Source organism: Ornithorhynchus anatinus, chromosome 5 (genome assembly GCF_004115215.2).
Source record: "Ornithorhynchus anatinus isolate Pmale09 chromosome 5, mOrnAna1.pri.v4, whole genome shotgun sequence".
Taxonomy (NCBI): domain Eukaryota; kingdom Metazoa; phylum Chordata; class Mammalia; order Monotremata; family Ornithorhynchidae; genus Ornithorhynchus; species Ornithorhynchus anatinus.
The window spans coordinates 34,893,248-35,037,426 of record NC_041732.1 but is presented as its reverse complement, the minus strand read 5'-3'; the positions used below and the strand labels follow the sequence as shown (position 1 = coordinate 35,037,426).

At 42.8% G+C, this 144,179-nt stretch overlaps 1 non-coding gene across 1 annotated transcript; it reads left to right on the top strand.

Moving 5' to 3' along the window:
- The first annotated feature begins 116,897 nt into the window (after window positions 1–116,897).
- Window positions 116,898–117,035, top strand: LOC114812407. Its single transcript, XR_003760061.1, has one exon. It is a non-coding gene; the product is annotated as a small nucleolar RNA SNORA7 (small nucleolar RNA).
- The last annotated feature ends 27,144 nt before the right edge of the window (window positions 117,036–144,179 follow it).

Genomic DNA, 144,179 nt, shown 5'->3' with positions numbered 1-144,179 from the left:
GAAGGAGTCCATTGAGGAGGCTGGTACAATCACCTCGCCATTCTATGACCAAAACTTGTTTCAAGTTGGTGGCTGTTTAGGTGGAGAGCAAGGAACAGACTTGGGAGATGCTGAGTAAGAGGAAGTAGTAGTTTTTTTTCTGGTATTTGTTCATTCATTCATTCATTCAATAGTATTTATTGAGCGCTTACTATGTGCAGAGCACTGTACTAAGCGCTTGGGATGAACAAGTCAGCAACAGATAGAGACAGTCCCTGCCGTTTGACGGGCTTACAGTCTAATCGGGGGAGACGGACAGACAAGAACAATGGCACTAAACAGCGTCAAGGGGAAGAACATCTCGTAAAAACAATGGCAACTAAATAGAATCAAGGCGATGTACAATTCATTAACAAAATAAATAGGATAACGAAAATATATACAGTTGAGCGGACAGGTACAGTGCTGTGGGGATGGGAAGGGAGAGGTGGAGGAGCAGAGGGAAAAGGGGAAAATGAGGCTTTAGCTGCGGAGAGGTAAAGGGGGGATGGCAGAGGGAGTAGAGGGGGAAGAGGAGCTCAGTCTGGGAAGGCCTCTTGGAGGAGGTGATTTTTAAGTAAGGTTTGTTAAGTGCTTACTATGTGCCAGGCACTGTGCTAAGCACTGGGGTAGATATAAGCTAATCAGTTTGGACACAGTCCATGTCCTACATGGGGCTCACTGTCTTAATCCTCATTTTACAGATGAGGGAACTAAGGCACAGAGAAGTGAAGTAACTATCCAAGGTCACACAGCAGACAAGTGGCAGAGCCAGGATCTGAACTGAGGCCCTTCTAACTCCCAGGACCGTGGCTTTATCGGCCATGCTGCTTCTCATTAGCAGGGAATCAGAATTTGTCAGAGTAAACTGAATGCGAAAATTCAAAGACAGTGAAGAGTCAGGGATGATATTTACATGGCAGATTTCTGTGACAGAGAGGATACTGGTGTTGCCAACTAACATATAAAAGTTAGGAGGACTTAGAGAGTTTAGGGGAAAAGATCAGGAGTTCTCTTTTAGGGTGATTGAGTTTGAGGTGCCAGTGGGACACACAAGGAGAGATGTCCAGAAGACAAAAGGAAAAGGGAAATTGTAGGTCAGTTGCAGCTAAAACAGATATGAGAGTCAGTCCCATAGAAATGGTAACTAAAATCAGGTGAGCAGTAGAGCTCCTCGAGAAAGTGAGTGTAAAGTGACTATAATAGGGGATCCGGAACAGAGCCTTGCAGAACACCCATAGTAAGAGGATGAGAGGCAAAGGAGCCGTTGGTGAACCAAACTGAGAAGGAGCATTCGGAGAGGGAAGAGGAGAACCAGATTAGCCCCGTGCCCTCAAAACTGACTTCTGGTAGTTATTAGAGGAGAAGAGAATGGTCCACAATGTAAAAAGCCACTGATCACTGTACTAAGCACTTGGGAGAGTACAATAGAACTGAATTAGCAGACACATTCTCTTCCCACAACAAGCTTACAATCAATTAATCGCATTTATTGAGTGCTTACTATGTGCAAAGTGCTGTATTAAGTGCTTGGGAGAGTACAATACAACAATAGACACATTCCCTGTACACAAGAGCTTGCAGTCTAGAGGACTATACTAAGCCCTTGGGCAAGTCCCATCCAACAAAATGAGCAGACACGTCCCCTGCCCATAAGAACCTTCCACTGTACTGAGTGCTTGGGAGAGTCCAATCCAACACAATGAGCAGACATGTTCCCTGCCCATCATAAATTTAGGGTCTAGAGGACGAGCTCACAGTCTAGATTTTTGGCCAGAACTTAGTCCACCAGTGCTCTTGAGCCCTGTGTCTAAGGGGGTAAGTTGTCCCCCGAAAACCATTCTTGCTAATCCTTCTCAGAACTGTTACTGATTGCTGAGTGTCAGTCCATATTTATTGAACACTTACTGCATGCAGAGCACTGTACTAAGCACTTGGCAGAGTACAATACAACAGACACATTCCCTGCCCACCATCAGCTGACAGTCTAGAACATTGTAGGGTTGGAGGGTGAGTGGAAGTCATGGACTGTGTTCTAATACCCCTTCCATCATTTGCCTTTGGTGTGACCTTGCTCAAGTTACTTAACCTTTTTTTTATGGTTTCTGTTGAGCACTTACTATGGGCCAGGCACTGTTCTAAAAACTGGGATAGTTACAAGGATGTACATAGTCCATGACAGGTGAGGGAACTGAAGCTCAGGGAAGCATGAAGTGACTTGCCCAAAGTCACCCAGCAGACAAGAGGTAGAGTTGGGATTAGAACCCGGTCCTTCTGACTCCCAGACTTGTGCTGTATTCATTAGGCCACGCTGCTTCTCTATGCCTTGGTTTCCTCATCTGTATCCTGCTTCTCTCTCCCTCTTAGGCTGTGAGCTTTTTGTGGGGCAGAGACTGTCTCCAACTTCATCAACTTGTACTTCCTCCAGTGCTCACTGCAATGTCTGGCACATAGTAAGGATTTAACCAATACCACAGTCATCTTTATTATTACCAGAAGGACTGCATTTTACCAGCATCCTCCTGCTGGTACTCTATAATAACAACAGTAATAATAATACACTTGTTGGCTGCAAGAGTTGAAGGAGGATCAACTTGAAGTATAGCTCCTTGGATTTGGCTATAAGGAAGGAATTGGTGACCCTAGAGAATGCAGCGTCAGTAGCGTGAAAGAACTGATAGCCTTGCTTGTACTGCATGAAGAAGTCAGTTGGTGGAGAGGAAATGAAAAAAGCAAATAAGCACTAAATACCACAATTGTTATATCATCCTAAAAATAGAATTGACTGCCTTGAATGGTCCATTCATTTCATATATATATGCAGTGATTCATGATTACCTTCGTTAATTATTCATCACAAAAACCTTTTGAGGTAGAAAGGTTTTTCATCTTTCACAAAAACCTAAAGAAGCAGCGTAGACAAGTGGAAGTAGTATGGGCCTGGAATTGAGAGGATCTAGGTTCTAATCCTTATTCCTCCAACTGCCTCCAGTGTGACTTGGGCAAATCACTTATCTATGCCTCAGTTTCTTCATCTGTCAAATAGGGATCAATAAATCCTACTTCCCCTGTCAGGGTCACACCCGGAGAGTTTCCAGGGCTCTACCAGTCTCGACTATGGGAGGGAGAGTCAAACAGAGGTCTGTCCATTCCATTCCATTCTTAGCTTGGGCAGTGGCTAGCAAGTGGAAGGCAATTTGTTACAAGTCCAAAGTCACAATAGATCTTCCTTTGGCTCTATCTGTTCATACGGTAAGTTTAAGATGAGAAACTCTTTCAGTTCTTTTTCTCAGCATATTCCCGGTCAATTTAAATGGCTACTGCCATAAAAATTCTACAGTATCACTTTTGCATAGAAAGTCTTGGAGAGATTAAGTAATTATCCAGCAAGCCAATGGCAGAATCAAGATTAAACTCATGCCTACAGTTGAACTCCCTCAGGGTGCTCTTGGGCTTTGTTTAGGGCTGCCCAGAGTAATCAATGCTATTTATTGAGCATTTACTGTGTGCAGAGCACTGAACTGAGCACTTGGGAGGGTAAAATACAATAGAGTTAGAAGACACAATCTCTGCTCTCAAGGAGTTTACAGTTCATTGGGGAGTAGTTTGCTCTATAGCTGAGTTCCTCCTCCCCACTGCCTACCGGCATGCCTTTTTCATTTCACTTAAGAAATAACCAATGATTATAAGCCTTCTTCATGGATAGAGCATGGGATTGGTAGTCAGAAGGACTTGGGTCCTAATCCCAGCTCTACTGCTCATCTGCTGTGTGACCTTGGACAAGTCACTTAACTGATCTGTGCCACAGCATGGCTCAATGAAAAGAGCCCAGGTTTGGGAGCCAGAGGTCATGGGTTCTAATCCCAGCTCTGTGACTTTAGGCAAGTCACTTCTCTGTGCCTCAGTTGCCTCATCTGTAAACTGTGGATTAAAACTGTGAGCCCCACGTGGGACAACCTGACCACCTTGTATCCCCCCAGTGCTTAGAACAGTGCTTTGCACATAGGAAATGCTTAACAAATACCATTATTATCATTATTATTATTATTAGTTGCCTCATCTGTAAAATGGGGATGAAGACTGTAAGCCCCATCTGGGACACTGAGAGCATGTCCAACCTGATTTGCTTATATCTACCCCAGTGTTTAGAACAGTGTCTGGAACATAGAAAATCTTTTACAAATACAATGAAAAAGAGCACTCTACTAAGCACTTGGAAGACTACAATATAACAGAATTGGTGGTCATGTTCCTTGCCTACAAAGAGTTTATAGTCTAGGGGAGAACTGGGGTCTGGTAGATTTGATAAGAGAGGCAGTGTGGCCTAATGGAAAGAGCAGAGACCTCGGAGTTAGGGCTCCTGAATTCTAATCCCACTCTGCCACTTGTCTTTTGTGTGATCTTGGGCAAGTCACTTTACTTCTCTGTGCTTCAGCTTCCACATCTGTATATGGAGGAGTCAATACCTGCACTTAAGAAATATCAACATTATTATTATTATTATTAATAGCTGTTCTCCTTCCTACTTAGACTGTAATCCTAATGTGGGACAGTGATTGTGTCTCTCCTGATAAACCTCACTGCTTAGTACAGTATTTGGCAAAGAGCAAACCCTTTAAAATATCACAAATCTTATTATTATTTTGATTATTCCAACTAGGAGGAAGGGCCTGAGTTAGTGGTCTGAAGTGCAGGCATCAAAAAGAAGAGTGAGAAAGTGAACTAAGGAGGAATGGAGAGTGTGAACTAGGATGCAGTAGAAGAGAGTAGATAGGTATGATCAGTCAATAAGTTGTGTTTATTTAGTGCTTACTGTGTGCACAGCACTGTACTAAGAGCTTGGGAGAGTACAGTGCTTGGTAGACACAATTCCTGCCCACAAGAAGCTTACAGTTTAGAGGGAGCTGATGGTGTGCCATAAAGCCAGTGGTCAGGAGTTTCTATTTGATTTAGAAATGAGTAATCACTGAAAGCTTTTGAGGAGGAGAAAGTATTGTGCAGAACATCTTAGAAAGGTGCTCTGAGCAGCAAAGTGAAAAATAGAGTGGAGAGACTGTAGCCAGAAGAACTAATAAGGTATCTGATGCTGTTGTCAAGCCAGGCTAGGACAAGTCCTCTGGTCAGAATGATGTACATTTAGACAGGGAGGATAGGGCAGACATGGAAAATGTTGTGGAGGAAAAATGATAGGATTTAGCAACAAAATAGATATGAGAGTTAAAAGAGAGCAACGAATGAAAGATAATGCCAAGGATGCAAACTTTGGAAAACAGGAAGGATGAGAGTGTTGCCAACCATGATGGGAAAATTAGATGGAAGAGAAACTTTAGGAGGGAGTTTGGTTTTCTACATACGGAGCTATTAGTGCTGGTTGGGCATCAATATGGTGCATGGGAAAGAGTAAATGCAATATTTCAGATAGTGGGAGAGGTCTGGGCCAGAGGGAGAGATTTGGGGGACATCGGAATATAAGTGTCACGGAGGTTGGGGAAGTGGAAGTGGATGAGCTTTCCAAGGGAGTGTGTACCAAGTGAGAAAATTAGGGAACCAAGAACAGAGCATTTGGTGGCATCCATGGTTAGAGGGTGAGAAGCAATAGTGCAACCTCCTGTTCTTCTCCTACTTAGACTGTAAGCCCCATGTGGGACAGGGACTGTAAACAACTTGATAAATGCACTGGGGTAGATATAAGTTTAACATTTCTTGACACATAGTGAGCACTTAATATCACTTAAAAAATAGACTAAGAAAGGATGGCCAGAAAGGTAGGAGAATTAATTAACGTTACCAGGAGGAGGGTGTGGTCTAGAGTGTCAAAGTTAGCTGAAAGCTAAAGGAGGAGTAGGATGGGTAACAGACCAGTAAATTTGGCAAGGAGAATATCATTGATGACCTTGAGAATGCAGAACAAGTGGAAAAGGGGATTTGTAGTGGGTTAAGCAGGGAGCTAGAAGAGATGAAGTGGAGGCCTGGAGTCTAATCATCTTGATCCAGGAGTTTGGAGAGGACTAGTAGCAGGGAAATGGGGCAGTAGGTGGAGGTGAAGTGGGATCAAAATAAAGCTTTTTGAGAATCAGCTGACAGGGTTCCCCCATCTCAGATGGAGGAAGGTTTTTTGCTCTTTTCTAGACATCCTGAACAGCCCGAAGACTGAACCAATCCTCATTATTACTATTTTATCTCTCCTGCCTCTCCAAGAAACCTTTCGTTACAAAACCAGAAACCTTAAGGACTAGTGCCCCTATCGTCTTGGGGTGCAGGCAAAGAGATGGGCTGCCAGTGAAGATGCTGCTTGGGTCATTTCCTGGAGTGCTTTGACCCTACACTGGCAAGGTACTTGTTGGTCTATTAGTCCCAGACAAGCACTTGCTGCATTTTCCTGTAACTCCCTTGTGGTGCTCTGTGTGAGATCGTCTGAGCCATTGTTGTCATGTCTTTCTTTGTGTGGCATTGTCCTTTTTTCCCCCCTTATTCAGTCCGCAATACACTGTCGAAGTGAATCCTGCTGTTAGCTAGACAGGGGTCCCAGGAGAGGACATGTTGGGCTCTGTATGTTTAACTTTTTATCCTTTGTGTCAACTCGTTTCATTTCTAAAACATTTCCAATCCCCCAGTCTCACAGAAAACAAATAATACTCTCCCCCTCTCCCTTCCTTCCTCATAAATAATCCTTCAGAAATAGGAGAACAGCAGCAGCAAGTACGGACCTTGAATGCAGAAAAGTCATGGATGAGACTGGTTCCAGGGCTGCTGTGGAGGTCTGTCCTCAGAGTTGGGGCTCAAGATGCAAGAAGTGGACCCAGGGGTCTCTTTGCCCTCTTGGGATTATCAAACCCCCTGATAAGGAGTCTCCTGAGCACAACCTTCCTTGGAATTTGTGAAAAGATCTAGCAAGGTTCAAGCCCGCCCAGCACATGATGAGGAAAAATGATACTTCCACTTTGTGCTTTCCCCATCACTTGCAGAGCTCTAATTACAGACAGTCCATGATTTGTCATCGTGATCTCATTCATTATCCTTAGGTTTCCTAGAAGCTAACTGGGAACATTCTCTACAGTTTACTGAGGGTACAGCAGAGACATCATAGAGATTTATAACTTATTTCCCAGTGGGTCACTGTGAATCCAAGACTAAACTTCCAATATTCAAGCCTGTTGAATAGAATGTCCACATTCTATTCAAATGACTCAGAAGCACCAAGCTGAACACATGCCCATGATTAGAAAATCCTAAATTGGCTTTTAATAACGATAATAATAATAATAATGATGGTATTTGTTGAGCGCTTACTATGTGCCAAACACTGTTCTAAGCACTAGGGTAGATACAAGGTAACTGGGTTGTCCCACGTCGGGCTCACAGTCTTAATCCCCGTTTTACAGATGAGGTAACTGAAGCACAGAGAAGTTAGGTAACTTGTCCAAAGTCACACAGCTAAGTAGCAAACCCTGGATTTGAACCCATGACCTCCTACTCCAAAGCCCGTGCTCTTGCCACAAAGCCACAATGCTTTTCCCTGCCTTAGAGAAACATTCCCAAATCTGTGTCCATTCCATCAGTGGTTGGGGCAGGAACATCATGGTTTCAGAAATTGAGGTCTCCTGCTACGTTAAGGACTTGATTTAGGTGTTTAAGTGTGTGTAGGGGGAGGGTAGTGAGGGGGAACACCACATGCATGCTCGATTCCACTAATACTAGAAAAACCCCTCTAAGTGCCAGGAAAAATTGACTTTGGTAGGTCAAATGCTTCCTCTCTCCCTAAATGGCCACATTCCAGTCCTTCTTCCAGACACTGCTGACTGAATCCCAAATAGTAGCTGACAGTAAAAGATGATGGAAAGTATTTCTTTTTGATTTATTTCAAGGCTGATGATGATTAGACTTCATAGTAGCACACTGGAGGAACATTGCTAAAATCCACCCTTTCCTCTCCATCCAAACTGCTACCACAATAATCCAAGGATTTATCCCATCCCTCTCAGATTACAGTATCAGCATCCTTGCTGACCTCCCTGTCTCTCTCCACTCCAGTCCAAACTCACTCTGCTGACCAGATCATTTTTCCATAAAAACTTTCAGGCCATGTTTTGCCCCTCCTCAAGAACCTGCAGTGGTTACCCAACACCTCCACATAAAACAGAAGCTTCTTACATTAACCTTTAAAGCTACTCTCCTTCTACAACCCAGCCCGCACACTTTGCCCCCTAATGCCAACCTTGTCACTGTACCTCGCGCTCTTCTGCCTCGCCACCAACCTCTCACCAACATACTCACTCTTTTAATCCGACAAACAATTACTCTCCCACACTTAAAGCCTTATTGAGGGCACATCTCCTCCAAGAGGTCGTCCCTCACTAAGCCCTCCTTTCCCCTTCTCCCACGCCCTTCTACCTCACCCTGACTTGCTTCCTTTATTCACCCCCTCACCCAGACACATAGCACTTATGTACACATCTGTAGTTTTATTTATATTGTCTCTCTCCCCCCCATCTGCTATTTTGTTATACTGTCCTATCCCAAGTGCTTAGCACAGTGCTCTGCACACAGAAAGTGCTCAATAAATACAAATGACTGACTCACGAGTGGAACAGAGATAGGCTGATCCTCTTGCAGGAGGGGAGTGAGGACAAGACGGGAGGGGAGAGAACAGGAGGGGATGGGGCAAAGGGGGGATAGAGTGGCAAACTTGTCAAAAGGCAGAGCAAATTATCAGTTGCCATTGTACCTTCCCCAATTTGTGTAGCAGAGGCTTGTGTCTGGCTTGTGAGCTGGTGTGAAGTACCCAGATTATAACTGTTTGAGGCTCCTAGCTATGTAATGTGTTCTGGAGGGAAAACCCTTCCTATTCCAACCAGTCATTCTCCAACCTCTCATCTCCAAGAAGCCTCCACCGATTAAGCTCTCTTTTCCTCCAATTCCCACTCCCTTCTGTGTCACCTATGCCCTTGGATCTGTGACCTTCGGGCACTTGGTATTCACCCCATTTTCAGCTCTACAGTACCTATATGTACACATCCATAATTTATTAATATTCATGTCTGTGTCCACTCTAGACTGTAAACTCCTTATGGACAGGGAATCTGTCTACCAACACTGGTAAATTCTACTCTCCCAAACAATTAGTACAGCACTATACACAAAGTAATCACTTAATATACCACTGATTGATGATCTCCATCTACTTGCTCACTGTGTTATTGCTCAGTTTCCCTTCTAGCTCCACACCCCAACCTCCAGGTCCAAAGCCAGTAGGCCTGAGACCTGAATCTTCCGGAGCTTTCAGGTTTTGAAAGAAGGTTCACAGGGGTGGGGCGGTATTGCCTACTGGAATTTTAGGTCCAGGAGTCAGAAAACCCTACTTCTAATGCCAGTCCTGTCACTAGCCTGCTGTATGGCTTCCCCAAGGTCAATCAATCAATGGTATTTATTGAGCACTTACTGTGTTTGGGGCACTCTACTATGTGCTTGGGATAGTAGAGAGAAACAACGTGGCCTAGTGGCTAGAGCACGGACCTGCAAGTCAAAAGGACCTGGGTTCTAATCCCAGCTCCACCACACCTGCTGTGTGATCTTGGAGAAGTCACTTTGCTTTTCTGGGCCTCAGTTACCTCATCTGAGTGTGATGAGTGTGAGCCCCATATGGGATATGGACTGTGTCCAACCAGATTAACTTCTGTCTACTCCAGCATTTAGAATAGTGTAAAGCACATAATAAGTGTTTAACAAGTACCATAATTTTTACTATTACAGTTAACTATTACAGTAACTTTCTCAAGCTTCAAGGTGGGGATAAGAAGCCTTCTCTCCCTGCCTCTGAGATTCCAAATCCTGTTTGCAACCAGGCTGCTCTGATTATCTTGGGCCCATCCTGGACACAGCACAGTAATTCATATTGACAAAGAGTTTAATAAATACCCCGATCATTATCTTTGCCAAACTGGAGCCAGTGGGATGAGGTAGAAAGTAAAGTATGAGAAGTTTCTAAAGTATTTGTAAAATTGTAAGAGTAAAACCTCATTTATTCACACCCCACTAATCATTTGGGGGAGGATAGTTACCCCCTGCTTCCTCCTTTCAGTCGAGGGAACTGATATTTACTGTGGTTAACAAAGTCCCATTTAAGCTGCAAACATCAGGTTGTTCCAAAACCACGGGGAATCTGCGGATGAGAAAGATGGAACATTTCCTGAATCTCCAGGTGCCAAGAAAAACAGGTCTGTAGAGATGCCAGCAAGCCAAGATACAAGAAGACATTTTCAGTCAAGAATGGGTAGCCAAGCTATGGTCCTGTAGCTTTGGAACAGAGAGCTGGGTGCAAAGGCATTGGGGTTCTGGTGATGGAGTGCAGAGCGCTAACCTATCCTCTTCTCTTGCCTGCCAGTTTGTTGCTATTGAGCCACAGCATGCAATGAGAGAGTAGGTGGGAAAGGGTGCAATACATGGCCCAGCCCAAGATTTTTTTTACTTGCAGGACCCAATTTCTACTCAGAGTGCCAAACCTGGACCAGAGCACCATAACCCAGTGAAGAATTGCCGTGGTTAACTGCTGCAGTTTTCTCTGCTCATATTTGCCAGCTATTTTCAGGTTTCTTGCTGAAAAACACATAGAGATGTACCCACGATTGTAAAGTAATAGTTTCTGTGCCTTCATGTGAGCTGGGGGGTCTGGCTATCAGCCTCTTTAGCTATTCTCCAATGAGAGCATTTCATCATCATTAGAATTACCTCTAATAATAATTGATAACTATGGTATTCATTAAGTGCTTACCACGTGCCAAGCACTGGGCAGATATAAGGTAATCAGGTTAGACACAGACCCTATCCTATAAGGGGTTCACAGACTTAATTTACACATTACAGATGAGGTAAAAGGCATAGAAAAGTGAAGTGACTTACTCAAGGTCACCCAGCGGACAAGTGGTGGAGCCTAGACTAGAACCCAGGTACTCAAACTCCCAAGCCTGTGCTCTTGCCACTAGGCCATGGAACTCCTGGAATCTCTCCCGGAATCTCTCCCAGGGTACCTTATATTTCCCACTCCCATTTCAGGGATGGACTCATTGGCTTCCATTCTAGTTCGACACCCAACTGGACTGAAAACACCTTTCTTCTTTCTCTTCCTCTTCCTGGCTCAGTAATTAGCTTCAACCTTACAGTTTATAGCATTATTTTTGTGTTTGTTTATTAATAAAACTAGAGTGGCAGTACCTGAGGTTCTTAAAAAGGAATGCTTAGGACACTGCTCTGTATACCATAGGCTCTCAATAAATGCAACTGATTAATACATTTGGACAAATCTTCCTCACTTGACTCAGATGCCAGGAGGGCAGGTCAGTCTTTGTAATGATGGCCTTTCAATAATAATAATAATAACAATAATGGCATTTGTTAAGTGTGTACTATGTGCAAAGCCCTGTTCTAAACACTGGAGAGGATACAAGGTGGTCAGGTTGTCCCACATGGGGCTCACAGTCTTAATTCCCATTTTAGAGACGGGGTAACTGAGGCACAGAGAAGTTAAGTGACTTGCCCAAAGTCACACAGCTGACAAGTGGCAGAGCCGGGATTTGAACCCATGATCTCTGACTCCCAAGCCCGTATTCTTTCCACTGAGCCACAGTGCTTCTCTTAATAATCTTCTCTTTTTCACAGAGGCTTAGTTTTTGGGTTTTTTTGAGGCAGGGAGCATGAATCTGGTTTTATTACCTGCTCTTTCTTCCTTCCGCAGCTCTGATTTCCAGCACCTCTTCCTGAAGTGCTCCCTTTCCTTTGCTGAAATACATATCTCACAGTGCCTCTGTCTCCCAGGCCTGCTCCCCCTGCAATCCAAGGATTAATATCCCCCTTCTAGTGAGCATCTGTTTTAGTTTCACTTTGAAGTTTAACTTTAAAAAATGCTCCTTGAAATCTTTAAAGCCTGGTGGGGCTTTTCTGTAGAATGGCTCCAAAAGCTTCTTAGCAATCATCTCCTTAAACAAACTGGGGCCTTCTCAAGTTCTAACAGAAAGTCTGTCACTCAACGTTCACTTGCCAACTTGACAGAGCAGTGCCAAGCTCCTTGCCACCCGACACAGCTTAACTTCCTTAAGTTGAGTTCAGAACTGGGCTGACTGGCAGTTGGGCAGCATGTGAGTTGTATCTATTTCCTGGGAAGAAATCTTTAAATGTTTTTATTTAACCTAGACTGAGGGCAGAATGGTGGATTTGTTTTATTTTTTCTCCCTGAATCACACAGGAAGAATGCACATTTTTCATGAACAAATGTATTTTCCTATACTGGAACTCTGAATGATTTTTCAATTATAGTGAAAGAAAAGAATCAGCAATTTGGGTTTGCATATTGACCTTTACCATCCCGCTACAAAGGATACAAGCCAACATTGCTATCCTCATTTTAGAGGTGAGAAATAGAGGTTCCAGGTGCTTAGGAGTTCAAAGCCACTCAGTAATGTAAAATGGGGATTCAATACCTGTTCTCTCTCCTACTTAGACTGTGAGTCCCATGTGTGACAGAAAAATTTTAGACTGCAGCATGAATTTGCAATAACTCTGCCTAGTCTTCTCTGTACATTATGATGCAGAACAGAATAGTGTCTAATACAGTACTGAATTTAGAATCAGAGATGTGTTGTGATGATCCACTAACATTTAGGAGGTGTGCATCTACACTCTTGCAAACTAAATGTGCTTTATATTTGTAGGATAAAACCTAATTGTGAAGTGCTCCAAAACTTCTGGTTGAAGCATTCCCTTATTTTTGCTGAAACATTATTAGATCCTGGATTTGTCCTTTATTCACCCCTCCCTCAGCCCCACAGCACTTACATCCGTAACTGTAACATATTAATGTCTGTCTCCCCCTCTAGACAGTAAGCTCATTGTGGGCATGGAATGTGACTACCAACTTGGCTATATTGTACTTTCCCCAAGTACTTAGTACAGAGTTCTACACACAAGAAGTCCTCAGTAAATGTGATTGACAGTGACCAACTTGTTTATTCTATATTTACTCCAGCACTTAGTACAGTGCTTGGCAAATAATAAGTGCCTAAGAAGTACCACGATTTTTATTCAATTGCATTGACAGCTTACTGTACTAAGCATTTAGGAGAATACAAGAATAAATGGACACATTCCCTGCCCACAACAAACTTATAGTCTAGAGGGGGAGACAGGCATTAATATAAATAAATTACAGATATGTACATAAGTGCTGTGAAACTGGGAGGGAGGATGAATAAAGGGAGAAAGTCAAGGTAACACAAAAGAGAGAGGGAGAAGAGGAAAGAAGGGCTGAGTCAGGAATATTATCATTATTATGAAGCTTATATTGGACCAATAAAACGTGCTTTGGCCCAAATCTCAAACACACATCTTTTTAAATAACATACGCTGTCAGCCTTGTTTTCATGGCAGCAGGAAGATTTTATCCATTTATAAGAAGTTTTGGTGATCCACTTTTTTGAGGTTGCATTGCCCTCAGATACTCTTGTTTGACCCAGCTTTGTCTGGAAAATTGTGGCCAATCACAGCCTGAACTTAGTCTGCAAGAGAAACTGATCAGGAGCAAAAACTCCTTGCTTCTTTTTGCTGGTTGTTGGTAAGGTGGTAATGATGGTTAGGAAGAGTGGCAAACAATTGAAATAATGATAATGATGCCATGTAATTATTCTTTAAATTCTGCAGGGGCTTCTCCAGGGAACATAGGTTCTACTGAAAAGGCAGCAGTAATGGGGGGAAATGTAATTCATTCATTCACATTTATTGAGCACTTACTGTGTGCAAAGCATGGTACTAAGCGCTTGGGAGAGTACATCATAATAGATGAATGGAAAATACCCATCTATATCAGTCACTAAACAAATGCCAGACCTTAACACCTGACCTATATTTAAAAATAAGTGGATGATTTTTAATGAATGGGGCCCTTAGGGAACATATTTCACGTTCCTCTCAAATCATATATTAATAGCAGGTAGGGGAGGAAGGGTATGTAAGGGTAGTGTTTATAAAAGACCTTGGTCTCATTCACAAAGGGAGAAAGGTGAAAGTGATGAAAACAATTTTTTTTTCTTTTTCTTTCCAGCAGAGATACACAGGGAAGCAGTGTGGTCTTGTGGAAAGAGAACTGATCTGGGAGTCTGGGTTCTAATTTCAGCTCTGCAGCTTTAGTTACTCAACTTTTATGTGCCTTAGCTTCCTTATCTGTAAATTCTGGAATCAATACCTGTTCTGCTTCCCTCCTTGGATTGTGAGTCCCATATGGGTGAGGGAATGAGCCTGATTAGAGAGTCTTAGTATAGTGCTTGGCACATAATAAGTACTTATTATATTATTACTAAGGCCATCATGAGTTGAACACGTCGGATAAGCTTCCGTAAAGATGTCAAAATATTTTAGAAATATTTGAAAGAGATCTTATGTTCCCTGAAAAGAGGCCTGATGGACAAATTCCTCTCCCTCGCTTCAAAGCCTTATTGAGGGCATATCTCCTCCAAGAAGACATCCTGACTAGCTCTCATTTCTTTTTCTCCCATTCCCTTCTGGGTCACCCTGACTTGCTTCATTAATTCACACTTCCCCAAACCCCCCAGCCCCATGGCACTTATGTACATATCCATAATTTATATTAATGTCTGTCTCCTCCTCTAGACTGTAAGCTCATTTTGGGCAAGGAATGTGTTAATTTGTGTTGTATTCTCTCAAGTGCTTAGTACAGTGCTCTGCACTCAGTAAGTACTCAATAAATATGATTGATTGGAGACACACAGGACTGTTGCTTCTCCCACCCTACTCACTTCCCATTTTTCCCTACAACCCTCTCCTTTCCCTTATTTTAAGCCTCTTGAGGTGTCCTCATAGATGTTCTTTGAGAGCCAACATTGGGTGCTCAGGTTCTTGTAAATGCTGGGACATTTAAAAGCGTTCACAAGGATTCTCATACTTAGAACTCCTCCTGATTTGTAGTGATTCTGGAGTCCTTGCAAATGCACCAAAGGAGGCTTCCCTTAGGCCTGAACTGGGATATTTAGTCTGCTGCATTCCACCAGACAACTAATGTTAGGGACTGATATTCTATAGTCTTTTTTCCAAAATAAAGTCCTAAAGAATCTGGGCAAGATATTTTTCTCATCCTAGCATTCATAAGCCCAGTCCCTAGAAATAGAAAAATATTTTCTTCTTAATAAGTGTAGAGTTGCTAAGCACATATGTGCCAGGTACTGTACTAAGCACTGGGGTGGATACAAGCAAATAGGGTTGGACACAGCCCCTGTACTACATGGGGCTCAATCTCAACCCCCATTTTACAGATGAGGGCACTGAGGCCCAGAGTAGTGAAGTGACTTACCCGTTGTCACACAACAGACAAGTGGAAGAACTGGGATTAGAACCCATGTCCTCTGAATCCCAGGCCCATTTTCTAACCACTAAGGCTTACAGCTTCTCAATGATATGTGTGCTGAAGGAAAAGGCCATGGATAGCCAGGCATCTTCTACATCCTCCCATAATTATCACTGAAAGTCAGTAGTATAGAAAGTACCACTACTTTCCAGCCCATACTCTACACTCCTCCCAAGCAAACCTTTTCATGGTCCTTTATCCACCCATCTCCCACCTTTAGCCCTTTGTCCATACCTGAACTCCTCCCCCTTTCAAATAAGCCAGACAACTGTTCTCCCCAATCTTAAAAAGCCTCTTGAAATCTCACTCTCTCCAGAAGACTTTCCCCATGTACTTTTATTGTCCCCAAATCAAATCCTCCCTCCTGTCTCTTCAGCACTTCTGTACTCAATAGGTACCAGTAGCACTTAGGTACCAATTGATTTTTAAATTCTATAAGAAATTATTTGTTCTCTTTCTCTCCTTTATATTCTCTTACTGCCACTGTCTGTAGTTCTCAATTCTATACCTGTCTTCACCATTATATTGTAAGTCCCTTGAAGACAGGGATTACATTTTACCTTTATTGCACACTCTCAAATCCTTGGTATGGAGACCCCCATAAAGTAGGCACTCAATACAACTGACTGATTGATTACTGAAGAGACTGTGTGAAGAATTCAGTCTTCCTCTGAAGAGCAATTTCTTAAAGTTGAAAATTGAACCCTTTGAAGAAAATGTATAAGGGAAAAAAAAATATCACGAGAATGAATAAAAAAGTACTCATGCTAGTTTATAAAATTGTCTCTAGAATGGTGAGGATTGAAACATACCAGTAAGGTTTGTTGACCCAGAAAAGTTACCCATCAATTTGCTACCCTCTTTGTATGGAACTGCTTAAAAGCCATCTTACACTGAGCCCAAACACAATAGATTAGGATGCTACTAGAATAGATCAATTTTTGTGGGGGGTAGGGTCGGGGTTGTTCTTGTTTTGCAGAGAATTATCTATGGTTATTGGTTGAGCTTGGAGGAAACTGGCAGGTGGGAGACAATGATTTTAGGCTTAGGTAGGAGCCATTTTAAATTTGGTCATATAATTCAGAGAACTTTCCAAAAAGTGTTCATTTTCTTTGGGCAAGGAGAAAGGATGGAGGATGTAACTGGTCTCTTCTTCGATCAGTTGGATGAATTTTATTGTTACAGAATGTGGTCTTTATGATGTATTGATAGTGCTAAGATGATTAATGAAGAATGATTCTGACAAGTTTATATTTTCCATTGTCTAAACACACACTATCCACCTCCTCTTGCAATTACGAGGATAGGGGAATTCATAAAAGGCTACTTCTTTAGGCTTGGAATGCACCGAGCCCCGTGCGGTTTTTCCATATGTTGAAATCAGCCCTGAAGATACCTTGGTAGCTCATTTTTTCCTTTCAGATGCAATCTCAGTGAAAACTGTGGGTGTTTAATAAACAAAGGAAAATTAGGCAAACCAAATTAGTTGGGTCCTGGTAGAATGGGGATTGTACATCATCATTCAAACTAGTTCTATGGGAACAATGGGCCACTTACTAGCTAAGGTACCTGTTGTCTACTTCTTCATTTTCCATCTTTCAATAATTTCAGATGCAAAGGATGTTCCCTGGGGAATCCAGAAAACTGTCTTCATTCTCTATTTCTTTCTAGGTAAAAAATGGATTTGAAAACACTAATCAAAAAAATTCATCTGATGGCCAAATAGAACTAAGTGAACAAGAAATTGATGTAATTATATTTACTACGTATGTTCCCTTTCTCCAAGATTAACTACTGGATGGAATGCAGATTGAGAATGGATATGAAGCTAAAAGCAAACATAAAATGTGTCAGAAATTTTAACTAATAACAATCCAAATGAATAAGATTACCTTACTTTCCTTTTATAGGACAGGAAACAGGTAGAACTGTGACTTGCCACCATCACAAGAAAAGACAGAAATTTGTTAAGATCATGCAGTCTTATCTGGTAGGTACAACAAACGATATTAATAAGCATACTTGTTAAAACCTTACTATGTGTCTAAACTCTGGGGTAGGTACAAACTAATTAGATTGGACACAGTCCATGTCCCATATAGGACTCACTGTCTTAATCCCCATTTTACAGATGAGGTAAAAGACACAGAGGAGTTATTTGTGCAAGGTCACACAGCAGTCATATGGCAGAGCCAGAATTAGAACCCAGGTCCTTCTGATTCCCAGCCCATGCTTCAACCAGTAGGCCATGCTGCTTCCTAAAGGTAAGATAGTAATAATATATCAGTAGCCTTACATAGTCATGTAGTCCAAATGGGACTGCATTTAAACCTGCTGAGGCAAGTGAAGAATTGTGTGTGGGTGGGTGAGAGGGAGGGCAAGGAGGAGGGTATTTGTTAAGGATTTACTTTTTGCCAAGCACTGTACTAAGCACTGAGGTACTACAATATATGCAGATTGACCCAATCCCACATGGTGCTCACTGTGTAAAAGGGAAGGAGAACAGGTACTACTGAAACCCATTTACAGATGAGGAAGTAAACACATAAAAGCACCTTGCCCAAGGTCACACAGAAGACAGATGGTGGAGCTGGGACTGGAACCCAGGTTTGCTCCTCCAAACCTCCAAAGAGATTAGAATCTGAGCCTGCAATGGAGCCTTACTGATGTTTGCATCAACTCCTAATAATAGGCAAAGTCAATCAATAGTATTTTTTGAACACTTACTGTTTGCAGAGCACCGTACTAAGAGCTTGAGTTCAGTGGAAAGAGCCCGGGCTTTGGAGTCAGAGGTCATGGGTTCGAATCCCGACTCAGCCACTTGTCAGCTGTGTGACTTTGTGCAAGTCACTTCACTTCTTGGTGCCTCAGTTTACCTCATCTGTAAAATGGGGATTAAAACTGTGAGCCCCATATGGGACAACCTGATTCCCCTCTGTCTACTCCAGTGCTTAGAACAGTGCTCAGCACTTAGTAAGCACTTAACAAATACCAACATTACAATTTAATAGAGTTGGTAGAGACATTCCCAGCCCACAAGTCTTCTTTGGACCTTTTTTTTTACAAGGATTTATTACTTTATTTTACAGTTTAAAAAATGTAGAAAGCTTGAAGGGCACCTGGAATAATTCAGCCAAAGTAACCTAAAAATGAGCAAACAGGATATTCACCACTAGTAGGTTAAATATTAACAAACAACATTGGGATGAGTGACATTCTCTGAAAGCAGACATTCACATTTCAAGCACTTTGAGCAGATCATGAGAGAAAAGAAAGGGGTTGATAATTGCAGAGATCAGGTTCCAAGCCCCTTTTAATGCAATGGATTAAGCTCTTGCACCTTTCAGGATGAATGATAATTTACCAGTAAAAAAAAGACATATTAAACATGTCAGTGGCAGATTTAGCAATAATCAGAGCCACATTTGCAAGAGAATCAAGGTTCCACATTGTCAGTTCCAGCTTTTCTGTTTAAATTAAACTCTTCCCGAACCATTTTCATCCTCTGGAAGGGGGTTGGAGGAAGAAGTGAACATTCTCAAATTGGAAAAAAATATGAGACAAAGCTTGTTTGGGCTAGACGAAGATTAGTCTTTATATGTTTTGAGAAGCAACTTAGCAGCTTTGTATTATTGTTTTGTGAGGTGTTTTTTGTTTATGGTATTTGTTAAGCACTACTATATGCCAGGACCTGAACTTAGCACTAATATAAGCTAATTAGGTGGGACACCATCCCTATCCACTTAGGACTCACAGTCTTAATCCCCATTTTACAGATGAGGTAACTGAGGCACAGAAAAATTAAATGACTTGCCCTATGTCACACAGCAGACAAGTGGCAGAGCAGAGATTAGAACCCAGGTCCTTGTGACTCCCAGGCCTGTTGTCTATCCACTAACCCATGCTGCTTCTTTGTTTTAACGTTTTAGCGTGGCCCATTGGAAAGAGCACACGCCTGGGAGTTTAATCCCAGAGTTTTCATCCTGGGTCAGCCACTTGTCTCCTGTGTGACCTTGGTCAAGTCATGTAATTTCTCCATGTCTCAGTATCCTCAGCTGTAAATTGACAATTAAATTCTACCTGCTCCTACTTCAACTGTGATGTTCCATGTGGGACAGGGGCTGAATCTGACTTATTTTGTTTCTACCCTACTGCTCCCTACAGTGTTTGGCACATAGTAAATGCTTAACAAGTATCATAATCACTGAGAAGTAGTTTGGCCTAAAGAATAGGGAACAGGCCTGGGGATCAAAAGGACTTGGGCTCTAATCCTGGCTCTGCCACTCATCTGCTGTGTGACCTTGGTAAGTCACTTAACTTTTCTATGCCTCAGTTACCTCATCTGTAAAATGGAGATTAAGACACTAAACCTCATATGGGACAGGAACCATGTCCAACCTGATTAGCTTGTATTTACCCCAGCACCTACTACGATGCCTGGCACATAGTAAACACTTAAATACCATAAAAAAATCATTATTATGTTTTATCACACTGAGATGTAAATGCACAAGTACATTAAAGGGTTGGAGACATTTTCTGCTTCTCAAACTTGTACTTTTTTCTAATGCTTTGTACAATCCTCGGCATCGAGTAGGCACTTATTAAACACTACAATCACTACTTTCTGCATCCACTTCCCTCCATTGATTTTTCCCACCTCCATGCCACTATTTCCCACTTCTCCCTTCCTCTAAGACTTCTGAGACTAATTCCCAGAACCAAGTTTCCTTGATCTGTGTTTTCTATAAAGGCCAGAATGGTACGTGGTCAGGTAATATCAACTGCCAGGACCAGTTAAAAATTTAATTAATAAAAGTTCACATTATTAGGAGGTCATTCACGTATCCATTTGTAAATATGGAGCACCCAGTGTGTACAGCATACACTAAGCATTTAGTCATCACTTGGAAGAGCACAAGGATCAGAAAAGACATGAATTTATCTCAAGGAGTTTGTAGCAGCGTGGCTCAGTGGAAAGAGCCCGGGCTTGGGAGACAGACATCACGGGTTCTAATCCCGGCTCCGCCGCTAGTCAGCTGTGTGCCCTTGGGCAAGTCACTTAACTTCTCTGTGCCTAAGTTACCTCATCTGTCAAATGGGGATTAAAACTGTGAGCCCCACGTGGGACAAACTGATCACCTTGTATCCCCCAGCGCTTAGAACAGTGCTTTGTACATAGTAAGCGCTTAACAAATACCACAATTTTTTCATCTAATGTATGTCTTTCTGAGCTTCACTATCCCCAGATTCCTACTACTTGGTCTAAAGGAGGATTTTTTTTGGGGGGGGGGGTGGTAAATTAGAACTGGAATAGTGAGTTCTCCACAAGTTTCCAGTCATCCAGTGCAATTCTCTTTGGTTGTTTTATTTTCAGAAGAACTAATCTTCTTCAGAAGCCCTCCAGACAATGACAATAATAATAATAATTGTGGTGATTGCTAAGCACTTACTACATTCTGAGAAATGTGTGAAACATTACTAGAGTTACAATATACACAGTCCCTGTCCCACATAGGGCTCACAGTAAAGGAAAGGAGAACAGGTATTTAGTCCTCCTTTTACAGATAAGGCACAGAGAAGCTAAGTGATTTGCCCAAGGTCACAGAGCAGGCAAACAGCAGAGCTGGGATTAGAAGCTCTCTCTCCTGACTCCCAGTCCTATAAACTTTCCAGTAGTCCTCCCTGCTTCTCTGAATGGATTAAGGCAAATATCCCGTGATCAAGATAGTTATCTTTTTTGATGGCACAGAAAGGAGCATCTCTCAAACATGCCTCAGCTTCAGAATCTGGGTTTCCAGAGGGGGAATAGCTCGGGAGATGGAGTTTAAATCAATTCATTCCATGGGTGCCTTGCTGCCTGGCAACAGTTTCAGAGATGGGACGCTGAGCTCTGCGTAAAGAGAGCTGAATGTGATTGTGGAAATAAGCAGGGAGTGCAAGTCATAATCAAGAAGGTCCATGAATAAGTTAAAAAGCATTTGCAATCAAAGGGGAGACTTCTCTTGCTGTGGAAAAAAACCTTACAACCATATCATTAAAATTGTTATGTAATAACATATAAGATATATTCAGTCCCTGTGGTTCTAAAACAGGAGATATGATATGATATGATAGGTGACAGCTATAAAATCCCTTCTCTAAATTATGAGTAGAGAAAGATCACTTTCTAGTTGTGGGGAGCATAATCTTTAGCTTCCTTGTGGATTAGTAAGTGGGTTCTGAAAGAGTCCTATCAGATCAGAGTTTCAAAAAAAATGACAATGATGGTACTTATTATATGATCGCTGGGTTCCAATTACATTGCTAAGCCCGGGGTGGGATACAGGATCATCAGTTCAAACATGATTCCTGTCCAAGAGGGAAAACCATGTATTTAATCCCCATTTTGCAAATGAGAAAACTGAGGCACAGAGAGGTTACGTAACTGTGCAGGTCAGTGCTAAAGCCAAGACTAAAACCTGGATTTCTTGCCTCCCAGCCACTAAGCTTGGTAGAAAACACAAAATAATATTTACTCAAGGTCCTTGTGGCATATAATTACTTGACCTCCAACCCTTTTAGGGATTAAATCTCACTGTCAACATAATTTTCTTTGTACCTTCAGAGAAAATGTTCCTTTTAAAGAGAAAGATGGAGAGAGACAGAGGGAGAGAAGAGTGACAGTGAGGAGCCAACTGAAAACTGAACATATGTTGAGCAATATTTAAAGAAAAAAGATTGGGTTGACCAAATATCACATACACAACCTGATCTTGACCCCATTGTCCAGTTTGACATGGATCAGAAATTCTGTGCTAGATTTAAAGTTGAAGGGAAAAAATACATATCCCATCTTGCCTTGCCAAATTTTAAAGTTGAGGGAAGAAAAACTGCATCCATGTTACTATTGCCCAGAGAGATCACGAGTGGAGAAAGAACCTAGTTGGGATTGCATTTCTTTTCTGTCACTTTCCATAGCATCCTCCAACTACTAAACCTTGTTTAGATTAACATTCATGTCTCAGGCCCTCTTTACTTTTCTCCCATCAGTTGTTTTTGGAAACACAGGCTCTGCTTCACTTGGGCATATTCTGCTTTTCCTGACGAACAAGGAGCTAGCTTTATTAGGCAAGATATGTTCATTTGTGTACTTCCTTCTTAAAAAAAACACAACAGATTTGCTCATTTGGTGTCTTCTTCCTATCCTCAGCTTGTCTTTTTTTTTTTTTTTTTTTAACCTCCTCTCTCTTCAAAATAAGCCTGACTAAAGACACAGTTGTTTGCATTTGTAACACATTAGGCATGTCTTCTAGAGTCTGCTTCACTTTTCAATTTGCCTCCTCTACTGTGATCCTCAGATCAGATTGAGCATTTCCCTAGTCTCCAGTAAGGTGGCTGACCTATTAAACATCTTCAGGAAACAATCACTGAATTCATCCATCTGCTCTGCCTCCAAATATTGCCCCCCAACCCACTGATATTAAGAAGATTGAAACCAGCTGTAACCACTGTCTTGTTATCAAGAGCAGCTCTTTCTCATCATATCACATAAAGCAAATTATTTCTCCCATCATGTGGGGTTGCCATAGAATCATTTATATCACCACTTTTAATATAGAGAAGAAAAATCAGAACTTCTGCCTCTATTCCATGCTTTAACTTCTGTAATTCCAGGTTCTGACAGTCATCCCTTCAGTCAGTCAACTGCATTTATTGAGTGTTTACTGTGTGCAGAGCACTGTGCTAGGTGCTTTGGAGAGTACACTATAACAATACAACACCTATTCCCTGCTCACAATGAGCTTACAGTCTAGCTTACCCTTCAATAACGTAGTACCAGGAATAACGCAGCCCTGTAGAGAAGTAATAATGTTGGTATTTGTTAAGCGCTTACTATGTGCAGAGCACTGTTCTAAGTGCTGGGGTAGACACAGGGAAATCGGGTTGTATTTTTGTTAAGCGCTTACTATGTGCCGAGCACTGTTCTAAGCACTGGGGTAGACATAGGGGAATCAGGTTGTCCCACGTGGGGCTCACAGTCTTAATCCCCATTTTACAGATGAGGGAACTGAGGCACAGAGAAGTTAAGTGACTTGCCCACAGTCACACAGCCAACAAGTGGCAGAGCTGGGATTCGAACTCATGACCTCTGACTCCAAAGCCCGTGCTTTTTCCACTGAGCCACGCTGTTGGGCTAGTTTATAGAGCATGGACCTGCGAGTCAGAAGGATCAAGGTTCTAATCCAGGCTCTGCCACTGTCTACTGTGTGATCTTGGACAAGTCATTTAACTTATCTGTGCCTCAGTTGCCTCATCTGTAAAATGGGGGTTAAGATCTTGAGCCCCATGTGGGACATGGATTCTGTCCAACATGATTAGCTTGTAATAATAATGATGTATTTATTAAGCATCTACTATGTGCCAAGCACTGTTCTAAGCACTGGAGTAGATGCAAGGTAATCAGGTTGTCCCACGTGGAGCTCACACTATTAATCTCATTTTACAGATGAGGTAACTGAAGCACAGAGAAGTTTAGTGACTTGGCCAAGTCACACAGCTCACAAGTGGCGGAGCCTGAATTAGAGCACATGACCTCTGACTCCCAAGCCCGGGCCTCTTTTCACTAAGACACGCTGCTTCTGTATCTACCCCAGTTCTTAGTACAGTGCCTGAAACATAGTAAGTGCTTAAATACCATCAAAGAAAAAAAAATCTCCCCATACCATCCTCAAGGATGAAACTTTCCCAGAAGCTGATTTCCCTAAAGTCCTACTTGATGGCCTGGGAACACCACTTCAGAAGTGATTAGAGCTAACTCTAGACTGTAAACTCCTTGTGGGCAGGAGTCTACCAACTCTGCCAATACAATACTCTTCCAAGAGCTTAGTACAGTGCTCTGCACACAGTAAGCACTCAATAAATATGGCTGATAGATTGGTTGAGCCCTATGCTGGGTCAATTTTTGGCACTAGCTGCCCTTGTGAGAACATGACAAAATGGACATCGCTGCCATCCTTCCAAAAGGGCACGCAGAATTTCTCATCCTGTTTTCCCTCATCAGTTTTCCCTTGTGGTGTCAGTATGGGTGGAACGTGACTAGGGCAACAGTTCAATCCCATTGATGAATCATAGTAATACTCTAGATGATACACAAGGGCAATACAGTATCAGGGAGAGCCCATCGGATAACACAGACAAGCAATTCATCATCTGAATGGGTGGTTCTGATAATGTATTACTCAAAAAAATGCATGACCCATGCTCATGAGTAGAAGAGCAGTTTTATCTTCAAGATGATATATTCACAAATACTAGCGGTCTTCCCAGCCAACCAAAAATGTGGATGTTACATTAAAATATGCAGTGCTTTTCCCCAAGTTATTTTGCCTTCATATTCTATTATATATTGTGATCCTGATGTGACCATATCATTAGCATTAGAATTCTAAGGGAAAGTTTGATTTGGATTTCTAGGAGAATTGTAATCCATATTTAAACATTGAGCCCTTTCAGATGTTACCAGTCCTGCCTTAAGAAATTATTTTTAATTTCTTCTTTCTCATTGATTTTCCTTTTCCTTTGTGTCTGTGAAGCCAAACTAATTTCATCTAATCTAATCCAGTTAACGTTCCCTCTAAAAATGCAGTGATTTGTGCTCTCTAATATGTATGACTGTTTCATATCTACAAAGGCAGCAGGAAAGAGACAAGCTTAAAATGTGGTTTTGAACAGATGTTTTAAGCCTCCAGAAGAAGAATTTGAACAATTAATGAACTATTTCATGTCTTTGATGAATATTCAAAGTACTATAAAGAGTGAGTGAATACATTACATACAGAAAAAGCTACTTTGGATACACCTACAAATAAATGCCTTCATTGCTAATAGAGCACACAGATTTGAGTGACTCCCAGAATAGTTAATAGCCACTAAGAAATCACACAAGTTAGACCCACTTGAAGCTTTTTAAAAATTACTATTACTATAAAATGGAGCATTTAAAACAAAATTCTAGAGTTAAGCACTGGGGTGAGAGAGGGCAGTCATCCATTTTAAAATTAAACAGTCTGATTCACAGCTGGACTGTTCCCTGACCAGTTCAGAAATTGTACTAGGTGTTTTATGTACAATATTTTCAATTTTTAGTGCCAAGTTCCACCCCAAACACAACTCCTGACACTAAATTCCACAATTCAGACATAGGACAGGACAGTTCACAGACATGGAAAGGAGTGGTCTCCCTAGCAAGAGTAGATACAAGATAATTTAGTTGGTCCTTCTCCCACAAAGCATTCATGACATAAGTGGAGAAAGATAGATATAGAAAATAGAAATAAATTATGAACAAAAAGAGCAAACGCTAGAATCCATGGATCAAAAATTGACAATATTTAAGTAGGTAAAACAGTTACTGAAGAACACAGTCTTCATGGTCCTCACTGCTCCAGATATGTCACTCACTTGGACAGAAATTTCCATTGCCTTCCATACGCTGTAAAGAAGTGGACCCCTATGGAGTCCGGCAGGATGGGTAAAACACCACAGCTTTCCATTTACATCCCATAAGGTGAGGAGACTCTAGCTTTGGGTTGTGATAACCAGTTTAGATGGTCCCTGCACTCAGCAGAGGGAAGAGGAAGCTAGAAGTGTCATTCCACTGTGCCCCTCGCTGAGGAAAATGTAAAGATTTAACTGAGTCAATCAGAGAGAATAGAGTGGCCAGGCTCTTTGTGGGCAGAGAACATGTCTACCCACTCCATTATTTTGCACTCTTCCAAGCACTTAGTACAGAGCTTTGCAAACAGTAAACACTAAATAAATATCACTAATTGTTTGGGGAAGAAGACTCAGCCATCTTGAGGCTAGGGGTAATGAGGCGAGGGCCTGGGAGAGGACACAGGAAGGGCTTTTGCTGTGACTCTGGATGGGCACAGGGAGGGCTCAGAGAATCCTGGGTGAAGGTTGAGATTCCCTTTCATTCATTCAATAGTATTTATTGAGCGCTTACTATGTGCAGAGCACTGTACTAAGCGCTTGGGATGAACAGGTCGGCAACAGATAGAGACAGTCCCTGCCGTTTGACGGGCTTACAGTCTAATCGGGGATCAGGGTCTGCAGGGTCTGGAGTTTAGATTTTGGAGGAGCAATGTTCTTGCCCCTGTAGGGGAGAAAGGACTCTAAGAGGAGCTGCATGGCCTAATGGATAGAGCATGGGCCTAGGAATCAGAAGGACCTGGGTTCTAACCCCAGCTCTGTCGTTTGTCTCTTGTGTGACCTTGGGCAAATCACAATTTCTCTGTGCCTCAGTTCCTTCATCTGTAAAATGGGGATTAAGAAGGGGACCCCATGTGGAATATGGACTGCACTGACACTATCCCCTTCTGGTTCTCCTCCTACCCCTCTAGCTGGTCATTCTCTTTTTTTTTTGCGAGCTCTTTCTCTGCCTCCCAACCCCTAACTGTGAGTGTCCTTCAGTGTTCAGTTCTAGGTTCCCTTCTAAATCACCAGCTACACCCAATCCCTTGGAGAACAAATTTGCTCATATGGCTTCAACTACCTCCTCTGTGTGGATGATTCCCAAATCTACATCTCCAACACTGATCTCTCTCCCTCTCTGCAGTTTTGCATTTCTGCCTGCCTTCAGGATAACTCGACTTGGATGTCCTCCCATAATCTTAAACCTAACGTGTTTAGAATGGAACTTTCCATCTTCCCACCCTAACCCTATCCTCCCCCATCTTTCCCCATTACCATAGATGTCTCACAAGCCTGTAACCTTGGCATTAATCTCGCTTCCTCTCTCTCATACAACCCACATATTCAGTCCATCATTAAATCCTGTCGGTTGCACCATCATAACATCGATAAAATCTGCCCTTTCCTCTCCATTCCAAACTGCTACCACATTAATGCAATCACTTATCCTATCCTGCCATAACTGTACAGTTTCCTTGCTGATCTCCCTACCTCTTGTTTCTCCCCACTCCATACTTCACTCTGCTGCCCAGGTCTTTTTTTTTTTTTTTTAACAAAATCATTCAGGACTTGTCTCCTCTCCTCAAGAACCTTCAGGGGCTGCCCATCCAACTCCACAAACAAACTCCTCACCCTTGGCTTTAAAGCACTCAATCACCTTGCCCCTTCCTACTTCATTTCACTACTCTGCTACTACAACCCAGCCCACAGACTTCATTCCTCTAAAGCTAACCTTCTCATCTTGATCTCATCTATCTCACTGCCAACCTCTCATCCACATCCTGCCTTTGGCCTAGAATGCCCTCCCTCTTCATATCTGACAGACAATTATTCTCCCCACCTTCAAAGCCTTATTGAAGGCACATTACATCGGAAAGGCCTTCCCTAAGCCCTACTTTCCCCTTCTCCCTTCTGCATTGTCCTGACTAGCTCCTTTCATTCATCCCTCCCCCTCAGCCCCACAGTACTTATATACCTATCTGTAATTTATTTATATCAATACCTGTCTCCCCCTCTAGCCTTTAAGTTCACTGTGGGCAGGAAATGTGTCTGTTGTAGTTTTATATTATACTCTCCCAAGTACCTAGTGCAGAGTGTGCTCTACACATCCCAAGCACTTAGTAAACGCAAATGACAGACTGATTGACAAGGATCGTGTCCAACCTGATTAGCTTATATCTACCCCCATGCTTCAAACAGTGCTTGACATATAGTAAGCACTTAACAAATGCCATCATTATTATGAGACCCTGTTTTCAAATGAATCAGAGCAGACAAGACTAGAACCTGGAACACCCCAAGAGAAGTGGGGCAAGGACTAGAGGAACGTGAGCCATGGGGAATATAGAGGGGACTGGTGGCAGGGGAATGTATTAGGTCCAAGGAACCAGAACAGTTTTCATTGTTATTGAATTGAAGTATTAAACATTACTGATAACACAGATCTCGGGGTTTGCCTGCAGTAGGAGCTGGAGGAGAAGCTCCTGGTGCCAGGGGAGACACATGGAGCTGGAGAGTCACAGGAAAGGAGAGACAGTGCTTTGTTCATGAGCTTCTGCAGTCAGCTTCAGGAAGCAGAGCGTAGGTTAATCTCCAATGACCCCTTTGCCTAAGGGGAGATGCCTGGACTTCAGTTGAAGAGTAATGACAGTAGGTGTGTGGGGATTTGGGGTGCACTGAGCAAAGAACATCCCCAAACTCGTGTTGTCAGAACAGAAGAACTGAAGGGCTTTTCCCAGTCCCTTCTGAATCACCCTTGCACTTGTATTTGTACCCTGTATTTACCTCTTCCTCAGCCCCACAGCTCTTGTGTATATATACCCATAATTTATTTATTCATATTAATATCCGTCTCCCCCTATAGACAGCAAGCTCATTGTTTACAGGGAACATGCCTACCAACTCTATTACACTGTCTTCTAAGCATTTAGTGCAGCGCTCTGCATGCAATAAGCACCCAAGAAATATGACTGATTGACTTTAGGACCCAGCAGAGGCCTCTTAAAATGACTCTGGGGGCTTTTTTTGGCCAGGATTTAGGACCGAGAACCCCCAATAGTATCACATGGGGGTCCTCGCTTCTGCACACCATTCACACCTGTGCAGCTGGAGCATTCCTCCTGCAGTGTCAGGTGGGAGGGAAACAGTCTGTCTTGGCCACCAGACACTCCTCCCCTCACCCCTGCAACCTTGCTTTTACCTAGTGATGGAAAGGAATTGGAGAAGCACAAAGTAATAACTATTCCAACGTTTTCCCCTAAAGACATCTCACTTGGCTGACATCCCAATGTTACATGAGATCAGAGAATCTTCTCCCCCTGTCCTTGCTCCTTTCATCACAGAACCCTGCAGTTGGAATGGATCTACAGCTAACCCTCCCCCTCCAAGCTGGTCCACTCTACAGTCACTGCAAACTGCTGCTTTGGGCTGCGAGCAACAGGGCCGGGCTCTCTGCGGGAGGACCACCTTTGGGGTCTCCTAAGTCATGCAGAAACGGAGCCTAGCCCAGTTTCAGGAACGAAAACTGACGGTGTGACATTCCAAGTGGCAGAGCCTCTGAAGGAGGAGGTCTGCACGGAGAAATGTAGCACCAATTGTTCTTTTTATGACTCGCAGCTTAAGAGGAGAACATATTGAGTTACTTGCACTACAAAGACCCAGCAACATCAAGGGGACATTATTTTCAAAAGGCTTCCCATAAAACACCCACTGCACCACTTTCCTTTTCCTTTTCTCCCCTTTCCCTTGCCACGCTCGGAGAGACAATCATTTCATTAAGTGATTAAGTGCTTCTTTTCTTCTGACTCATAGTTCATAAGACCACAGCGTGAATTTCAATTAGCCTCTCTTGCTGTGAAAAGTAAAAACGAAAGAATCAGGCTGGGAAGAAGCAGGTTTCCAAGAAGCGCTGGCAGGGCCTGAGAGCTGTTTCTTAGCTGGAGCGGAACCTGACAGAGTTGGACTGGCATTAGAGCCGCTGGCCCTTAAAAGGGCAGTTCTTCTATTGCTTTGTTCCCTGCTGCCGGTCTCTGGTCTGAAGAAATAATGGCATTGTGCGCAGAGGGAGAGAGAGAGAAGTCTTTGAGGAGAAAGATGAAGATAGGTCCATGGGGAAGGAAACCCTACAGTCCATTACTGCCCTCTGGTGCCTACTGGCAGGGACAAGGATAAACAAATGGGGATAGTGTTATCGGGATAAATAGGACCCCACATCATTATTACAGTACCTGTGAAGCGCTTACTATATGCCAAGTACTGCTCTAAATGCTGGGGTAGGTACAAGTTAAGCAGGTTGGACACAGTCCCTGCCCCACATGGGGCTCACACTTTAATCCCAGATGAGGTAACTGAGGTCCAGAGAAGTTAAGTGACTTGCCCAAGGTCGCACAGCTGACATGTAGCAGAGCCGGAATTAGAACCCAGGTTCTCACTCCCAGGCTCATGCTCTATCCACTAAGCCATACTTCTGTGAACCCCACAACACCTTGAATGAGTTGTTTACTCCCTTGCTTCTGTTTCTTCTCCAACTTCTTTCTAGAACCCATGTACTCTGGCTTTTCCCCCTCCACACCTGTGAAATTGCTCTTTCCAGTCACCAATGATCTTGCTAAATCTAATAGCCTCTAATCCATCCTAATTCTCTTTGAGCTATCAACTGCTTTTCACACTGTGATCTAACCCTTTCCTCTGTAAACACTACCAAAACTTGATTTCCCTGCTTCGGTCCTCTCCTATTTCTCCTCTTTCCTCTCTGGCTGCTCCTCCTCAGTCTCCTCAGCTCCTGGTGGGCAGGGAACATGTCTACCAATTCCATTGCATTATACTCTGCAAATTCTTAGTATATTGTTCTGTCTGCAGTATGCACTCAAATACCATTGAGTGATTGATTTTCCCAGTTCCTCTTCTAAGATAGCCTACCCATGGACATTCCTTGAGATTTGGTTTGGATCCCCTTTTATTCTCCACCTACAACAATCCTCTTGGGGAACTCATTTACCATCACCAGGCTGATGACTCCCAAGTCTACTTCTTCTGCCCCAATCTTTCCCTACCTCTGTAATCCCACATTTCCTCCTACCTACAGACCACCCATACTTGGATTTCCTATGGACACCTCAAACTGAACATGTCCAAATCATAACATTTTTCAACTGCAACCCTGCCATCCACTACACTTTCCTGACACGGTAGACAATCTCATGATCCTCTTTCATATGCCTTTAATCTTGGCACTATCCTTGATTCATCCCTCATCTTCAACCTGTATATTCAGTCACTAAATCTTGTCAACTTTATCTCCATAACATATCCAGAATTTGCTCCTTCCTCTCCATCCAAACTAATATTGCACTGGTTCAAGTACTTTTCATATCATCTCAACTACTGCATCACTGACCTCCCTGCTTCCAATCTCTACCATTTCCAGGTCACCCTTCACTCTTTTGCCAAAATCATCTTTCAAAAAATAAAAAAATAAAAAAAAACCATTCCTTGCACCTCTGCCCACTCCTCAAATGTTTCCTTCCTACAGTTGCTCATACAATTGAGCATCCAGCTCTTTTCCCATTACAACCCATCCCACATGCTTCACTCCTCTAATACCAATCTACTGTTTATCAGTCTTGTCCCACCCACTACCGACACCTTGCTTGCATCCTCGTCCTGCCTAGACTTCTGTTCCCCTCCATTACAGACAGATCAGCACTTTCCTTGTCTTTAGAGCCTCACTGAAATTATGTCTCCTTCAGGAAGCCTTCACAGACTAAGCTCATCCTCCACCATATTTTCCCTCCATAATGCCTCACCAGTGTACTTAATCCCACCTTCTAAACCTTTAGGTATTCAACTTAATCCCCAGCCACAATTTACGTACATATCCTTATACTTGGTTGCTTCCCTTATCTAAAATTTATTTTACGTTTGTCTCTCCCATTAGACAGCTACTTGAGGGCAGGAATTACCTCTACCAATTGTATTGTACTCTCAGGCATTAACTAATCTTATTATTTCAGAAGTTTTCTTCTTTGTGTACAGTGCTCTGCACCATTATACACTCAACAGAATTGATTGATTGAAAGGCCAATAGTGGTTTAGCAGCAGAAGTAATTGCCAATCAGGGGCCTCTGCGGGGAGGGCCAGTTCACAGTAATGTCAATTAACTGCCATATATGGGTGATGATGATGGGAAGCAAGTACTGCACCCTTCTATTTGGGCAGTTAATCCAGTATCAATCCAACAGTAGCACTTACTGAGCATTTAGGGGAGTTGGTAGACCCATTCCCTGCCCACCAGGAGTTGACAGCCTTGGGTTTTGTGGAGAGGATGGGATTAAGAAGTTAGGAAGGACAAATTTTCATTCTCTTCGGCTTTGCGAGCTTTGAGACCACCATATGAGGGCAGTTTGAGGACTTGAAAGTTGGTTGACAACCCCGGTTTTTAGAATCTGTCTGGGCTGATGCAAGAGATTCTTGTGGCTTAGTTTGCAGATGAAGTGAGCTCCTTACCCATGAATATCACCAGCCAAACTGAAAAAGGAAGATGCTGAATCCATCCATTTTCCTCTTTCCCATCCCTCTACAATTCTATTCCAGGAAGGGCATAGCTGTTAAAGGTTGAACCTTTTGGGCAGAGGGAGATCAGTAGGCTGTAATATTCCCAACACCTGAGAAAGTACTAGGGTTTCTTTAATACCTCCTGCTTTTTCCTCCCTCTGACATTTCATTGTGTCTTATCTCTTTCCCATCTTCCTCAATGAAAGAGCTTGCTTCTACTATTGTAGATTTCATTTGGAATTCATCCTCCTAATCACCTCAGTTTTGGCCGGACTAAGGAGCTCAGGCAATTGATGAGCAATTTCTCTCTCACTCTCTCCCCTCCCCCACACCTTCCTCCCTCCCCCCAACAAATCTGGCAAGAGAAGCAACAGCTGACTCATTTCAGCTGGTTTTTTTTAATATTATTTTTCCCTGATTGGAAAACACTTTAAATAAAGTGTCCTAAATATACTTAACTGCTGGTTAATTTCAATTTGATACTGGATGGTTAAAAAATAATAATACTAATTGAGTTTTAACAATATGCCTTTAGAGGTTTGGTGAATGTATAAAAGAGGAGATTTATTTTGCTACTCAGCCTTTAAATCTTTCTTAATATTAATTCATTAGTGATATTTTAAAATACAACACTTTTTTTTCAAACATGGAGAATTAGTAAATACTAACCAGTTGTCTAGGAGATACTTTTCGTAAGGAGTCTCCTCCCTGTATAAACTTTCCTCCAAGCAGAAAAAGGCTTTTGGTAGGCAATTGCCAATTCAGTCTCACAGTTCCTCCCTTACATTGTTTTAATCACATTTTCCAGATGGGCAAATTGAGGCAAACATAAGGAAGTCCTACAGACAATCTCAGTAACATAGAATTGAAGACTCAAGACTAACTCAACTGTGTTTTATTTTCCCTGTGTGCAGAGCACTACACTAAGCACCGGGGAGAGTAACAAACAACAGTAAACACATTCCCTGCCCACAATAAGCTGACAGTCTAGAAAGGTCTAGTTAATTCTAGTTAGGTTGAAACAATGGAAACTTCACTACATATATCTCCAAATATTTGCCAGCACTTTCCAGATCCCTCCCAGGTGGAGGGAAAGAGAAAATTATACAGGGAGTGTTTCAGATCCACCTACTTCCAAATTCAGACAGATTTTCTGGCTCACATTCTCTAAGCTACTGATTCTTATTCCACTAGGGGAAAATAGCTCATCAAAAGAGTTTGGTTGGTTAAAACCGGCTGGGGATGTATTTCCTCCTGACACCTAGCATCATTCAAATGACACCAGACACGACTGAAAGCATTTATCACACTCCCTGATGCTCTTTAATCTCCCATAAAGGGAAACTGCACTCAGTACAGTGGGCAGGAGGAGATAATGAGGCAACCGAGGGGCATCGATTTTCAGGTGCTGAAAATAGAACCCACTGCAGTTTCCACCGGGCTGCATGGTGTCTAGGAGTGGATTGTCATCTGAACGGCATGAGCTTTGAGAGATGTTTCCAAGCAATTAGATTGGCTTATGTACAGGGCATTAATTCCCTGGAAATACCCTGTGGAGACCAATTGAAATGGCAACCTCCTTTAACACCTCCAAGTCAAAGGTCTCTGTGGTTTCAAATAGCTGTAATGACCTCAGCTTTCTTTGGAGGCAGGGTCTGAGAATTAGCGACCAAACAGGGTTAATGGGGGTAAAGAGCTACTCCTCCCAGCTGGCCATTAATCCCAAGTAAACACCTGAAAGTTGATTTCAGTAGCTTTAGGATAAATCTGAAATCAAATGGCTAAACAGACCAAGCAACTCCTACACAGAAATGGATTCTTGGCAGAGGAGAGAAGAGCTCAGGTCTGAAAGGCATTTTTCTTTCATGCTCTAGGCAATGCTGATTTCAAAACCTGCAGGTGTCCTTTTTCTTCGCTTTTAGCTGCATCCTGACTTGGGGCCCAGCAGTACACCACAGCTATTTCCCTCAGGAACAAACATTAGGAAACAATTTCCAAACCAGGTGCTTAACAGGAGGAAAGCTGCTTGCTGGTCTCATCTTCAATTGACCCTTTAGATTGACAGTTGACACATATGCCAACTGACATACTTGAGATCGTTTCTTCAAGATGCCACCTATCATTTATGTTTTAAATAATTTAATTCATTTAGAATTAGATGAATAAAGAAGGGTGTTTCAAGGCCCTTGCAAGAATCACTAAAATGCTATGCTGCCCACCTGCCTAGTAAATAGGAATGAATAGCAGTCTAACCAGGGGAGTTTTAAGAATAAAATATGGATGAAAAAAGGTAAGTTTTGAGGGAAATGAACAGAAGGAAGTCGATATGATATTAAATGTAGTAAAATGGCAAAATGACTGGGAGAGAGTAAAAGTATCATATGGTTGGCACAGAAGAGAAAACAAATTAGAAGAGGCAAAAGCAAATTTGAGAGAGTTACAAACAGATCATAGAGTAATTTATAGGAGAAATGGGGAACTACAAGAAGATTTTATATTAGAATGCACAGGATTCAGCATTCTAGATTCAAGAGCCAAAAAGAATTTTTCAGACCCGAGGCTGATACATTAAGACATAAGGAAGGGTTGTAAAAAATGCACAGGAAAGAGAATGAAGAACTAAAAATAATAAATTCATTAGGAGTCAAGGCCTTGCAGATTAGATAGCATGCAGTATTTTACAAACAGGGCCAAATTAGTTGAGAGTTAGAAAAGATTATTAATGAAAAAATTTTGGAAATTAGAGTTAATTTTAAAAAGGATAGGGAAAGGCAATATGAATGAGTGTGTTAAATGGCTTAAGTACAAATGCATTTGCAAATGTGTAATTGTACTTCTTACTTTAAAAAAAGTTGCTTATTTGGGAAGTGTTTTTTAGGAGATATATATATATATATATATATATATATATGTACACACACATGCAGAGTCTGCAATAAAAAACTGCAAAATAAAATATAGTACAGAATTTTATGTAAAGTGCTTTGATGGCCTTAGAAGAAAATGCTACATAAATCTAAAGCATTAGCTGTCTTTTCCTGGATGCTTGAAAAGTGATATAGGAATCTTTCTCTGTGGCATCAGTCACTAAGATCTTCCAGGCCTTAGAAAAGAGAGAAATATACAGACCTATAACTGGGAGATTAAAGTCTTCCTACTTACTTCCAAATTGCCAGCTAGCTGGGAACACTGCACCCTCAATGTAGGTATTTAGTTTAGTTAATCACTGAGTCCTGAGATTTGCTATTAGATTAGGCTTTAGAATTTAAGGTTCTTTTGCCAGCACCTACTGCAAGGAACTAGCCTGAGGGAACCACCACCCTTCTCTCTCTTCCCCCATCAGCATCCTGCAACAAGGAACACAGACAGGATAGCTGATTTCTGCCTTGCTCTCTCCTCAGATGTGAGCAGTTATAGTGAGGAAACCCTCTAGGAAAAGGGGTCTGGGTGGCCTCAGGTCAGCTCATTTTTCTTGCAAATCCCAGCACATTTCTCAATTTAGCTTCACAACATCCCTGTGAGTTTTGTTTTTTTGTTTTGGGGGTTTTTAATAGTATTTGTTAAGCACTGTTTTAAGAACTGGGGTGGATACGAGTTATTTGGTTGGATAGAGACCCTGCCCCACACGGGCCTCACGGTCCAAGTAAGAGGGAGAACAATTAGGGAAAAGTCTGCATTGTTACCCCCATTTCCAGCCCTTAGTACAGTGCCTGACACATAGTAAGTGGTTAAGGATAAGAAAATTCACAGTATAGGATAGGCCCCTCAAGCATCCCTGCAGCCCCTGCCCCAATTCAGGTTTGAAGGGTTAAGGTCTGGCATTTGAAGCAGGGGGATTGTACCCCATAACCCCCCAACACACACGAGGAAGACCACAACTCTCCCCATATTCAAAGCCTACTAAAATCCAAACCTCCCCAAACAAGTCTTCCTCAATACCTTTTCCAGCTCCCTGAGTCATATCCTCTAGAGTGTAAGCTCACTGTGGGCAGGGAATGTGCCTTCCTATTCCATCATACTGCTCTCTCCCAAGCACTTAGTACAGTGCTCAACACACAGTAAGCACTCACAAACTACAATTGATTTTTCTGTGCCGCCATCTCAAGCATTTATGAACTTATTTACATCATCCTCAACATCCAGATATATATATGTACTCCCTCATTTATTTTGACCACTTTGGTTGAAACAGTTTTATGCTTCTCTCCCCATTCCAGTTTAAGATCCTTATAGGGAGGAACATGTCATTTCATCCTGTACTTCACAAGGACCTAGCACACTGCACTACACTAAGTATGGCTCAATAAATCTTACTATTTCTACTATTACTACCTCACCTGCATGGTTTTCCCCATCGGATTTTATATCTAAGAATCTCAGCAGCTCCATTAGCCCAGGAGGACAAGCACACCAGTGACAAGGCACCACACCTGTTTTGTTTGCTAGTGCCTCTCCAAGAGGGAGTTTATCCAACTCCAAGTAACACTCAGATCCAGGATAGAACTGATCACCCCAGATTTGAGGCCCCTCTTACCTGAGCGTGAGGCTAGGGTGGGCATAATTGAGCTAGGGGCTCTGGCTCCAAACAGGGTATCCTTGCACAGACCTGGGAGTCAGAAGGACCTGAGTTCTAATCCCAGCTCCACTAGTCTGCTGTGTGTCCTTGGGCAAGTAACTAAACTTCTCTGGGCCTCAGTTATCTCATCTGTAAAATGGAGATGAAGATTGTGAGTATCATGTGGGACCGGGACTGTGTTCAACCTGACAACCTGGTATCTACCCCAGCACTTAGAACAGAGCTTGACACATAGTAAGTGCTTAACAAATACCAACATTATTATCTACCTACTGGCTGGGCCCCCTGAGACTAGACTTGCTTTCCTAAAGGTCCTTTCACCTGTCAATTGATCAATCATATTTATTGAGCACTTACTATGAGAGAGTACTGTACTAAGCACTTTGGAGAGTACAGTGTAACAGAATTGGTAGATATGTTCCCTGCCCACAGTGAGCTTACAGTCTAGAGGGGGAGATGGACATTAATATAAATAAATTACAGAGACATACAAAAGTGCTGAGGCTGCAGGTGTGGTGAATAAAGGAAGCAAGTCCAAGTACAAACACTGTGTCCATCTTCAGAGACATTTTTGATACTCGTTGGCATGATCTTCCCTTGATAAACTATTTTCTATTTGTCCCCAAAACTGACTCTCTCCTTTCCCTTTGAAATATCTGATTCGCCATACTAGAACAGCTTCCTGCCCCAGCTGACTTTCCATACAGAAAAACAAGCAGGACAGGGAAAAAGTCTAGCGATAACATATTAATTTTTCAATTACTGAGATATGTGGTTGGGACTGAAATATATTTTTTCCCAGAATTTGGTCCCCTTTCCTGGAAATGTATCATCTCCTGAAGGAGTAAAGAATCCAGCTACTACAGGAGGTAATCATTTCAATTCCAGGATCTGCCAGTCAATTACAAACTAGCTACTTTTAATTCCGACTGTTCCAGAGCTGTTTAAAATGGTTAGCAACAGTAACTTCCTAGTGAGCACATGTACCTGGGGACGGTGACTGAAGCAAAAGGATCTTGTGGTGTTGTAATGTTCAGCAGGCAGCTAAAATGTAAATATTAGAAGTAGCAAAGAAGACAATGACAAAGTCTAACAAAGACTTCTAGACTCCATCTCATCTATCTCACCACAGTCCTCTCCCCACAACCTGCCTTTAACCTGGAAGGCCCTCTCCTCCTATCAGACAGATAATTGCTCTCTCCCACTTCAAAGCCTTATTGTTATTAAAGGCTTCAATAAGGCACATCTCCTTCAAGAAGCCTTCCCTAACTAAGCCCTCCTCTCCTCTTCTCCCACTCCCATCTGCATCACTCTTACTTGCTGCTTCATTCATCCTCTCTCATCCCCACAGACACATTTGTATATATCTGTAATTTATCTATATTTATATCTGTCTCCCTCTCTAGACTGAGAGCCTGTTGTGGACAGGAACGCATCTATTTCTTGTTATATTGTACTCTCCCAATCCACTTAGTACTGTACTTGGCACACAGTAAACTCTCAGTAACTATGATTGATTACCATGGGCCAGTGAACCCCACCGGTTTGCACAGTTTCCATGGCTAATAATAATAATAATATTAATAACTGTGATATTTGTTAAGCATTTACTTTGTGCGATGCACTGTACTAAGCTCTGGGGTGAATACAAGCAAATTTGGTTGGACACAGTGCCTGACCCTCATGGGCTCTCAAACCCTATTTTACAGATGAGGTAACTGAGGCACAGAGAAGCAAAGTGACTTGACCAAAGTCACACAGCAGACAAGTGGTGGAGCCAGGATTCGAACCCATGACCTTTTGACTCCCAGGCACATGCTCTATTCACTGTGCCATGCACCTTCCCACACAAACCCCTCCCCTTGTCTTTTCTACCACTAAAGAAAACACCACTATCCTCCCCTTCTCCCAAGCCTGCAATTTTGACATTATCCTCTCATTCAACCCCCATATTCAGTCTATTACCAAATCCTCTTAGTTCTCAGAAAAGGAGCATGGCTTAGTGGAAAGAGCACAGGCTTGGGAGTCAGAGGTTGTAGGTTCTAATCCTGGCTCCACTACTTGTCAGCTGTGTGACTCTGGGCAAGCCACTTTACTTCTCTGTGCCTTAGTTACGTCATCTGTAAAATGGGGATTAAGACTGCAAACCCCATGTGGAACAACCTGATTAGCTTGTATCCATGCCAGAACTTAAAACAGTGCTTGACATATTAAAAAAAATGTATTTGTTAAGAGTTACTATGTGCCAAGCACTGAGGAAGATACAAGGTAATCAGGTTGTCCCCGTGGGGCTCACAGTCTTAATCCCCATTTTACAGATGATATAACTGAGGCACAGAAAAGCTAAGTGATTCGTCCAGGGTCACACAGCTGACACGTGGCAGAGGCGGGATTAGAACCCACGACCTCTGACTCCCAAGCCCTGCTCTTTCCACTAAGCCAGGCTACTTCTCGTGCTTAACAAATACCATTATTATTATCATTATTCCACCTTTGCATCACCACTGGAATTTGCTCCTTCCTCGCCATCCAAATGCAACCATGCTGATCCAAGCACTTATATTCCATCTTGACCACTTCCTCATCTCTTTGCTCACCTCTCTGTCTCTCAACCATACAGTCTATATACTTAGCTTTTGCTGCCCATATTATTTTTCAAAAAAACACTCTCAATCCACACCTCCTCTCAAAAACTCCCAATAGTTTCCTACACAACTCCACAACATACAGAAATTCCTTACCATCTGCTTTAAAGCACTCAACCAGCTCATCCTTTCCTAATTAACCTTACTGATCTCCTTCTCCAACCCAACCCACCCATTTTGCTCCTCTAACATAAAACCCTCACTTATGCTTTGATCTCATGTCTCACCACCAAATCCTTGCCTACATCCTCTCCCTGGGTCAGTAACTCCCTCCCCAATTCATATCCAAGAAACCACTACTCTCCCTACCTTCAAACCCTATGAAAATCACACTTCCTCTCATAAGTACTCTCCACAGTGTAAGTGCTTAATACCATTTATTGATTGAGAAAGGATAATAAGAGACCCTGCTTTCAAAGAGCTTGGAGACAGTGAAGCTGGAACATAGGACATTTTGAGAGAAGAGGGGAGGACCAAAGGAATATGAGACTCGGGACATCTACAGGACAGTACTCATTGTGGAGAGGAATGTGTTTATTGTTGTATTGTGCTTTCCCAAGCTCTTAGTATAGTACTCTGCACACAGTAAGTGTTCAATAAATATGATTGAATGAATCAGTGAAGTGCAGAGGGTCCTGGAGGGAAAGTTGGTGACGACAGGAATAGTTCTCATTGTTTCTGAGTTAGGAAACCATTAGACATTATTGACACCTCAGAACTTGGTGTCTGCCTGTGAGAGGGGCTGGGGGAGATGCTCCAGTGCCAGGGAGACATGAGATCAGGAGAGATGTGGAAGCAGGAGAGAGCACCTTGACAGAGTGCTTTCTGCAGCCCTGGGCAGGGGGTGGGAGATAGTCCTTCTTTTCTGCAAAGTTCACCCCAGGTCCCTGTATCCCTATCACTGCCATCACCCTTCAACTGAAGCCCAGGTATTTCCTGGAAATGAACACCAAACCTACATTAAACAAAAGAACTGGCATGTTTTAAGAGCCAGCTGAGAATGACCGGGGTCCAGGTCCTCATAAGTGACTACAGAGGTACCTTTGGACAGAATTAGAAGAGGCATAGCCTAGTGGAAAGAGCATGGATCTGGCAGTCAGAGGATGTGAGTTCTAATCCCAGCTCTGCCATTTGGCTGCTGGGTGAACTTGGGCAAGTCACTTAACTCTGTGCCTCAGTTTCTTAATCTGTAAAATGGAGATTAGGTCTGTGAGCCTACTGTGGGTCAGAAAATGTGTCCAACCCATTATCTTGTATCTAACCCAGCACTTAGTATAGTTCCTGACATAGTAAGCACTTAAATACAATTTTTAAAAAATAGAACTTATGGATAAGAAATGAGAACACCCAGTACTATCACATGAGGGGATCCTACCTTTTGCCTACCCTTCCTGTGCAGGTGGAATTTAGGTCTGAGAATTTCCAGTAACATTACATATGGGCCTTTTTTTTTTCTTTTAGGAAAATTATTTGGATAATAGAGTAAAACATGAACTGGAGGGTGGAGAGGGTACAGGCAGGTAGATAAGCTAGGAGGCTGATGAAATAGTCAATAAATAGGTCCCCCAGTTTTAGGATTGCTGTGGTTACCAAGGCAACCACCTGAAGATGTGGGCAGGGAACGTATCTACCAATTCTGTAATACTGTCATCTCCTAAGGACTTATTACAGGGCTCTGAACACAGTAAATGCTCAATAAATACCACTGATTGATTGATGGATGGATTATGGCACTAGGGGACTGCATTGCCACCCTGCTGGGTATATTTTTCCATAAACTGGTATTGCATGTAACACTTCCCAATGAACTGTACCATATCTGTCTTTTCACTCATCACACCCAGTGGCTCTTTAGGAACACTATCGCCAAGTTCAAGAGAGTGTGGGTGGCACTGACCAAGCCACTAATGTTATATAATCAATTCCTTTTCACAGGTTCTCGATCCTAAGACTTCAGACTCATCCATTTTTCCAAAAAATGTTTTAATCAGCAGCAGAAATCTATGAAAACAAATAATTTAAGGAGCTTATCCAATATAAAATTCCCAACTGAAACTATTCAAGAAAAAGATGCAAGGTGTGGAAGCACTTGTAGAAAGAACAGAATCTTCCACAGGTTCATTCATTCAGTTATATTTATTGAGTGCTTACTGTGTGCAGAGCACTGTACTAAGTGCCTGGGAGGGTAAGATACAACAATGAACAGACATATTCCCTGCCCGCAAAGAGTTTGCAGTCTAGAGGCAGGGAGGCAGTCACCAGTACAAATAAACTACAGATATGTAAATAGGTGCTGCATTGCTGGGAGAGGGGAAGAAACAGGGGAGCGAATCAGTACGACACAGAAGGGAGTGGGAGAAGAGGAAAGGAGGGGCTTAGTCTGTGGGAAGGCATCATGGAGGAGATGTGCCTTCAATAAGACTTTGTAGAGGGGAAGAGTAATTATCTGTTCTATTTGAGGAGGGAAGGCATTCCAGGCCAGAGGCAGGACATGGGTTAGCAATCGGCAGTGAGATTGAGGTACAGTGAGAAGGTTAGCATTAGAGGAGCGAAGTGTGTGGACTGGGTTGTGGAAGGAGAGTATTGAGGTGAAGTAGGAGGGGGCAAGGTGGTGGAGTGCTTTAAAGCTAATAGTGAGGAGCTTTTGTTTGATGCGGAGGTGGATGGGCAACCACTGGAGTTTTTTGAGGAGCAGGGAGACATGTCCTGAATGTTTTTGTAGAAAAATGATCCAGGAAGCAGAGTGAAGTATGGACTGGAGTGGGCAGACAGGAGGCTGGGAGGTCAGCAAGATTCATAGACCTCAAATTATACTATGAATATTCTTTAGGGCAGCCTTCTTAGGACTTAATTGTTAAAATGATGAGGAACAATCTGAGTGGCTCACTCTCCTCATCCCTTCTTTTCGCTCCATCAACAGAGTGCATCTGTGGTCCCTTCTCCCCATACTAACTCCAAAATGTCCTAGAGCTAAAATAGTCCCAAAATCTTTAATGATCCCACCTGTTTTAAGATGCGAGTCAATCACCAGAGCCTCAAGATTGAGATTAACGGGCAGACATTAACTATCTCAGACATCCTGGCCAGGAGCCTGACTGGCCCTTAGTTTGTAAGATGTTTTAGAGGATGAGTGCCATTCATATTATTTGTGGAACCATATTTAGCTAGCTGGCTAGATTCCCACACTGCCAGGTCTAAAGCCTGACCCTCGGTTTCCTCCTGATTTAATTATTTGAAGCAGTGCCAACTGGTTTTGGGTGATGGAGAAAAAATCCTTTCGCTTACTACAGCAAGGCCAGGTTCCAGTGGGGAAATTATTTTTTTTTTTTGTATGGAGGTTGAGGGGAGGTTGTATCCCTGAGATCTTTAATATGCAAAAAAGTGTTTCACCTGCAATCCCGGACCTTTTCCTTCTCTTTTCACACTCCTTCCACTCCAACCTTCTCCAGCATGGAGCCTTTAATCATCAGTCCTACCTTGGTTCTTCCCTACAAGACTATGGCAGTTAAGACTAGTAAATATGCACACTGTCAGTTTCTAACTGTGCCAAAAAAGTAGATGAACCAGAAAAAGGACAAACAGTCCCTTAAATAAACCACAAGGCTATGGAAAAAAAAATATCTAGTAACTGTACTCCATGCAGATTTAGAAGTGATGGCTAAAAATGTGTGAGTTAGTCATAATACACACATAGATGACATGGTGCCAACTACAATCTGCCTATTCCCTTCATGCTTTACAGTGCAAGCTAGCACTGGAGAGAGAAATTCAGAATCCCTGCCACTTTCATTCAACAGAGAAATTCCAGGGAAAGTTTTCACAAACGAGAAAGGGGTTCAATGAAATGGCGCAATTCAGTGAGGGAATTGCAGATGAGGGTACCTGCAGGGAGTTACCCAGAAGTCAGGGTAGGACTAGAGGAGAAACTGAGAGAGAAAGCTGTGTGCAGGGGAAGAGGAAAGGGGCCAGGTCTCTGAAAGAAACTACTAAATGCAACACAGTGTAGGATTGCTTTTCATGCTTTAGTGGGAAGAGAGAGATTGCTAAACAAGAAAACAATCTCACTTGCACAGTGACTGTGTTAACCCTGGCACAGATGGGAAAAGTCTTTTGCCATTAAACAAACCTGTCTCCCCTGTGGCAGTTATATTTCTCTAAGGTTTTATAAATAAATCCACCTTCCCCTGTTTATTAAGCCTCAAATAGATTGAGCTCAGATGCAAGGGAGGCTTCACACTGAGACATGATCTATAATTTACATAGTTTTCCCCAGATAGGACACTGTAACTGTTACAAAGGAAAGCTCTGAGTCATGTTTTTTTCAGGATTTGTTGAAGCATAGTGTTTCAAATTCAAATGGGGGAATCATTTCACTGAATCCTTTTAAAGAGCTTCATCGCCATAGATTGCTTGGATGTGGTAGCCATTTCAATGCCAGGTAAGTGTAATGGGCATGTAATTCCAAAAGAGTTTTCCCATTACTGATTGCCAACTTCCACCCTATAGTTGGATTTGGCGGAAGTGCCAAATGGCATGCCATTCTAGACTCTCCTCTTCATATAGCCTCAATGCCAAATAGATGGCAATACTTTTATTTAAAAAAAAATTTAAACCTTGACTTTCACTTAATAATAATAATAATAATGTTGGTATTTGTTAAGAGCTTACTATGTGCAGAGCACTGTTCTAAGCGCTGGGGGAGATACAGGGTAATCAGGTTGACCCAAATGAGGCTCACAGTTAATCCCCATTTTACAGATGAGGTAACTGAGGCACAGAGAAGTGAAGTGACTTGCCCACAGTCACACAGCTGACAAGAGGCAGAGCTGGGATTCGAACCCTTGACCTCTGACTCCGAAGCCGGGGCTCCTTCCACTGAGCCACACTGCTTCTCTAAACATCCCCAGAGCACTTATATAGTAAAATATTCTAATATTAACATATTTAAATTAACCAGGAGCAGGATTAATTAAAATCAAACAGCACCAAAATAATGGTTTCATTTGCAATCCCACTGGAGTCAGCCATTTTAAAATGAATAGATCTCCCGTTGCGCTCACAGGTCAGTAAAATTAAACCATGCCCAACCTGAGAATTCCCAGGGCTAAGGCCCTTCGTAGAAAATGACTCATGCAAAAAATGAAAATCTGGTAATCATTAGCAAAAGCACTCTGGGAGATTTTTAACTATAAGCAAGGAAAAAGTGGAGCCATAAAAAGTAATCATTTGAAGAACGGCAAGCAGTGATGTAGCTCAGAGAGAGAGGGAGGGAGAGAGAGAGAGAGAGAGAGAGAGAGAGAGAGAGAGAAGAACTACCTTCCATTTCCAATTATGAGATAATAATGATGGTATTTAGAACTGAGTGTGTGCCAAACACTGTGCTAAATGCAAGGGTAGATACAAGACAATCATATTAGACACACTCCTTGTCCCACACAGGGTTCACGATGCAAGAGAGAGAAAGTAGGTATTTTATCCCAATTTTACAACTGTGAAAACTGGAGGACAAAGAAGAATGACTTGCTCATAGTTGCATAGCAGACAAGAGGTGGATCCAGGATTAGAACCCAGGTCTTCTGATTCCCAGGCTCCAGGCTCTTTCCATTAGGCCACACGGAGCCTGAGTCACTTAAGTCCAAGTGAAAATATCAACGTACAGCAAATATTCCCTTCTACACTCATTGCAAATGAAGAAAGTTCCTGGCTCTACAAAATGGACTTGCCCCATATAGGGTCTGCCTTTTGGTACCCAATCTTTGCTAAGCCTTGTCTCAAGGACAGCAATCTCCTTTTCTGAATGCTGCATATTAAGCTGATCTATCTGATGCACTAGTCTCGCAGAAGCCCTCTGCTATGTCACATTTATCTGACAATGTTTCATCTTCAAATTGTGTATTCTATTTTTCTTGTTTGCATGTTCCCCTTCAATCAATCAAGTGCTCACTATGTGCACAACCTGGGGGAGTGTATAGTCAGGAGACAAGCAAGACCCCTACCCTCAAGGAACTTACTTTATAATGATAATGCTGCAGCTGCTTGGGATTCATTGAGAACTTACTGTGTACAGAGCACTATACTATGTAACAGAGTTGGTAGAGGTAAACCCTGCCTACAAAGGAACAGTGTGGCCTGAGTATCAGTGTGGCCTAATGGAAAGAGCACAGGCCTGGGAGTCAGAGGACCTAAGGTTCTAATCCTAGATCTGCCACTTGCCTGCTCTCTGACCTTGGGCAAATCATTTATCTGTGACTCACTTCCCTAATCAGTAAAATGGGAATTCAATAACTGTTCTCCTTCTCTTCTCTAGACTGTGAGTTCCATTTGCATCTAACCTAGCTCTTTGTACAGTGCTTGGCACAAAATAAGTGCTCAACAAATACCATATAATTAACTATCTTACGGTCTGTAGTGGGAGACAAACATTAAGAACAGACTACTTATAGGGGAAATGATGGAGCTTAAGAATATTTAGGCAAGTATTGGTGGGCTGGAATGAGCAACAAAATGCTTAAAGAGTTCATAGCCAAGTTCATAGTATATGCTTAGGGAAGGACATAAAGGGGAAATAAAAGGGAATGTGTCTGTTTTGTTGTATGGTACTCTCCTAAACCCTTACTATAATGCTCTGCTCACATTAATTGCTCTATAATTATGATTGATTGAAAAGGCTTCATTTGGCAAGGCCACTTGGAGAAGATGTGATTTTAGGAGTGGACTGTTGGATATGAAGGTGGAGAGCATTCTAGGACTCAGAGAGGATGTGCGCAAGAGGTCAATGGTGAGACAGATGAAATTGAACAAGAGCAAATAGGTTGGTGTTAGGGGAGTAGAGTGTGTGTGTTGGGTTGTAGCAGATCAGCAAGGGTAGAAAGGAGGAAGCTGATTGAGTGCCTCAAAGCTGATGATAAGGAGTTTCTGTTTGGTGCTGAAATGAATGGACTACCATTGGAGGTTTTTGAGGAGTGGAGAGTTATGGACTAAACCTTTTTTAGAAAGATGATCTGGACAGCAGAGTGAAGTATGTACTGGAGAAGGGAGAGACAGGAGTCAGAGAGGCCAGAGAGAAGGCTGATGCAGTAGTCAAGGTGGTAAATGATGAGTGTATGGATCAATGTTGCAGCAGTTTGGATGGAGAGAAAAAGGTGGATTTTAGTGATGTTGTAAAGGTAGAGCAGGACTCACTGACAAATTTAATATATGGGTTCAATTAAAGAGATGAGCCAAAGTTAATGCCAGGTTATGGGTTTGTGAGCCAGGGAGGATGGTGGTGGTGTGTACTGTAATAGGAAAGACAGGGGGAGGACAGGGTTTGAAATGGAAGATTAGAACTTCTGTTTTGAACTTATTAAGCTTGATGGGTCAGTGGAACATCCAAATAGAGATGTTCTGAAGTTCGAAAGAAATGCAAGACTGCATAGAAGAGGGGTCAGATCAGGAGATGTAAATTTAGGAATCATCCACATAAAGATGGTAGTTGAAGCCAAGGGAAAGAATGAGTTGTCCAAGGGAGTGGTTCATTCAGTAGTATTTATTGAGCACTTACTATGTGCAGAGCACTGTACTAAGTGCTTGGAATGTACAATTTGGCAACAGATAGAGACAATCCCTACCCAATAACAGGCTCACAGTCTAAACGAGTGGTTGTAGATGGAGGAAAGAAGGGGACCCAGAACTGAACCTTGAGAGATCACCTACAGATGGGAGGTAGAGGAGGAGCTACCTTGTGACTGAGAAAGAATGAGCAGAGAGACAGGAGGACAACCAGGAGAGGACAATGTCAGTGAAGCCAAGGATTGTCTTTCCTGGAGAAAGAGGTGGTCCATGGAGTTGAAGGCAGCTAAGTGGTCTAGGAGAACTAGGACAGAGTAAAGGTTGTTGGATTTGGCAAGGAGAACATTGGTGACCACAGAAAGAGCAGTTTCTCTAGGTGGTAGAAGCCAGATGGCAAGGAGTCGATGAGAGAATTGGATGAGAAGAAGTGGGGGCAGGGGATGTAGGCAACTCACTCAAGAATCTTAGAAATGAATGTTAGGAAGGAGATTGGGTGGTAACTCGAAGGAGCCATGAAGTGAAAGGAGAGCTAGTTTAGGATGGGGGTACATGGGCATGTTTGAAAATAGTGGGGAAGGAGCAATCGGTAAGTGAATGGTTAAAGAGTGTGATCAGGGAGGGAAGAACAGAGGGGGCAGGTATTTTAAAAAGGCGAGTGAATGGGGTCAAGAACAGATGGAGGTAGATTTTGAGAGGAGGCAAGTGATCTATTGAGATATTGATGGGAAGGATGGAAGAGTCAAAGAGAGGGCAGCAGGAGGGTAGGACTGAAGCGGAGCAGGGGAGATTTTAGGGAATCATGCCTGATTGTTTCAATTTTTTTTGATGAACTGTGTGGCAAGTTCACTGAGGTAAGAGATGGGAGGCTGGGAACAGAGGGCTGGAGGAGGAGTTACAAGTCTGAAAAGGTGTGGGCAATGGGTATGGAGTTAATAAGAATGGAGCAGCATTGTTGACTGATGGTGGGGAGGGCAAAAGTAAAGCAGATGAAGATGAGTCTGAGATTGGAGAGGTCAGTGCAGTATCTGGATTTCCACCAACAGTGCTTCACAGTTCAAGTGCAAGAGACGAGGAAGCATTCTGTGGAGGTGATCCAGGATTATGATAGTACTACAAAATCGGGGGAGGGTCAGGGAGGAGAGGGAGTTGGTAAACTGGTAAAGAGGGCATGATTGGGTGAGGAATTGTTTGCCTAGGGGAGGTAGGTTGAATTTGGAGACCGAATGGGTCATGATGACTTTACCAGGGGCTTAGTATAGGGCTCTGCCTAGCCTAAGCTCTCAATAAATACTTTTGATTGCCTGTCGATAGCATCAAATGCCTTTGAAAGGTCACTGAACAGACTATAGTGGTATAATCTTTAAATTATAGATTATAAATTATTTATTTATTCATATTCAAGTCTGTCTCCTCCTCCAGACTGTAGGCTCATTAAGGGCAAGGCATGGTGGGGAGTCCCCTGGAGAGAGCATGGGACTGAGAATCAGAAGGTCATGGATTCTAATCCCGGCTCCTCCACTTTTCTGCTGGGTGACCTTGGCCAAGTCACTTAACTTCTCTGTGCCAGAGTTACCTCATCTGTACAGTGGAGATTGAGACTGCGAGCCCCATGCAGGACAGGGACTACATCCAACCCAATTTGCTTGTATCCATTCCAATGCTTAGTACAGTGCTTGGGACATAGTAAGCACTTAAATACCAGAATTATCATTATTATTATTAATTCTGTTGTACTTTCCCAAGTACTTAGTGCACAATAAGTGCTCAGTAAATATGATTGAAAATTTCCTCCACTTGTTCTATATTTGTCCTTCTGCTTTGATCATAGCTGTTCTTAGGTCTATAGGGCAGATAGTGGGTGAAGTTAAGTGTGAATTTTCAAAATGGATCACAGGTTTTTCCCCATCGGGTTAGTTTGGTGCTTGGGAAATAAAAGTATGAATTCTGGACTTCAAGTCTATATCTGGTCCTGCTGCCCTTTTCCCCATCTTCATCCCAATTGCCCTTCCAAAGCTTTCCTTCCATGTGGCAAGGACAGTACAGGGATCTTCTGAAAATGGCCTCCATCACTGTGGAGGCCCTTGGAAATAGAGACTGCCAAGTCCGACAAACTAGGAGGTCCCAGTGGGCTTTTGCTCCATCTTTGGCAGCCAAATCTATGAGAAATGCTAATGCACCTGAAAATGATTACATTCCTGCCAGAATCCACGTACAAGGAGGGGAACCTAATTCAGCCATGTCTGCACAAACTCATCTAGAACAGTGCTTGGCACACAGTAAGCGCTTAACAAATACCATCATCATCATCAGTGTTCTAACACTACCATGCTCCAGAAGTAAGAGAAGCAGCAAGGCCTCATGGAAAAATAACGGCCCTGGGAGTCAAAGGGTGTGGGTTCTAATCTCACCTCCTCCACATGTCTGCTGTGTGTTCTTGAGTAAGTCACTTCACTTTTCAGTGTCTCAGTTACCTCATCTGTAAAATGGGGGTTAAGACTGTGAGGCCCTGTGGGACAGGGACTGATCAACCTGATTGTCGGGTATCTACCCCAGTATTTAGAACAGTGCTTTGCACATAGTAAGCCCTTAACAAATACCACCATTATCATTATTATTATTATTATTATTTAATTGTGGTAATTGTTTAGCACTTACTGTGTATCTACCCCAGTATTTGGAACAGTGCTTGACACACAGTAAGTGCTAAACAATTACCACAATTAAATAATAATAATAATGATAATGGTGGTATTTGTTAAGGGCTTACTATGTGTAAAGCACTGTTCTAAGCACGGGGGGGATACAAGGTGATCAGGTTGTCCCATGTGGGGCTCACAGTTTTAATCCCCATTTTACAGATGGGGTAACAGGCACCGAGAAGTTAAGTGACTTGCCCAAAGTCACACAGCTGGCAAGCGTCAGAGCCAGGATTAGAACCCATGACCTCTGACTCCCAAGCCCAGCCTCCTTCCACTGAGCCATGCTGCTTCTCTGGCAATTGGGATATAAAGGTGGTGAAAGGGCAGCAGGGTCAGATATAGACTTGAAGTCCAGAATTCATATTTTTATTTCCCAAGCAACAAATTAACCCCATGGGGCAAAACCTGCGATCCATTTTCACTTCTCAAACTGAAAGAGCTCACTGGAAACCACAGGTATCTCACTGCTTGTGAGGCTCAGAAATTCTGAAGACTTTCCCCATAAGACAAGTTTCTCTTTGGGTATAGTAGGACAAGAGAATGCATAGGTAGGAGGGAGAAAGCTGATGAAGTGCCTTATAGGCAATGGTCAGGAGTTCATTTCTGACACAGAGAGGAAGGGGCAACCATTGCTGGTTTTTGAGTGGGATTGTGTGAGCAAAAAGACACTTTAGAAAAATGATCTAGTCACCTGAGTGAAGTATGAATTGGAGAAGGGAGAGGCTGGATGCAGGGATCCTTGAGGAAGCCGATGCAGTAGGAAGAGTCAATGTTAGGCACAAACTGCATGAAACTAAAAAGACTTAGTGAGAGAAATTAGGTGTTACACTGGAGAACGCAGCAGCAGTGGGATTGCTTGAGACGTAATATGTTCCTTGTGAGTCACTTTAAGTAGTAGCTTTGTTAAGTAGTAGTAGTTGGAGAAGCAGCGTGGCGCAGTGGAAAGAGCACGGGCTCATGAGTTCGAATCCCAGCTCTGCCACTTAGCTGTGTGACTGTGGGCAAGTCACTTCACTTCTCTGTGCCTCAGTTCCCTCATCTGTAAAATGGGGATTAAGACTGTGAGCCCCACGTGGGACAAACTGATTCCCCTGTGTTTACCCCAGCGCTTAGAACAGTGCTCTGCACATAGTAAGCGCTTAACAAATACCAACATTATTATTAACATTATTATTAGTAACTCAGGTGATTGTACTCCATACTGTACCTGGTGAGGCTTCTCAGCAAATGAGGGAGACACCCCATTTAGTCTATCTGATAGTAACCGACCAAGCTAGCAGCAGGAAAGTCATGGCCAAACCTGAGAGCAATCATCGGGCTCATTAATCAATCATATTTATTGAGCACTTACTGCATACAGTGCCCTGTACTAAGCATTTGGGAAAATAAGCACAGAGTTGGTAGATATGCTCCCTGCACACAAGGGGTTTATAAGTCTAGAGTGGGAGACAGACAAAATAAATTACAGATTTGCACCTAAGTGCTGTGGGGCTGAGAGTGGTGTGAGTGATGCAGAAGGCAAAGGGGGAGTGGAAATGAGGGCTTAGTCACGAAAGGCCCTTTGGAGGAGATGGGATTTTAATGAGACTTTGAGGATGTAAGATTACACTTACAAGAGTGTAAACTCCTAATGAGCAGGGATTGCACCACTTCCTTTTGTATTTTCTGAGCATTTAGTACAGTCACTACTTCCAGTAGGAATTCATTAAATGCTACTATGCCACCACTATTCATGACCAGCTCAGCAGGCACCAGAAATGAAAGGAGCAGATCCAGTGAGCATCCTACCACATCAGCTCTAGCTGCATCCCATAAATATTCTTTAGTTGTCCACAATAATTGCTTGTGATAAAGGCCAAACACACAATTCTGACAGGGATGTCCTTATGAGTTTTTGTTGCTTGTAAACATGTCAGGATAGATGCCTCTATATATTTTCATATTTCAACTCAAACCAGCTAGTCAGGTAATTACTCAGAAAATCATTTCACACATTTTAACACAATATCAAGTTTGCGGTCTTGCATGTCCTCCAGGGACCTATGGTTTTTACTAGTTTATCTTGTGATTCTTCCTTAGAATTGAAAAATAGCTATGAAAAGAAATGGACATCAGGTGAAACCAATTCACCTATCCTCTCAGGCTTAGAAAGGCAGTGTGGACTGGGGGTCAGGGCACAACAGTTTCCTCAAAGAGACCTCAGATCTCTAACTAACCTTGGTGAAATTCCTTCATTTATTTAAACCTTAGGACCCCAAAGACTCATTGTCAGCAAATCAATGAAACAATTCAATTGAGAAGCAGTGCGGCTCAGTGGAAAGAGAATGGACTTGGGAGTCAGGGGTCATGGGTTCTAATCCTGACTCCGCCACTTGTCACCTGTGTGACTTTGGGCAAGTCACTTCACTTCTCTGTTCCTCAGTTACCTCATCTGTAAAATGGGGATTAAGACTGTGAGCCCCACATGAGACAACCTGATTACCTTTTCCTGGAATGCTTAGAACAGGGCTTGGCACACAGTAAGCATTTAAATACCATCATCATTATTATTAATTACCTAGTGTTCCATTCTGGATGATTCAATCTATTACCAATGCCAATCACTAGCCCTATCATTAACCTCAACCTTTACTTCTAGCCCCAATCTTAACCCAGGCCCTCCATCAATGATATTTATCTAGAGCTACAGTGAAGCTTCCTGGTGAGAGCAACCATGAGGCTAAATCAATCACTCAATCACATTACTGAAGGCTTATTTTACACAGAGCCCTATATTAAGGGCTTGGGAGAATACAATGAAGTACCATATACAATAGACATGATCCCTACCCTCAAGGAACCTACAATCTAGTGAGGGAGACAGAAATTAAAATGAATCACAGACAGAGGAAGCGGCAGAGTGTAGGGATATGTACATAAGTGCTATGGGGATAAGTGTTTAAGGAGTACAGACCCAAGTGCATAGACACAGAACAAGTGCATAAAAGGGAGGGCAAATAAACTGGGGAAAATGAGAAGTTCATCACTGAAGGCCTCTTGGAAGAGATGTGATTTTAATAAAAGCTGGAAGATAGGGAGAGATCCTGAGCCTAGGATAGAGTTGTTCAATGGTCAAGGTTGTCAATGGATTCATTTTGATTTTTGAAAACATTAATAATTGGAATTAGTCATTTGTTTTTCCTCTGGGAAACCTTTATAATGGGAATTCTGCATGGTATAATTACTCACTTCCCCCGCTCTGTTGTGTTCAGCCCTGACAGGAGGTCTTGGTTGAGATGCTACACTTCCAACAAGCTAACAAACAAGATGTTACAGGGACGCTTCCCAAGATGCTAATGCTCGGCCCGAGGAAAACAAACCAATCTAAGCAGAGCCATAAAATGCCGATTAGGTTGGATATTTCCATCCTCACTTCCATAAGGATGATCTTTTGCCTTTAGCAGCTCGCCCATCACTGCCTGCTGTGGGAACAACAGAACTCAGGTCCTTCCAGCACCCAGTGCTGAAAACCAAAGGACAAGTGGCAAGACTGATGTATTCTGTAACTCAAAATGTAAAAAATAGCACCATTAGGCATTTTCAAAGCCGCGGCATTCAGGTTCAGGTAGCCATGGGGATGAGGTAACCTAAACCTTCATGAAAGAGTAAGAAGAGTACTGCTTAACCAAGATATCAGTCCACTGAATGGTGCCCTCTTTCATTTAATCTCCTCTGGCATAAAAACTTCCTCTCATGTGCGCTAGCAAAAATGAGGGAGATTGTCTTCTATTCAGGCATAGATGAGCTCCAGGAAATTATGATGTGAGCATTTTTTGTTACCTGGAGGGTTTGACTTAGATAAGAGATGATAATATATTTCCCCATTCTTTTTTTCTTTTTGCTTTTTCAGAAATAAAGATTACAATGGTAGAAGCCAAAATTCTTTTATAGAGATGTTACAACAGGAAATGAAGGTGGGAGGAGGGGATAATGGTATTATTTGATGATGATTATAAAGATAGAGGAAACTGCCTTAGGTCCCTAAGAATACTAAATCCTATTCCTAGTCCTGCCACTGGCTCTCTTCTTGGCTTTAGAACTAGGCCCAATTGAGTCACACATATCCTGAACACAGCTCTTCCACTTATCTCTATTGCCTCCCATTTCAGAAATGACTAAAATGAACTTTACAAATTGCCGCCTCTTTCCAGCCAACAGATCTCTTTTAAATTGCTCATTTTACCATTCAAAAGGAAAATTGTTCTTTGCAAACTATCAGACCAATGCTCCTGATGAAACACTTCCATCTCTGAGACCATTCTCATTCCCTAACACTAATCATTGAGCCTACTAATTCTGTGATTAGTTGAGGGAGGAGGAAGAAAAGCCCCAATCCTGTAACCTACTACTACCAGAACCACGTCAGTTATCTTGGAGGAGAAAAAAATCTTTGAACCTGGTTCTGGTGTAGGGAATTAAAGCCTCATGAAGTTACATCCTGAAGGAAAGAAACTAAGTATTCAGTTTGGAGGCTGGAGCTATGACTATAAGCTCATCTCTAGACTGTAAACTCCTTGTGTTATATTGTACTCTCCCAAGCACTTAGTACAATGCTTTGCACACTGAGTGCTCGTACACAGGTAGCGCTCAATAAATACGATTGAATGAATGAAGCATGTGGATAGGGGTATGTTGACCACACATTTTGCCCTCTTTCTGGACCTATGAGTTTAGGTTACCATTTTCCCTACTCTTAGTTAGTAGCTTCTATAGTAACTGTATCTATCCAGCCCCTGCTGCGTGTAAAGCACTATACTAAATTCTAGGAAAAATAAAAGGGATATATAAACTAAGAATAAAGTGAGGATAGGGTGTTGGTGATAATGCATAAGGAAAGATGAAACAACAAAAATGCAAAAACAGCACAGTAGACAAGGACCAAGATAAATATACTAAGAGCAACGGGGTACTCACAGTTCAGTCACCCAGTGACAACAGTTATAGCCATTGACATGGCCTGCCTGATTTCTAAATGTTGAGAAAGTTTCACACTGCCATTAACAAACCCTTTCTGCGCTAGTGCAAAGGCAGATGGGAAGTCCCAATGGCAGGGGGGATCTGGGCAGTTTCTCTTCCAACTGCTGGGAGTAAAGGAAAAGGCTGGGGCCTCTCACTCCTAATTCCTCACCCTTCCCAAGCTTTACATTCATGACTATTTTCTTTATTGCCCTACCGTGGTGTACAATTCCTCTCCCTAAAATTGAAACAGTTCTTATGTAGAATTAATTCCTCTCAGAAGCTATTCTGCTCTCTTACTGTTTGATTCTTCTGAAGCCAGTCTCGTAATCAAGGATACTCAAGCCCATTATGAGCTTGAGGTTATTAAATCTTGCTCTACCTCTATGAAGACAGAGTTACTAATCAGTACCTCTCCCCTGGAGGCATCTTAACTATTGATTTTATATCAGCTTGCAGAAATACCGGCTCTGAACCTAGGGGTTCTTATTTCTGTCCCGATTAATCAGTCAATCAATCAGCAATAGTTATTGAGTGCTATGGCCTGCAGAACACCTTACTAAGAAAAACATGATCCTAGGTATTTTGACTCCTGGTCTTTTGACTTGGGGGAAATTTCAGTCCCACTCAGTTCATTCCTCTGAGTGGTGTGGAGCAGTGGCAGAACATAAAATAAATATACAAAATGCACACACAGAGACACCCGCAAAAGAAAAACACACACACAAAAAAAAAACTTTCGTGGAGGACCAGGGTAACGAACATGCAAATAGTTTTCTTTCCCCAGAAGTACCCTAGAAACCCCACAGATCTGCCACCTGGGAGGCAGAGAGGGGTTGAGAATAAATAAAAGAAATGCTTGCTTGTTCCTTCTGGTCTCCAAGACCATCACTCTGCTTCCCTCGTCAGGAATGAAATGACCAGAAATGCATTTGCCCATAAGTCAAACAACAAGGAGTCAAAAGAATCAAATAACCAAACACCACAAAACCCACATTCCCTAACCTCAAGAAATCCACAGTTTACATTAAGCTTTAGGCTAAAGTGAAGGCCAAAAAAAAGATAGCATTTTATTTTCTTTTTTTTTGGACCTCTGCCTACCACACATTACCCATGCCATGTTTAATAGCCAAAGGCTCACAAACAATCAAGTGCTGAAAGACTGCCCGCCTACCCCCATCAGAGCAAAGCTTGTCACATCATAACTTCTCTGGGCAGATCGTATAAGGAGAATAGCAACAGTAGGATACCCATGGTGAACTGAAACAGGATTTGGTGGAGAGATAAAACCCTTTAAAGAGACAACCCCATGCGATTTGGCAGAGCTGTGGATAGTTGGAAAGTAGCACAAAAACAAGCCTGCCTGATGATCAGCAGTGAGAAACTGAAGGAGGCTTTACCAAGAGGCAGAAACCAAAACAGTGCCAGGCATTGTGGAAATGCAACATTGTACCAATGTGAACATAATGTATGTGAACACAATTTAGGAAAGATGTTCAATCAAACATTGGTTTTCATTTACAGCTGTATTCACAGATAAAAATCTTCCCGTCAGTAGCATCATCTATGAACCCAAAGGAGAGTCATATCGTATTACAGATTACAAGGCAAAATGAGAAAAGATCTGCACCTCAGTCCAGTTCGTGACCAAATAGTATCACCTCTCTTGCAGTTGAATTCAGCAAACAAATCCTGTTACTTTATTTTCTGGGATTAACTTCTGTCCTGAGTGAATATTCCCCAGCAACATCAAATGGATACAAAATTAGTGCAAGAGGAAGAAAAAAAAATCAATTTGGAGCAATTCTGCTCTTATGTGATTGTATTTAATCAATTTTTTCTACTCGTTATTGCACATTCAATTCAAAGTTTTCATGGCCAAAAAAAAAAAAATTGCTGGAAGGGATTAATTTCCCCTTGTTCTGCTAATGGAGCAATTTTCCACTTGTCACTCTGAGAATCTCAAGAGAGGAGGCATTTTTCAGCCACATGCAAGTAGAAGTAGGACTGGGGGTGGGGAGGCTGTTTGGTTTAAAAGCATCTACCGCTTTCTAGAAAGATTTAGACAACCAACAGGGAATTTCTGCAATCTTCCAGATGCCTATCATTGAACGTGTGATGCTCTGAGTACCTCAGACATTCTCACCTGCACAGCTACAGAGGGCCACACTTCCTGAGCTACCTGAGCAGTCTCTAAGAAGCAGAAACTGAATTTTTTAAAATCTTCTTCTCCCATGTCTACACATCTCTCTCATACCCTCTATCCATTCTGCTCATTTCTATATAAAGTTTTGTAAATGACTGAATGTCACTTGCTTGCCTGCCCCCATTCTTCCATTTCTTCACATTCAGAGAGAGGGGAAAGAGGAGAGGGGAGGGAGAGAGAGAAAGTGCACACTAACTGCACTCAATCATATTTATTGAATGCATATTGTGCGCAGAGCACAGTTCTAAGCATTTGGGAGAGTACAGTAAAACAGAGCTGGTAGACACGCTCCCTGCCCACAATGAGCAAGGGAGAGACATTCATGAATATAAATAAATTATGGATATGTACATAAGTGCTGTGGAGCTGAGACAGGGGTGAATAAAGGGTGCAAATCCAAGTTCAAAGGCAAAACAGCAGAGAGTGGGAGAAGAGGAAAGGAGGGCTAACTCACGAAGGACCTCTTGAAGGAGATGAGCCTTTAGACTTTGAAGGTGGGGAGAGTGATAGTCTGTTAGGTATGAAGAGAGAGGGGGTCCAGGCCAGAGGAGGATGTGGGAGAAAGGTTGGTGATGAGAGAGATGAAATCAAAATACACTGAATAAGTTAGCATTAGAGGAGCAAAGTGCACAGACTGGGTTGTAGTATGAAAGCAGCAAGGTGATTGAGTGCTTTAAAACCAATTGCAAGGAGTTTCAGTTTAATGTGAAGGCGGATGGACATTCACTTTTCTTGAGGAGTGGGGAACGATGGACCGAACAGATTTTTTTAGAAAAATGATCCAGGAAGCAGAGTGAAATATGGCCTGGACTGGGGAGAGACAGGAGGCAGGGAGGCCAGCAAGGAGATTGATGCAGGTATCAAAGTGGGGTAGAATGAATCCTTGGATTGATATGGAGCAGTTTGGATGGAGCAGGAAGGGTTAGCTATGTTATCAAGGTTGAACAGACAGGATTTGGTTAGAGATTGCATATTTGGGTTGAATGAGAGATGAATCAAAGATAACGCCAACAAACGGGCTTGTGAGACTGAGAATGTTGGTGCTGTCTACAGTGATGGTAAAGTCAGGGAGAGGACAGAATTTGGATAGGAAGATGAGTTCTGTTTAGGACATGTTAAATTTGAGGTTGTCAGTGGGACCTCCAAGTAGAGATGTCCAGAAAGCAGGAGGAAATAGTCTTTGGAGGAGAAAGGTCAGTGCTGAGGAGGTAGATTTGGGAATCATCCACAAAGAGATGGTAGTTGAAGCCATGGGAGCAAATGAGTTCTCCAAGAGAGTGGGCATAAATGGAAAGTAGAGGGAGGCCTAGAACTGAGCTTTGATGGCCTCCCGCAGTTAGAGGTGGGAGGCAGAGGAGGAAGCTGCGAAAGAAACTAAGAATGAGCAGCCAGAGAGATAGGAGCAGAACCAGGGGAGAACAGTATCAGTGAAGCCAAGGTAGGATAATGTTTCCAGAAGGTGTTGCTCAACACTGTCAAAAGTAGCTGAGAAATAGAGGACCATTAGGCTGTAGAAGAGGTGATTGGATTCGTCAAGAAAGAGATCATTGGTGAATTAAAAACATGACTATTGGGTCCGATATTCCTTCTGGTCTGAAGGGTTTTGTCAATCACACTTATTTATCAGCCTCAGTATTCCATTAAGGAGATGGACATTAACTACGTAGCCAATTAACAAGCCTAAGTGCCATTCATTAGCTGAATTAACCCCCACAAAACAAACACTACAAAGTGAAGAATGCCCATGAACTACTACACTCAGACTAAAGAAGGTAAAAAAAAAAAAAAAAAAGTGATCCATCACTTATCCTTTGTGTGTGCAAGATTGGGTGAGGTTTCCCTAGCAGTTGATAGGATGATGTCCACGTCATAATTTGCTCTAAATAAGCACTCTCAAAGGGGCAACAGACTCAGAGGGCTGCGGCAAATGAAAATCTCTCACAGCAATTCTATTTCCCCCTGCGGTTTGAGACACAAAATTGATCCATGACTTTAAAGGCCTTTACCCCTTCACTGAGCCTAAGACCTCTCATCCCTTGTCCTTGGGCTAATACCTCTGTGGCCTTCTCCAAAGAAACCATCAACTACAGGGAATTTAGGAGGAGTTTCTAGGAACTTCTTTAGAAATGCATCGGGACCATAAAACAGAGGCGTTCTATCTATATGGAAATGTAGATTTCAAATGTATCCATTCTAATAATCAAATTATAAGGGAAATGATCCCCTAATATGGAGCTAATAAAAGGTGATTTTAAGGCAGCCTGAAGCTGTGAGCAATAAGAAGCAGATTTATAAAGCAAGGTTTTGGTATTCTTTTTTTTTATTTTTATGATCTATGCCAATAAGTATATTTTCCTTTGAAATGGAAGGCAGTTGACTGCATAATACCACTCCCCATTTCCCTCCACCCTGGTTCAAAACCCTCCTCACACCTCCCTCGGGTTCTATTTCTTGCAAGGGGCTGCCTCAAAAACCCTAAACAGATTTCTGTGTTTTGATTTGAACTTGTTTTCCCTTCTCCTGCACCGTTTGTAAATGTCCCCCTGGGTCTATTGATTAGTCATTGAAACCGTGCTCCAGGTAAAGATGACTCTGTTAGCAGGGGGCATGAAAGCAAATTTGGTGCATCCAGCATTTGTGTAGAACACAAGGAGCCCTGAGATTTTTAATTTGGCTAATCAATTTCCGAAACTCTGTCCCCAACGGGAGGCCTTTCAGAACTGAAATAGTTTAATAAGCTGCACGTCTGCTATCAGAGAGAGATGGAGATTGATCCTCGTGTCTTTAGGGCTGCAATGGATTGTTTCCCAGCTGAGAGAATGAAATAGCCAAACGGAGGCCTCAGGCTGTCACTAAACATGGACTTCTTTGTGGCTTGCTGTCACACTAGTTGTAGGACAGAGGCGGCGAGGCTGACAATGCCCATCAAAAACAGACTAGACCAGCTTCTAGACAGGCCTCTGGCCTTCCTGGAACTCCCTCCCCCAACTCATATCCAGCCGACCACTACTCATCTTCAAAGCCCTACTTAAATCATAGCTAATAAAGAGAATAAGAATTGAGAAGCAGCGTGGCCTAGTAGATAGAGCCCGAGACTGGGAGTCAGAAGGACCTAGATTTGAATTCCGGTTCCACAGCTTGTGTGACTGGACAAGTCACTTTGCTTCTCTGTGCCTGTTACCTCATCTAGAAAATGGGGATTAAGACTGTGAGGCCCATGTGAGACGTGAAATGGGTCCAACCCAATTAGCTCATATCTACACCAGCACATAGTACAGTGCCTGGAATATAGTCAGCATTTAACAAATACCATAAAAAAATAATTATATTTAAATCCTTACTAGGTGCACTCATGCACTATCACTAGATGCTGCAATAGATACAAGATAATCAGGTCAGACATAGTCTTTAGTCCTCATGGAGCTCAGCGTCGCCTAGTGGATAGAGCACGGGACTGGAAGTCCCAGCTCTACCATTCATCTGTTGTATGACCTTGGGTAAGTCATTTCACTTCCCTGTGCCTCAGTTACCTCATTTGTAAAATGGGGATTAAGACTGTGAGCCCATGTGGGACATGGACGGTATTCAACCTGATTTACTTTGTATCTCCCCAGAAAGTGCTTAAAAAATACCATAAAAAGGGTGAGATAACAGGTATTTAATCCCCATTTTACAGATGCGGAAATTGATGCACGGAGTGACAGAGCAGAGGTTTCAACCTAGGTCTTCTGACTCTGTCCAGCTGCCTATGCTGCTTCTATACATCACTTCTAGGAAGTCTTCCTTATCTAATCTCTCTCCCCACCACCCTGTTTTCCCTCCCTACTGTATTACCAATATACTTAAGCATTTAGATGCTGACCCCACTCCAACAGCACTTACGTATATATCTTTACATGCTGCTGCTTCCCCCACCTACAATTTATATTAATGTCTATCTTTGGCTTTGAAACACTCACTTTGCCCCTTCCTACCTTACATCACTGATCTTCTATTACAACCCAGCCCACACACTTTGCTCTTCTAGTGCCAACATCCTTAATGTACCTCGATCTCATCTCTCACCTCTGATCTCTCATCCACATCCTGCCTCTGGCCTGGAAAGACCTCCTTCTTCATATCTGACAATCACTCTCCCCACCTTCAACGCCTTATTGAAGGCTTATCTCCTCCAGGTGGCCTTCCCTAAGCCCTCATTTCCTCTTTTTCCCCTCCTTTCTGAATCACCCTGATGTGTTCCCTTTATTCACCCCTCCCTCAGCCCCACAGCACTTATGTACATATCCATAATTTACTTTTATTAATGTCTGTCTCCCCCTGTAGACTGTGAGCTCACTGTGGGCGGGGAATTTGTCTACCAATTATGCTATATTGTACCCTCCAAATTGGTTAGTACAGTGTTCTGCACCCAATAAGAACTCAATAAATACTATTGATTAAATATGATTGATCTCTTCCACTTAACTAGAAAGCTCTTTGAGAGCAGGGATCATGTCTACTAAGTCTTCAGTACTTTCCCAAGTACTTATAGAGTCCTACACACAGTAAGTGCTCAGTTAAAGACTATTGATGGATTGACTGATCACATCTCCTGAGCTCAGTGCCAGGTTATTTTTATTATTTATCAATGATATTTACTGAGCACTTAGTGTGTGCAGAGCACAGGAAAGCTTACTAGAATAGGGCTGGGAGTTGCAATCCCTGCCCACGAGGAACTGACAGTCTTCAGGAAAGATGAACGGTGAAAGGTATCCCTCCCATAGAAATCACTTAGAAAATCTTCCTCTTATTCATAATAACAATCATAATGATGGTATTTGTTAAGCACTTATGTGCCAAGCACTGTTCTAAGCGCTGGAGTAGATACAAGGTAATCAGGTTGTCCCACTGGGGTTCACAGTCTCAATTCCCATTTAAAAAAATAAAATAAATAAAATAAATGGTGGTATTTGTTAAGTGCTTACTATGTGCAAAGCACTGTTCTAAGCGCTGGGGGATACAAGGTAATCAGGTTGTCCCACGTGGGGCTCACAGTTTTAATCCCCATTTTACAGATGAGGTAACTGAGGCACAGAGAAGTTAAATGACTTGCCCAAGGTCATACAGCTGACAAGTTGTGGAGCTGGGATTAGAACATACGACCTCTGACTCCCAAGCCCGTGTTCTTTCAACTAAGCCATGCTGCTTCTCCTGAGGTAGGCTAGGCTACTGAAAGTACAAGTCAAATGTTCTTTAAGAGCCACATGGTTCAATCTTGGGAATAAAATGAACCAGCCTCTTTCTCCAACTCACTAGCGCTACAGGCAATGGTATTTTCTTTGTCCTCTCACTCAGCTTGAGGCGAATTAGTCACCCTTTAAAACCACAAGAGGCTTCTCCGCCTTCTAAAGTATCATTTTGTAAATGCCCCATGTCGTGCATCAGTATGGTCAATTGATGAGTTAATGTGCTTGCAATGCCAATGCTTCTATAGTTGGCATCTCTGAATTACCACAAACGTAGATATATAATTCACATTTACAACTCAGATGGAAATGAATGCCAATCTCCAACCAGATACATATGCAAGTTTCCGCTCTTACCCAACTTCCTGAAGTCTGGCTCTCTCCCTCATCCCACCCCCTAGCTGACAAGCAGTCACTCATATTAGTCTTTCTACTAATGCACTATGAGAGTTGTAGCCAACAAGAAGCCTACAGAGGTCAAGAATCAAAGATCATCCCATCTGTCCTACAGCTATGGGAGTAGATGGAGCCAATAGTTCTAGAAAAGATAGCCCCTTAAAAGCAGGGACTGTGTTCGTTTGCTCCCAAGCACTTAGTACAGTGCTCTACACCACTGGCACTCAATATGTACCACTGACTGACCACATGTGGAGAGGAGGGTTAATTTTCTAATCCAGGTACTGTAACTTACTTGCTGTGTGACCTTGGGCAAGTCACTTCACTTCTCTGGGCCTCAGTTACCTCATCTGTAAAATGGGGATTGAGACTGTGAGCTGGATATGGGACAGGACATTGCAACCAATCCAACTTGCTCGTATCCATGCCAGGGTTAAGTAATAATAATAGTTATTATTATTATAGTATTTATTAAGTGCTTACTATGTGTCAAGCATTGTTCTAAGCACTGGGGTAGATACAAGGTAATCAAGTTGTCCTACATGGAGCTCACAGTCTTAATCCCCATTTTACAGGTGAGGTAAAAAGCAAAGAGACATTAAGTGGCTTGTCCAAGGTCACACAGTGGAGAAGTGGCGGAGTCCAGCTTAGAACCCACGACCTCTGACTCCCAAGCTCATGCTCTTGCCACTAGGCCATCGGTGCCCAGCACACAGTAAGCATTTAACAAATATCACTATTACTACTAGATTTCTGTGATGATCCAAATTGGGAATTTGAATCTGATTTCTGTTTTTTCTAAGTCTGCAATTCTGATATTAAGTCATTCAGACCACCCAGGGACAGAGAGTTATTGCATCTCTGAAGACTGAGAAGTTTCTGCCTTTTATGTTGATAGGATCAAGTCCAGCAGGTTCCACCCCACAATCCTCCCAAGATGCAGGTGAGAGCTGAGCAATGACCCTGCTAAACTGAAAGGGAACAGTCTATTAATTCTGTTGTATTGTACTCTTCCAAGTACTTAGTACAGTGCTCTGCACATAGTAAGTGCTCAATAAATACTGTTTTGTGATTGATGCCATTTGGGAAGAAATGCAAGAGATTAATGTCCTGTCTTTTGTTGCTTTACTTCAGAAGCATACGGCAATGAGCTGCTTTGGGGACAACAGGGCCATCATATCAAACAAGCTACCTAACTTGATGATTATGAATGTGTTCTAATCATTTCTTATTTTACCTCTTCAGAATGTATTTCAAATCATCCTTCTCATGTTCCACAGTCAATTCATCAGCGGTATTTGAGAGTCGACACAAAGCAATGAACTAAGTACACAGGAAAGTACAAAAGATATGACCACTGCTCTCATGAAGCTAACAACCTAATAGGGAAGACAATCACAAAATAATTTGCAGATTGTAGGAAAAAGAGAAGATGGTTATGCGCATAAGTGGTTTCAGTGAAAAGGGTGTAAATTGATATGTGTGAAAACCCCACAGGTGGCTGTGTGTGTTTAAATGCTGAGGTAGTGCTTAAGTACCAAGCCAATAACTGGCACTTGAATTGGAGAGAAGAAGAATGAATGGAAGAATGTCTCCTGGGGCAAGTGGAATTTCAGAAGGGCTTGGAAGATGAGAAGACCTGTGATCTGGAAGATTTGAAGGGGACTTCCAGGGAGAAGGAAAGGCCCAACAAGGGGTAAGAGGCAGAAGAGTCGGGAATAAAGCACAGAGAGGAAGTTAGCTTGGGAGGAACAAAGAATACGGAGTGAAGTGGGAGAAAAGAGTAGATAAAAAGCCTGGACAGTTCTGATGGAGTTTCTTAAAGTCAATGGTTAGGAGTTTTGGCTTTATGAGGAGAGGAATGAGGGAACTGAAGGAATGGAAAGGAACTGAAGATTTTTAAGATGGAGAGACTTGCAGAATGGTGTTTCATACTCTTGACAGGACATTCCTTACTGTCATATTTTCTTTCGCTTCCAATCCTCAGAATCCTGCTGTATTCTTCTGCTACCCTTTACTCTGATCCCCGTAGTTGAAAGGGAGCTGCTTGAATGCTCTACCACCACCCAGCACTTTCAGCCCTGGCCAGAGCCCTTTCACCTGCTTCTTTTTGGCCATTGTTTCTGCTTAACTGAAGAAAAACAGCAGCAAAATAAATCTGTTGTGGATTCTGGGGCAAGGTTCAAGATTGCCTCCTTGCAGTCATGGTGTCCTGCCTTTGAACATGAAGAGGTTTGGAAGGAGACTCGAAGTTCAAAACCTTCTAAGAATCATACACTCAGAAAGCACTTAACCTATGATCATCAGAAGTTCTGTGCTCTGAGCAAGGCCTAAAGAAGACGACCCAGGGTTTAGTTGCCTTGGAAGCAGTAAGAAGCTTAGGCTTCTCATGCACTTGAGAAGAGCACCACCTAACAGAGAGCCGGGGCCTGGGAGTCAGAGGACCTGGTTTTAATCCCAGATCCATCACGTGCCTGCTGTGTGACCTTGGGGAAGTCATTTAACTTTGTCATAAAATGGGGATTCAATACCTGATCTCTCTCCTCCTTGGAGTAAGAACCCAGTGTGGGACAGACAGGGACTGTTGCTACAGGCTCTTGTTATATCCCGGCTAGACTACTGTGTCAGCCTTCTCTCTGACCTCCCTTCCTCCTCTCTCGCCCCGCTCCAGTCTATTCTTCACTCCGCTGCCCGGCTCATCTTCCCGCAGAAACGATCTGGGCATGTCACTCCCCTTCTTAAACAACTCCAGTGGTTGCCTATCGACCTCCGCTCCAAACAAAAACTCCTCACTCTAGGCTTCAAGGCTCTCCGTCACCTTGCCCCTTCCTACCTCTCCTCCCTTCTCTCTTTCTACCGCCCACCCCGCACGCTCCGCTCCTCTGCCGCCCACCTCCTCACTGTCCCTCGGTCTCACCTATCCCGCCGTCGACCCCTGGGCCGCGTCCTCCCGCGGTCCCAGAACGCCCTCCCTCCTCACCTCCGCCAAACTGATTCTCTTCCCCTCTTCAAAACCCTACTTAAAACTCACCTCCTCCAAGAGGCCTTCCCAGACTGAGCTCCTCTTCTCCCTCTACTCCCTCTGCCACCCCCCCTTTACCTCTCCGCAGCTAAACCCTCTTTTTCCCCTTTTCCCTCTGCTCCTCCACCTCTCCCTTCCCATCCCCACAGCACTGTACTTGTCCACTCAACTGTATATATTTTCGTTACCCTATTTATTTTGTTAATGAATTGTACATCGCCTTGATTCTATTTAGTTGCCATTGTTTTTACGAGATGTTCTTCCCCTCGACTCTATTTATTGCCATTGTTCTTGTCTGTCCGTCTCCCCCGATTAGACCGTAAGCCCATCAAACGGCAGGGACTGTCTCTATCTGTTGCCAACTTGTTCATCCCAAGCGCTTAGTACAGTGCTCTGCACATAGTAAGCGCTCAATAAATACTATTGAATGAATGAATGACTGTTGCTGATCTGGTTTTCTATAATCAATCGTATTTGTTGAGTGCTTACTGGGTGCAGAGGACTGCACTAAGCCCTTGGGAGAATACAATACAACAACAAACACATGGCCTGCCCACAGTGAGTTTACTTTCTGGGGGTGGGGGGTGCCGGGGGGAAGACAGACATTAATTTAAACCAAAAAATCACAGATATCTACACAAATGCTGAGGGGCTGGGACAGGGGAAGAACAAAGGGAGCAAGTCAGAGTGAGGTCTACCCCAAAATTTAGCACAGTGTTTGGCAAGCAGAAAGCACTTAATGCCCTACTTATTATTATTCTTCTTGTGTGGGTGGGAGGGAGAGGCATGAAACAATATTCCAGAGGGACCCCAGGATATCTATCCCAGAATATCTATTTTTGTACAGTTTTTTTTTTGACACCTAGAGCCCTGGGATAATCACTCCCCAAGTGTCCCAGCATAGCTCCACCATTGAGGAGCAGCACAGTATAGTGGATAGATCTGGGGCCTGGGTTTCTGAAGGTTGTGGGTTCGAACCCCAGCTCTGACACTTGTCTGCTGTATGGCCTTGGGCAAGTCATTTCACTTCTCTGTGCCTCAGTTACTTCATCTGGAAAACAGGGATTGAGACTGTGAGCCCCATGTGGAACAGGGTAAGTGTTGTAGACCTGGGCGACAGGAGTGGGAAAGAGGGAATAAAGGTATAATCACAAAGCCTTATTGAGGCTTTGAAGGTGGGAAGAAACAGGAAGCATCTGAACTTGAGACAGCCATATTACAGCAGTCCTTAAGTCTCAACCCAGGTAAATGAAGGGTCTCCAATAGACTCTTTACATGAAGGTAAAAAAAAATTCTCAGCAGACGGTTTATTCCAACAACTCCTCTCGGTTCAGTTCTATCGTATGTTTATCTGCCCAATATCTTAGTCAAATTATTATTACTCAAATCGCAGTGTCTCTTTATCCATATAATTATGTCATTTCTGGAACCTATTTCGTTTCTGAAAAATATGTAGACAGATTTAATCCTTGGCCAGTTTGGCAGTATCACTGTGAAGAATCAAGCCAGAGATCCTCATTTCTTTTTTCTCCAAAGATTCAACCTTACGTCGTCCATTACTGCACTTCCAAAGCTTACATCTTTCTGTTTCATCCTTGGCATGTGAAACACTACAAACGTATTTCTCGGAATTATCTCCAGTGATGTTATAATTAAGGTTTCCACAAAATAAAGTCCATGTGGGCCACTGAATGGTAGTCTTAGGATGAGCCACTCTTTGAAAGGCTTAGTGTTACAGTCTCTTCACCTCGGTGACTCTTTTCACTGTTACCTTTCTTTTGCTTCTGTGTCCTTAGGAGCAATAGAGCAGTACATTATTCATTCATTCATTCAATAGTATTTATTGAGCACTTACTATGTGCAGAGCACTGTACTACGCGCTTGGAATGTACAATTCGGCAACAGATAGAGACAATTCCTGCCCATTGACGTGCTTACAGCCTAATCGGGGGAGACAGACAAAAACAAGACAACATAATCATAACAAATAGAATCAAGGGGATGTACACCTCATTAACAAAATAAATAGGGTAATAAAAATATATATATAGCATTAAGGGAACTCACTCTCGCCTTTCTTCCTATCTCAGCTGTTTTGTTTTTTCTTGATTCTCATCCTCCCCCTGAAAGGCCCTGCCCATCCCCTTTCCTACACCTTCCTACTCTAAATACATTAACTCCAAACACTCACTTTCTCTGCAATCTCACCTTTCCCCTTACCTCCAATACCTCTCCTAATAATAATAATATTTAAGGGCTTACTATGTGCAAGACACTGTATTAAGCACCGGTGTGGAGATAAGTAAATTGGGTTGGACACAGTCCAACGTGGGGCTCATAGTCTCAATCTCCAGAGAAGTGAAGTTACTTGCCCAAGGTCACACAGCAGACAAGTGGTGGAGCCAGGATTAGAATCCATGACCTTCTGACTCCCAAACCCGTGCTCTAGCCACTACACCATGCTGTTTCTCTAATGGATGACCCTTGGACTCATCTTCCCTCCTCCAACCTCTTTTCCTAAACTTTCCCAGCATAATCAATGGCACTTCCATCCTCCCTGCCCCAGAAGCCTTGCCACCTCGGGGTGGTCCTCTATCCCTGCTTGTAGACTGTCTGGTTCAGTCACTTAATCCTGCCGAATTTTCCTCCATACCATTTCCTAGATCTGTCGCTTCCTGCCTATGCAAATGGACATCTCTCCGGCTGAGGCTCTCATCATGTATTCACTAGACTACTGTATCCTCCTCCCCTTAACTCCAAACCCAGATTATCTGAGTGGCTCTTAGGGCTGAAGCCCAGTAGTCCTGGGCTAAAAGCCATCCAAAACACTCCACAGTGCAGCCTCCAACTGTGTGAGAAACCACCACCTCCCCAAAACCATGCCTGCCAAAAGCCACTCTCAGGCAAGACAGTGCATGCCTTCCCCCAAATCACTTCACCCTACAGCAGAATCCCCTTCCAGCAGCTCTGGCCTGTTGCCAAGGATAAAGTGCAGGAGGGATGAGAGAACAACATCCCCCAGTCAACCCGGTTCAAAAAAATCCCAAATCAACTTCAGTAAGACGAGAAGCAGGGAGAGAAGCAGGGCGGAGGATCAACCCCTCATCTGTCCTCTCTTCACCTACCCCAAAAAAACCCAATTGTAAAGGAGCAGATGTGAAAGGACTCATACCAACTGCAGCCCCAAGAAAACACATACCAAAGGGCAAACATGTTTATAGCCCCATTATCAATTTTCATTATCAGTGCGAAGCCTAGGGCATGCCCATAAGGGATCAATCCCCTCTGGGCTTCCAGTGTAGCATGAAGGAGTCTCAGGGTGGGGATGGAGGAACCTTCTCACTGATGCTAGTCAGTCAAGCCGATGTCAAGACAACTGTGATGTCATGTCATCATATGCAGCAGGATGTAATGTACATCCAGTGGGCAACTCACAAAACCATTAGCCCCATGACAAATTATTATTATTATGGTATTTGTTAAGCGCTTACTATGAGCCGAGCACTGTTCTAAGGCTGGGGTTGATACAGGTAATCAGGTTGTCCCACATGGAACTTACAGTTTCAATGCCCATTTTACAGATGAAGTAACAGGCACAGAGAAATTAAAAGGTTTGCCCAAGGTCACACAGCTGACAATTGGCAGAGCCAGGATTAGAACCCATCTCCCAAGCCCATGCTGTTTCCATTAAGCCACGCTGCTTCTCCAATGTGGAACACGGCCCTGTCCCTCTCCACTCTATATTAGTTTGTTGCTCTAGTGGACTATCTAAAATATCACTCAGCACAAATCGCACCCCTCCTCAGAAACATTATCTTGTTTATCAATTCTCTACAAGTAAAGAAGGAACTGCTGATCACTGGCTTCAGACATGCCTTCTGCCCACAGGTGCTTTGAATAGTGCATTACACCCAGTGAGGACTCATAAACTATCATTTCTTCTACTATTACCATTACCATCTCCTATCTTCACTTGATACAGGCCAGTTTGTGCTCTTTGCCTTACCCTACCTCAATCCTGACTGTTCCACTTGCAACCTCTTGTTCATGACCTTTCTCCTGCCTAGAAGTTCATCCACCTTCAAATTCACAGTTCTATCTCCCAAGACACTGACACCTCACTTCCTCCAGTTTATCCACTTTCCCAGATCATGTCAATTTGTCCCTAGGTTTATGAATCTAGTGATTTATGTTTACACTTAATCTGACAGATCCCCACATATGGAACACTGTTCTATCTTCTGATTCCACCATTTATAAATCACTTCTCTGCATCCCCTATTAGACTATAACCTTCTTGAGGGAAAAAATTTTTTTCACTCCCAAGCACTCAGTCCAATGAACTGCATATAACAGGCATTTGATAAATACCTAGTGGAAAGAGCATGGGTCTGCAAGTCTGCAGACCTGGATTCTAATTCCAGCTCTGGCAACTGCTTGCTGTGTGGCCTTGGGCAAGTCACTTCTCTGTGCCTCAGTTTCCTGTAAAATGGGGATGCAATACCTGTTCTCCCTACTACTTAGACTGTTGAGCCTTTAGTGGGGCAGGGGTTGAGAAGCGGCATGGCTCAGTGGAAAGAGCACGGGCTTTGGAGTCAGAGGTCATGAGTTCAAATCCCAGCTCTGCCACTTGTCAGCTGTGTGACTGTGGGCAAGTCACTTAACTTCTCTGTGCCTCAATTACCTCATCTGTAAAATGGGGATTAAGACTGTGAGCCCCACGTGGGACAACCTGATTCCCCTGTGTCTACCCCAGCGCTTAGAACAGTGCTCTGCACATAGTAAGCGCTTAACAAATACCAACATCATCAACTTTATTAATGTGTATCTATCCCAGGGATTAGAACAGGACTTGATACAGAAGTAAGCACTTAAATACCATAGTAAAAAACAACATACAAATGTTTGATTGACAGTCCTCACTCTGCTTTGATGTTGCCAGGAGAAATTAGGTCTAAGGCTTTGCAAATCCTTTTCTCTTTCTTGCTGCTGCTCCTCCTCATTAAACAATCACTTCTTCTAGGACTTCATTTCTATATCTCTCTCCTCTATCCCACTCATTTGAGAAGCAGCATGGTGTGCCATATAGACCACAGGTCTAGGAGTCAGAAGGTCATGGATTCTAATCCCAGCTCTGCTACTTGTCTGTCGTGTGACCTTGGGCAAGTCACTTCACTGGGCCTCAGTTACCTTATCTGTAAAATGGGGACTGAGACTGTGAGGTCCCATAAGGGACAGGGATTGTGTCCAATCCAATTTGCTTGTATCCTTCTTAGTTCTGGGCCTGGCACATGGTTAATCACTTATTATTTTGCAGAATCGATGCCAAAACTCCTTCGGAACTCCTCTTTCCTCTCCTATACTTTTCTCATCTTGCCTTTCATACATCATTCCTGCAAGGTAGGAGAGGGGCAGTTATTATTACTGTTTGACAGGTGGAGAATTGATGGGCCCAGAGATTATGTGATTTCCTCATTGTCAGTTTAAAAACTGGCAGAAGATGGATGTGTTTGCAGAGGACAAAGCCAACTGCAGGCTGAAAAAACTTCCTCGAATTCAAATGTGTCTTCGTGGTGCTAGAGATATCTGATTCCCTGACCAGCTTCCCTTAGGGGATTTGAATCTAGTATTCTTGCTTTAGAAGCAGTGTGGCGTAGTGGAGAGAGTACAGGCGTGGGAGTCAGAAGGACCTGGGTTCTAACCCAGGCTTAACCACTTATCTGCTGTGTCACCTTGGGCAAATCACTGCTCTATGACTCCGTTACCTCAGCTGGAAAATGGGGATTAAGACTCTAAACCCCATGTGGGGCAGGGACTATGTCCAGGCCAAAGTACTTATATCTACCCCAGCTCTTATTACAGTGTTCAGCACATAGTAAAACTTAATAAATGCCAGAATTATTATTATTGTAACAGCATAGAAGGATCCACAAAGCTCAGCTGAGCCAGGGTAGAACAGAACCAACTTCAGGCCACTTCAGCCTCAATTTTTCAGTCAATTACTTATTCTAATTATCCTACTTGTAAGTATATTCATGTTTATTTTCCACAGTGGAGTATGTAAGCACTTGGTAGGCATAGAATATGCCTCATTTTTCTTGTACTCTGCTGTACTTTATAAAGATGGCTGTGAGATAGGAGTGATCATTTAGCAGGGTTAAAGTGGGATCTGGGAGCCAAGCTGCCCAGAGTAGACATGGTATTTATTGAGTGCTTACTTTGTGTAGAGCACTGTATTAAGCACCCCAGAAACCGCAATACAATTGGAAGACTCAATCCGTGCCTTCAAGGAACTTATGTAAGGTCACGGGTGAGCCACGGGATTTGCATAGCTGGCAGACCAAAGATGATTAATCCATCAATCAGTGGTATTTGAGTGCTACGGAATAATAATAGTGGTATTTGTTAAGCACTTACTATGCGCCAGGCACTGTACTAAGGCAAGGTTAGATACAAGTTTCTCAGGTTGGACACAGTCCCTGTCCCACATTGGACTCACAGTCTCAATCCCCATTTTACAGATGAGGGAACTGAGGCACAAAAAAGTGAAGCAGCTTGCCCGAGGTCACACAGCAGTCTAGTGGTGGAGCTGGATAAGAACCCACGACCATCTGACTCCCAGGCCCATGGCTCTATCCACTACACCATGCTGCTTCCCATGTGCAGAGCACTGTTTTAAGTGCTTGGATGAGTCCACTATAACAGAATCAGCAGACTCGTTTCCTGTCCGTAATAAGCTTACAGTATAGAGGGTGATGGCAGAAGAACACTGGCAAAATTTTTGCCTATGACATCATGATATCAGATTGCCTACATTGTGTAATTTCATGATAAGACAGATGACAGGAGCCACCCACTTTTCCCATCTCAGAGCAGCTGATGCTGGCACTGGTGTGCATGGAGAATTCTGATCATGTAATTTCATCCTTGTGTGTCTTTGGCTCCATTGGCCCTTCTGCCCAGGAATGCCACTGCCCTATAATTCCACCACTTGCCATGCCAGCCTACCTCTGTATCTCAAAAGAGGAGACAGGTCTGGAGCAACTTTTCCTCATCTCCCACTCTCTTCGGTGTCATCCTGACTTGCTCCCTTTGCTCTTCCCCCCTCTTCCTGCCCCACAGCTCTTATGTATATATATCTGTAATTTTATTTATATTGATGTCTGTTTACTAGTTTTGATGTCTGTCTCCCCACCTCTATCCCTGTGGGCAGGGATTGTCTCTCTTTATTGCCGTATTGTTCTTTCCCAAGCCCTTAGTATAATGCTCTGCACAAAGTAAACGCTCAATAAATACGACTGAATGAATGAATGAGCAGGGTGGGCCAAGACTTGCAGGGGAAAGAGGGACACAAGGTAAGGAAACGAAGTCTGAAAGGTAAATAAGATAGATGTACCAACAACATAATGGACTGTCTATAGTAGCATCTATTTATTAATAGTATTTATTGCGTTCCTATTAAACAATTATTAAGGTATTTGTTAAGCGCTTACCATGTGTTAGGCACTGTTCTAAGCCCTGGGGTAGATACAAGATAATGATGTTGGACACAGTCTCTGTTCCTCAAAGTGCTCACAGTCTTAATCCCAATTTTACAGGTGAGGACACTGAGGCACAGAGAAGTTAAGCGACTTGTCCAAGGTCACACAGCAGACAAGTGGCAGAGCCAGGATTGGAACCCACATCCTTCTGACTCCTAGGCCAGACTCCACAGTGAGTTTATAATCTAGAGAACAGACACATAGACACATATAATAAAGTAAAATAATGCAGATAGTGGAAAGTGGTTAAAATTAAATAATCATAATAATAATGGTGTTTGTTAAGCACTTACTATGTGCCGTGCACTTTTCTAAGTGCTGGGGTAGATACAAGGTAATCAGATTGTCCCACGTGGGGCTCACAGTCTCAATCCCCATTTTACATATGAGGTAACTGAAGCACTGAGAGAGCTGCCCAAGTTCACACAGCAAACAAGTGGAGGAGCCTGGATCAGAACCTACGTCCTCTGACTCCTAAGCCCGTGCTCTTGCCACTAGGCCATGCTGCTTCTCAATGATATAAACATTGACACTAAAAAATAATATATCCGCTCAACAGTGGAGGGGGGCAGAATAGAATACCCGACTGCACAAGGGGAGCCACAGTAGGATGCCATCCTGATCCCTTTAATGGGTTGGAGAGCAGGCCTGGCTCCTCTGGTGTCACATAAAAGTTTGGTGGGCCAGGGCAGCTCCCCGACAAGCTCCCTTACCATCCCTGGAAAGTGAGAACTTCAACTTCGCACAGGAGAAGCAGCATGGTCTAGTGGTTAGAGCATAGGCCTGGGAATCAGAAGGACTTGGGTTTTAATCCTGACTCCGCCTCTTCTCTGCTGTGTGCCTTTGGGCAAGCCACTTCACTTCTCTATGCCCCAGTTACCTCATCTGGAAAATGGGAATCGAGACTGTGAGCCCAGTGTGGTACAGGGACCCTGTCCACCACCCCTATTTGCTTGCATCCATCTCAGGACTTAGAACAGTGCCTAACACAGAGTAATCACTTAAATACCATAATTGTTATTATTATCTACCACAATGCTTAGAACAGTGTTTAGAACACAGTAAGTGCTTAAATACTATAAAAAACATTCCCTCAATCCCCCATATCCATTCCATCTCAACATGCACACATGGCTGCTGCAGGACAAGGTTCTTGTTTTAGAAATTTGTTTCCTTTTTCTTGTCAGGGAAAAGAGAAAAAAAATGAAAAACATTTAGGCAAATGTCTTGTTCCTTTAATTCATTATTCTGAGGTGAGAATTTTGAGTGACATAATGCATCACAGGCCTGTCATGACTGATTGTGGAACAATACATCAAACTACCAAGGCCCTCGGAAAGGCTGTTACTAAATCCATTGCAGCTAATGATGGATTAAATAATTAAATGGATTTACAGGTATTAATGTGGTGGGGGAAGGGGGAGGATTTTTTGCTGTTTTCCTGATGTAGCTGTGTGTTCTTGAAATCATATTTCATGAGGTCTCTGACCAAACCAGAATGCAGATACTCTGACATTTCTTAGTGCCAAATCCCACTATCTTGGTTGATTCTCCCCATGGAAAATGGGCCCAGGAGTGACTAGGCCCAAGGGAGTGTGCAAATTTTGTTTTCCTCACTGAGGACCCCCAGTCCAGATCCAGCAGAAGCTTAGGAGATACAGGTTAGGGAGCAGCATGGCTGAGTGTAAAGAGCATGGGCTTGGGAGTCAGAAGACCTGGGTTCTAATCCCAGCTTCACCATTATCTTTTGCATGATCTTGAGCAAGTCACTTAACATTTCTGTGCCTCAGATTCCACATCTGTAAAATGGGGAATAAATATCTGTTCTCCCTCCCACTTAGACTGTGAGCCCTATGTGGGACAGGGACCCCAGGCATCCTGTTTATCTTGGATTGACCCAAATGCTTGTACTCTCCCAAGCACTTAGTACAGTGCTTTGCACATAGTGCTCAATAAATATGATTGATTAGTACAGTATTTCAAACACTGTAAGCACTTAAATGCCACAGTTAGATTTAGGCTGACCCATATTAGCAAAGATTGCCTGTCACTTCAGAGAAATATCCCAACACAGCCTCATCAATCATATTTATTTAGCGGTCATGAAGGAAAGAAGTTCCATTTCCTTAATGAATGTGATTTCACTGTCTATTTCTACAAAAGGCCCATGGGCCCCAACTTCCCTCCTTTCAAACAGCCAACCTTATGGAGGTCAAATTCAGTGAGTTATTTGTTGGGGAAAGGGAAGGGGATGCTAGTTTTGCTGCTGCCAGTGGATAAATGGAACCTAGCAGGCCCTTGGGGTTGACAAATCAGAACTTTTTTATCCCAGACTAAATTCCTGTTAAGCAGCAGATAAAGGATAAGCTGCCCGGTTGCCTTCTCCCTGCCCTGCCTGGCTGTCACACCTCTCTGCCTGCCTCCTTCCTGAGCCAGGCTGCAATTAGCAAGTGCCCTGTGCCAAGTTGCTTATTTATTGTTATTATTATTATTGTTTGAGTTTGTTCATGCTTTGCTACTGAATCTAGGGAAATCACTCCTCTAGCACCACAGTCCAAATTACACCATTAATCTCCCCTGCTAACCAAGTTGCACGTGATGTCCTCAGCAGGGCATTTCCTTGGCACCAGTCTCAGCTCTCTCTGCACACAAGAAATATGAACTGGGAAATATAGGGCGATGCATTCATAACTCACTAGTACTGATGGCCGAGCTGTTCCCTGGTTTTGTGTTCCAAATCTGGAGAGGCAATTGTTACAGAATAAAACAGTGGGTGTAGATCCAAGGAAAGTCAGTCAACAGGGGGATGGCCTCGGTGTCCTCTGAAAATTCTGCCCTGACCTTCCAAAATGTTGTATGATCACAAAACAGTCACTGGTTACCCCATCTCCCCTATTAGCCACCTCATCACATAACCTGAAAGATCCATTCTTTTTAGACTGTAAGCTCATTGTGGGCAGGGAACCCAGACCTGGGAGTCAGAGGACCTAGGTTCTAACCCTGACTCTGCCACTTGCCCAAGGTCACACATCAGACAAGTGGCAAAGTCAGGGTTAGAACCTAGGGTTCCATCTGGGTCATGGACTGCGTCCAACCTGTTTAGCTTGTATCTACTCCAGCACTTAATACAGTGCCCCTGCCTGGCACATAGTAAGCTCTCGACAAATACCATTAAAAATATCTATGTATATTAATACACATGTGTGTGTAGATATATCTATTTCTATCAACTCTATTATATTGTACTCTCCCAAGAGCTTAGTACAGTGCTCTGAACACAGTAAGTGCTTAATAAATACTATTGATTGAACCATTAATATCCCAAATGCTCAAACATTTTGCAAAATATCTAAATTTAGTAAGAAAAATCAATTAAGACCAGGGAGAATAACCAGATGCTGCAGAGGAATCCATATCTATATAAAATAAGTGAATAGACTTTATAAATCAGTATATACATGAAGGTGGAGGGTGGGTGTGACCCAGATGTTGCATTGGTTGAAATTAACCAGGAAATGCCAAAGTGAATCTGATTTAAAGACAACCCTAAATTCCCTCATTTTCAAGCTGAGGGTCTGTTAAAGGAGGAGGGAAGATGAATGCATCATGTTCTCTTCTGTGTGATATTTTGTGTGCTCTGCACACAGTAAGTGCTCAGTAAATACCATAGATTGATGTTTAATAATCTTTTGTCAGTTTAATAGACTGAAAAGGCGTAATTAATTCATCTATGGAAGATATTGAGTTGCTACAGACCACAGAGTAGTGTACTAAGCAGTTGGGAAAGTATAACAGAAGCAAGACATTAGAATGAGAAGTCAGTCACAGATCCTCCAACTTAGAATCAGGTGCATTTAATGAGCACTTACTGTGTGCAGAGCACTGTCCTAAGTGCTTGGGAGCGCACAATATAACAAGACGACAGAGTTGTTAGACACATTCCCTGCCCAGAATGAGCTTACAGTCTAGAAGGTCCTTGGAAGTGGTAGAATTTTTGAGTTAAGGTCTTAACCTACTCTCCCTCTTAGAATGGGAGCCCTCCATGGGAAAGGGACTGGGTCCAAACTGAATATCTTGCATCCACCCCAGTGCTTAGCACATAATAAGTACTTAGTGAAGGCCATAGAAAACATTAAGTGATAAGCAGATCTACCATTTAGATAGACTCAACTGGCGTCTTGGGCATATGTGGGCTGTCCAGTAACATTACCTAAGTAGTTCTCAAATGCTCAACCTACCACCAGCTCTTCAGAGTTTAGTGCAGGGAAATGGCATGAAAGAATGTTGCCTCCTTTCTCCTCTGATTATCTGCTGTGACCTGAAGCACGAAACTGAATTATCCCTAAACAGTCCTAGTAGTTCCATTCTTTAAGAATTATCCTGACTGTTCTGCTTCCTTAGTTGGCTCTAGCATTGAACTCCATGACCCTGATGCAGCGGTGAATTTTTCAGGTCCCCAGACCATGTAAAAGTATTTTCCTTCAGTTCGTTATAACTTTACTTGCCATCCTCTTTCTCCCCTGATTCGTGAGAACTCACTGCATGGGGCCATAAGTGAGGAAAGGATTGATCAATTTTTACAGAATAGTGCACAATGATGAACTTTCAAATAAAGCCCTTCAGACTCTGGGCAACTAAGGATATTTTTCCTCAAGAAATGATAAGGATTCATAAAATGTATTTACTACAAAAGAAAAGTGGAAAGGGGATGACAAGAGGAAAGAGCAGTAAGTTCAAGTGAGCATGGAACAAACTGATTTACAAAACCGTACTCTTCCTGGAGCTTCCTGTAACCTTTCTGCATCCCTAAATGAAAAGGAACTGCTCCTCCACCTGCTCCCGAGGTTATCAATCAATGGTATTTATTGAATGCTTACTGTGGGAAGAGCACTGTACTAAGTGTTTGGTCAGGCATGACTGATAAGATGATGTTTATTTTACCAAGGCTATCACACTGTCATTTTCCCTGAGGCTGTCATAAAACTCGTGGCCCTTGTAAAAACATTGCCTACCCTCTGCTTGTCGGAGGGACAAAGATATGCTATTGAGAGACAATGAGAGTCTGACAAATTTAAAGAAGAATATAAGACACAGAATCTCACACAACCTACCTATTGTCTTAATCACCATTCAGGCTGGGAAGTCACAGCAAGACCAAGATTATCAACCAATGGTATTTATGGAGCCATTACTCTACACAGAGCACTGTACTAAGCAACTGGGAGAATACAGCAGAGTTGGTAGACATGTTCCCTGCCCATGATGAACACTGATCCCTGTCATTTATTCAGTAGTACTGTATTGACTGAGCACTCACTATGTGCAGTGTACTGCAGCAGTTGCTTAGGAGAATCCAGTGCAAATAAAAGACACTGTCTCCTGCCCTTGTGGAACTTACACCTGAAACAGATTTGAATATTATAATAATAATTCTAATGATAGTGAGATGTGTTAAGCACCTGTGTGCTAAGCACTATACTAAGAGTTGAGGTTATGATTCAATCAGATCAGACGCAGCCCCGGTCTCATGTGGGGCTCACAGTCTAAGTAGAAGGGAGAGCAGATATTCAATACCCATTTTACAGAAGAGGACAAAACAAAAAGACATTGAGAATGAGTGGCCAGAGAGATAGGAAAACCAGGAGATGACAGTGTCAGTGAAGACACGGTTAGATAATGTTTCAGGAAGAAATGAGCATGGCCTAGTGGAAAGAGCATGGGTCTGGAGGTCATAGGACCTGGGTTTTAATCCTGGCTCAGCCAATTACTTGGTGTGACACCTAGGCAAGTCACAACTTCTCTATGCCTTAGTTTCCTCAACTGTAAAATGGGAATTAAATACTTGTTCTCCTACTTAAATTGTGAGCCCCAAGTGAGACAGGGACTGTGCCCAACCTAATGAACTTGTACCTACTCCAGTGCTTAGAGCAATGTTTGACAGAGTAAACACATAAAAAAACACCATAGAAATGTGAAGGTCCACTGTGTTGAAGTCGGCTAATAGGTCAAGAAGAATTAGGATGGAGTAATGGCCCTTTGATTTGGCCAGACAGAGGTCATTGGTGACCTTAGAGAGGGCTGTTATCATGGATGGAGTGGAGGGGGCAGAAACCAGATGGCAGGCAGTTAAGGAGAGAAGGAGAGGAGAGAAAGTGGAAGCAGTGGGTGTAGACAACTCTCAAGGAGTTTGGAGAGGAATGGTAGGATATAGATAGGGCAGTAACTGGAAGGTGCCATGAGGTCGAGCAAGAGAGGTTTATATATATATATATATATAAGTAGGGGATATATGGGCATGTTTGAAAGCAGTGGGGAAAGAGCCTTGGAAAACAAGCTATTGAGATAATGGAGGGAAGGAAGGAATGTGTTTTAATAAGATGTGAGGGGATGGGGGTTGAAGGTGCAGAGGGAGGTGGGGGTAGGTTTTAGGGGGAGGTGGGAGATATCTTGCAATACTGCTGGAAAAATGGGAGAGTCATAATGGGCAGGAGGATGGTGGAAATTAAGAGGTTCAGGGGAGATTTTAGGGAGACTATGACTATATTTTCAATGAAATAGATGACAAGCTCAATAAGTACAAAAGACTGGGGAGGTGTGGGAACAGCTGAATCAGCTGGTGTGGAGAATGGGTTCAATAAGGATGGAGAAGCATTTTTACTGGATGGAAGGGAGGACAGACTTATTACAGGTGGTGATGAGTTTGAGGTGGGCCAGATTAGCCTGGGACCTGAATTTCCAACGTAGTTCTCTGTGGGTCAAGCAAAAGAGTGGAGGCTAAGAGGCAACACAAAGTTGTTTTGAGGAACCTTAAAAGTCCAACACTAAAAATATGGCTAGAGTCTGAAAAGTCATTCTACAAACTTCATGCTATGCAGTTCCAGCCTTATTCTTCTAATGGCATGTGCAAACCCTTTTTTGGTTTTCAAAGCACAAAGTGGTTTTGATAGTCAACTGCTTTTACTGCAGATTCCACCTGGGACTTGAAAATCTACCTGGCAGTGGATAGAGCACTGGCCTCGGAGTCAGGACATGGGTTCTAATCCCAGCTCTACAACTTGTCTGCTGTGTGATCTTGGGCTAATCACAACTTCTCTATGCCTCAGTTCCCTCATCTGTAAAATGAGGATTAAGACTGTGAGCTCTATAAGGGACATAGACTGATTCCAACCTACTTAGCCTATATCTACCCAGCTCTTAGAACAGTGTCTAGCACAAAGTAAGTGCTCAACAAATACCATAATTATTACTTAAGAACTTGACTGGCACATCACTGCTGGTTGCAAAGAATGGGCACCAGGAGCTTAGCTATAAATTGGAGAGAAATCAGAATATCTAACAGTTCTTTCTCCCTTAGCTTGTATTCACCAGTCTTGGGCTGATTCACCAGCCAGGAGGTGAGATAATAGGTATTGAAGATTCAGAGTGAGAAGAGTTGAGTGAGAGAGTCATCATTAAGATCACTTCTCTGCATCTAACGACATTCTAGGACACTAAATTTTAGGATTAAATTTTCAAAACTAGCAAACTTTGCATAAAATTTGGGGTAAGCAAATCATTTGTGCATACAAAACTCCACATTGCTTCATGCAAACAGCATTTTCACATGCAAATTGGGCATTTGGAAATCTTGCTAATTGAATACTGCAGGCAAATCAATGTTTTTTTGCAGGCACAAATGGGAATTTAAACGAACAACTTTATAGAATGGCTAAGAGAGGGACTGAAATGGAGTTGCGTAAACAGTACTGGGGCAAAACAAAGAGAGCATAGTGAAAGATACATGGTCACCTTCCTTCGGCTATTCCTAGGGGCCTGCTGCTGAAGACACTGCCAAATCGTGTTCAGGCTTTGGGTGTTTGCAATTTTGTTTTTGTCCTTTGCTTTATTGGAAGTTCTACAATTGAGTATGAACAGTAAAACCAACTGAGCTACGGGGGAATCTGAGATTTAAATATGAGTATCACTGAGTTAAGAAGTCATTAAATACATGAATGAGCAGTCTATAGGCATTGTTTGGGAATGAAAAATACCTACTAAATTAGTTACAACCCAGAAGACCAAGCTATTATCATATCAGCAAACTGTCTAAATGGTGTCCACCCAAAGAAAGTGAAATGGGGAGTTGAATAGCTATCTGTGAATCTGAGTAACATAGAAAGTCAATTAAGATCTTTCAGGGGGAGAAAAAAAAAAAAGCTTTATCCTTCAATCTCAGGATCTGAGGGCTTATGCTATCCGGGCAATTGCCTTAATTCTCCATTTCATTTTTGCAATGTAGACCCAGACCAAGCATTTTGACAGTAACTTCATATTTGAGCCTCCCATCCAAGTGTTCTGTGGGGCAAGCCTAGAGAGATCATGTGATCAATTTTATCAAGTCCTTGTTTTTCAAGGACAATGAATTAAACAAAACCTTCTAGGGAGACTGGAAAGGCCCCGTTATGCTTAGATTCAAATCAAGTAGTTCCAGAACTGTCTGAACCCTGCTTGGAATCCGAATGGTGCATTGCCAAAAAAATGCTCCATGTTTTCCTGCTGCAATCCAGAATTGACCCACAGGACCAGGTGCTTCAGGAGGAGGCGGCTGGAGAGAGTGAAAACTGATAGCAAAATATTTAGTTCATAGTCTTCTACTGAGACTAATAGGGGAGCTCCAAGAGGAAGAGAAAACAACTAGAGCAGATGCTTCTTTTGATTTGATCTAATGAAAGATGAATCAAGAATCTAAAGAGGGACCGAAACCTTAGTGGAAATCACCACATATCTGAGATCCTAAAGGAAGGGAGAAGAAGTTTAGCTAAAGAAAATGAAGCTAAAACACAAGTTTTAGCCCCTTTTGGGCACTACTAGGAAGGACTCTGCAGAAACAAGCCTATGACGGAAGAAAGCCCTAAAATGCTGGTAGATCTTCAAAAAGCCAACTTGGAAGCCTCGGGAGCAAATTTTAGCAGTGCATCTGAGACCCAAGAAACTAAACAAGAAACCTACCAGGTTGAGACTAAAAGACCACAGAGACCCAAATAAATTCCAAAGCCCAAAAAGTACAAACGAGGCCAGATCATTAAGAGCAATACGAAGAGATACTACAACTCTGTGCATGTAGCATTAGAAAAATGTAGCACTAGCATGAGATTAAAAAAAAGATAACCAATATAGTCTTCAACTGTAGTAAGCAAAAGAAGATAGCAAAAAAAGTGCTGCCCTCAACAGATAGGAAGTGACAGCAAATAATCAATGCTATTAATTGAGCACCTATGTGCAGAGCACTGTACTAAGTGTTCAGCAAAGTACAATAAGTACAATAAATTAAGTTGGTAGATACAGTCCTTGCATTCAAGAAGCTTATAATCTGAGGCTTCTCATTTATTCCTCACTTTTGGAAAAAAATACAATATGGAGAATTGACTAGAGCAGATCCCACTTACAATGGAAGGGAGAAGGGAGAAAAGATACATTATTCAAAAAAAGATATATTGATGGCATAGTGGACAAAGCATAGGCCTGGGAGTCAGAAGGTCATGGGTTCTAATCTCAGCTCCACCAGCTGTCTGTTGTGTGGCCTTGGACAAGTCTCTTTACTTCTCTGTGCCTCAGTTACCTCATCTGTATAATGGGCATTAAGACTGTGAGCCCTATGCAGGATAGGGACTGTGTCCAACCCAATTAGCTTGTATCCAACCCAGTGCTTAGAACAGTGCCTGGCATATAGAAAGCACTTTAATACCATAATTATTTTCTGGTATTTTTTCATTATTAGAGCATAACATGAAGCTGTTGATGCAGAGCTATTCACCATCATTTTTGTGAACTCAGACAGAAGTCCCTGAACTTTGGAAAAGGGAAAATGGTGTGCCTATCTCTAAGAGAGAGAAAATAACCACCACGGTAATTAAAGGCAGTCAACATCAATACTCAGGGAGTCACAGAACAAAACATCTAACAATCAATGTGCACACATCTTGAAGAACTTGAAAGCATCCAAACCAGCTTTCAAAGGGTGCATATTGGGCCACAACAGTTTGGTTTCATTCCATGTTAGAGGTGATAAGTCATATAGACAAGGGAGAAACAAAAGATGTTATCCATCTAGGTTTCAGTAAGGCTTTTCATTCCATCCCATGGGACAATCTCATCATTAAGTTAGGGAAGTATTGTCTTAACCATATTTCAGTTAGGTGATTACATAGCTGGGTAAAGGGTGACATCCAAAGGGTAGTTTATCAATTGCTTGATGTCAACCTTGGGAGCTTATTTAGCGATGTCCCACCGGGATCAAGACTGACTATTCAATTTCTTGATTGATGAGCAGAATATGCTCACGTTTGCTAAATTGGGAAAGGGAAGAAGGTGGCTTATAACTTTGCAAGATAAACTAAAATTTAAGGAAACTTTGAAAAATTGAGAGAACAACTCCTGAAAAGTAAGGTGAAATTGAGTAGACAGACATCCAAGGAAGTACACTTAAGGAGCAGAACAAACAACACTCCAGATAAGGAAAAACTGACTTGGCCCAGATAACATAAAAAGACTTGGAAACCATAGTTGCCCATTAAATTTATTTAATTTAGCCATTTAAGGCTATTAAGCTTTTTAAATAAGGCAAACATTAATAAGAAGCATCCTTCCATGAATGAGAAGTATAGTAATCATTTTGCTTTATTCTGTGGTAACCATACTTATTGACCCCTGGATCCAGTTTAATAATGCACTTATGGATATGGATAAACTAGGGAATACTCACAGATGAAGAAAGAAAATTATTAAAGGAATGGAAAATAGTCCCTAAGAGGAAAGAGTAAAGGAACTGAGAATATTTAACCTCTAAAACCTTTACTTACGAGTACTATATATCAAAAATGTTTTATGTAGCAAAGCCTGGACAGTATTCTCCTTCCCACATGCCATCAATAGGAATAGGCTTAAATCAAAATAGGATAAATTTCAGTTAGACAGAAAGAAGAACTTCTAGACTGGCAAGGTAATTAAACACTAGATTAAGCTTCCCTAAGATAGTGTGGAGTATCCATTCCTGGAGATCTTAAATTAAAAAATTGACACCACTATCTAGCAACCTCTCATTTTCCCTTCCAATACTTTTATATGTCTCTGCTCTCCACTACTTTTTTTTTTGAAGGTGCATCATACATCTATATTGAATTTGTTTTCTTTCCTAAAAACTCCTAGGATTACTTTTTTATAATGCATTTATATACTTCTTGATATGAAGGGAGCTCTTAAATATTTCTTCAGACACTAATTAAGTTGAATTCAAAAGTGAGAACACACTGACATTGTTAAGGTTAATGGATCAATCCTTTAGCAGAGGAGACAGCCTTGAAAGCTGGCTGGATGATACAAGTGGTTTTACTGAAGAATGGGAAATGCATCCTTCTGTTATGTCCCCAGGTATTGCCTATTCTACTACTAATAGTCATGGCCTCTATGTATGTCCTTTGAGCAACCAACACTTTGAAAATGCTTTTTCATTTTAACTTTCCATTCTGATGACAACAAAACAGAAAAGTTGTCTTCCTGAGGCAAGCTCATTGTGGCCAAGGAATGCACCTGGTTTTAACCTGTTCAGAGAAGTTAGATATGGCTTGATACTAAGTGGTTAGTATAGTGCTCTGAACACAGTAAGCACTCAATAAATACCACTGAGTGAGGATGCCAGGAATTCAAGGTGGGACAAAAGAAAGAATCAAAAATGAGGATGAGGGAGGTGGAAGTGATTGTTTTGTGTTTTCTTTTTTTTTTTTTAAATCTTGATGAATTATTTGGTTAGCCTGAGAGTATCTGCTCCCCCTAGACTGTAAGATCACTGTGGGCAGGGAACATGTCTAGCAACTCTGTTTTATATCGTACTCTCCCAAGAGCATAGTACAGTGCTCTGCACCCCAAAAGTACTCAAAAATGGTTGATTGAATGATACTCCTCTCTTTCTTCTTCTGAAAAGCAAGTTTGAGTGTTCTGCACCTGGTGAAAATGATACCCCATGAAGAAACAGTCCAGGACTTCCTACATAAATACTTTGGGCAGCACAAGAGGCCTGACTTCTTTTTTTATGGAATTTGTTAAACGCTTACTATGAGCCAAGCACTGCACTAAGTGCTGGGGTAGATACAGGCTAATCAGGTTGAACAACATCCATCTCCCATATAGGCCTCACAGTTTTAATCTCCATTTTACAGATGAGGTAAACTGAGGCTCAGAGAAGTTAAGTGACTTATCCAAGGTCACACAGTGGCAAGCAATGGAGCCAGGATTAGAACCCAGGCCCTTCTGACTCCCAGGCCCATGCTTTATCTACTAGGCCACACTGCTTTTCTAGACTTGAGAAAAGAGGCACAGGAGGGAGCAAAGGAAAAAACATTGCCATGAAATTGAAAAGGGGTCAATCTACAAAGGCAATTGCAGAAACAATCACCACCAAAAGATAATAAATTCTTTAAAGTCAATCTAATGAGGAGTTTTAAGAAAATCTAAGATTAGAAACTCCTGGAGGACAAGCTTCTTTTATTTTTACTGTACTCCCAAGTGCCTAATAGAGGGTTGTGCACAGAGAAGACAGTACTCTTAAATGAATCTCCAAAAAATCTTGTATCTTCACCACCTTGTGATGGAAGACATGATTCAGAAAATGGAACACTCGCTTAGTTTAAAGCCACCAACCTTTAAAATTCTTGTAAGTCACAGCACGTTTAACTTTAAAGTGTGAACAGACAAATAATGGTGATAACTATCACTACTACTCCTAATATCTAACTAAAACCTTTCAGCAGCAATGGTCTGGTTCCCACTCCCCTCCCCAAAATGGGGTGGGTGAGGGTTTCTCTACCTGGAGACAGGGAAATGGATGAGATCAAGTCTGCCTAATACTTGGAAAGTGACAAGGCACCCAGAACAGTGCTCTGAATATAGGGAGTGACCAGGATAGAGCTCTGCACCCAGCAGGCGTTCTGACCAGTGCCCTTACAGAAGGGAAAAAAAAGCACTATGAAGAGAGGAAGAGGGGTAGCAACTGGAAACTGTGGGGCCTGTCCAAACAACACCCTCAAACATTTCAGGGACTTGTGAAGCAGTTATTGAGCCTATCATGCTCACTTGTGATTTATCTTTCTCATCCTTCACTCCTGCCTTCTCCATGCCTTTATTATATAGAAATAATACATTTTTGGCTCACTCAATATTTGAGTGCTCACTCTGTGCAGAGAGCTAAACTAAGCACTAAGGAGAGAATGATGGAGATAGTGGACATGATTCCTGCCTTCAAAGAGCTTACAAATTAGTCAGGGAGATAAAGTTTCTAAATTACAGGTAAGAGGAAGGAAAAGAGTACGAAGATATTTTCGAAGTGTAATTGGGGGTGGGGGGAGATATGTTAATACCCAGGTTCTTAAGCAAGGTGGAAGTACTGAGGCTCCTGAACAGCTCTTGAGAGTCAAAGTGCTCTACAAACCCAGTACCAGTAAATACCTACTATTAATAACAATAATAACCTCTAATAGCATCATCTATTAACTTGGAAGGCATTGATTTTTCTACCTGCAATCAAACGATAAGCCTAGTTCCTTTCTCCATTCTTCAGGAGTCTTTGCTACCTTACAGAAATGAAATTTCAAGTTTCATCATGAAAGATTAAGCTCACCAACAAGGTTCGGGAATACCACTTAAATGAGCAGATAAACCACTTTAAATACTGTGTCTACAGTAGATAAAATAATAGTTTGAAAACCTTAAAAATAATAAATCCATCAATGGAATCTACTGAGCAATTCCTGTATGCAAAGCACTGAATTAAGCACTTGAGAGGACATTGCTAATGAGGTGGTAGACAGTCCCTGGCCAAAAGGAGTTTAGAGTCTAAAAGGGGAGAGAGAGACATCAAAATTAGATAGGAGACTTGGCAGAATATAAAGATATGTACATATGTGCTGTGGGACTGAGGGTGGGGTGAATGCTTAAGGTGGGGGGGGTACATATCCAAGTACCTAAGTGGCGAAAGGAAAGCGAGTAGAAGTGTGGACCTAGTCTGGGAAGGCCACTTGGAGGAGATGTGATTTTAGGTAGATTTGAAGGTAGTGAAAGTGGTGGTCTGTTGGAAATGAAGGGAAAGGGAACTGCAGGCTTGAAGGAGGAGGTAGACAATGGGTGAGTAGCAAGAAAGATGAGACTAAAGTACAGTGAAAAGGTTGGTTTTAGAAGAGTGAAGTTTGCAAACTGGGTTATAGGAGGAGAGCGACAAGATACGGTAGGAAACGGAAAGCTGATGATAAGGAATTTGATATGGAAGTGTTTGGGCAACCACTGGAGGGTTGAGTGGGAAGCTATGGGCTGACATTTTTAAAAAAATGATCTAGGCAGCAGAGTAAAGTGTGAGTGAATATGGAGCGAGAAAAGGTGGCAGAAAGGTCAGTGAAGAGGCTGGTGCAGTAATCAAGGCAGAATATAAGGACTTAGACTAGTGTGGTAGCAGTTTAGATGGAGAGGAAGGGGATGATTCTAGAGAAGTTGTGAGGGTTGAACTAACAGGATTTAGGGCCAGATTAAACATCAGTGGTAAAGATTGAGCAGTTACTCTATGCAGAGCACTGTATTAAGCTCTTGGGAGAGTACAATACAACAGAATTAGCAAACGTTTCCTGCCCATAACAAGCTACAGTCCATGTGGGTTGAATGAGAGACACAAGGCCAAGATAATGTCAAAGTTACAAGATTGTGAGATAGGTAAGATGGAGTTCGTTTGGACATGTAAAGTTCTAGATGTCCAAGGGATATCCAAGGAGAGATGTTCTAAAGGCAGGTGGAAATGAGAGTCTGTAGAGGAGGCGATCAGGACTGTAGATGAAGATCTGGGAATCATCCACATAGAGATAAATAGTTGAAATCAGGGGAGCAAATAAGTTCTCTAAGGGAGAGGATATAGAGGGAGAATAGAAGGGAACCTAGAAGTGAGCCTTGAGGGACCCTCCTCAGTTAGATGGTAGGAAGCAGAGGAGAAGCTAGCAAAAGAGGTTAAGAAGAAGCAGTCAGAGAGATCAGATTAACTAGGAGAGGACAGCATCAGTAAAGCCAAACTTGAATAATATCTCAAGGAAAAGGGGACGGCCCACAGTGTCAAAGGCATCTGAGATGACAACGAGGATTAAGGAGTAGGGGTTGTTGAAGGAGGTCACTGGTGACAGTAGAAACTAAAATTGCACAGGGGATGGTCACAATGAGCATTGGAAGAAGGGAAGTGGAGGTGTTGAATGTAGACAACTGGCTCAGAGTTTGGACACAAATAGTACGAAGGAATTGGGGTGATAAATTGGAGAGTGCCATGACGTCAAGGGAGTGTTTTTTTTATTTTTTAGGATAGATACATGAGCATATTGCAAAGCAGTGGAGAAGGAGCTATTAGGAAGTGAGTGGTTGGAGATTGCTGTCAAAGAGAAGAAAGGAGAAGGCTAGAGTTTGGAGAAGGTACAGAGAAATCGGGTATGAGGTGCAATTGGAAGGGGGTGGATTTTGAGAGGAGGTGGAAGATCTCCTTGAGCTATTACTGGGAAGGATGGGATTTTGAAAGAGCAGGCAAAAGGAGTGTGTGCCAGGAAAGGTACAGGGTAGAGTTTAGGGATGGCTTCGATTTTAATCCAAGTACGTGGCAAGATCATTAGGGGCAAGAGATGAGAGTAGCTGGAGGAAGAGGACTTGAGGAGGAGTTAAAAGTCTAAAACAGCAGTCAATAAATATGGAGAAGCATTGATGCTGAGTGGAGGAAAGGGCAGAGTTAAAGCAGTTGAGGAGATCAACATGGCCTAGTGGAAAGAGTACCGGCCTGGGAGTCACAGGACCTGAGTTCTAATCCCAGCTCCACCACATGTCTGCAGCATGACCTTGGACAAGTCACTTTATTTCTGTGACTATTACCTCATCTGTAAAATGGAACTATTCAACACCTGTTCTCCATTTCCCTTAGGCTATTTGCCCCATATGGGGCAGGGATTGAGTCTGACCTGATGATCTTATATCTTCCCCAGTGCTTAGAACAGTGCCTGACACATAGTAAGTGCTTGGCAAATGCCATAATTATCATCATTAGGAAAAAACACTGGGCTAACCTAGTAATGCCATGTCTTTTAAATATGGATAATTCTTCATCAGTAAGGTTAGTTGAATTATCTGGAAAATTAACAACCTTCTACTTTTATTCTGAAAAATAGATGGAGTCTAAGCTACACATCTACAGAAATCTAAAGAGCTCCCTTAACAAGCAAAGGGGATTAGAGCAGCCTAGTGATAAAAAGAATATTCAATCTATCTGGCCATGTTCCAGAGTACATACTTTTAAACAAAGAATAACATTGACTGAGAACTTACTCTGGTGCTCAGCACAGAGTAATCAATGTAATTTGAGTACTTAGTTTATGTAGAGCACTCACCGTATAAGCACTTATTATGTATATCAATGTCTGCCTCCCTGTCCAGATTGTGAGCTCACTGTGGGCAGGAAATGTGTCTTTTGGTTATTGAAGTGTACTCTCCCAAGAACTTGGTACAGTTTTTTGCACACAGTAAGCACTCAATGAATAAGATTGAATGAATAAAAAGCACTTAGGAGAGTACAGTACAACAGAGTTGGTAGATAAAATCCCTGCTCACAATGAGCTTACAGTCTAGAGGAAGTCTGAAGGACCTGGGTTCTAATCCCAGCTCCGCCACTTGTCTGCTGTATGACCTTAGACAAGTCACTTAACTACTCTGTGCCTCAGTTACCCCATCTGTAAAATGGGGATTCAGCCTGCTAGCCCCACTGGTGACAGGGCTGTGTCCAATGTGATTAGATTGTCTACCCCAGTGCTTAGAACAGTGCTTGACACATAGTAAACACTTAAATACCATCATCATTATTAATAAGTACTTGGGAGATTACAAAACAGCTAACAAACACAATCACTGATTTCAGGAGCTATCAATGACGCACAGTTTATCTGTCTTGAGAAGTTGTTATACTGCTTGCTACTTTGGCAGGGATCAACATGGAAACAGTGCACCACACCTCAATCCCTCTCAGCAATTCAGATCTACTTTCCCGTCAAGAAACATTACACACCCCTTAACCAGGGTGAAGACTATTTGGGGATATCATCCTTGGGCACAATTCTTCAGGAAATATTCACTTGATTAAGTACACAAGAAGAGTTTGTTTTCCTCCTTAAAACCAAGGTCCCTGATGTGTTGAGACTATTCTCTTTCTACCCAAGATATTTGAATATTTCACTGATGTGACACAGGCAAAGTAAACATTTGACAAATTCAGGGAACACAAAGTCCTCAACTGTTTTGTTTAAGGGCATTAATTGCTCCCTGGTGCTACACTAACAAAAAACCCAATTAAAGCATTGCAAGTTGACCCAGTCCTCCCCACCCCCAACCCACTTAAATGTTTATGTCTTTGGTCTCCAGCACCTCGGTGGATAAAACTGTCTGTAATAACAGTTGTCAAAAAAAGCTCTTTTGCTAATTAGCAATAGTGACATGACAGAGATATATGAAGCTGAAAAGGAAACTCTTACATCACCAGCCTTGCTCTACTTGCTTGAACAAGAATGCTTTGCTATTCAACACGCTGGGAGAACCATTGAGAAATCTCTTGATTTTAGGCAATGAGGTCATTACCAGCTCTTCCTCAGAGATGATCATCAGTAAACCTTCAGTTGATAGGGGTTGGTGTGTTTTGTTAATTTGCCAATTCCTACTTTTACTCAGGAAATACAGTAAGATCAATAGCAGCCGTGGAGACTTCCGGCTGGTCCAATCTCTAATTTTTCCTTGTTTTTCAAGGTGCAACAATGTAAGTGAAGTTAATTAAATTGTTGGCATTGCCTTGCCATCACCCACATTTGCTTATGGAACTATGCATTAAGATCAGCAGAAAATATATTCACATAGGCACTCATCTACTCACAGAAGAAATGTTAATTTTTTGGACTCTTTTCAGCAAAGCCCTACGAGCTCATTGAAAGAATGAGTTTTAAAAAACACATACTATATGTGTGGGCAGTGCAACACCCAAGTTCGTTCAAAGGCCTAAGACTGTAGTCTAATAAAGGGGAATATTGTGTGTTTTCAAGGTTCTGTTCTTCTTCGGGGAAATAGCAGACTTTAAATAACAGTTCATTAGTAATACATTAATTGTAAGCTCAACTACAATAATTTTCAACATGATTCAGGAACCATAATCCAGAACACATGTTCCATGTGTCCCTGTTCCAACTCGAAGGATGCTGATTAAACTGTCATTAGTCTTCTTTGCTTCAGATGTCCTTCTTTGGGTCTTGTGGTTGGGACCTGAGGAGAGGCCCCTACACTCCCCTAGAGCAATAAGTGGCTAAAAGACCAATAATGAAACCCACGTTTACACAGAAACTCATACTCTCCCTTTTTATTCTCATTTTTCCATCCCATTTAGAAGGCAAGTTTTTTTTAAAAAAAAAAAAAACAAACAACCCACAAAACTCTTTTCTTTCATAGAGCTTGACAAGACTGATAAATAAGAAGAGTCACCTTAATGGGGGTTCTGTCAGTATAGTCCTTCTTTTAAACAAATAAATGTGAGAAATGAGAGCATTTAAGAGTCCCCTGTGTTCTCTTTGAGAGAAAACAGAGAAAAGATTAATTCCCCTAGCTATATCTGACTGGACTGTGCCCAACGAACTTCCCATCATCTGTGGGAAAGCGTATTAGCATACCAGACCTAGTCTGGTCATTTGCATGCTCTGAGAGGCTGATCTTGAAAAGGCTTGGAGGGAATTTCATTTGCCCAGTTGAAGAAGCCTGCAGCATGCATTGCTACTTTGCTCAGTTTCACAGAAGGGTCCAGTTGTTTTCCACTTTGAGGATCTGCCTGGTTATCACTGACTTGCTGCATTTAAACAAGAACCAAATTGTTCTCGTTTATCTCTATTTAGACACAGCAACCCGTCTAACTCCAAAATGTCCACTGGTGAAAGGACGTTTTTCTGTGCCAGAGGATTCAATGAGGAAAAAGAAACTGGCATTTTGGATAGTCCTTTAAAGAAAATCAGTTTGATCAATCAGCTGTGAGACCATATTTGCCCTTCATGGTCTTTAAGCAAAGTGAGGGCAAAGCTTTGCCTGACTATGCTGTTGATATTATACTTTATACAGTCATGTATTATTCCATCATGGTGGAATGCAAAACTCTGACTCCATCTACCTTTAAGCAGCCCTACAACAGATGTGTAGAACCACTAAGTAAGTGTTAAGAGAGGTAATTAAATTTCCAGTAAACTCTAGATTACCAAATTGTTGCAGAGCACTATGCAAGTACAAAGTACCAAAGAAATGGATATTAACATTCAGTTATGACTGGAAGGATATGCTAAATAAAATTATTACTGCAATTTTCCCCCTCTTTTCTTAGATGCCTTAATTGGCACACCTGAGAGTTCCTTCCTCTTCCTGCAACCACCAGAGTTAGACTGTGAAACAGCGCAGCAGTATCTGAGGCAAACCATTAGGGACACCTCGACCAAAAATGTATCCCAACTCTTCCGAAACGAGACGATACTTTCTGCCCACAATATTCGTACCACTCCCTGTGCTAAGGATGTTCGTTCTGAACCTCCCACCAATGTGTGCCCTTTCAATTTGGTGTTGTGGAATTGGGTGAACAACAATTCCATGTTTTCTTGGGCACGACCTCTATGATTTTCTAGAAAGCAATTGTGATTCTGGCACACTGCTTCCACTGCTGTTACATACCTCAGTCTTTTAACTCCCTGTGTCACTTTTATTGAGTGCTTACTGTGTGCGCAGAGCACTGTACTAAGCACTTGGGAAGTACAACTCAGCAAAGGAGAGAGATAATCCCTACCCACACCAGGTTTGCAGTCTAGAAGGGGGAAAGATTGACATCAAAACAAATAAACAGACAAATATAAATAGAATTATAGATATATACACCTCAACACAAGTAAATAGGTATCAATATAAATAAATAAAATTATAGATATGTACTTATATACATTTGTGGGAGGGAGAAGGATAGAGCAAAGGGAGCAAGTTGAGCCGATGCGGGGGGGGGGGAGCTGAGGAAAAGGGGGGCTTAGTATGGGAAGGCCTCTTGGAGGAGGTGAGCCTTCATTAGGGCTTTGAAGTATGTGTGGAGGGGGGAAGTGATTGTTTGGTCGATTTGAGGAGGGAGAGTGTTCCAGGCCAGAGGTAGGAAGTGGGTCAGGGGTCGAAGGCGGGATAGTAGAGATCGAGGCACAGTCAGAAGGTTGGCACCAGAGGAGCGGAGTGTACAGGCTGGGATGTAGAAGGAAAGAAGGGAAGTGAGGAAAAAAGGGGCAAGGTGATGGAGAGCTTTGAAGCCAACAGTGAGCAGTTTTTATTTGATAAGAAGGTTGATAGGCAACCACTGGAGATTTTTGAGGAGGGGGGTGACATGCGCACAACATTTCTAAAGGAAGATAATCCGGGCAGTGGAGCGAAGTATGGATTGAAGTGGGGAGATTGTGGGAGGCACACTGGGCTGGTGTTCCAGGGCTGTGTGTTAGGGGTATGAGATCAGTGAAGGGATAGAGGAATGAATGAGTTGAATTCAGTAGAGAAGGTGATGTTGAGAACATCTACTTAATAATAATAATGATGATGGCATTTATTAAGCACTTACTATCTGCAAAGCACTGTTCTAAGCACTGGGGGGGGAGGATACAAGCTGATCAGGTTGCCCCACATGGGGCTCACAGTCTTAATCACCATTTTACAGATGATGTAACAGGCACAGAGAAGTTAAGTGACTTGCCCAAAGTCACTCAGCTGACAAGCGGCGGCCAGGATTAGAACCTCTGACTCCCAAGCCCGTGCTCTTTCCACTGAGCCATGCTGTTTCCCTACTTGGTCATCAAGGGAGGATAGTTTGGGTTTGGAGGATAAGTGGGGCATATTGAGTTGAGAAAATTGGATGGGGTCCAAAGATCAGAGGTCTCTGTGGTGGAATAGTGCAAATTTTCAGGGAGACATGGGTGGGGGAGGAGGCAAGTGAGGAGGTTGTGGTTAGACAGAGGAATTTAAGAGTTGGTGAGGGTAGAGATTGTGCAGTGGTTAGAGATGGTGAAATCAAGTGTGTGTCCAAGTTGGTGAGTGGGTGAGCTGGGGTGGAGAAGCAGGAGGTCAGTGGTGTTAAGGAGTGATAGAAGGCCAGATGTGAAGTGGAAGGGAATTCCAGGCCAACAAGAGGGTAGGGGCAGGATGTGAGCAAGAAGCGGGTGGCAGAAAAGAGGAGAGTAAGGCACATTTGGTAGGTTTGAATGAGAGGACAAAGGATGTGACCTGGGGTGCTGTGGGAGATGAGAGTGGATAAGAAACAGGGAGAAAGTGAATTGAGTGCCTTAAAGCCAGTGGTCAGAATATATCCATCAATGGTATTTATTGAGTGCTTACTATATGAAAAGCATTGCATTAAAGATTTGGGTGAGTACAATACCACAGAATTAGCAGACATGTTCCCTGCCCATAGTCTAAAGGGGGATAGAAACATTACTATAAATAAGTAATGGCATATAACCAAGATACCTATACAAGTGCTGTTGGGTTGAGAGTGGGGCAAATATCAAATGCGTGAAGATCACAGCTCCAAGTGCATAGAAGACGCAGAAGTGAGAACAAGTTGGGGAAAAAGAGGGCCTAATTGAGGAAGACCTCTTGTAAGAGATGTAACCTTAATAATGCTTTGAAGGTACAAAGAGTGGCGGTCTGGCGTATATAGACGGGGAGGGAGTTCCAGGTTAAGGAGGATGTGGGAAAAGGGTTGGCAGTGAGAAACGAGATCAGGCCACAATGAGTAAGCTGGAGCTAATGGAGCCAAGTGTGTAGGATGAGTGTAGGAGATCAGGATGGGGCAAGCTGATTGAGTGCTTTAAAGCCGATTGAAAGGATTTCTGTTTGATGCAGAGGTGGATGGGTTCTTGAGGAGAGGGGAGACACACTGAATGGGTCTAGAGAAAGTGATCCGGGCAGCAGAGTGAAACGTGGACTGGAATGGGAAGAGACAGGAGGCCGGCAAATCAGTGAGACAGATTCAGTTGTCAAGGCTGGATAGGATAAGTGCTTGGATCAGCGGGGTAGCAGTTTGGATGGAGAGTAAAGGGTAGATTTTAACAAATACTGTGAAGATAGAACTGACAGGATTTGATGACAGATTGAGTATGTGGTTATATAGAGTACATGGTTCTTCAAGAAGGTTTCCATAAGTTTTATCAGCCAGAGTGGGAGCTACCTAGAGAATCAGTCCAAGAAATTTACCCCAGTGCTTACTATTGGTTACACATTGTTTGAAATTGCAACTTAGGAGGCCAGGAAGATTCAATCAGCATTAACCTAAAGAGTTTGAGTCCTAGGTTTTGTGGCCTCTGTTGCTCTCTTCCTCTTTTACTGTCTTTATCCATTCTCTCTCTTTTCCCTAAAAGGCATGCTAATAATAATTACTATTAATGTGGCACTTAAGTACTTCCTGTGTGTTCCAGCACTATACTGAGTGCTGGTGGATAACATTATCAGGTCGGAAATCATCCCTGTCCCTGTTCCACAATCCCAGTTCTACATGGGGCTCACAGTCTAAAAGAAAAAAAAAAAAAAACAGTAATCGAATCCCCATTTTAATCCAAAATGGCTGGAAGCTACTAAATAGGATTTTTCTTCGATGAGACTGTAGACGGAAGGAGACATGGAAATCATCTTTAAGGTCACCTAGCACTGGACTGTATTTCCAGATCGTTTTTGAAGACAGAGTGGTATAAAATCTATTTTCTCCTAGTGTTCCTTCTCCCCTCCCCCTCAAATTTCACTTTAAAAGCATCCCTTCTTCCTTATACTTGTGTCTTACTCCGATTTGACATTTTACAGATGATGAAACTGAGGCACAGAGAAGCTAAACAACTTGCCCAGGGTCACACAGCAGACAAGTGGCAGAGATGAGATTAGAACCCAGGGCCTCTGACTCCTGGGCTTGTGCTCTTTCCAAGAAAATTTAACTTGAGGCTATCTTTTCAAACTCTCAAGCAACAAATGCAAAGCAGCCTGAGTCAGGAAAAGGTAAAGAAGTGATGACAAAATCAGCTCTGTAGCCCAAATTCTCTGTCGTTTAGTGTTTTCTATCATTCAACACCAATAATAACAAAGTAAAATATTCATGCCCTCCCGTTAGTCTAATGTCGGTAATGATAATGAATGTCGGTGCTAGCCAGCTTACCGTCTGGAGAGCAGGAAGTTATAACCATAATTCCTTAGTTTAGTTTTATGATTATTGGTGTTAGTTGGCGTTAAATCCTAACTAGTCAGCTTCAAACCAGCAGCGAAAAGCATCAAACACCAATAAGACTTGTCCTGAGAGTAAATATATGTTAGAAATGCATGACTAAAAACCCTCTAAATAAGACAACAGTGCTCCTCTTCCCACACACCCCCCCTTCAGCATCCAAAGAGCTAACTGCGTTAAGGAAATATAAAACCGTCTCTAACAATGACAAATCCCAAAACTATCTTCTTCTACTCGGCTGGAAAGCAGCCACGCTGTGCGGGGAATTATCCGGGCAGAACGCAGGGACAAATCAAGAACCTATCAGACACAAACACAACACAGGAAAATCTAATGGCTAAAAGAAGGGGGCAAAAAGAATATATACACTGAAAATCTGCAACCATCTCTAGCCGACACAATGAACTCCCTCAAAGTAGCAATCAAGACGAATGGTTCTATTAGCAGCCTGACAGTGAAAAGCTGTACACACTTTCTCCAGACCAATTCCAATGAACCACGGACACAAAGTCATGGAGGGTGTGCTCCAGAAACGTCCCCGGAGCTAATCAGGGTAAGATCATCTTCGCCAATTGATTTTCCTCCTGCCAGGCCACAGAATGGGCCATCCAATAGTCAGGGGAATCTCAAAATTGGCTTTTTCCTCTATATCAAATGTAGATCTTCTTTGGAGCAAGCTATTCTTCAGCACCCAGAGTACTCAAACACCATTCCTTGGAATGTGGGATGGGGCATATTCCAGGCACTGAAGCCACATAGAGCAAGTATGACCTAATGTAAAATGTTTGGGAAATATGAAACAGGATTTTTTCTTCAGCAAGAGAGTATAGACCGAGATAGGCATAGAAATCATCTATAAGATCATCTACCACATTCTACTTACATAATAGCCTCTAAACCACTTTGTGTTCCAACAGTCATCCCCTCTTCTTCATGGGTGTGCTCCCTCCAGCCTCTCCTTAAATGCTCCCCTTCTATTTTATGCTCATGTCTTACTCTGAGGCCAATTTGGTAATTCTGTGTTAATGGAATAGCTTGTACCTTCAATCTCCATTTCACTAATGTGGAACATATTTTGCTTCCATCCCTCCATCCTGCCCAAGCAGAAAATAATAAAAGTGATTCTTTTCCCTAAATCCCACATATATAGCTCCTCTCAGCATAGTACAGCTCTGCCCCCTAAACCCAGACTTCAGAACAAAATAAACCTCCCAAATTTTAAAAGAAAATCAAGTCCTCATAATGTATTATTTTATTTTATGAGCCCTTTATCATATTCCAATGCTGCATGTTTCTTGGCTTCAAAGTACATTGCTTTATTGTGACATTTTCAAACGAAAACTAGATGACAGTAACAGCTTCCAAAGAGCTCTCATTTACCTTGGCAACATTTATGAGTGGTGGGGGAAAAAAAAATACATAAAACCACCGCTTTGAGCAAAACTCTACAGTGATTATTTAGCAAACAACCTCACATATTAGAACGGCTGAGGGAAAGATTACATCTACAGACTAAATTACACTTTACACACAGACGCCACTGAATGGCTTTCTGCAGAGGTTACATTTAAATTATAGTTCTTGCTAAGCAAACATCTCACGGTTTCTGTGTGAAACGGAATTATGCATCTAACGAGCAGCATGTTTATGGAAGAAGAAAAGTCAAGTCGATAGATTGCTAAATTGCCATCATATTTGTAAAGGACAAAAATAGTTCTGGTGTAGGACAACGGAAAACCTTTGGGAGAGACTCCCATTTTCCCTTGAGCAAGAAAAATAGTTTGGCATTTCTAGAATACAGTAAGTAATCCACCTCTGACGTCATGTACTATTTTCTGAAAAATGGCTTTAGTACTCTTGTTTACCATTTCATGCCAATCAGCAGTACTTGGGGATCCTAAGTAGGAGAAGAGAGGAGGGATGAAGTTGGCATGACTGTGGCTTGGAATTTGTGACCTGGAAATGGATTCAGGAAGCTCATCTGACTTTATGGACAGATATTCATACTTGGTGAATTCCCCAGTATTGATCAATTTGAGGGGGCTTTACAAACATGATTTTTCCTTCTCTTCAGTCTGTTATGGCTTGAATTTGGCATTCCTAGCAAAGAGGGAGTGGGGAAAGGAAGCAAGGTGGATCAGAGTCTTTTCTGCTCTGCCACAGGGCCACCCCCAGCTCCCCAGAGACTACCCATTTGTCCCCAGTTTTCCAGGAGCTGGAAGTCTGGGCTCAAACAGCTGGCCTCCCCTGCCCTGTTCCCAGCAAGGAAGAAACTCACCAGTTTTTCCAATCGATCAGTGGTATTTGAGTGCTTACTATGTACAGAACACTGTACTAAGCACAGAAAGAGCAGACATGTTCCCTGCCCATTAGGAGCTAACAGTCTAGCAGGGGAAACTGACATGAATATGAATTCCAGGGGATTACAAGCAAACGGGGGAAAGTTACCAGGAATGCTCTACTTTTGCCCCCCACACTCTTCCCCTAAGATGGGATCAGAGTCCAGCCATCCCCACCCTCTCTGGAAAATCCTCGCCCTCCTTCCACCCCATTCAGACATCTGCCATCATCACCATCTTTTGAGGTTTCTGATGTCTCTGTTCCCAAAGCTTTTACTTTTGCTATTGAAAAAGCATGGGGGTGTGGTAATCAAGAGACTCTGGAAACAGAGGGTCTGCTGCCATGAGAAGCAAGATCCAGTGGGTGCTGAGTCAGTCAGTCAGTTCTATTTACTAAGTGTTGACTGTGTGCAGAGCACTGTACTAAGCACTTGGGAGAGTACGATATAACAATAAACAGGCACATTCCCTGCCTACAGGGAGCTTACAGTCTAGTTAAGGAGACAGACATTAATATAAATTACAGATATAGACATGTTCTGTGGGGCTGGGAACGGGGATGAATAAAGGGAGCAAGTCAGGTTAAAAGGGAATTGAAGAGAAGGAAAATAATAATAATTATGGTACTTGTTAAGCACTTACTATGTGTCAGGCCCTGTACTAAACACTGGGGTGCATATAAGCAAATTGGGTTAGACACAATCCTTGTCCCACATGCAGCTCAGTCTCAATCCCCATTCTAGAGATGAGGTCACTGAGGCACAGAGAAGTGACTTGCCCAAGGTCACACAGCAGACAGGCGGCGGAGCTGGCGATGAGAACCATGACCTTTCTGACTCCCAGACCTATGCTCTATCCACTACACCATGCTGCTTCTCAAAGAAGGCTTAGTCGGGAGGCCTCCTTGGAGGAGATGTGCCTTCAATAAGGCTTTGAAGGTGGGGTGAGCAATTGCCTTTTGGATATGACAAGGGAGGACACTCCAGGCCTGAGGCGGGAAATGGGCGAGAGGTCAGTGCTGAGGTAGACAAGATCGAGGTGTAGTGAAAAGATTAGCATTAGAGGAACGAAGTGTATAGGCTGGGTTGTAGTGGGAGAGTAGACCCTACTGTAGCCGCCCTTCCAGGTTCAGAACCAGAGGGGATTGCATCACTGGTGTGGGAGACTCAAAAGGGCAGATTTTTTCAAGCAACCAAATCTAGCATAGGTGTGGCAAGGTTTCAAAAGATAGATTTTGCCCACCTGGGAGTCTAGTCAGAAGGGGGTGGGGAATGTCCATCGTAAACCAATGACTTAATTGGAGAAAACCTTAAAACAAAGTTTTCCCAAAAGTCGTTCACTTGTCAAGGGAGTTGTGGTTTAGCAAACCTCAAACCTACTGTATACCCCTAGAAATTGACCCTAGAACACATCTATTTGATTCATCCCAAGTGAGGAAAATGCATGTTTTGGAAATTATTCTATATATTTCTGCCTCTTACTACATTGTTGAAATGTATAATTCCCACTTGTGCATATTGCTCCTATTTAGAACTCTTCCTAGGTACCAAGACTATTGCACTATACATTTGAATAAAATTGCCCATAGGCCCATGGCAATATGGCTGCCTTGCATGTCTGTAGGCCTTTCAATCAAGAATGTCCAAGACCCTCCAACACATTAATTTCTTCCATTAAATGATTCCCTGGCCAAAAAAGATAAGATAATATTTGGGAAGCAGCTTGTTCTACTGGCAGATGTACACAACAAGTTCTCAGAAGACCTGGGTTCTAATCCTCATTCTGCCACTTGCCTCCTGTGTGAATTTGGGCAGGTAGCTTAGCTTCTCTGTGCCTCAATTTCACTAGAAAATGGGTATTCTATATCTGTACTCCCTCCTGTTTTGACTTGGAGCCCCATCTCAGTGCTCTGCACATAGTAAGCGCTCAATAAATACTATTGAATGAATCTGAGACAGGGACTACATCTGTCTGATGATTAAATTGTATCTACCCAGTGCTTAGCATAGAGTAAGCATTTAAATACCATAAAAAATTGAGTTTTCCTAGACTAGCATGTGAAGGGGCCTGTCCAACATCACATCAAGATCCAAATTAGGCCCATTCCACCTTTCTTTATAACCACTTAACTTGTGACCAATCATAGGATGCTTAGTCCTGTATGTCCTATGTGGGGATGATCAATACGCCATGAAAGGAAAAGATCTGGCCATGTTTCCAGCACCCTATATTTTCCACCCTCCTCCCTCAGCCCCACATAATTTGAATACCTAATCATAATTTATTCATTCATTTTAATGTCTGCCTCCCCCTAGATGTTACGCTCACTGTAGGAAGGGAACATTTACCAACTCTGTTGAATTGTACTCTTCCAAACAGTACAGTGCTCTGCACACAGCAAGCACTCAGATACAATTGATTAATTGGAAGGAAATAAGTCACCAGAACACTAAGAGGTGGAGATTCCTGCCTTTTGGACTGCCTAAATAATTCAAGGAAGCATTCAAACCCAACATGAGTCTAATTTTGATGTGCTTAAATATCCCCATTCAGCAACATTTATTCTTGAGAACAAATACTGCCAGGGCTTGAGTCAAAGCAGGAATTGTACAAATCTTAAATCTGGAGGACATTTAGAGTGGGCAGTGAGAGGAGAGACAGGAAGCAGGTCCTCAGGTATTTCTGGAGTAAGTAGACTCAGAACTGTCATTACACCTCTCATGCCCTGAACACAAATCTGTAGCTGGGTATGAAACTAGTTCATATCCTGCAGGCCTGAACTGAAGCAATGAGTGATGCCTGAATGTTCCTCCACACCTTTATGGATAATAAGAAGAAGAAGAATTACTGCTCCAGTTGTAAAGTACTTACTCTGTGCCATACACTGTAATAAACTGGGATAGGTACAAGATAATCTAGTGAGGGAATGGACTTGGCCCATATGGTTTCTCAGTACAAGGTGGAAAACAGATATTGAATGCCTATTTTACAGTTGAGGACATTGAGGCATAGAGAGGTTAAGTGACTTGCCCAAGGTCACACAGGAGGCAAATGCCAGAGCAATGATTAGAAGCCAGGACCTCTGATTGCCAAACCCATTCCCATGCCCTTTCCACCAGGCCACACTGTCTGTATTCTTTATGCCAATAGAAGAGGGGTCCCTGGATTAGGTTGTAAATGGTATACATCTAGATTCCTCAGTAGAGAAAAATCTTGGGGGGACATTAATGATAATAATGGTATGTGTTAAGTGTTTACTATGTGCCAAGCACTCTTCTAAGCACTGGGGTAGGTACAAGGTAAACAGGTTGTCCCACATGCAGCTCAGTGAGGTAACTCAGGCACAGAGAAGTGAAGTGATTTGCCCAAGGTCACACAGCAGGCAAGCAGCATAGCCAGGATTAGAACCCAGAAACCCATTCCAGGAACTTATGACAAAGAGGGATATGAGGGAGAACATTTAAGGATTTGCACCCCTCCAGACCACACCAAAATGGTAGGACTCATGCAGGCTATTGCCTTATAATTGCATTCCAAAGTGGATTGGTCAGAGATTCAAAGCTATTTGTCAGACTTATTACCAATGCAAGGCAAACTCTGGGAAAGTCGCTCGGGGAACAGGGTGGTTTATATGAAGTGTGGGAGAGAGAAAATAGTTGCAGCCAGACTGTAAATCTGGAGATAAATGACTCACAGGCCAGAAATCATCTCAGGTCTTTCCTCAGCAGAGCTCAGAGATGGGGAGATAAGCGGCAAAATATGCTTAACTCTGAATGTGGTCAAGAACTAAGAAGGAGAAGCAGACAAATGCAGTAACACTCATTCTTTGGTAGTATAGCTCCTTTATTTTTTCCATAGAGCTTTACGGATTTACCAAAGGGAGATCACTCCTAAAAGATGAAATACAGGACAGAAAGGGAGTTTGTAATGGGTTTTCTGGCTTCTGGTCGCCCTCCCCAACAAAGAGGAAGGGCATAGAAATGCAGATGGAAAATACCTGGCTGGTAAAGAATGCCCAGAAGAGGCTCTTTTATGGATATTTGCTATTTCTCAAGTTCCTTTACAGGAAGCCTGCTTTTTTAAACGAAGCCAAGTCACAAGAATCATATTTGATAGAGAGTAAACACGAAGGTAAATGGGGCAGAAGCCAATCAGGGTCGCAGCTTGCAGCCTTATTGCTTATTGATTCATAGCCTGACTGCCCATGTCAAATATAATTATTGGGTAATTATCTGATACTCCTCGTGAAACAAAAGACCCAGGTTGCATCCTGCTGTTTGTTTAAGTCTGGAAAAACAGTGAGCAAATTCAAGCTGTCACTCCTTAAGCTTTAGAGAAGAACTTGGATGATTACCCTCGTGGTAATTACAAATTCAGCCTCATTTTTTTTTTGGTCTTACGGAGCAGCCTACAGATACAATTCAAATAGCAACTCTTCTGTTCACAGAGGGATTTGTATGTGTGTGTCTGGGTGCTTTTGTCCCCGGCCTGTATTGCCTGTGTGGTGTAGGTGTGCTTAAGTGAAGCAGTCAGTAATCCAAGGACCACGATGATAACCCCCGTCCAGAGGACTCATCGCTGACAACCATGCCAGCTAATTCTCAGTGGACTTGGATGGTCTTCTCAGCCATACAACCCTTCATCCCACTGGCTGATCCTATACAAGGGCTGGATTTGGGCATATTGAGGTGTGACAAAACAAAACTCACGTAGGACACCCTGATGACCCTGTATCTACCCCAACGCTTAGAACAGTGCTCTGCACATAGTAAGCACTTAACAAATACCAACATTATTAAAACTTGGTTTCAGACCAAAGAAGATGACCAAAAAAAATTGAGAGTCTGGGAGCAGAAATAATTGCTTCACTTTCAAGCCTGGAGAGTTCAATCAGTAGGGTCCGGCATGAGCCTTGTGTTTCAGCCCTTTCACTCGAGGCCTTAGAGGGGTCTGCACCAAAAAAAAATTAAAGCAGATTACAGGTACTGAGTACTTACATCTGTTGCCCAACTGTACATTCCAAGCACTCAACCAAGCTTAGTTCAGTGCTCTGCACACAGTAAGCGCTCAATAAATACTGCTGAATGAATGAATATAACAGACACATTCCCTGCCCACAAGCTTACAGTCTAGAGGTGGAGGCAGACAATAATGTTGGTATTTGTTAAGCGATTACTATGTGCAGAGCACTGTTCTAAGCGCTGGGGTAGATACAGGGTAATCAGGTTGTCCCATGTGAGGCTCACAGTTAATCCCCATTTTACAGATGAGGGAACTGAGGCACAGAGAAGTTAAGTGACTTGCCCACAGTCACACAGCTGACAAGTGGCAGATCCAGGATTCGAACTCATGAACTCTGACTCCCAAGCCCGGGCTCTTTCCACTGAGCCACGCTGCATTAATGTAACTAAATTACAGATATGTATATATAAGGTAATAAAGGAAGAAAGTCAAGGTAGCACAGAAGAGAGTGGGAGAAGAGGAAAGGAGGGCTTAGTCAGGGAAGGCCTCTTGGAGGAGAATGTGCCTTCAATAAGGCTTTTAAGTGGGGGAGATTACTGTCTGGAGGGTATAAAGAAGGTAGGCATTCCAGGCCAGAGGCTGGATGCAGGCAAGAGGTCAGCAGCAAGGTATACTTGATTGAGGTACAGTGAGAAGGTTAGCATTAGAGATGTGAAGTGTGGGGGCTGGGTTGTAGTAGGAAAGTATTCATTGTGAGACAAGGAGGATGGTGGTGGTGCTGCCTACAATTGCGAGAAAGTCAGAGGAAGGACAGGGTTTAGGTGGGAAGGCAAGGAGTTAAGTTTTAGACATGTTAAGTTTGAGGTCATGGTAGGAGACCCAAGTAGAGATGTCCTGAAGGCAGAGGAAATGTGGGACTGCAGAGAGGGAGAGAGATCAAGGTTGGGGTTGTAGGTTTGGGAATCATCCACTTAGAAGTAGTTGAAGCCATGTGATTGAATGAGTTCTACAAGGGAATGAATATAGATGGAGAATAGTAGGGGAACCAGAACTGAACTTTGAGGGACCCGCTCCTCCCCACCCAGTTAGACAATAGATCCGTTAGAACCCAGACTCTGCTCATTCTGTTTTGTTACATGACTCCTGGACCCCCCTGCCACCCTCCTCGATTCACTAAAACCTCTGCTTAGGTGACAGCACACCATGAGAATTCTAAAAACACAGCTGCAAGCAAGGAGTGCAACTCTGGAAGCAACTGGAACAACTGCAAAGCAGGTTTTGCAATCCCAGCCCATCTTGTAGGGTCATTCCCAGGGCAATGTGAGAGTCAATTTCTTGAAAAAAACCCACGTTTATCCAAATCAGTCATTTATTGAGCACTTACTGTGTGCAGAGCAATATACTAAGCACTTGGGAGAGTATGATACAACCAAGTTGGTACATTCCCTATATACAACAAAGTTACAAACAGCATTACCTCAAACACTGTTTCCAAGGAAAACAAGAGGCAAGGGGGAAGAGGATATAAAAAGATTTTCAACGTCACTAACCATTTTCCAAATTAGGATGTTTTCCTAATGTATTATAAATGTTTATAATAGTGTACATTTATTGGCATAACATTAAACAGGGCAATAAACAAAGAAATTAATAACTGTAGCTTTGTGGAGTTACAGTCTGTAGACAAAAGGGAAGGAAAGCAGGGGAGAGGAGAAGGAAGACGGAAGCCTATGGGAGACAGTTAACACGGTCTCTAACCATCGGTTTTGCAGGACGAAGACCAAGAGGAATCAGTCTTACGTATTCAGTGCTTTCTGAGTACAGAGCCCTGTACTAAGCACTTGGGAGATTACAATATAAAACAGAAGACATGTTGCAGTAACACTAACAACTGTGGTATTTGTAAAGCGCTTACTATGGGCCAGCACTGGGGTAGGTAAAGGTAATCAGGTTGCACAGTCCCTGTCCCAGATAGGGCTCACAGTCAATCCCCATTTTACACAAGAGGTAACTGAGGCACAGAGAAGTAAAGTGAGTTGCCCAAGGTCACACAGCATACCAGTGATGGAGCCAGGATTAAAACCCAGGTCCTTCCGACTCCCAGGCCTGTACTCCATCCATTAGGCCACACTGTTTCCTGACCACAAATAGCTTTCAGTCTAGAGGGGGAGACAGATGTTAAAATACCCACCATGTATAGAGGTTGGAGGGAGTTGAGGGCACTACGATATTTTCAGCCAAGAGGAGGTGGCGGGCAGTATATTTCTGTACCCTTCAGAATCCCATCTCAGGTCAACACTACACTATGTGCAGAGACTTGTTCCCATGCACATCGTATAATATCTGCACACAGTACTCAGTAAATACCAGTGATTGACTGATATTGTCTTCTTACCTTGCACTGTTTTGCTTTGGTCAGTCATCGCAGCAAATGCCCAATGAGTCACTCACAGCAATTCACTCTCACATGACAATTGTATTCTCCTATTCGTCCATTGCAATCTAGCCAAAGTGCATGCTAAAATGTCCTATTAAGGCAGGATTCACTACACTCATTCCCCTAGTCCTCCAAAGGACCCTCCTTCAGGTTGGCATACAAATTTAAACAAAAAAAGAGAAATTACTTACATCTGATTTAGAGCTTTCCTACTGCATAGCCTTCAAGAGTTCATTCATGTTCAAGCACATTCTTAAAACCCTGACTTGCTACCAGGGAAGAAGGTCAACCGTGGGATGAGTAGAAGTCACAAAGTTGTAACATCAATAATGACAATAGTAAGGTACCATGTGAAAACGTAATAAGCTCTCATCAAAATATCAGGCAAAAACAAAGTTCATCAGAAATAGGCGGGCTCAAAGTTAGAGTAGTTATATAAAAAAACAAGCATTGGAAAAATCTCAGAGATGTGGGGGTCTCCGTTCAGTTCTCAATGAAGGCCAAGATCAGGGAGTTTGTGGGTAATCTAAGCTCACTTTACCTCTTGAACGTTATCCCATTTTCCACTTCCTGTTTACCATGTAAAAGCGCAAACACGGCAGAGCTTAAAACCATAATTGTTTTTCCATTGCCATTAAGATGCACTATTAAAATAATCTTAATGAATAGATATTAATATCTGGTGAGGGCCTCTCTGACCTCCTGTCTAACAGGCTCCATTTATGTCTTGTTTGATGAAAGTTCTCTGTGTCTGCAAAGCAAAAGGGCAAACTGATTTATGAACAAGACTTATTGTCGCAGTGGCAGATTTGTATAATGAGAAATATATTAAATCTAATGAAGGGAGAGCGTGCCTACCAAGGCAGTAAGTATGCATCATGATTAAGTGATTCAATATCCCTCAGTGGATTAATTTAGACAATGCACCAGGGCATGTAGCCACTGCTTTAGCCTTCTGCACTAATGACAAATGCTAAGCAATGTTGAATATTGGGGGTGGGGGTGGGGGGTGGCGCGTGTTTTTTTCTTTGTTGTGGTGATAAAGCAATATGCAATTCTCTGAGCTATATGTTAACAAGATAAAGCCCAAAGATGCAAATATCCCTTCTGATAGCTACACAGAAAGATCTGTCTGCAATGCCATCTTTTAATTTCTGTTTCAATAAAGGATTTTTCACAGAAGTCAAATTATTTTCCCTTTTTCAATGGAGCCCAAATTACTACAGCTGACAGGAATTAACTGCAGCCCAACTTAATTCACCCCTTGGTCCTCTGCCTACCAAGCTTGGCCACGGGCCTATCAATCCTGGCTCCTAGTTTCCAGAGGGAAATGTTTGCTTTCTTCTCTTCATGGCCTTCCATTACGAAGCCTGTACAGCAAGCACTGCCATTCACAACTTCACGGCAACATGGTCCATGGAGTCTCTGATAATTTGTTAATCACCTTTCCGGAGGCTGGAATCTGTCCAGGCTCCGGTTGGGTTTCTTTGTAAATGCAGAGGGCGACAAACACCTTATCACCAGCTATAAGACACTAAATCAGCTCTCCCTCTTCTACCTCACCTCGTTGATTTCCTACTACAACCCAGGCAGCAAACTTTGCTCTTCTAATGCCAGCCTCAGTGTACGTGTCTCATCCTCCCCTTTGGCATCTGTCATGTGGGGACAGATTCGAGGATCAAAATGACAAGCATGATAGACTGGAGTCAAAAAGGCTGAGCCAGGTAAGGTTGTATTCCATGTGAATTGAATTTCTATTTCGGGAGAAATAATAGCTCCTGCCCCACGAATTCTTTCCACTCAGGAAGAATAAACTTGTATGTTGCAAGAAAAATTAATGCAAGACAAATAAGTGATGAGTACACTGGACAGCACTCACCCCCCCAACCCCAACCCGGCCCCAGCCCCCAGATGTTAACAGCCAGCAGAACCAGGGAAGAGAAACCATTTGGCTCTGGAGCTACCTTTCAAATCACCAGGGAATCAAATCTCCAGGACTACCTTTCAAATCACCCAATGGTCAAGTTCCCAGAAGGAATATTCACTTCTCCTTGCTCTAGTGAAGAGGTCCCACCGGTCACTCAGCACCATGAAGGATCCAACAGAGTGGGTGTCTCCCACTCTGGGTAGAGGCAACTTGCCATGGTGTGACAGATTTCCAACCTACCTCAAAGAGTTTGTTGGAGGCTCCCCTCCAGATATATACCCTGCTAATCCCTGATCTTCTCTTCTCCGTGGTCATATTTGAGAGGCTCATGTGGCAAGAACCATTGGAATTCTCCTTATCATTTGTCACTAGCTCCTCCAGCATTAGTGACCTTGTAGGTTTTCAGAGTCAATGGGCCTAGAGTTCCTAATGGCTCACTACTTGCCCTCCGGCATCAATGACCTTGTGCTTTTTCAGAATCAAGGGGCCCACAAGTGTCGGGTTGGCACCTAGAGATACGTGGTGTGTTGGCTCAGAGCAAAATGGTGGCTTGTTACAAAATGGAGTTCATCTGCGCAAGGCCTGACCAGTCACTCTCTCCTCCTTCATATCCAGCAGATCACTTCTCTCCCCAGCTTCAAAGCCCTACTAAAATTCACACTCGCAAGATATCTTCCCTGACTAATCCCTCATTTTCCCTACTCCTCCCTTTTGTATTTCCTATATGCTTGCAGCTGTCCCTTTTAGGCACTTGAGCACTCTCCACTCCAAAGGATTTATGTACATATACATAATTTAACATCTGATCTCCCTTCTCAAGACTGTGTAAGCTCCACGTGGACATAGAACATCCCTACAAACTCTCCCAAACCCTTAGGCACTGGAGCATCACTCCTGTGCAGGAGGCCTTCTCTGCTCATATTTAACAAGAGTCTAATTGTTAAACACTTACTATGTGTCAAGCTCTGCATTAAGTACTATGTTAGATATAAGATAATTAGGTTGGACACAGTCCCTGTCCCACATGGGGCTCACAGTCTGAGGAGGAAGTACAGAATTGAAACCCCACTTTATAAATGAGTAAACTGAAGAACAAAGTGACTTGCCCAAGGTTACACAGCAGGCAAGTAGCAGGGATGGGATTTTAATTCAGAGTCCTCTGAAGCTCAGGCTTGTGCTTTTTCCCTTAGTCCAAGGCACTTTCTTTTTTCTTCTCTCCCTGAACACAGTTTGATTCAAAAATGGAGAATCCTTCCTACTGTAAGTCATGAAATTAGAAGCCAATAGTCACACACTTGGTGTTTGGCACCCAGAGAAAAAAATCATGGGGTTACTTCCCCGGCTTATAATGAAAAGGTGGTGCAAGCCAAAATTGGCTGCCTTGGGCATCCTTCTGGTTACCAAGCATGATTACAGAAAGAGAAATCTAAGAAAAGGAAACACCAGTGAATACCATTCCTTTGAAATAGCAAAGGGATGAGAGGTAACAACTTCTGCCTTGCAATGATATTAACAGAGGTTGTTCTAAGATTACAAGGGCCAAGCAGCGAGTGTGGCCCTCCACACCCAGCAAAAGTTCCTCACTGTTGGCTTCAAGGCTCTCTACCACCTCTCTTCACCAGTTCTCACCAACTTACATACTTATTCTCTTCATCCTCTACTCGGTAATTCACTCTCTTAATTCTTCCAATCAAAGGAGAAACAAGATGGCCTAATAGAGAAAGCATGGGACTGGGAGTCAAGAGGACCTAGGTTCTAATCCTAGTTTTGCCACTTATCTTCTGGTTGATCTTGGGTGAATCATTTTGCTTCTCTGTGCCTCAGTTTCCTCATCTTAAATGGGGATACCTGTTCTCCCTCATACTTTAGACTGTGATCCCATGCAGGTCATGGACTGTGTCCAACCTGATTCACTTGTAATTACCCCAGCATTTAGAACAATGTTTGATACATAATGCTTAACAAATACCATAAAAATGTTATTTCCTGAGCACTTAATGCTTTCAAAGCACTGTACTAAGAACTTGGGGAAGTACTATACATCAGAGTTGCTAGACAAGATTTCTGTTCACAGGGAGCTTACAGTCTAGAAGAGAAAACTTCCCAAATTCAACTTCTAACTGAACCTCACTCTTGACTTAGCCACCTACAAACCCTAGCTTGTCCTGGCCTGGAGCTCTTCCCCTCGACCCCAGCTCCTTCCATCTACACTGCCCTTCTAAAATCTTCCCCATTCTAAAGGAAATGATAGAATCTCCTTTATTAAAGTCATCCATGGTGTCATCCATCAGTAACAGTCCTGCCTACTATCCTACACTCCCTGAATGTTTCCCTATTAGCAATATAGCTCTTGTGTTTAATCAATCATTGATATGTATTGAACACTTATGTGAAGAGCACTGTAGTAAAGTTCTCAAGAGAGTACAATGCAACACAATTAGCAAACACATTCTCTGACCATAACAAGCTTAATGTCAGCAAAGCACTATAAGAACCCCTATGACAAAATACATGAATCAGAATTAGATGTGGTTCCTGGACCACAAGGAGCTCATAACCTAAGGATAAGGGCTTTTTTTGTTGCTTTTGTCTTTAAAATAGTATTTAAGCTCTTACTACATATCAGGCACTGTACTTAGCCCCGGGGTCGATACCAGATAGTTTGGACACAGTCCATGTCCCTCATGGGGCTCACAGTCTTAATCCCCATTTTACAGACATGGTAATTTAGGCACAGAAAAGTGAAGTGACTCGCCCAAGGTACCCCAGCAGACCAATGGTGGAGCAGGGATTAGAACCCAAGTCCTCTGATTCCCAGGCCGGTACTCTTTCCACTAGGCCAAGCTATTCCCAGCACTGGGAGAGGACTGGCAACTGGTACAAAAGGAAAGGTGAATAACACCACCATAAAAAGACAAAGATTCCTGGGGTCTCAGGGTTTGGAGTAGCCAGGCTCCAGCCAGACACAGCAGGATTGAAACTGCCCCCTACTGCTACATGAGCACAAGCCTGTCTACCCAATTTAATAATAATGGTATTTGTTAAGCGCTATGTGCCAAGCACTGTTCTAAGCAGTGGGGTAGATGTAAGGTATTCAGGTTGTCTCAGTCTTCATCCACATTTTACAGATGAGGTAACTGAGGCACAGAGAAGTTAAGTGACTTGCCTAAGGTTACACAGCTGATAAGTGGCAGCGCCAGGATTAGAACTCACAACCTCTGACTACCAAGCCCATGCTATTTCCACTAAGCCAAGAATCTTGTAAAGGTAGTTACAGTTTTTCACTGAGAATTCTTTGACTGGAGGGGTGAGACATCAAAGCACTAGTTCCTCCAAACAGTTTAATGTACAGATTTTTAATGTTGATATTTTGGATAGCTGAATTTTAATTTCTTTTTAATACGGTTTGGTTTATATTATTGTTATTCATAGGTCTGTCCTCCCCAACTTAGATTATGCACTTCTTGTGGGCCAGAGACAATGTCTTAATTGATTTTCTTGTATTTACCCCAGCACTCTGTATGGTCGTTTGCCCACTGTAGTAAATGTTAGTAATAAAAAATCTACTTTTTTGTGATTTTTCATTCTCTCCAGTTTTTTTGTTTTGTTTTGTCTATGCCTTTCCCGCTTGACTTCTGCTCAGTATTTGCCAACTTTTGTTATAAGAAAATTTTCACAGTACAAAATTTAGATTTCAGAGGCCACATTTTGTGAGGGGGGGCTACAACTGTATCTGAACTAGATTCATAGAATACCATCCCCAGGGTTTGCACTTCGCATCAATAGCCAGCATGCTCACTGCTGTGTGATTGGACCTTTCCGAATTCAAACATCAATTCTGGGAAAAAAAAACTGGAGCCTTGTGTGTCTCATCACTGCACTACAGTCAAATCTGATTTTCCCAGGAAGGGATGTAATTGTTGTAGTAGGAATGGAGGGTCACTGAGACCTGGGCACAGTATTTCCTGAGAAGCAGTGTGGATTAGTGGATAGAGTAAAAGTCCGGGAGTCAGAGAACCCGGGTTGCAATCCCTACTCTGCGGCTTGACTGCTGTGTGAACTTGGGCAAGTCACTTCACTTCTCTGTGCCTAGTTTCCTTTCTCTAAATAGCTGTTCTCCCTCCTTAGTCTCTGTCCCACATGGAGTTCACAGCTTATTCTACCCATCTTAGTTCTAAGTACAGTGCTTGAAAAGCATAGTAAATGCTTAACCACCACAATTATTATTAGGTCAGTGGACGAGAAGGGCTTTAATATTCACCAAATCACAGAGGTTAGTTTTGCTTCTGCATTTGGATGGAGGAATTACTCCTTTACTTTCTCAGTTGCCTCGCTCTACCCCCCCCCCCCCAAATTAATTTTTGAAGCATCAACATAACCGAGGAAAAGAACAAACAGAAGGCAATTTAAATGGGAGATAGTCCAAAGAAACACCAACATCCTATTCTTTCTTTCTTCTTCCTCCTCCAAATATTGATTAAACAAAAGGACGTCCGGGGAGATTCTGGAAAATGAGAGCTAAAGAAGCCAAACATTGATAAACTTAATTAAATTTCTAATGAAAACAGAGGCAGCCTGTGGTGATTACTCTCTGTAACTGAGACTAATATTCCAATTAGGCTAATTCATCCCCTGATGATCTAAACACAGTTATAGGCTTAATCCATATTTCTTCTCTCTTGTCAACAATTGATTTCCATCATTTTGGAAGCTCCTGGCTTCCACATGCAAAGCAGACGCTCTCCCTCACCACTGAGACGATTTATTCAGGAAGCTGAGATCACACTGGCTGCTTCATTTCCAGCAAGGATGGTTTTCTCCCCTGCACCTTTCCTGAGACGTTCAATCCCTTCCTTCCTGAACCTCTCTCAAGTCCTGTTTTGGGTATTATTAATTGCTGCTTCCTGCCTCGCTGCCAGGTCAGGTTTCCCTATTAGTGTTTTTGTTTGTTTCTGAAATTGCACATTGTTTCTCAGGTGCAGAAACACACACCAAAAAAAGATGCATTCCCTCTGTGCACTGAACTGCCTGCTGAAAAGAGCTTCTAGACCATTTTTCCTATGCAATAAATTGCTCCAATCGATAGAGCCAAAATCAAGAGAGTTTGTCACGTGTAAAGGCTGAAGAAGCTTCCAAATTATCCCAATAACATTTTACATTCAGAACCTAGTGAGACACTAAAGTGAGGCCTTGTTCATTTGATTGTTCTTAGGATGGCAGATGACTTTGGTATTTATTCTGAACTCATTCCATCCATTTCCATGGGGCTGCCCTCTCTGTGCCTGGGATGAGGATTGTGGTTGCTGAGCTTTATTTTCCAAAGCAGGTCCAGCTGTTAACTGGCTGCCTGCATCCATCAAGTACCAGTATTGTCCGTGTGTATTTATACATATATGAATTGTATCCTATATGTGTTAAAGAACCAAGAGTTTGGAGGCTTGCCATGTTGAAAAAAATCATTAGTAATCAATATGAAACCAACAGGCACACTGTGAGTGGGAGTGACCAATTAATCAGTGGAGGAAGATAATTCTTGGCCAATGTTCTGACCACTGGACTCCATTAAGAGTTTGAGTTTCTAGTCCTTTTTCTGCCCACAGATGGCTATGACTAAGAAAGCAATGTGGTCTGGGAATCAGAGAATGCTGTTCTAATTCTGTTCTGCCATTTTTCTGCTCTGTATCCTGGAAAAGTCCCTTAACTTCTCTGAGGCTCAGTTCCCTCATCTGGAAAATGGAGGTAGAGACTGTGAGCTCTATGGGGGACAGATTGTGCCTAACCAAAATTACCTTTTATCTACCCCAGTGGTTAGTACAGAGCCTGGAACATATGGCTCATTTTTCCTATCAATGCAAGCTCCTGAACTTTCTGATCCTCAGCTCCACAAAGAACAAATTGTTACCTTTCTTAGGAAAGTAGTTAGAGGCTAGATTGGGCTATACTTCTAATATTAAACCCAATCCTGTTGAGCAACATTTTTTCAAGGTTCTATATTTGGAATATCCAGATGTATTAGTGATAGATATGCTGACTTTATGCTCTCAAAATACATCATGGGTTCTTGCAGCAGAAGGGATATAGATTGTTTCAACCCAGTTGTGGGGGTTGGTGGAGAAGAAAATTTTGGAAGATTGGGGCCCATCTAAAGCTCTTCTTTTTACTCATCTGAGGGATAAGCAATGGAAGAGGAGGGTATTCACAGACTGTGGTTCTAAGAATTTCTTGAGATATAATATATGGTTGTCAAGGGCAACCAACCCATTGAATCCTGTGGCCCCTGTAGGAGAATACTGAGCTGGATAGATCATTGGCCTGTCTCAGTCAAATTCATATGTCAAAGTGTAACTACCAATTATTTCTGTGTTGGTTTTCCCTGAGAGACTGTAAATTCCTTGTCAGTAGAGACCATTTTTAACCAATTTTTCCTCTATCGGCAAGCTCCGATACAGTGTGATACACACCAAAGACTTGATTTTTGATGATGGTAAAATAAAAATGAAAAATAATTTTCTAACACTCATCTGCACTCCTGTAGGAGATTATGGGTACGGCTGTTCTGGGTGCCTTTAAGAATATATGTTGGCAGTGATTTAGGAATAATCTTCTTGGTAGCAATTTTTCCTGGATCATTTGCCTTGTGGCAATTCCTCCAAATTTAGGATGGTGCTTCCCACCCTCTCTACCCTCCCCACACCTAAAAATGGAAACTATGTCTCAGAAGAGAATAGAGAACCAGCATGGCCTGGTAGAAAGAGCATAGGCCTGGGAGTCACAGGACAAGGGTTCTAATCCCACCTTTGACAATTGCCTGCTGTGTGACATTCAGCAAATGACTGAACTTCTCTGGGCTTCAATTTCCTCATCTACAAAATATGGATTAAATATCTGTTCTCCTAGATTGTTAGCCTCTCGGGGAACAAGGACTATATCTGGCCTGATTAATTTGTATCTACCTCAGGGCTTACAACAGTGCCTGATAACGTAGTAAATGCTTAAATACCACATTAAGAGGAAATGGTGTCCAGGTGTCTAAAAACATTTCATTTCAAAAGAGTGGGAAGAGGGAAGAGCATTTGGCAACTTTTTTCTTCCTTCTTTATCAACACAGTAAACTTCGCTTGGCTGGGTGGAAAGCTGTACCAAATAAATACTAGCTCTGGCAATTAGTGGCACTTAATTTTGAAAATGAGCTAATATAATCAATTATGTCTTTTAATTTGCCAGACAGCATTTACAGGGCTTAATTTTCTGCTACTACACCTTTCAAATTATCTTCAGGTGGTGTTTGGAATCTAATGGGGGAAGACTCATTTCAATTTCATTAACATTAGGTATGCCCATCCTCTCTTCACACATCCCCAAAGCAATGGTATGGAGGTAAAGTGATACAAGAAAGGGTTGTAACTGCTTTTAAGCTCCTATATCATGATTTCTATTCCTTCACACCACCCTAGGTTTTGGCTCTAAATAAATAAGAGGATAGGAGAAGAAAAAGAACTAGATCTCTCTCCCTTGTTGGACATTCCTCTAAACTTAGAGGAAACATGTCCACTAATTCTGTTGTATTATACTTTCCCAGGGAAGCAGTGTTGCTCAATAGAAAGAGCCCAGGCTTGAGAGTCAGAAGTCATGGGTTTGAAACCCAGCTCTGCCACTTGTCAGCTGTGTGACTGTGGGCAAGTCACTTCACTTCTCTGTGCCTCAATTACCTCATCTGTAAAATGGGGATGAAGACTGTGAGCCTCACGTGGGACAACCTGATGATCCTGTAACTACCCCAGCACTTAGAACAGTGCTCTGCACAAAGTAAGCGCTTAATACCAACATTATTATCCCAAGGGCTCAGTAAGTGCTCTGCACATAGTAAGTGCTCAATAAATACCACTGATTGACTGCTATGGGGAGTGGTTGCCTATCAACCTCTGCTCCAAACAAAAACTCCTCACTCTAGGCTTCAAGGCTCTACAGCACCTTGCCCCTTCCTACCTCGCCTCCCTTCTCTCTTTCTACCACCCACCCGCATGCTCTGCTCCTCTGCCGCCCACCTCCTCACCGTCCCTTGGTCTCGCCTACCCCACCGTCGACCCCTGGGCCACGTCCTCCCGCGGTCCTGGAACGCCCTCCCTCCTCACCTCCGCCAAACTGATTCTCTTCCCCTCTTCAAAACCCTACTTAAAACTCACCTCCTCCAAGAGGCCTTCCCAGACTGAGCTCCTCTTCTCCCTCTACTCCCTCTACCACCCCCCCTTCACCTCTCCGCAGCTTAACCCTCTTTTCCCCCCATTTCCCTCTGCTCCTCCCCCTCTCCCTTCCCATCCCCTCAGCACTGTACTCGTCCGCTCATCTGTATATATTTCATTACCCTATTTATTTTATTTAGAATCACCTTGATTCTATTTAGCTGCCATTGTTTTTATGAGATGTTCTTCCCCTTGACTCTATTTATTGCCATTGTTCTTGTCTGTCCATCTCCCCCGATTAGACTGTAAGCCCGTCAAACGGCAGGGACTGTCTCTATCTGTTGCCGACTTGTTCATTCCAAGCGCTTAGTACAGTGCTCTGCACATAGTAAGCGCTCAATAAATACTATTGAATGAATGAATGAATTAATGAACAGCACCCCTCTCAGAGTCACACCTGGAGAGTTTCCAGTAGTCTACCCGACTTGGCTACAAGAGGGAGAGTCAGGCAGAGGCCTACCCATTCCATTTCTAGCTTGGGCAGTGGCTAGCGAGTGGAAGGCAATCTGCTACAAGTCAAAACTCACTTGCTGGGCAGGAGCAGCATGGGAGAGAGTCAAGGGACGAGACGAGTTCACTGCGTGGAAGGCGGCAATGGTAAACCACTTTCGGATGTTTTTACCAAGCAAACTCTATGGGTACATTACCAGAACGATTACAGATGGAGAGTGGGGTGTTCTGAGAGAGATGTGTCCATGGTGTCGCTATGGATCAGAAATAACTCGACTGCATAAGACAAGACAAATGGGGAGCAGCAGGAGTTGGTGGATAGATCAGGCCTGGGAGTCAGAAGGTCATGGCTCTGCCACCTGTCTGCTGTTGATCTCGGGCCAGTCACTTCTCTGAGGTTCAGGTACCTCATATGTAAAATGGGGATTGAGACTGAGCCCCACGTGAGACAGGTACTGTGTACAACCTGATTTGCTTGAATCCACTCCAGTGCTTAATACAGTGCCTGGCATATAGTAAGAGCTAAACAAATGCCATCATCATCATCATAATGTAGGTACAACAGGCATAGCACTGTTGTAAGCACTAGGGTTGTCCCTAGTGAGGCTCACAGTCTTAATCCCCATTTTACAGATGAGGTAATTGAGGCACAGAGAAGTTAAGTGACTTGCCTACAATCACACAGCTGACAAGTGGCAGAGCTGGAATTCGAACACATGACCTCTGACTCCCAAGCCTGGGCTCTTTTCACTGAGCTACGCTGCATCATTATCATTATGCAACACAAAACAGGCCTGCATTTTGCTTTCTACTGCTCTCTCTCATACCCTCCTTCTTGGCATATTCTTCTACCTCTCGCCCAGGTGAAAATGAGAAGGATAAAGAGAAAATGCCATTCCATTTGAACAGCTTTGATTGGGTCCACATTATGTAATCCATCCTAGTTCTGATAGAAGTTGTTCAAGTGAGAAGTCCGCAGTTATCCAAATGTTCTAATATACTTCAGTGGAATTTCAGTGAAATATTTATTTCATCTAGGAAATCCACCTGGCTTTAAAAAAAAAATTACCTTCCCCTTCAAAGCCTTATTGAAGGCACATCTCCTCCAAGAAGCCTTCCCTGATTAAGCCCTCCTTTCCTCTTCTCCCACTCCCTTCTGCATCGCCCTGACTTTGAGGTGGGATGCGCAGGAGCAGAAACATCAGAATTCCAGAGGATGCAGTGGCAAAATATTTGTGGAGAGACTGGGAAAGAGTTTAAAAGATCCAGAACTTGGGAGTCTGACAAGCAAAAAATATAGAACCGTTTTAGCGCAGGATTGCAATGGATATTTGTTGTGATGGGATCAAAATGAGAGGAGTTTCTAGAGAAATTATGAAGATGGACGTGAAATCATGGAAAAAACACTCTTGAAGGGAAGGAGAAAAGAGAAAATAAACTTCTAATGGAAAAAAAAATCAGTATAAATGTTTTATTGTGAATTGGTTATAAATGGTTGACTCAGGGACAGTATAAATATGTCTAGGCTGAGTGTTCAATTTAGTGCCTACTTCATTGATGCAGCAATGGTGATGATCATAATGCTATGTTTAGCACACTTTTATCCCTTGTTTCTTTCATGCGTTACCACCCTTACAGGTGCTTTAAACAATTAAAGTAAAACTCACATGAGCAGGAGGACAGCTGCAAGTAGTTAAGATAAAAACAAGCTGAATGTGTCCTTTAGCCTTTTAATATTACAGTGAGTAGGCTGAAGAAAATAAACTTCTTTTCTGAAGATTCTCTTCTGTCTCCCTGCCTCCCTCCTACTCCATAGTGACCAGTGATTCGCAAATCATCTTCAACCTCCACTGGCTTCCTGGGTTCCACTGCATCAGATGAAGTCTCCTCACAAATCAGCTTCAAGGCTCACCCCAACCTACTTACCTTCTTTTTCCACCCACTATTTCACTACACACTCTCTTCCTTCTTCCCAGGCTAACCTTCTAATTCTCTCCTTCTTGAGTCTCCCTGCCTCCATATTCTCACTCATATTTCCCTGACTTGTAACACTCTCCCTATCCAAATTCAACAGACCCCATCTTCAGAGGCCTTCTGAAATCTCACTTCCTCCAGCAAGCCTTCCTTGATGTACTCCCAAAGCTTCCAAAAATAAATACTCCAGGCATCTTTAACACTAAGGTAATTACCTATGCCAAACCTCAGCAATACATATACATTCATTCATTGTGATTACTGATTTGCAAATATTTTTGTCAGAGTGTAAACTCCTTCTGGGCAAGAAACACGTCTATTTTGTTTCATTTTTTGAAGTACTGTAATATGGTCAGGCTTCTAATACCAAGGCTGTGCTCCCCTTAACCCAGCTACACAGGATGGAACAGGTGAGGAAAAAAAGAAAGAGCTGGATACCCCAAAAGTTGCAGTGTGCAGAGCTGTAGATGGGAAAACAAAAGCAAGGAGGGCAGAGAAAACATTTTAAGGACTCAGAAAAACATAGCCTCAGAAAATGCTGCATCCCAGCTAAAAACCTGGGAGTCAGTAGCTGAAGACAGATCAGCATGGTGCACTGCTATCAGGAAAGGAGTAGGTCTCTTCGAACAAAAGTTTCATAAGGAAAAAAAGACATGGAGGCAAAAGAGAAAGCAATGCAAAACTAAGTATGACAACAGAAGAACGCACTGGCTTTTTGCATACACAATGTGGCTGGCACTGTGGAACCCATATTTTCAGACACACACAGTCATAGGCTAACTTCACCATCAGTGGTATTTTCTACAACAAAGGAAAACTATATAGTTATTTTGTACTTCACAAGTGCTTATTACGATGCATTACACCTAGTGGCTGATCCTCAGTGAAGGCTGTTACACTTCTACAGTTCCCAGTTGGAAGTTTCTCTTTTCCAACAGTAGATTCAGTTGTTCATTTCCTCAGTAAAAGGAATCCAAAGATTGAGGAAGGGGGGCTTATGTTAATCAGTATAATCACTGAACCCATTCTCCCAGGGCTTAAACTGGGAGCTTTCAAGGCTTCGCTAACTCTTTCATAGCTGAAGGATAAAATTCAGAGCATATATGTGCGCATAGTGTCTGCATGTGGGTCTTGCCTCTGGACTGGAACACCTTCCCCATCCTCAAATCTGTCAGAAAATTACTCTCTCCTGCTTCAAAGCCTTTTGAAGACACATCTCCTGCAAAAGACTTACATGACTAAGCCCCATTTTCTCCTTCTCCCACTTCCTTCTGCACAACCCTGGCTCGCTCCCTTGGTTCTTCTCCGATCCTAGCCCCACAGCACTATGTAGCCATAATTTGTTTATTTATACTAATGTCTGTCTTCCTACTCTCTAGCCTGTAAACTCACTGTGGGCAGGGAATTTATACATTTGTTGCACTATACTCTCCCAAGTGCTTAGTACAGTGCTCTTCACACAGTAATCAATCAGTATGATTGAACTAATTAATGAATCTAAGTACTGTGGGACTGAGGTATCAAAGAACTTTAGGGGAAAAGATCTAAGTGCATAATGAAGCCAAAGAAGGATAGGGTAGGGAAAGTGAGGGGTTTGTCAGAGAAGGCCTCTTAGATGATATGCGATTTTGGTAGAGCTTGAAACATGGGGAGTGTAGTGGTCTGCTTGATATGAAGGGGGAGGGAGGGAGGCAAGCAAGACTGAAGTCAGTAGGTTGGTGTTAGTGGAGAAAAGTGTGCAGGCCCCTAGGAAGGAGGACCTAGTTGAGTGCCCAAAACCGAAAGGTAAAGAGTTTGTTCGATGAGATCAATGGGCAACCACTAGAGGGGATTTTAGGAGTTGAGAAACATGCCCAGAATGAGCTTTTAGAAAAATAAGCTGGCCAGCTGAATGAAGTATGGACTGTGGAGGAGAGAGATAGGATGCAGCGAGGTCAGTGAGGATGCTGATAACAATAGTCAACATGGGAAATGAGTGCTTGGATCAGTGTGGGAGCAGTTTGGGGAAGAAGAGATGGATTCTAGAGCCGTTGTGAAGAGAGAACCAAAAAAATTTATGAGTGAATATGAGGGTTGAATGTGAGAGATTATTCATTCAGAGATAATGCCAAGGTTACAGCCTTGTGAGAAAGGAAGGGTGTGGTGTTGTCTACAGTGATGGGAAAGTAATGGAGAGAAAAGGTTCTGGGCAGGAAGATGAGGAGTGGGTCTGTTTTTAGATATGATAAGTATGAGGTGACGGTGTCCTGAAGCGAGGAGGAAATGTGACACTCTAGGAGCTGTCCAAACTGGGGAGGTAGATTTGGAAATCACGCACTTAGAGATAATATTGTTGGTATTTGTTAAGCATTTACTATGTGCAGAGCACTGTTCTAAGCGCTGGGGTAGATACAGGGTCATCAGGTTGTCCCACGTGAGGCTTACAGTCTTTATCCCCATTTTACAGATGAGGTAACTGAGGCACAGAGAAGTGAAGTGACTTGCCCACAGTCACACAACTGACAAGGGGCAGATCTGGGATTCAAACTCATCACCTCTGACTCCCAAGCCCGTGCTCTTTCCACTGAGCTACGCTGCTTCTCATAGAGATGGTAGTTGGAGCCATGGGAGCAAATGCATTCTCTAAGGGAGTGGGTGTAGATGGAAAATAGCATAGAACCTGAACTGAAGCTTGAGAACTCATTCATTCACTTGTATTTATTGTATGTTTACTGGGTGCAGAGCACTGTACTAAGCACTTGGAAAGTACAATTCAGCAACAGAGGCAATCTCTACCCAACAACGGGCTCACAGTCTAGAAGTTAGGGAGTGGGAGGCAGAGGAGAAGCCAGCGAAGACCGGGAAGGAACAGTCAGCGAGATGGCTGAAAAACCAAGAAAGGACAGCAGTGAAACCACGGTTGACTAGTGTTTCCAGGAGGAGGAGGCATGCACAGTGTTGAAGGCACTGAGAAGTCTAGGAAGACTAGCTTCTGTTGCAGTCTACTGAACAATGCTTTAGTGACTAGTGTCCATTTAAGGAGCTTTCAAAAAGTTACCCAGTAATTTGTAGGAGCTGCTTAGGAACTGAAGAACTGAACTCATTTCAACTTTTATTTCTAAAATCTACCTAGTCCATACACATTTTAAGGATTTAGTATTAACTAAACATATTATCATCATCTATTGCTGAGTGAAAAATCTTAAGTGCATGCAAAGAGTGTGCAGAAGTACACTTAAATTGGCAATGGTGTATTACTGAATTTCCAATTCTCAAATATCTGCATCCTTAAATGATAGATTGTCTCAGTGTGCCTCAGATTCCAAGTGTGTGCCAGCTCCACTACTAGATCCACATATTTTATGTCTCATCTCATTACATATTCTTTGGATATTTCTGTTTAAGTGAAAAACAAAATCACTAAGCTCCACATTTCACTCTGTTTATCAACACTTATCTACATTAAAACACAACATAGTCTAGTGGAAAAAGCAGGGGTACAGGAATCAGGAGGCCTGGGGTCTAAACTTGGTTCTGCCACTTGCTCGCTGTGTGACTTTGGGCAATAATAATAATGTTGGTATTTGTTAAGTGCTTACTATGTGCAGAGCACTGTTCTAAGTGCTGGGGTAGATACAGGGTAATCAGGTTGTCGCACGTGAGGCTCACAGTTTAATCCCCATTTTACAGATGAGGTAACTGAGGCACAGAGAAGTGAAGTGACTTGCCCACAGTCACACAGCTGACAAGTGGCAGAGCCAGGAGTCGAACCCATGACCTCTGACTCCCAAGCCCAGGCTCTTTCCACTGAACCACACTGCTTCCCTAAGTGGGCAAGTCCCTAAGTAAAATGGGCAAGTCACTTCACTTCTCTGTGCCTGTTTACTCATCTGTCAAACGGGGATTAAATACCTGTTTTCCCTCCCTCAGACTGAGTTTTTTGTGGAGCAGGAACTGTCCCATCTGATTATCACCTACCTACCCAGTGGTTAGAACTTGAAAGCTCATTACAGGTAGGGAACATGTCTGCTAATTCTGTTCTATTGTACTCTCCTAAGTGCTAACCTTCTCACTGTCCCTCAATCTCACCTGTGTCTCAGATGACCCCTAGCCCACATCCTAACCTGGATCACCCTCCCTCCTCAATTCTGACAATTCTCTCTCTCCCTGCCCCCGCCCACTTCAAAGCCTAAATGAAGGCACATTTCCTCCAAGAGGTCTTCCCAGATTTAGCCCCAAGTTTCCTCATTTCCCACTCCCTTTTGCATCACCCTGTCTTGCTCCCTGTGCTCTTCTGACTTCCTAGCCCCACAGCACTTATGTACATATCTGTAATTTTATTTATTTGTATGTCTGTCTCCCTGCCTCTAGGCTGTAAACTCACTGTGGGCTGGGAATGTGACTGTGTTGTATTGTACTTTCCCAAACTTTTAGTACAGTGCTCTGCACATCTACTAATTTACTACTGCAGGTCATTGTCAATATATAATTCTAGCAACAACTTTGTCTCTGCATAATCTTTAACAACCATGGTGGTTCATTCTCTAATCATGAATTATTTCAGCTCCTATAATCCTTTGCATCTACTGTCTGACAAATTTTCCTTCATTGTACAGAGATCTAGAAACCACCTGATCCCTGCCTGGGGACTGGATCACAGGAAGATTTATTAATCTGAGGACCAGTGGAATTGAAGTTCCTACCCTAAGGGTTTAACACAATGCCCTGCACAAGACAAACACTCAAATACTACTGATTGAAAAGGGGAAAACGGGAACTCCCAGAGGTGACCGAGCATCCCATAGATGTGAGACTGCAGAAGAGATACTTAGAGTCGCACCTGTAAAGCCAGGACCCTAATGAAGAAATAGTAGAATCAACCCCTCCCTTCCCTCTTACTCTACATCCTAGATAGGTTTAACATGCTTGGCTAGCATTACTTAGGTGTGTCCTTCAAGGACTAGTTCACAAATGGAAGCACACATAAGGGTGACAGAAACAGAAAGCCAAATAAACAAACACCTCCCACCAAGATGAATAATTAGTCAAATAGGGACTTGGACAAAAAGTTAGGTTTTAATTAGTTGGGGAGAAGGGGGAAATTTTTCCATCTTTTATAAAATTCCTGAAGGACTCCAAAGGGAGAGGAAATGATTGATTGATGGACTATCTGAACTAATCAAGTCACCCTTCTGGGAGGTTATTCCTCACTTGACTTTAAAATGGACAAGCTTTTGGTGTCATAAATATTAATTCTGCTTCCTCATGCCAGCACTTGAGGCCTCAAGTGTGACACCTCAGCCCAGAGGGAGGCTTGTGATTGAAGAGATGAAGACATTGTCTGTGTCAAAACCACTTCCTTTCAGAAACAGCCACTGGGACCTACCATCTTTCTTTTCAATCTTTCCCCACCCTGGCTTCCAGTTCCTCAGCTGAAGTCACTTCCTTTCAGAAGGAACTTGGATGTTTAGAAGAGGGCATCCAAAAAAGGTGAAGTGTCATTTAACATAATGGCTTTTTTCCTTTCCTTTTTGGAGAAACAAACATTCTTAAACCGATTTTGTTGGGAAAAAATGCCAAAACAAAAAAACTCACCCAGATGGATTGGATCATCACGATATGCCCAGACTTAGGGCTAGTGTGAGAGGAATCTTAGAATGCCACAAAAGGATGTCCAAGACAGTATAAAGTCACCAAGGAGGCAGTTTTCTCCTTTTTCCAAAGAGATGGAAACAATCAACATTTGTCATTCCACTGGTAAATTCCACAAAAACATACATAATGGTGGCTCAAGAGTTAGCATCAGAAAGGAACCTTTTCCCTGAAGGAATGTTAAGAGAATGTTGGGCAGGTCTATTGCCTAGCTGTCTCTTAAAATGTGAGTTAATTAGGGAGCAGAACTAAGTCTCCATTATAATCTGTTCAGCTCCTTCCATATTGCAGATGCCACACATTTAAATTCTGCTTAAATTAGTCAAGAAGACTGGGCCTAAATAGGTATAACACTGAAAGCAGCAACAGTGGGAAGCAGCATGACCTAGTGGAAACAGCATGGGCCTGGTAATCAGAGGAACTGGGTTCTAATCCCAGCTCCACCACTTATCCACTATTTGACCTTGAGCAAATCTGTGACTCAGTTACCTCATCTGTAAAATGGGGATTAAGACTGTGAGCCCTATGTGGGGCAAGATCTGTGTCCAACCCAATTTTTTTTTTTTAATTCACCCCACTGCTTAGTACAGTGCCTAAAAAGGTTAGGGCAGAACCAAGAAAGTCTTGAGAAAACTAGAACATGAATTCTAATCCTCATTCTACTACTTGTCTGTTAAGTGACTTTGGGCAAGTCACATAACTTCTCTGTACCTTTATTACTTCATCTGTAAAATGGGGATTCGGCCTGTGATCCTCTTGTGGAACATGGACTTTTTCCAATCTGATTCTCTTGTATCTACTACAGCACTTAGTACAATATCTGAAACATTATGTGCTTAATACCAGAAAAATCTTTTTTAAATCCACAGTGAACTGAACTAGCTTAACACTGTTCCCTGCTAATTTGTGATTTATTTGTTTTGCAGGTGCCTAACCAGACTCTTATGAAGAGCAAGTAAGCTCTGGGAAATTAGTCTTTGATTGCAAGAAATGATACAGGAGAAGGCAGAACTATTTCACTCCAATTCTCAGGGACCAGAAAACATATTTCCAGTCACCCTCTCCATCAACCCCGTTTCAGACAACCTCTTCTCTAGGAGAAGAGGGGGGAACCCACTACTCTCAGTTTTCATTCAACAAGACACATAACAGAATTGCATATATTGAACAAAAACGCCACATATTTCCTTTGCCCAAGAAAACTTTGAGACTTGTTTTTTGTTTTTCAGTGCTTCAGAGGATTTGACTAGTGAAATGATTGTTGGAATTCTGCTTGATAGCAGCTGTGTGTTACCCAGAAAATGTAGATGACTCCATTATTCCAACCACCACTGATTTAATAGCTACTGTCAGGTCAAATTGTGTGTGAGAAAGACATGAGCAGTCACTCACCTGAAAGCCAATGGGATGGGGGAGGGGAAAAAGAAAGAGTCACACAAACACACACACACACAGGTTCATATTCTGCCTGCTCACATTACCTTGGCCAAATTCTTTCCTCATGAAAATTGAGGGTACACCCTAGAAGCAGCATGGCTCAGTGGAAAGAGCATGGGCTTGGGAGTCAGAGGTCATGGATTCAAATCCCAGCTCAGCCGCTTGTCAACTGTGTGACTTTGGGCAAGTCACTTAACTTCTCTGTGCCTCAGTTATCTCATCTGTAAAATGGGGATTAAGACTGTGAGCCCCACATGGCACAACCTGATCACCTTATATTCTTTCCAGCACTTAGAGCAGTGCTTTGCACATAGTAAGTGCTTAACAAATGCCATTATTACTATCTGTGAAAAATGGCTTCCTAATTCACTTAGAGGTTACCTGGTTGCAGTGGTGCCAGTTAATAATAATTGCACTGATCAAGTGCTTAATTATTTGCCAAAGCATTAGAAGAACTGGGATAGATACAAGAGAGACTGGACAGGCTCTGTAATAATGTTGGTATTTGTTAAGCCCTTACTATGTGCAGAGCACTGTTCTAAGCGCTGGGGTAGACACAGGGGAATCAGGTTGTCCCACATGGGGCTCACAGTCTTAATCCTCATTTTACAGATGAGGTAACTGAGGCACAGAGAAGTGAAGTGACTTGCCCAAGGTCATATAGCAGACAAGTGGCAGAGCTGAGATTAGAAACCATGACCCTCTGAGTCCCAGGCCCATACCTATTCTGCCTGCTACTTAGACTGGGAGCCTCTTGTGGGACAGGGACTAAGTAGGAGGCAGAATAGGTATGGGCCTAGGACTCAGAGGGTCATGGTTTCTAATCTCAGCTCTGCCACTTGTCTGCTATATGACCTTGGGCAAGTCACTTCACTTCTCTGTGCCTCAGTTACCTCATCTGTAAAATGGGGATCAAGACTGTAAGCCCCATGTGGGACATGGACTGTGCCCGACCTAATTACCTTGTATCCACCCCAGCAGTTAGTACAGTCTCTCTCAAATTAAGCACTTAAATAAATATTAAGTGTTTTATTAACAAGAGGCATTGAATCCCCATTTTACAGATGAGGAAATGGAGGCCCAAACCACGACCTGCCCCAAAGCTCATGCAGTTGTAGAGTTGGAATACGGACTAGGGGAAGACCCATTTCCAAGCACTTGGCCACCCAGAGGTAATGAAAAATTTGTTGTGCCCCTCCCATTCCACACAATGCCCCCCCCCCCACCCACTTCACTCAATCGTATTTATTGAGCACTTACTGTGTGCCAAGCACTGTACTAAGCAGTTGGGAGAATACGATATAATAATAAACAGATTCCCTGCCCATAAATCTATGTGAGTGGGAGAATCAATGTAGTGACTTCATATTGAGACTGAACAAACCCTTAAATTTAGAGAGCTTGTCCAGGAGTAACACTGATCCAAGATCTCGCTCTGGAGCCAACGAATACCCTTCCCCAATTCTGGGTCAAACAAGCCCCCCTCTGAAGAGTGGGGACTTTGACAGTTTTTACAGGTGCCTCTACCTCCCTTGGCATGGTGCCTGTGCCTCTGGCCCATCCCCTCTGACTCTGCACCCTCTCCAACTTTCTGGCATCCCACCAGGCCCCCACCCCCTTTGATGTTGTGCCTGGAAGGCAAATGTTTCACCTCACATACAGCCTAAACCGGGTTCTTCCTACAAATGCTTCACCTCACATACAGCCTAAACCCAGTTCTTCCTATTCCCAGTCTTTAAAGCACTCCATCACCTGGCCCCTTGCTATCTCACCTTATTATCCTACTGCAACCCAGCCCTCACACTTTGCTCCGCTAGTCCTAACCTTCTCATTGTGCCTCCATCTCACCTGTCTTGCCGCCGACCCCTAGCCCACAACCTGCTCTGGCCTGGAACACCCTCCCTTGTCACATCTGGCAGACAATTACTCTTCCCCTCTTCAAAGCCTTAAGACATCTCCAAGAGGTCTTCCCTGACTAAGCCCTCCTTTCCTTTTCTCCCACTCCCTGACACCTCGACTTGCTCCCTTTATTCAACCGCCCTCCTAACCCCACAGCACTTATGTCCTGCAGTCTGTACATATCTGTAATGTTACTTAAATTAATGTCTGTCTCCCTCTTTAGACTGTAAGCTCATTGTGGGCAGGCAATGTGTCTGTTACATTGCTTTATTGTACTCTTTCCCCAGGGCTTAGTACAGTGCTCTGAACATAGTAAGTGTGCAATAAATGATTGAAAAACAAGGTAGCATGGCAGACAAGTGGTGAAGCCAGGATTAGAACCCAGGTCCTTCTGACTTCCAGGCCCATGACATATCCATTAGGGCATGCTGCTTCTTGTGCCTTTTAAAGCCCAGAAAGGTATGTCAGTGACTGTAAAGTCCAGTGGCTGCTCCACTGGCTTTCAAGCCAAGCTACCAAGGAATGGTTAGCATGTTACAGTGGAATCGGAAGATCATGGGGTCTAATTCGGGCTCCTCCTGTCTGCTCTGTGACCTCGGTAAAGTCACTTCATTTCTCTGTGCCTCAGTTATCATCTGTAAAATAGGCTTGAGACCAAGCCCCACATAGCACAGAGACTCAATTTGCTTGTAGTCACCCCAGCATTTAGTACAGTGTCTGGCACATAGTAAGTGCTTAAATGCCATCATCACAGCAGAAGGAATCCTGGGGGCTTCAACACCACTGCCCCCTCTTCATTGAATAAAAATAACTGCCTTCCAAACTCTTTTACTGACAGATCAAAAGCAATCTCGGCAATTGCCATCTCTGTCTGAGGACCTCTACCTTGAAAGATCTCCAGTGTCCTAAATAAACCTTCAGTCAAAAAAAAAAAAAACAAAACTTCTTCAAATGACTACTTAGAGAAGCCTCTTTCAGACATAGTGAAGCATCTTTTCACCTTTTGGGCCAAAGCCCTGGGAACTGTTTGCATTTCCAATTCACATATAAAGTACAACTTGATAAATGGAATGCCCAGAAAAATCTAAATCTTGTGTCATTAAAAGGTCACCAAACTTAAAACACTTCAAAACATGTAGGTAAAACAGAGCCCAAAAAGACAAGTTATGCCAGCCAAAAGCATCTCATCCCTAATAGATCATCCTTTAATGAATAGACATTATTGTCTTCAAGTCAAGCCCCTCCCCTTGGTATTGGGGACATTTGTCTAACTTAGATTAGAGACCTCTGGCATAGAAAGGCACGTTATATGGCAATAATGATGCAATTAATTCCCTGGATTGGTGGATTCATCATTCTTCGATATTCTTTCTTTTCCCCCCAAAGTTGGAACAACTTAAAGGGAGTTCTGAGAAGGCAAACTTAGAGAAACTGTAAGGGAGGAACTTACAAGAAGTTTCTCTCCTTAATTCATTCTCAGCCTCTGCCTATTATATTGACAAACACATTAGCTTAATCTCTCTTTACCAGCTTCGAACACTATGGTCAAGAGGCCATTTTATAAGGGTTTTTTTGGCGGGAGAGGTTACTGGTACAAATCTCTTACAGCTGGTATTAAAAGGACAAACAGGCAGGAAAAAAATTATATAGTCAGTCTTGCTAAATTAGTTTACCTAAAATTGTATGTGTGAGTGATTTTAATCAAAATCTAATTTCCCCTCTTTTTAGAGTAACTGAAATGAGATTTTTCTAATTTACTTTTCGCGGTTCAAGTTTCTCATAATTCTTCTATGGTAGTGACAGCACTGTGAAAGCGTCTGCTGCTACAAAGCATTAAAAAAAAATTAGATTTTCAAATTGATGTGCTAAATTAAAAATGTTTAATGTTTCTCATCAAAAGGCACAAGAGTATGCAAGGGGCCTCTGGTAGAGTTAAAGGCACAATATTTTTTTCATCTGTTTCTTTAATTCACATCCAGGGCAACTCTACTGTGAAAATTAACAAGCTATAAGTAAAGGAAATGTTGTCAGACAGTGTCTTATGAGAAGCTACCTTTTAATTTCCTTCCATCCCTTGGCAGGGGAACCTTAAAGTGTCATGGTAAAAATAGATGTTGGTGCCCTCCTTTCTTTCCTATCCCAACTGGAGTTTGCCAGGGGATTTTAGTGCTTACATGCCTTTGATTGATTTTAATTCCCTGGGCTTGGCTCCTAATTCCCATGTCTTAGAGAAAGCACATTACATCTGTAAACTGGCTCCCGTTATTATTATACACAAATCTAGGCTCCTGCTCCTGAGTGGATGCCAGTTAACTGGATCCCAGTGAGACGAAGGCTGTCAACAAGCTACAGACGCGGATATTGGAAAATCATTCAACGAGTGAAGAGTTGAGCAACTGGCAAAAACCACTGACTGGTTGAATTGCAACAGACTCCCTATTAAGAAATCTAGACAAAACTAGGCAAGAGAAATCTCAGACCAGTACAGTGTTATCAATCAGTGGCATTTATTGGGCCTTTACTTAGTGCAGAATACATTACTAAGCATTTGGGGAAGTATTTCACAGAGTTGGTAGATGATCTGTGCCCACATGGAGCTTACAGTCTACAAGGTGAGACAGACACTAAAATAAATTACCAATAGGTATAATGATAATAATAATGTTGGTATTTGTCAAGCACTTACTATGTGCAGAGCACTGTTCTAAACACTGGGGAGGATACAAGGTGAACAGTTTGTTCCACGTGGGGTTCACAGTCTTAATCCCCATTTTACAGATGAGGTAATTTGAGGCACAGAGAAGTTAAATGACTTTCCCAAAGTCACACAGCAGATAAGCGGTGGAGGTGGGATTTGAACCCACGATCTCTGACTCCCCAGTCTGTGCTCTTTCCACTGAGCCAAGCTGCTGGCTTAGTCAGGACTTTGGCAGGGAAGGCATCTTGGAGAAGATGTGATTTCAGAAAGGCTTTGAAAGTGGGGAGAGGGGTAGACTTTCATATTGAAAGGAGGAAGGAGTTCCAAGCCAATGGGTCAGTTACAGCATAACAGCATGGAGGTACGGAGAGTAGGCTGATGTTAGAAGAATCAAGTGTGTGGATAGGGTTATAGTAGTGACTAGATTACGGGCTTGGGAATCAAAAGAACCCAAGTTCTAATTCCAGCTCTGCCACTTGTCTGCTGTGTGACCTCGGGCAAGTCCCTTAACTTCTCTGTACCTCAGTTTCTTCACCTGTAAAACGTGGATTGAGATTGGGAGCCTTATTTGGGACTGGAACTGTGGTCCAACCCAATCGTCTTATATCTACTTTAGTGGTTAGTATAATGCCTGGAACCTATTAAGTGCTTAACAAATACCATTTTTAAAAAAAGTATTGCAGCAGATCATCTCTGCATCCGCAGAGAACACATTCAAGGGCTTCTGTCTGCAAGGCTGCAAATGGATCCCAAAGTGGGAAGGGTTTATACAGATAAGGAGGGGTGGCTTGGAGGTCAGCTGAGGTGAAAGTTTGGGTAAAACCATAACAGAATCATTCTAAGTAAAATACTACACCACCATACTATGCTGTCAATTTAAGTACTACATCACTTACTTGAAGCAGAGCAAATAATTCATTTTTAAAAGAATTTAAGAATGAATAAATGATGAACATCCTCCCTTCCCCCAAGAAATCCACACAGTGACATCCTTAAGACTGGGCTTTAAAATGAACTGCATGCTGGGCGAACAGTTGCAATGAATTTTAATAAGTGAAGATTGCACTGGACCAAACTTCTTGTATTTTCCTAAATGCAATATTTTCTTTACCAAAAGCTCCTCGTTGGAAGGGAACTCCAAGCATTTAGTGTAGTGGTAGGCATGCAGTAAGTGCTCAGTAAGATTTTCCCATCACTGCAGACTGCATCACCATCCTTCCCTGTGAAGCCTATGACCTGGGTGTTATCCTTGACTCATCTCTCTCATTCAATCCACATATTCAATCTGTCACTAAATCCTGTTGCTTCATCCTTCACAACATCCCTAAAATCTGCACTCTCCATCCAAACTGCTACCATATTCATCCGAGCATTTATTCTATCCCGGCTTGATTACTGGATTACTCCTTGCTGACTTCCCTGCCTCCAGTCCATATATCACTCTGCTGTCCAGATAATTTTTCTACAAAAAATGTTCAATCCATGTTTCTCCATTTCTCAAGAACCTCCAGTGGTTGCCCATCCACTTCCGCAACAAGCCAACTCTTTATAATCAACTTTAAAGCAATCACCTTGCCACTTCCTACCTTACCTCACTGCTCTATAACAATCCAGCCTGCACACTTGCTCCTCTATTGCCAATCTACTCATTTTACCTGGATATTGTCTCTCTCACCGACTTCTGATACACATCCTGCCTCTGCCCTAGCACACCCTTGCTCTTCATATCCTCCAATTACTCTCCCCACCCTCAAAGTTTTATCGAAGAAAGGAAGAGGCCTTCCCTAAGTGCTCATTTCCTCTTCTCTCACTGTCTTCTGCATGACCCTGATTTGGTCCCTCAATTCACCCCCAATATAATAATAATAATATATGCATGTAGTTTATTTTCACAAAGGTCCATCTTCCCCCATTCCCCCCAAACTGTAAGCTCATTGTGGACAGAGACTGTCTACCAAATCTGTTATATTATACTCTTTCAAGCACTTAGTACAGTCATCTGCACAGCTGATCAATAAATATGTTGATAGACCGATTGTTCAAGATGATTGACAAACATGATGTACATGGCACATTATATTGATTTGAAACTAAATTTTAAGATTTTTGCACTCAAGACTGAGAAAAACAGACCAATTAAACTTAGCTTTTCAGTCTTATTGAACTGTTCATTCAAAATTCCTCTATTAGTTTGCTGCCTAATAGTACATTTTGAAAGAATTGTGACAGCCTTCTTGGATTTTTTTTGTCTAGTTTTTTTTCCCCTTAGGAAGTAGGTTACTTCTGGGTTTTTTATCAACTACTGGGGCAGTAAGACTACACTTTTTGAGATCAGGAATCAGGTCTACCCCTGCTTTTAAAAAAAAGTGGTATTTGTTAAGCACTTACTATGTATCAAGCACTATTCTAGGTATTGGGGTAGATACAAATCAGATGGTGAGCCCAGTGGGACTGTGTCCAACTTAAGTCAAAGGGAGAATGGGTATTGAATCCCCAATTTTGCAGTTGAGGAAACAGGCACAGAGAAGTTGTGGCTTGCCCAAGGGCAAGCAGCAAGCCAGTCGCAAAGCCAGGATTAGAATCTGGGTTCCCTGCCTACCAGGTCTGTACTCTTCCCTCTGGACCATGCTGCTTCCTGATTGGGAGTCGCATACAATATCCACTATATTGTATTCTCCCAAGCACTTAAGTACAGAGCTCTGCACATTGATTGCTGGGAGGGAAGGAAAGGTGAATGCTGTGGAATTCCAAGGGATCATTTAGCATGGTCTAGTGGACAGAGCACGGGCCTGGGAGCCAAGAAGTCATGAGTTCTAATCCCAACTCCACCACTTGCCTACTGTGTGGCCTTGGGCAAGTCACTTCACTTCTTTGTGCCTCAGTTCCCTCATCTGTAAAATGAGTATTAAAGACTGAGCACTAAATGGGACATGGACTGACCATCTCAATTTGCTTGTAACCATCCCAGCGCTTAGTACAGTGTTTGACACAGAAAGCACTTGAAAACCACGATTTATTATTACTATTTAGGGGCCAAAAGAGATTAAATGAGCATGTTCCTAGGTGGCAATTTAATCCAGTGGAAAGTGTGAAATACTGGGAAGTGGAATACCTGGATTCTGGTCCTAGCTCTGGCCCTGGCCTACATAACCTAGAGAAAGCCACTTATCCCCATTTTAGCGCCCCATTTTACAGATGAGAAAACAGACAGGTTAACAATACCTGCCCAGCCTTCCCTTCCTTTGAGAGAGTAAAATGAAATCGGTTATACCAAAGGTGTTTTGGAAAAGTTAAAAAGGGCTATAATGATTTCTAGTACTCTTATTACTATTACCAAAGTCTTCCAGTGAAATTATCTAGAAGAATATCTTTATAGGAGCTTCCATATGACTTTGAAAAATAAATTGATGGGAAAATATTACCTTGCAAGGATGAAACTATATTAGTATCCTAGTTCAACAGTGTTATTAGAAAAGCTAGCTGCAGTGTTTTTCTGGCTCTGTTTCATTTTGTTGGACATTAATTTGGGGAGTATGGGGTCGAAGAGGAGAAAGAGAGAAGGGGAGGGCTTGAATTCCACAGGGAGTCCATTTACACACTCTCCAAAGCTGTCTCAACCACCATTCTTGGCAAGATGTTGGATCGGAGTCGAATCCAACTTGTGTGCCTCCGGGCACACAAAGAGAAGTCTGCCTGCCAGCACTTCTTTGGTGACCAGAACAGGCTAGTTTTGGCCAGCTGCATCAATAGCACTGAGAAATAAAGAGGAAATGCAGCCCCGGCTGTTCTCTTTTGTTCTACTTGGATGTGGCCTACTTAACTGTCATTCACACCACCACAGAAAAGTCCAAAAGGGGAATTTGGATTTTAGGTTTGTAGTACAGATCTTTATTGAGCACCCATCCTTACCAGCATTTCACTCCTAGGCTTCAATGAGGACTTATGTGAGGAAGAGAAATCCCAGCAAACCTCCAGCACCACAGATCCTTGGCATTGGTAGGCTTCCAGGTTCCTATTGCTCAAGTCGGAGGTAGAGGCAGAGCAGTGTGATGGAAAGACTACGAGTCTGGGATGCAAAAGAATGAAAGTTCTGCCACTGGCCTGCTGTTTGACTTCAGTAAAGTCACAGAGCCTCTCTGTGCACAAGTTTCTCCAAAGCAATAGTGACCTCCTCCTACTACTTCAAAGACATTAGATGTAAATCACATAAGTGATGTGAATGAGCTTTTGAGAAAAAGCAAAATGCTTTATAAATTTGAGGTATCAGTATCATCTCTAGAGCATCAGCCCTTGAAACAGGTAAGCTCCATTCTTACCTGAAAGAGTTCGGGGTGTTCCTTATTAGGCCCACATGAATCTAGGTGTGTTTTCCTAATAAAAGGACTTTCGAAATAATAGACTCTGAAAATCCCTCTCTCTATAAGGGTAGCGTTTCTCCCTTTTACATATGGGTTCTAGTCAACTGCTCCTCCTCATCTCTCACTCATATCCTCCCAACCTCACACTACTTTCCCATTTCCGACCTCTCGCTCGTACCATTTTCCCCAACCAAGAGTTACACCTCCCTCAAACCTTCCAGACTACAACTTTCACCTACTTCAAAGCCCTCTTAAAATTACACCTCCATCAATAGTGAAGTAGGAGCAGGAGCATTTTTTGAGAACCCACTTTAGGGTATTTGTTAAGTGCTTACTCTGGATAAAGCACTAGGGTGGATATAAATTAATCTGCTCAAGCACAGACCCTGTCCTGAGATCCAGTGGATAGAGCACAGGCCTGGGAGTTAAAAGAACCTGGGTTCTAATCTCAGTCCCACCACTTTACCAGCTAGGTGGACTTGGGCATGTCAAGTTCTCTATGCCTCAGTTGCCTCATCTGTAATAATAGTAATGTTAGTATTCGTTAAACGCTTACTATGTGCAGAGCACTGTTCTAAGCATGGGGGTATACAGGATAATCAGGTTGTCCCACATAAGGCTCATAGTCTTAATCCCCATTTTACAGATGAGGTAACAGGCACAGAGAAGTTAAGTGACTTGCCCACAGTCACACAGTTAGCAAGTGGCAGAACCAGCATTCAAACCCATGACCTAATAATAATAATAATGTTGGTATTTGTTAAGCGCTTATTATGTGTAGAGCACTGTTCTAAGCACTTGGGTAGATACAGGGTCATCAGGTTGTCCCACGTGAGGCTCACAGTCTTCATCCCCATTTTACAGATGAGGGAACTGAGGCACAGAGAAGTGAAGTGACTTGCCCACAGTCACACAGCTGACAAGAGGCAGGGCCAGGATTCAACCCCCATGATCTCTGACTCCCAAGCCCGTGCTCTTTCCACTGAGCCACGCTGCTTCTCCTAAAACAATGATGGTATCCGTCCGCCTCCTACGCTCCTATGCTCGAGCTGCTGAGCACTGCTGGCAAAAGTCCAAGCACCAAGCCAACCTCACACACTTCAAATTTATCCTTTCCTGCCTTAACTCTGCCCTCTCCTCCGCCAGGCAAAGCTTCTTCTCCTCCCTCATCGACACCCATGCCCGTCACCCCCGCCGATTGTTCCGGACCTTTAACTCTCTCCTTAGGCCCCCTGCTCCTCCCCCTCCCCCATCTCTCACCCCCAATGATCTGGCCACCTATTTCCTCACGAAAATCAACACGATCAGGTCTGAGCTCCCCAAAGTCACCCCTCCGCCTCTCCCCTCCCCCCCAACAACCCCCTCCCCTACTTTCCCATCCTTCCCTGCAGTATCCTCAGAGGAGATCTCCTCCCTCCTCGCAAGTGCCACCCCCTCCACCTGCGCCTCAGACCCCATTCCCTCTCACCTTCTTAAAACAATCGCCCCTGCCCTCCTCCCTTCCTTAACTTCTATTTTTAACCACTCAATCTCCAAGGGCTCCTTCCCCTCTGCCTTCAAACATGCCCACGTCTCCCCCATCCTAAAAAAACCCGCTCTTGACCCCACTTCCCCCTCCAGTTATAGTCCTATCTCCCTACTACCCTTCCTTTCCAAAATCCTAGAACGAGTCGTCTACAATCGATGCCTAGAATTCCTTAACTCCCATTCTCTCCTAGACCCCCTCCAATCTGGCTTCCGTCCCCTCCACTCTACTGAGACTGCTCTCTCTAAGGTCACCTATGACCTCCTTCTTGCCAAATCCAATGGCTCCTACTCCATTCTGATCCTCCTTGACCTCTCTGCTGCCTTTGACACTGTCGACCATCCCCTCCTCCTCCATACCTTATCTCACCTTGGCTTCACGGACTCTGTCCTCTCCCGGTTCTCCTCTTACCTCTCTGGCCGATCATTCTCGGTCTCCTACGCTGGAGCCTCCTCCCCCTCCCATCCTTTAACTGTTGGAGTTCCTCAAGGGTCAGTTCTTGGCCCTCTTCTGTTCTCCATTTACACTCACTCCCTCGGTGAACTCATCCGCTCTCACGGCTTTGACTACCATCTCTACGCAGATGACACGCAGATCTACATCTCCGCCCGTCCTCTCCCCCTCCCTTCAGGCTCGCATCTCCTCCTGCCTCCGGGACGTCTCCACCTGGATGTCGGCCCGCCACCTAAAACTCAACATGAGCAAGACTGAGCTCCTCATCTTCCCTCCCAAACCCGGTCCGCTCCCAGACTTCTCTATCACCGTGGATGGCACGACCATCCTTCCCGTCCCGCAGGCCCGCAATCTCGGTGTCATCCTTGACTCGTCCCTCTCGTTCACCCCACACATCCTATCCGTTACCAAGACCTGCCGGTTTCACCTCTACAATATCGCCAAGATCCGCCCTTTCCTCTCCACCCAAACGGCTACCTTACTATTACGGGCTCTCGTTATATCCCGGCTAGACTACTGTGTCAGCCTTCTCTCTGACCTCCCTTCCTCCTCTCTCGCCCCGCTCCGGTCTATTCTTCACTCCGCTGCCCGGCTCATCTTCCTGCAGAAACGATCCGGGCATGTCACTCCCCTTCTTAAACAACTCCAGTGGTTGCCTATCGACCTCCACTCCAAACAAAAACTCCTCACTCTAGGCTTCAAGGCTCTCCATCACCTTGCCCCTTCCTACCTCTCCTCCCTTCTCTCTTTCTACCGCCCACCCCGCACGCTCCGCTCCTCTGCCGCCCACCTCCTCGCCGTCCCTCGGTCTCGCCTATCCCGCCGTCGACCCCCGGGTCACGTCCTCCCGCGGTCCTGGAACGCCCTCCCTCCTCACCTCCGCCAAACTGATTCTCTTTCCCTCTTCAAAACCTTACTTAAAAATCACCTCCTCCAAGAGGCGTTCCCAGACTGAGCTCCTCTTCCCCCTCTACTCCCTCTGCCATCCCCCCTTTACCTCTCCGCAGCTAAAGCCTCATTTTCCCCTTTTCCCTCTGCTCCTCCACCTCTCCCTTCCCATCCCCACAGCACTGTACTCATCCGCTCAACTGTATATATTTTCGTTACCCTATTTATTTTGTTAATGAATTGTACATCGCCTTGATTCTATTTAGTTGCCATTGTTTTTACGAGATGTTCTTCCCCTTGACGCTGTTTAGTGCCATTGTTCTCGTCTGTCCATCTCCCCCGATTAGACTGTAAGCCCGTCAAACGGCAGGGACTGTCTATCTGTTGCCGACTTGTTCATCCCAAGCGCTTAGTACAGTGCTCTGCACATAGTAAGCGCTCAATAAATACTATTGAATGAATATTGAATGAATAGCTTACTATGTGCCAAGCACTGTTCTAAGCGCTGGTGGAGATACAAGGTAATCAGGTTGTCCCACATGAGGCTCACAGTCTGAATCCCCATTTTACAGATGAATTAACAGGCACAGAGAAGTTAAGTGACTTGCCAAAGACACAGCAGGTAAGTGGCAGGGTCAGGATTAGAACCCATGAACTCTGACTCCCAAGTCCATGCTCTTTCCACTGAGCTACACTGCTTCTCAATCTGTGGGGATTGAGACTGTGATCCCCATGTGAAACAGGGACTGTGACCAATCTGATTAGGTTGTATCTACCCCAGAACTTAGTACAGTGCCCGGGACATACTAAGTGCTTAACAAATACCATTTTAAAAAAGAGAGAGAAGGAAGAAGACACTGAATCTCTATTTTACAGCTGAGAAAACTGAAGGTTGTTCAAGTGACTTGCTCAAGGTCTCACAGCATGAAAGTGGCACAGCAGTATTAGAACACAGGTCCTCTGATTCCCAGGCCCATGGTCTTTCCATTAAGCCATGATGCTTCCCACTGTACTAGATGCTTTGGAAGTACAAAATAAAGAAATGACGTGGTCTCTGCCCCTAAGAAACCTAAACAGGGGCAGGGGGTGGAGAGGACCATAAAAATATTTACAGCTAGAAAGGTCAAAGAGTACACATACACTTGAGTGCTGAGATGGGTATCAAATAAGTTCAAAACTGCTAGAGCTGGCTGAACGGATGCTGTGGCTCAGAGTGCTGGGAAATTAATTGCAGAAGGCTTGTTGGAGATGTGATTTTTAGGAGGACTTTGAATATGGAGAGAGCTGTGGTCTAAGAGGGATCTGTGTCCACCTGCCCTCAAACTAAACTCCTTGAGGAGAGTAAATGTGTTCTAACTTTGTAGATCACCAAATGCTTATCAATACAGTGCCCAGTACTCAAATACTGATGGGTTGAACTAATGTAGAAAGAGCAAAAAGTTGATGCAAACTACTAATAGAAGGGTAAGGATTTTGCTACCCAGGGAATATATTCAAAACTACGCAATTAATGCTGCTTATTCTTTATCTGGAGGAATTTCTTTCCTCGAGTTGCAGGATTGAGGCCTGCTCTCCTCTCTGTATCTAATCATTTCCTAAAGTTTGCCCTAATGTTTATATTCTGACAGGATGAAAGACACAGTTCATCTGCTTATTCTTTCAGCATCTACAGACCACTTAATGATACGAATTTTACCAAGGGGTTGTTACATGGTAAATGTGTTAGAGGCGGGCAAATCACATGTTAAGGGTTTAATGAAAACAGTTATTAGCTGCACGCCAAGCCATAGCCCATTTCTAAATCTAGTGTGATAAAAACCAAACTCAAGAGGATTTCTGCTTCTTAAACTAGGGTGCAGATTAAATATTGATTCCCATCTAATGGTATTATAAAAATGCTAAATAATCTAGCTGGTACTTTCATCGCCGGGTGCAGAGATAATGGCTGTTTCCTTTACACTTACGTGAACTATTGACTAAATTACAAAGTAATTACGATGGGAAGTCGGGGTAATTACACAGCAATTACCCTATCATTATTGGGCTAGGTGCCTAATTCATACACTACAGTATGGGTTACTCGATAATTAATACTAGGTCTTCTTAATGTAGATGGTGATGTGGTAATGAGCTAATGATTAGAGTAAAACAGTACATTCCTCCCAATGTTTTAACCAGTTTGAGAGCTATGTGTCTGACAGATGACTGAAATAGCTCCAAAGAACTAGTCACTACAGGATTGAACCTGAGAAGCACCACTTCCTGGTCAGGTCGATGTTCCAACAGGCTTAGTGTTCTTTTTCTGAGAGTGGTAAAATGATACTTCCCCTACCTGTGTAATAGTGATTGTTTTTATGACTAGTAGGATGGCTGCTAAGGACAAAGTCACTAACGTAGATCCCCAGTATTAGCGCTGACTAAGTTTAATAGTAATTATAATTGAGGTATTTGTTAAGCACTTACCATGTGCCAGGCACTGTACTAAGCACTGAGGTAGATACAAGTTGATCAGGTTGGACACACTCCCTGCCCCACATAGGGCTTACAGTCTCACTTCCCTATTTTACAGGCATAGTAACTGAGGCACGGAAAAACGAAGTGACTTGCCCAAAGTCACACGGGCAGACAGGAGGAGGAGCTGAGATTAGAACCCAGGTCCTTCCGGCTGCCAGACCCACGCCCTATCCACTAGGCCATGCTGCTTCTAGGGAGTTGAGCCAATGTGAACCTGCTCCCTCCTCTCTCGAGGTAGATTGGAATCAAATAATAAAGGAAATATATCACTGAGGAATAGTATAACTACAGGTCAATCTTTCATTTCAGTGTTCTGGATATTACATAAATAGGCCATCTACAGAACCAAAGCAAAAGCTTTTAACTTTTAAAAAATAGTTAAACCACACCAATCTAGATGGAGGAGAGGGGAGAAATGAGTCAATCTATTTGCGTCAATAACAATGTTATTTCCCCCCAGTGTGGCCTAAGGAAAAGAGCACAGGCCTGGAAGGCAGAGGATCTGGGTTCTAATCCCTGTTCTGCCACGTGTTCATGGTCACAAAGCAGGAAAGTCACTTCACGTCTCTAGGACTCAGGTTCCTCATTTGTAAAATGGAGAGTCAATACCCACTCTCCTTCCTACTTAACTGGAAGACTCACATGGTATAGAGACTGTGTTCAACCTGGTTATCTTGTATCTCTCGCAGTGCTTAGCATTTAATAAGTACTTAAATTCCACAAGTAGTAGTAAATCGTATGGAGCTGGCCTAAAGAGCAGCCATTTCTGAAGTGGAACTCAACAGTTGTTTGGATCAGTAAACAAACGAACCCATATTCAGGAAGGGAAAGGTAGAGCAGATTTGAAACACATCAGTCACACTCATTATTAGTTCTGAAACCTTTTTCCAGCAAAACAAGTATATGCAATTTATTTTACCTTGCTTTTCACAGTTGCTAAGCTCTCTATTGACTTTGACAGGCAAATTCTCTTGCTTTGCACAGAAAGGGAGGAGGGAATTATTTGTGAACCTGAAGAATGTATCCTTTCGCTAATCAGATAAAAAAAAAATAGGGCTGTGGAAGTGCTTATTCATAACTCCTCTAGGCAAGGCCCAGTGTATTATTAAACCCCAAGGATCATCAGACATAGCAAGCAAAGCAGCAGCACCCGCTTCTTTTCAGTAGGAATTTTCATCACTTTCTCAAAAGGAAAATGGCTCTGAATAGGGTGTTAGGAAGCATGATAGCAGCTTATATTAAATAACTTCTTCCAAATCATCATTACAATATTGAAATAATTAGGGAAGTAGCCAAAGAAGGTTGATTAACAACACTGCAGATATCCCTTGCCTAGCAAGGATTTACGATTCTTTGCTACACGTTTAGAACCACAGAGATCTCAAGGATAGTGGTGCTGGTGTCTGTAGTGCCTTTTTAAAAAATATATTTAATTGCTTATCATAAATCCAAAGTAATTAGGTGCATTTTTATGTGTCATTTCCTCACTTCTTTGCAAATCCTTGGGAAGACACAGCAAGACCGTTAAAGTGCTTGTGGCACAAGCATTCATTTTGTTACATCAAATGGGCACCCTGGTCATGAAAAGCTACTATCAGTAATCAACAATTGTTGGATTTATTAAGCACTTACTATATGCCAGGGACTATAAGAAGCACTAGGATAGATACAAAGTAAGCAAGTTCCACCTGGGGCTCGTAGTGTAAAGAGGAGGGTAAACAGGTATTCATATCCCATTTTGCAGATGAGGGAAATGAGGCACAGAGAAGTTGTTACTTGCCCAAGGTCACAGACAAGTCAGACAAGTGGCAGACCCAGGATTAGAACCCAGGTCTCTGGCCCAAGCTCTTTCCACTAGGCTACACTTCTGCTGGGGTTCTGAAGTGGGCAGCCTAAACCCACCCTCCTGCCAATTCTCAAATGCATGCTATAACAGTCAGAAGTGGAGGATTCTACTTACGAAACTGAGTTTTGTTCCTTTTTTAAATAGTTTTTGTTAAGCAGTTAGTATGCGCCAGGCAATGTACTAAATGCTGGGGTAGATATAAGAATCAGGTTGGGCACAGCCCATGTTCATTTAGGCAATGGTATACGAGTGCTTACTGTGTGCAAAGCACTATACTGAGTGCTTGGGAGAGTACGACAACAGACATTCCCTGCCCATGTCCCACTAGGGGCTCACAGTCTTAATCCTCATTTTACAGATGATTTAACTGAGACACTGAATGACAGGTGACAAAGATGGGATTAGACCCCAGGTCCTTCTGATTCCCAGGCCCTTTCCACTAGGCCATGCTGCTTCTCTTTTTCTGGTCCACATATTTATGATGTAGCTGTTTAATGCAATGTACAGGCTGAATTGCCTTAAGAGCACAAAAAACGCTAAATGTAAACTTCCCCTAACACCCTGCCTTGCTTTCATAGGAGATAAGATCTCCTCCTAGGTCAGAAAGCTAAACCATCACAGCTATTAGTCATCCTGTAGGCAAGTAATTGTCAAAGACAGGTTTGATTTTCTATTTCCTGTATTTTCTATTGTGATCTTAGGGTTCTAGATACCTGCTTTTAATGAATTATATTTCCAAGTCATATCAAAATGGTGGTGGGGGGGAGGGGGGCAAGTGGACTCTGATGGCCCCCAAATGCAGGTCAAGGAAATGCAGATAATATCAGGCTCACAGCTGGAAGCTCCTTATGGGCAGGGACTGTGTCTGTTATACTGTACTCTCCCAAGTGTTTAGTACAGCGCTTTGGATGTACAACTCAATACAGTTGAGTGAACACAAGCCCTATTTTGCTGAAGGATGCCAATTTTTTGAGATTTAGAGTAATTCTCTAGGAAGATCTTGTTTTCCACAATCCCCACTACCACTGGAGCCTCTGCCTTCCCCTCCCAGATCCATAAGAACTTTAATTGCACAACAAGGCCACTCAACTAGGCAGCTTAGCCCACAGACAAGGGTGCTGAAAATTTTTATTTTCTTTTTTTTAATGAACATAAAAAGCAACCGGCACCATATTGTTGTCCCAGACAAGGGATGAGCCAACCCAAAATCAGACGATCCCCTATAAAACTGAATGACTGGCCTCCCAAAAAAGGGATCATCACTTAGCCTTCCCAAGTTAAGAATGTGGTTCTTGAGCACTGCACTTGTCAAAGTTTCATCTAAACTGCTTGATTGACCCCCTGAGCCAATTATCTCATCATCCTCAAAAAACAATGAGCTGCTACAACTGTGATCGAAGACCCCAGGAGTAGAATGGGACTGCCTGTAACTTGTATCTACCCAGATCTTAACACAGTGTTTGGCACATGGTGTTTAAGTTGCATAATCAAGTTAAAAATTCAAATATAGTGTTACTATATAATTTTAAAAATTCAGATAAAAATCAAGATTTTATTGAGTGATGTTTCAATAAACTGTCTTAATTTGGAGGCTAATCATGAACTTTCATATGTCAAAGAATAAAACTTTTACTGGCTCTGAGCAGGGCAAGGAATTGTTTAAGGGGAAATTCCTGTTACTAAATCTGCTTGAGTCCAATCTAGACCCAGGCACCAAGCCAGGCCTTGGGAGCAGACAGGAGTGATATTTTTGGCACCACCCCAGGGGCTGCCCTAGGTGCCTGCCATGAGCTCATCCCCTGAATTGACAGATCATTTTTCCAACTTCCTCCCCTGTTCTCCCACCCTGCAGCTTCTCTGCCTCCTAATGCCAGTCCACAGGATCCAGGCAGGGTGGCATTTTGGTGAGTGGACAGGATGGAGCCTGCACTCTGTCCATCCACAGAGTCAAAAACAGGCTCATTGGGCAGCAGCCAGGGGGATGCAGT